This window comes from Corvus moneduloides, chromosome 30 (genome assembly GCF_009650955.1).
Source record: "Corvus moneduloides isolate bCorMon1 chromosome 30, bCorMon1.pri, whole genome shotgun sequence".
Classification (NCBI taxonomy): Eukaryota; Metazoa; Chordata; class Aves; order Passeriformes; family Corvidae; genus Corvus; species Corvus moneduloides.
This window is the reverse complement of record NC_045505.1, coordinates 2,311,754-2,429,985: the sequence shown is the minus strand read 5'-3', so window position 1 is coordinate 2,429,985 and position 118,232 is coordinate 2,311,754. Positions and strand designations below refer to the sequence as shown.

Here is a 118,232-nt window from a genome sequence, read left to right as displayed (position 1 = left end):
CTTGCATCCACACAGAATCCTTCAAGTTGGAAAAGACTTCCAAGATCATCCTTCAGCTGCTGCCCCAGCACTGCCAAGGCCATGACAAAGCCATGTCCTCAAGTACCACATCTACATGTCTTTTAAATCCCCCCAGGACTGGTGCCTCCACCACTGCCTGCGACAGCTTATGCCAGGGCTTGGCAACATTTTCCATGGAGAAATTTTTCCTGTTTTCCAGCTCCAGGTGTTGGGTACCTGGAGAACAACTGGTCTTGCCATTAAAGACTGGGACAAGGAAGGCTTCTGCCAGTCCCTGTTGACCATTCCCATTCTTCTGTGCTGCTCCTCGAGGCATCGCCTCGCTCCAGCTCTGAACCAAGAGCAGCTCCGTTGCCTCCACAGAGATCCTGGTAGAGGTCCAGGGTTTCCTAATTCATGAGCACATCGTTAATTATCTGCTGGAAGCCAAAGCCTCAGCATCTTGGTGAGACTAACGAGGCTATTAACAGAGCTGCTTCTTGCCATGCTGGCTTGGGCTGGCCCGGAGCGTGGTGCTGTCCCAGGCGGGTGAGCAAAGGCAGAGACAAGCTTTGCGTCGCATCCTCTGGCACTTATTTACCTTCTAAACCACATCTGACCATTGCTGAGACCTTTCCAAAGGAAACCACGGCATCTAAATGCCGAGAACAGAGAACCCAGCACGGGCAGCTTGGTGAATCCGTGGGATTTCTAAATCGAGCACATCCCCAGCGTCCACACAGTGGTAGCTGGGGAAGGGTCACAGCCAGCCTGGGTGGAGGGTTGAGCTGCAATGCCCGGAGCTGCTACTCGCAGGAGGTCCCCACGGGGTTATCCTGAATGAAAACACCACTGTTTAAACCCAGCAGTGGCTGCTCCGAGCCGCTGGGTCAGCGGGCGCCGTGAGCGGTGTCTCCGTGTGATTTATGCTGTGTTGTGCCGTGCTCTTGCTTGCACCCGCTTGGCTCTCCCGGCGTGAGGAGCAGCCAGTCCATTAAACACTGAGTCATCCTCAGCAGCATTTAATTTTGTGAGGGGCAGCAGTTTGGATAATTAAAGGCCTCCATTGCCAATGCCAGCGGCTGTGGAGTGCGGGGCTGACGGGGAAGGCGAGGACACCCAGCAGCACCGGTTAACCCGCCACCGAGGAGGTTCAGCTCTCCCTCCCTCCCCTCTCCCCCTGCATTTTGGAGTGGGTTTTAACCTTTTCCTACCTCAAACAAGGGCTTCCTTATTCAGGTGAGTGTGATGATGCTTTGTGCTGTTTCTGCCTGGATTAACCACATCCTGATGGGATCTCCCATGGGCAGATCTGCTATCTGGAGGCCTTGGCTTATTAAAAGGACAAGCTGTTCGGGGAGCTGGTAATAAAGCGATGAAAGCTTTTACGAACCAGAGTTGAAGGCACTAATATCGCTGTGCTCTGCGTGGGTGAGAAATTAGACAAGAGTTCCTCTGTGCTGATGGGGTTTTTTCTCCCCCCTATTCATCTTTCTCAACAATTATCTTTTATTTTGATATCTTTCTATTTAAACCTTCAGAACTGCTCTCGGGATGAAAAGGAGGTTGAACTGCTTAACAACCATGCACCTTGCGGTGCGGGGGACCTGGAGGCACAGAGCCATGGGGAAGGTGGCTCGGGCTCTCCTGAGGTTTTGGCAGCAAGAACCATCCCCAAGAGCCAGGCAGCAAACTCCCTGGGGATGGTATCCTGTGGGAGGGCAGGAACACCTCCTCACCAGCAGCCTTGGGAAGAGCCATAACGCTGCCTCTGTGTTGCACCAACACTGTACACCTGGGGCTGGATAGCTGGGAATTCCTCCTCCTGCTGCTCGTCACCCTCACATCTGGGTGCCCCTCATTTACTTTGAGGCCGAGTGCATTTTTTGCAGCCCCTTCAGGGTTGTTTCTACTCTTTTTCCATCCCGGAATCTCGCAATCAATCAGCCGCATCTTTCCGGAATTGTGGACCGCACCTTAAAAACCAAAGGCGGATGGAAACCCTGTGGAAAATCACCAAGATGGGTGTGTGGCTTCATTAGCTCGAGCAATTAGCATGAGGCAATGCAAAGGCACTGGCATTTGCTCAACCACTGTCCTGAAACACTTCCCCTGTGCCCGAATTCCACCTTGGCTGGCTCCCGCCTTCCCCACTTGTTTCACCCAGTGTCCAGAGAAAGCATCTCCTGGGACACACAGAGGCCTGGGGCTGCTGCCCTGGACTGAAAGGGCTGAAGATGCTCAGGCTGGATGGGACCTGTGCCTGGAAGTGGGGGGCAGAGACTAAACAAAATCATTCCACAGGATGCTGGGTCAAGCAGGGACCTGTGTGGTTGCCAGCGGTCCTGCCGTGCTGCCCAAGCCCATCCCTCCTGGCTCCTCGCTCTCTTGCCGCTCTGATATCCGTATCAGAAGCTGGTTTGGAGCTACCTGTGCAGAAATGCCCCTGTTGGGCCACGCACGTGCTCCCAGAGATGTGTCCAAAAGGCACCTTGCTGCAGCCCCAGGCCACGAGCAGGTCATGGCGCTGAGTGTGTGCACACGGGGGAGATCCCGGGATGTGCCACGTGTGACAGGACAACAGGAATCCCCAGCCCCTCTCTGGGTGCGGATCCAGCCCGTCCCCTGTGCTGCCCCACTCATCCCACAACATTCCTCCACCCTCGCTGCCCTGGCTTTGCTGGCGGCTGTTTGTCCTCGTGTCCTTGTCACTGCCGTAGAGCCCATCTGGATGACTTTTTCTTTTATTCCCTCTGACACTGGTTGTGGTCACAACAAAACTCATCTCATTATGGAAATGCTGAGGGTAGCTGGAAGGGGAAATGGATCCCTCCGTCTGGGAAGTGCCAGGTCGGCTGAGGAGCCGGGTTGGAGGAGGCAGCTCGTGTGTCTCGGGTGTGCAAAAGCTGCTCCAGCAGCTCGGGGCTGTGGGAGCCAAAGGGTTAACGCTGTCGGCATCCTCAAACGGCACCGATGGGAGCAGGAGCTTCTCCATCTCCGAAAGCTGGCAAACAAATTAAAGCAATGTTGCAACTAATGCGTTTCTTTGCAGCAGAGAGGAGGGGAAGAGCAGCTCAAAGGCTGCGGAGACAAAGGCGGTGCAGATGGGTGCTGGGGGACCCGCGAGCGCCACGTGCGCTGCTCCCAGCTAAGCTCGGATTTGCTGCTACGGCTCCGTGACAGCGGCTGGAATAACCTGGGGAGGATTTATGGGAGCCACAGCAGGGCCAAAGGGGGAGCCTGCCTGGAAAGGGCTGTAGCTGGGAATTACTCTGGTGTCGTTGCTTCTCGGTGCTCATGTCCCATTTCCGCAGGAGGGATTGTGTGGTGCAGGGAGGGAATATGGCACTGGATGCTCCAGGCACAGAGATCAGCGCATCTTCTCCCCAGCAGCCGCCTGATACCCGGCAGTCCAGCATCTCCCACTTGGCTTCCTGGGCTCTTATTTGCGTTGACGAGAAATTAAACAGAGAGATGCAAATCCCCTTGAATGACATAAGGAAGCTGATAGCCCCGGTGGAGCCAGGTCTGGGGCTGGTGGGTGCCCAGGAGGAGGAGGCTGGTTGGCAGAGTTTGGTGTGTGGTGAAAGGGCTGGGGGAGCTGGGAGCTGGAGCCACAGCCATCGTCCAGGAGCTGCTGCTGCCCCCCAGCATGGCCTTGTCCTTGTCCCCTGTTGGCAGAAATGACACATTTCTCACGAAGGAGGGGCTTTGTCCCCTCCCGCGGCAGCCAGGCCCATGCAAGGAGCAGATGGAGCCCATCTTGAACGTGCAGTCTCAGCAAAAGAAAAGCCAATAATGGAGTTAATTACAGACGTTATGTGATCACTGGGGATTCCCAGGGGATGCTGGCGATGGAGCAGCCCTTTGCTCGCCATCCGCAGCCGGCGGGGCCGGGGCACCCGGCCGGGGGCTGAGCTGCCCTCCCTGGGGATGGCTTGTGCACAAACCCCCTCGATGGACTGACTTGGAGCTCTGTGGTTTTGGGCGTCGTATCCATCCCTTCCCCTGTGTTTTTCCTGGCTGTGTCTCCTGAGGCAGATTCACGGGGTGGCTGGAAGTGCCGAGCAGTGTCTGCTCTCCCCAGGAGCTGTGCCTCTGACTGTGCAAAACGTGACTGTCCCGAGGGCAGAGCATCGTCTGCCTTTGTCTCACTGCTGAGAAAAACTAGGAGAGAAAGTGCAGCAGCTCCTAAACTCCTCGGTTTAAAAGTGCATTTTAATTCGGCTTGAAAGACCACAGACCCCTTACCTGGAGCCTCTGGGGAAACTCTGCCACGTCCCCCAGCCGTGCAATGTCTGACCAGGGACACAAGGGACTTTCCAGCGGAAATGCCTGCCCGGAGGCAGGGCTCAGCTCTGGCAGCCAGAGGATGTGGATATGCTGGTTTGCCCTCTTGGTGCTTCTGCTCTGCTCCCCATCAGCTGAGCTAATAAAGTTTGGACTCGTTAAATCCACAAATGGTTTCAAAGTCGATTGCCCTGGGCTGGCTCGCAGCTCCTGCCCACCCCTCCCCTCGCCTCTCTGCCGGGGAGATAAGGATGGCAGTGGCTTTAATTCCTCACTTATGCATCGACTGCCAATTCTCCTGTCCGCTCACCCTTGATAAATATTGCACAAAGATTTGGCGGCCAGTGTGCCAGAGATAAAGGTCCAGTCCCACCAGATCTCCTTCCTCTGTGCCGCTTGTCTCGTTATGTGTCCAATTTGTTAAACAACCCACCTGCTGCAAGAGGCTCTTCCCGTCCCGGCTCCTGCCTCGGATTATTGCTAAACCTCTGCGTGAGCCTCCAGCCTGGGCTGAGAGCTGAGGACCAGGGAAAGGCGCTATCATTTCCAGGCCTTGAGCTGTCATTGATCGGGGATCGATAGCGGAGCTGCCTTGGCTCAGAGCTCTCCAGGCCTGGCAGGATCCCCGTCGCTGGCGTCGTGCGGGGGCCGAGGTGCTGCCGTGTCATCTATGAGCCCACCCCTGGCAGCAGAGCCCAAACCAGGATTTGGGGATGCTCGTGTGCAGCAAACCTACAAAAGAGAGTGTGCCAGGGGTTCTGGCTCGGTTTAGCCTTGCTAAAAACCCCCTTTGCACCAGGGAGGCCAGGCTGGGTGAGCACAGTGTGGGGTGCCAGGAGCGGGGCTGGTGCTGGGGCCGTGTCACTGGGAGCTGTGCTGTGTCTCGCCCACCCACCACGCCTGGGTTTGCTGGAACTGGCTCCCCCAGTTCAGAAATTCTCGAGGGGCTGAAAGCTGCCCTTGGGGGTGCACAAATATCTTACGGAGATGTGGCGCTGACGGAGCTGCTCAGGGGATGGGGTCGTGGCACAGGGAGGGTGCCCAGCACTGCTGGTCTCCTCAGGACCGTGCGGACAAACGCCCTAATGCTGCAGCTCCTGCCCAAGCCTCAGATTTCAGGGCTGCTGGAGGCGAGGGGACAGGCAGAGACCATCGATTGGGGTGGAGAGGGAGAAACAGGAGGGAAGGTCTCAAGAAACCTAATCACTGAGTATGAATATAGATCTGTTTGGCGGCATGTTAGAGCTGATATCCCCCCTTGCATCCTCATCCTGAGTGTTGTCTCTCTTATGAGAAGATCAAATTAAAGAAGAGGTGCGTGTTGCTCAGGTCTGGATGTCTTTGAGCTCGATGTGGCACAGAAGTCTGCTCTTCCTGCTGGAAGAGCAGCTGTCCCAGGCAGCTTCAGGTGCTGTTTAGCTTCCAGGTCTCTGGGCTCCGCAGTTTGCAGTGGCTCTGACAACACGGTTTGATCACTATCGTTTCTAAATCCATGAGAAATGTCATCTGAAGTGCAACAAATAACGGTCTGATTATCTGCTGGATCCTAATGCTACTCCCTGGAGATAACAAGCTGCAATTTTCCCCCTGGGCCATACAATAATTGCCCCAATTACTCCCAAGCAGTGGTCATTAAACTCACGGCACCGATTTCGTTTACAAAGCAAAAATCATTAAGCAGGTGTGTGTGTGCATGTTCACTGCTTGGCTGGGAGTGACCGAGGCTGCTCTTGCTTTGTTCTGGGAAAGGAACTCTTGGTGGCTGTGGAAAACCTCCATGGTTTTCCCGCTCTGTGTGGCACAGTTCTGTCAGGAGCGGCGCAGAGGAGCCTCCGGATGATCGACCAAATAAAATGCAGTTGGTGTCTGTTAATGCTGGGGTTGGTATCCCGGAGGATGTAACCTCTATCCAAGTGTAACGTGGAGGGATTTAGGGAGACGGCGTGGTTAGCGGAGCTGGGATGTGCTGGGCATATCAAACACAGCCCAGGCCCTCGCAGGAGCAGATGTGCTGCTGTGGTTTGCCTGGGGTGCAGGTGGCAGTTGCAGGGTGTGCCGGCGTCCCACGCCAGCACAGGCTGTGGGGTGCTACCCCTGTGCTCCATCAGCCTCCAGGTAGAGGGGACAAAGTCCCCTTACCTTTGTCCCAACAAGACCCACGCTGTCAGTGAGGTTTGCTGTCACTGCTGTGTCTCTGCACACACACACACACACACACACACACGATGGCTCCCACACGAGCGTGTCCTGCACCCACCGCACGCTCGGACACGGAGCTTCCAGCTGCTCCGGGAGGAGAGCAGAGAAAGCAGAGGGAGGGCTGACCAGGACGAGGGAGGCAGTGCTGGTGAATTATGCATGACTCCAGGAGGGGAGCGTTATCTGCACGGACAAAGGCCTGTGCCAGCAGCCCGGCTCTGCTGTACCTGTGCCTTCCTTCGCCCGTGCTTTATCTCCGCTCCCAGCTTGTAATTCAGCCCAAATATCAGAGGAAGCTGGAAGATTAATTTTCTCTGTTTGCATGGCAAAGGAGAGGGGACACGCTCTCACTCCCGGCTCCCAGCTGTTTAATCCTCCACCAAGGCCTGCTGAAGGAAAAGGCAAAAAATTTATCAGTGTTGGCAAGTTGCTGGTGTGGGGAGGGGTGTTGGAGCCCGGGGCCCCCCGCAAGCAGGTCGTGGGCACTCACGGCAGGCTTCATGTGTGGGCAAGGTTTGGGGGGGACTAGGAAAATGCAAACCCTTCCCCCCTCCCCAGCATTCGGGTCCAGAGGAGGGTGTGGGGTTGGGAGAGCCGGGGTCATCCTCACGTGTCCCTCCGGCATGGGAGCGTTCACAGCTGAGAGTCGCTCAAATATTTAAGAGATGACAACTGTATTAATACAAAAACTAGATAAAGATCCCTTGAGTCTAAAGCCAGAACCATCAGCTCAGCTCTTCTTTTCCAGCGCTCTCCCTTAGCTTACTCCCTGGCTTAAATGAAATCATAAATATCAGCCCACAAAGCTCCTTTGTCACCGCACGCAGCTCCCGGCGACAAGAGGTCATTCATTAAAAGCCAGATGAAGGCAATAGAGACTCCCTTTGTTTTTTAAGGAGTTCAGGATAAGGCTGTGGCTTCTCTGCCGACATTAATGCACCGTTTCACTACGAGGAGCACAAAGGATGGGCGGCGGGTTCGGCTCATCCCATCCAAGTGCTCTTTACCCCGAAGCTGATCAGCGCTGGAGGAAACATCCCGGCTTCACTCAGGTGGGACATCACAGATAAACCTGGTTTGTTGTTGGACTGATGGCAAAAACAGGGCCCCTTTGCCCCCCTCCCCACAGACCCCATGGGCTCCTTTATCCCCCTCCTTGCGAACCCCATGGGCTCCTCATCCCCCTCCCCGCAGGCTCCTTCCCCTCCTCCCAGCCCCTGTGGATGTTGCTCTAGCCACATTTTGCCCTGCTGAGGGATGGCCGAGGCCCTGCAGCTCCCACCCAGCACATGAGCCTGATGCCATCTGCCGGCCTCTGGCTCGGGCCAGCCAGGAGAAATCAGAAATTAATTCCCTGAAATGTCCATCTTCCTCTGGCTAAAGCCCGGCTGCCCTCCCTTCTCAGCCTGATGGATTTTTCCTCACACTACTGAATAACTCCTTTTGAACACCCCTGCTGTATTAATGCATCTAGAGAAGTGCACCTAAGATCGTTTTTTTTTCTCCCTTTTATTTTCCCTGGGGAAATGTTACTGTCTCAAAGTTTTTAATTCCACTTGCTTCCCCACCCTGCTTTTTTTTGGTTTTTTTGAATGACTGCTTATAAAGACCATCGTGCTCTAACTGGTTTTGGATTAAAAGGAACTTAATAAAGGTTTCCCCTGAGCACAAAGCTGCACAAATGGGTTTGCAATTGCAGAGTTAATTGCAGGAGCTGGGCAGAGCGATTGGTGTTTGCAAGGCTTCACCAGAGGATGAGGCTGGCAGGGAGAGGTTTGGCTTTGCTCTTCGCTCACACAGTGAGGTGCTGGGGCAGGTTTCTTTCCATCCTGCCCCAAAAGATCGAGGCACGGGGTCACCAGGGATCCCTTTGGCATCAGCACCAATCCCGGTCACCTCCCGAGGTCACACGCTGGGGTCGGCCAGCGCTGCCCAGCCAAGGGTCTGCGGTGGCTGGAGGAGGAGAACGGGCTGGAGACCAACCCAGCGAGGCTGCGGGAGGAGCTGGAGGAGAATTTCTGCTGCCTGAGAATGTGAAGTGCTTCCGCCAGTAATCGCCGGAATCATCAAATTAGCATAAATTCTATTAACGGTTTCCCAGATGAGACATTTCAAGGCTTCTCCCCCCCTTCCTGACACAAACAAAAGAGAATATAATTACTTTGCCATAAAGCAGCTCCTGAAAAGGCCCTCAGTCCTTCTGCCTTTCTTCTCCCTTGGAATAAAGCTCCAAATGAAAGGTGCTCCTGACCTCCCTGCTCTCATCATTCATCAGCTGGGGAGGAGGAAAGAGGCTCCACAAAGGTTTTAGGGCCTGGGATCGAGCAGGGGGCCCATTTGCCAGGTCCACATCGTACCACAGGTGGGGGGGGAGGTTCTGAGAAGCTTTTTGGGGCGCTCAGGTCCTGCTGCCCTCCTGATTCCAAGGAGGATTTGGAAGGACGACGGTTGAACACATATGGAAGAAATGTTTGTGTAACACAAGCCCAGCACCTACTGCAGTAACTCACTACAAGCACCGCGGGGGCAATCATCTAAAATAATGTTCCTTTTTATTGGCACGCGATTGCGGATGACAATTTGAAAGGGAACGGAATTTGCTTATGAGCAAAAGCCTCCTTAACTCTTCAGAACGACACTAAAACAACTCGCCTGCCTATAAATACGATCTGCCAATAGAGGCATCTTAGCTGTGAAGATTTAATTACAGGCAGGAGCTGCAGGAGGCCCGGGGCTGACACCAAAACAGCTGAGCCCCATCACCGAGGGGGATGGACCTGCACGAGAGGCTCACCGCAGAGCCAGGTGTAACTTTCAGCCTCCAGCTTCTTCCCAGACAGGGGAAAATTGGGCTTTGGGGTGATTTTCTGTACCATAAGGTCATATACCAAGGTCAGAACCTTTCTCTTGCTTGGCCATTGGCTCAGGGGATGAGTTGTGCCTCTTCTAGGCCTCAGTTCCCCTATAAAACGTAGATAATTTTGGCTCTCTTCCTCAAGGAAGCCTCATTAATGTTTCCTTTTCCAAAGATCTTGAGGCTTTTTACAATCTATTGCGAATTAATTATTATTACGTTAAAACAAACTATATACCCTAAATAAAGCAGTTCCAACAAAGCAGCTGGATGATGAGAGCAATCTGCTTTATGAACTCCCTTTTCCACTGCGCAATTTTAAGCATTTAGTTCCGCTTTCTAATTGCTAATATCCGTTCTTCAATTACCCGCTGTTTTGTTTCAGATTTGAAAGATTAAAGCACGTTGTTATTTTATGATTATGTGAATTCCCTTTGTGTAATTGTTGGGTTTTGGGTTTTATCCGTTTGCATATTAAACGCCTGCACGGGGAAGACTCGTATGTGGCTTGAAATGGGTTTCGCCTTTGGCGCAAGTTGCCGGCTGTTACTCAAATCAACGTTTAAAGACAAAAAGAACAGGCAAGGCATCGTATTTCTCAAGCGACAACACTTAATAAACAGCCTCGCGGTGAATTTCACCACGCACCGGCTGCACCGAGCCCCTGGCACAGACCTTTTGGCGCCCTGCAGAACCAGCGAGGGGGCTCAGGCCCATCCGCGCCCTCTGCCAATGGCTTTGCTCGAAATAACCACCAGGGCTCGGCCTGAGGACGGCTTTTCCTGCCCAGAGCAGCCCCTCTGGTGCGCTGGGCAAGGAGTAGCCCCGGGTCTGGGGGTCCTGGGCCCACCCGGCGTCCCCGTTGCTAAGCAACGCGCGCTGGCGCCAGCAGCCAGCATTAAAGATGGCGCCTGGCCGGCTTCAGCGCGTGCGCGGCCGCGCCCCGCGCCGGGGAGAGGAGCTGGCAGGCCGCGCCCTCAGCAGACATGGCGGCGGGCTGGCTTCAGGAGCCCGCTGAGCGCAGCCAATGAGAGCCCGGGGAGGAGCCGGGGCGCGCGGGGATTGGCTGGCGGCGGGGATTCAAACCGGAGCGCGGGGCGGTTGGGGCTGCGCGCGCGGCTGGGGCCGGAGCCGCGGCCCGGGTGAGGGACCCGGGAGGGCTGAGGGGAGCCTGGGGGGCTGAGGGGGGCGCAGAGAGGGGCGGAGGAGGCTGGCGGGGAGCTGAGAGGAACCGGCGGCTCAGGTGAGTGCGGGGGATCGGGAGGGCTGAGGGGAACGGCGGATCCCAGACCCGCCCAGGCCCAATCCCCGGTGGTCTCGGAGCCTCGTTCGCCCGGCTCGGAGGGCGCTGTGCGGGCTGGGCTGGTCCCTGCGGCCTCCCGGCCTCGGGGGTCGCGGAGGGCGAGGGGATGGTGATGCTAGTGCTGGTTTATAAGGCACCGAGCTGAGCGTGCCCCGTGGTGTGAGTTCGCGCTGCAAGGGCAGAGCTCTTCCGCACCTCGTGGTCCACCTAATACAGAAAGTATCGAGGTGTCGGAGTGAAGTCCGTACCTGTGAATCAGGTACCCCAAAGCCTTCTGTGCTGGCGTGTTGTGTTCTCTCCTGGCACCTCTCCCATGCCTTCCAGCACCAGCTCGTTTCCCAGCCCCGGCTGCCCTGCCTGCCCCAGCCACCTCTTGCATTGGTGAAGTCATTTCTGTCTTGCTGAGCTGGAGACTTTCCCCTCCGCTGCCTCTGTTTATGCCGTTGTTGCTGCTGTTTGAGAGAAATGTGCTGACTGGTTGAATTTTAACAGCTATTTGCAGGAGGAGCTGTAACTTAAAATGCAGCTAAATTTAAAACTGTATTAAAATTCCCCGGAGTGTTGCTCCTATTTTTATCTTACAAAGTGCTGAAAACTTGCAGGTTTTTAGTGGCCTATATAGTACCAAGTTATTTGTAGATAGGGCATGGGCTGTGTTCTCTATCCTTTCTGAAGGGGAGGACTTGGGATCCCTCATCTTGCCTCGGGTTCTGAGCCTCTGTGCTTTGCTGGAGGATAGTGGAAGCACTAAGGTGGGCAGATCTGCCTCTCTGCAAGGCTGTGTTATCCATAAACTGTGGAGGGCTGTGGATTTTCATTCCCTGTGGAAAAAAAGTGGATGCACATATCTCCATAAAACATGAGTTTTGTTCGTGCAGCTTCTCCAACTCGCCTGAAAGCCTTACAACCAGTAGCTCTGAGGCTGGTTCTCTTTTCTTTGGGCTGGTTTCTGTTGGGAGGTGGGAGGGAAGGGCAGGGCTCTTTGTTCAGCTGTGGTTTTTTGGCAGGGGGATGGAGACTGCCATGGTGAACCTGCGGGGTCTGTACGAGCAGCTCACGCGCCAGGCCGAGCTTCTGAGCGAAGGAAACGAATGTCGTGAGTTCTGTCTCTGAGGTGTTCCTGAAGGATGTGCTGAAGATGCTAAAACCAGTCCAGTCTGGGTTTTTCCTTTATTGAAAAACATGAAGTCCTGGCTGGATTTCTGTGCAGGGCCACGTTCTGCTTGTAGCAAACTGGCTTCGTGCAACGTCTCGTGTTCCAGCTCTTCTGCCTGGTGCTGACAGGGAGGGCTTGCTCTGAAAAATGGAAGAGCTCATGGACATCTCTTGTGTGGGTGGGTTGGCCCAAGGGCTGGGTTCTCCACGCCTCAACTGGGAGCAGATTGTGGAGGTTCAGGTTGCAAACCAAGAGGAATTTCTTCATGGAAAGGGTGGCCAGGCATTGGAAGGCGCTGAACCAAGGGAGGTTTGGAGTACCAAGGAACATCCCTGGATGTGGCACTCAGTGCTCTGGGCTGGGTGACAAGGTGGGGATCGGGCACAGCTTGGACTCGATGATCTTGGAGGTCTTTTCCAAGCTCAGGAATCCTGGGATTCTGTGTGAGCAGATAGCTGCTGCCAGCTGCTCCTCTCCTTGCCCCGCTAAGGCTTCGTGTGCTCTCTCCCCAGAGTTTATTCAGTTAGCGAAGAACTTTGAGGAGTACCGGAGGAAATGGCAGAAAACGGAGCAGGAGCTCGGCAGGTACAAAGATCTCCTCATGAAGACAGAAGCCGAGCGCAGCGCCCTGGACGTGAAGCTGAAACATGCCCGCAATCAGGTGGATGTGGAGATCAAACGGAGGCAAAAAGCCGAAGTGGACTGTGAGAAGCTGGTGAGTAATTCCTGTGTTACCCATCAGCTCCTGAGAGCGTGGAGTCAAGGTGATTCAACTGCATTGATCAGTGGCAAATAAGGACTGGCACTCATGGGAAGGAAAAAAGGGAAAAAAAAAAGCAAGGAATTGGCTTGGCTCCTCGGAGCAGCTTTCTGCTTTGATCTGGGAGAGGAGATTGGCTGCTGGTGGAGCTGAGCTGCCATTACCTGCCTGCAGCCATTAGCAGTCCATTGACACAAGTTCTGAGAGCTTATCTCTGGTATCTCGAGCACTTGGTCGGGTCTCACAGTAATTAAACACAGTGTATCCAGTTGCTGATGTTATCTGTGTTCACAGGAGAGGCAAATCCAGCTGATTCGGGAGCTGCTCATGTGTGATGCCTCCGGCAGCATCCAGCTCAGCGAGGAGCAGAAGTCTGTCCTTGCCTTCCTGAACAGGCCACAGGCTTCTGTGGGAGGTTCAGGTAACAAAAGGTAGGGAAACAGCATTTTATCTGAGGTGTCAGGCATCAATCCAGCTGTCAGCCTCCGTGACACATTCTGCACCCGTGTCAACAGTTTTCCTTTTTCTTCCGCTTTAAAATCCGGTTCTTCTGAGTCAGTGAGATTGTTCTGGAACTGTGACTGACTGAAAGCCAAACTGATACAAGCTTCTTCTAATTTTTGTTTTTTAGGCTGTCTACAATAGATGAATCTGGCTCAATTCTGTCAGACATCAGCTTTGACAAGACCGATGACTCACTGGTAATGTAACTCCACGTTCTGAAGTTCTCCTCCCCTGTAAAGCCCGAGGGGAGGGGGTTGATCTCCAGAGACCCTTTGTGTTTAGATTACTGGGGTATTAAACTGGCTGAGCTGATTTGCATTTCCCGGGTGTACTATTGGCTAAAACTTGATGAAAGCCCTGGCCAGGGGCTGTGTGGCATTTGCCATTAACCAGTGCTGTGTATTTCCCTCAGGACTGGGATTCCTCGGTGGTGAAAGCTGTCAGGCTGAAGAGGAGAGAGAAGCGGGTACGTGGTTCAATTGTTCCCGTCACATTGTTCGTCCTGGCTGCCACAGTGCCACCATCTGTCACCTCACAGCCACCTGTAGTGACCTCTGAGCCACCTACACAGTCAGACCTCACATGGATGTGCTCCTGCTGTGGGGGTTTAGATTGAAATTTAGGTCTGATGTCATTGTTCGTCTGCTGAAAATGAGTGGAGTTTCTGTATATCCTGTGCCGTTACAGTCTGGGATTTGCAAGAAAACACTTGGAGATTATTAACAGCTCCCAGATTAGGGGGAAATGGTGTAGGAAGTTTACATTTTTCTGTTCTGTAAAGGAGCTTGTGGTTGTTCTGCTTTAATCTGCAGAAGATACAGGTGGGAAGAGCCTAAAACCAGCACCTAGTAGAGCTGGGAAGAGTCTGGGACTTGCTTAGTCGCTGGTTTTTGTGTGTATAGTTTGTGGGTTCGTTGGGGCTTTTTTGTCCTCCATTCTTAAGTTGGGTTTCTTTGTTTTCTGAACTGAATTATAAAGCTGGCCAGGAAAATTATCTCAAAGAGATTGAACTTCCCTAATTCTTCCTGGCACCTCCAAGGTTGCCATGAAGCAGAGGTACCACTGAAGGACTTGTCTGCACTCAGCACAGAAGCATGAAGTGCTCAGTCCTTCTAATTATCCTGGACCAGTGTCATGCCAAGTTAGCAGCATTCCTGCTTCCTGGACAAGAATATGCTCTCTTTTCAGCGCTCTTCCAGGCAGTTTGCTGAAGGCCCCCCAGGTCCTCAGAAGAAATCCAGATCCATCAGCAACACAGCAGACCAGGTATGGTGGTACCAGCTGGGTTTGTGTGCACTTGGTCACAGCTCCTGTGTGTTTCCAGGGCCACTGGAACTTCCCAGTTCTGTCATCCTTCCTGTCACTGGTGGTGTATTTGTCATTACAGGCTAACGAATCCATAGTGGCAAAGACCACTCTGATGGTCCCCAACGATGGTGGCCCAATTGAAGCCATTTCTACCATCCAGACCGTGCCTTATCCTCGGAGGAGCCGGAGGAAGAGTGGTAGGTGTAACATCTCTGTCCTGTCCTGACACAGCTACTCAGGTCATCCTGAAATGTTAATTATTCCTTCCAGGACCTGGAAGCTGCTTCTGGTTTATGATGCCCATGCTTTTGGGGGCAGAGGGTGATTTCAGCCAGTCAGCTTCTTCCTCTTGTGTCTCCCAGGTCCTTTGCAGCCTTGGAACAGCGAGTCCAGCATAGGCAGTAAGCAGCTGGAGTCCAAGATGGACAGCGATGGCTCCAGCACCCCGCAGCACAACGGGGGAGTGAGGCTGCACGACTTTGTTTCGAAGACGGTGGGTCTACAGGCAGGAGGAGCTTGGAAAAGCATCTCCTTCCATCTTGAAGTGTGTGTGACAAGAGGCTGCCAGCTGTGTCAAGGGAGGGTTAGGTTGGATATCGGGAAAGGTTCTTCCCCCAGAGGGTGCTGGGCCCTGCCCAGGCTCCCCAGGGAATGGGCACGGCCCCGAGGCTGCCAGAGCTCCAGGAGCGTTTGGACAGCGCTGCCAGGGATGCCCAGGGTGGGGTTGTTGGGGTGTCTGTGCAGGGCCAGGGGTTGGACTGATGATCCCTGTGGGTCTCTTCCAACTCGGGCTATTCCATGATTCTGTGATTACATCTCAGGTCAATATGAGCTGTACCAGTTACCTGCATGGATCAGGGAACTGTTATCCAGTTTGATTCCTGCTGAGTTACTCCACTGCACTAATCTCTGCCATCTGTGTGCTCTGGATCACCAGGTTATCAAGCCAGAATCGTGTGTTCCATGTGGAAAGAGAGTGAAGTTTGGGAAGATCTCTCTGAAGTGCAGAGACTGCCGGGTGGTCACTCACCCGGAGTGCCGGGAGCGCTGCCCGCTGCCCTGCATCCCCACGCTGACGGGCACTCCGGTCCGCATCGGAGAGGTGGGTCTGTGCCCCGGCCTTGGGGCCACCCCAGACGGGCCCACCTTGGCTTGGGACTTGCTCAGCTCCAGCTTTGCCTTCCCCAGCAAACTCCTGTTGCTCAGAGCTGCATAATAACATGCAAATGAGCTTGCTAATGCATCATTCCACAAGCAGGGAGGGGGTGTAGGGGTGTGATGGTAGGAGGGCGTTGAGTGGGGAAGGTGGCAGCTCCGGGCAGGCGATGCAGCGTTGTGCTGATGGATGTGATGCTTCTTCACCAGTCCTGAGTAGAGCAACAATTCTTGTTTTCAAACCGTAGATCTTGCTGTGAATTCCTGAGAGAGTATTTTCCATGTCTTGGTGACTGAATCCCTCTTTTTTTTTTTTTATTTTCCCTTCTCCCTTTTAGGGCACCTTGATGGATTTTGTCCCTTCTACTCCTCCAATGATCCCTTCCATCATCGTGCACTGTGTTAATGAGATCGAGCAACGAGGACTGCATGAGGTAAGAAGAAAATGAGGTGTGAAACAGTGCTAATGAAATGGGTTGTGGTGTTGGGGAAGCAAATTGTTAACCCAAATGCCCCTTATTTATGGTGTATATTGTGCTGCTCAGTGGGTGACTCAGGTGTGGAGAGAAAGTGGGGGTGGAAGAACATCACTTGACCTCCTCCTCTGAGCAAAGCTTTGTGCCAACAGACAGGTCTTTACCGCATCTCTGGCTGTGACAAGACTGTGAGGGAACTGAAAGAGAAGTTCCTTAGAGCAAAAAACGTTCCTTTGCTCAGTAAAGTGGACGATATCCACGCCATCTGCGGCCTTCTCAAGGACTTCCTGCGCAGCCTGAAGGAGCCCCTTCTCACTTTCCGGTTAAACAAGACTTTCATGGAAGCTGCAGGTGAGGAATTGCTGCCTGGCATCTCCAACTCTTTTTCCTTAGGCTCGATGGTTGTGGTTTCGCTGTCAAGTGAGCCAGCAGGCCTTGGTGCTCTGTGGAGCCCTTGTGCCTGAGTCCTGGTTGGGCAGGATACAAGTTTATTAGCACAGCATGACAAGTTTATGCCTTCCTTATTTCTCGGGGTAGCTGTGGCTGTGAGGGGAGTATTGGAGCTTCTGGGAGCACTTTCTTAAGTCTAAATATTGATTTTTTTCCTGCTAGAAATCTCGGATGAGGACAACAGCATCGCTGCTATGTACCAAGCAGTTGGAGAACTTCCTCAGGCCAATAGGGACACCTTGGCTTTCCTCATGGTCCACCTGCAGAGGTACATTCTGATGGACAGGGAGGTTGGAACCAGGTGATCTCGAAGGTCCCCTCACAACCCAAACCATTCTGTGATCTGAAAGGGGACGGTTACCCCACTGGTGCTTTTTCTAACTGGGTCTGGTTACTGCTTGTGAGAATAAATTCCTCATTCTGGAACAGACCTGCTCACTCAGAGGCTGAGTGTGTGTGGGACAGGGGACTCATATCACAAGGCAAGGGGTAAAGCTACATTGTCTCTTTAATTTCTTTTAACGCAGGGTGGCTCAGAGCCCGGATACTAAAATGGACATCTCCAATTTGGCCAAAGTCTTTGGCCCCACAATAGTCGCCCACGCGGTACCAGATCCTGACCCCATGACCCTCCTGCAAGACACGAAGCGTCAGCCCAAGGTAGGGCAAACCTGGCTGATTTTCTCTCTTCCAACCCAAAGCATTCCGTGATTCTGTGATCAGCGACTCACAGGTGTCTCTGTAGGTCATGGAGCGACTTCTGCTGCTGCCCATGGACTACTGGAGCCAGCTGATGATGGTGGAGCAGGAGAACATTGACCCAGCACACGTGATTGAGAACGCTAATGCCTATTCCACTCCACGGACACCTGAGGTTCAAGGTAACCCTGGCTTCTGCTCTGTTACTAACAGCCCTCAATCCAAGCAGCCTGGGAGGCTCTCAGAGCCAGCCACTCCTCGCTTCACAGAGGAAGAGGGAAAAGCAAAGTGTGCCAGGAAATGCCAGATTTGTCTAGTGCTTGTGACAGATGCCAGGGAATGTCTGATGTTCCCTGCACGGCAAAGAAAACTTCAGTTGTCCCCACACTGTGCTGCTCTCTTTTGGCAGTGAGCATTCTGGGACCCCTCACCACCCCGGAGCAGCAGCTCTCCAAGACGCCCTCGTCCAGCTCCCTGTCTCAGAGGGTCCGCTCCACCTTCAGCAAGACCACCCCCAAGTAAGTGCCAGTGGGTGCTGTCCTGCAGCGTCTGGAATGACTGCAGGTGATTTGGGTGGTCAAGGAGAACTAAGCTGAGACTTTTGGGGGCAGCCTGCACTTACTACTCGGTCAACCCTCCCTTAATCTGTACTGTGGGAGCAGCAGCTGCCCGATGGGTTACAAACATCATCTCATGGCAAGGAGGGGAACATTGTTTGGGGAGGTGCATAAAATTTGGGTGAATGTTCCCTGGAAAGGGAGAATGTTGGATCTCTATATCCAAAATTCCAAACTGATATTTTTGTGTTTCTCTTGAATTAGATTTGGGAGTAAAAGCAAGTCAACAACCCACCTTGGGCATCAGGGTAACTTCTTTGCCTCTCCTATGCTGAAGTGAAGACCTGGGAGTTGGTCTTGTCCTGGCATTTGCACACCCACGCTCACAAGTAGAAGAAGAAGCACAGGTTGTCTCCATGGCCCCTGGCAGCTTATATTAAATGATGTTTTGCCTTTTATCTTTCAGCTTAACTGAGACTTTTAATGGGATTTTATAGTGCAATTTATTTTTATTATCTAATGCTGTGCTGAATGTAGTACTGGTGAAGACAGTAACAAGCAGGATTTGTTCAGTGTTAATCATTAAAAAAACTCTAGAGAACTGGCATTTTCACTAACATCTGGTTTTCTCCCTGTGTGAAGTAGAGCAGTCACAAAATGAGTGTCGGTTGGTTTTTAGGACTGCGTAGGATGTTCTGGACACAGCAGTGTCTGAGCTTTGTCAGAATCCTGGCTTTCCATCAGCACAGAGTCTGTAAGTCCCACCTGGTTGGTGGTGCAGCTGGAATCCTGAGGATGGCAGTGTTGGATTGGGCTGGTGGGCAAAAGCCTCTCTTCAATGAACTGCCCGAGGGACTGTGGCTCCTCTAAAGGAACATTTCCTGATGTTTGCAAGGGGTAAATTCTGTAGAGGACGGTGTTAGATGCAAAGCCAAAGGATTCCTGGCTAGCCTAAAGGAATTAGTGCTGCTCGTGCTGCTGGTGAGGGGAAGGAGGGTGGTTCAGTGGGGATGGGAGTCCTGCTTTCCCAGGTCGGGGGCTGGGGTTTGCCCAGTACTGTGTGAAGACACCTGTGGAATGCACACAAGTTTATGACACGGCTGTTTTCATTGAGCTCTGGAAAACTGTTCTGACCGTGCAGTTAAGTAAATCCTGATCTTCTACATGACCCACGGTTCTGTGTTCTCCGGCTCGTGGTTTTAATTTGCGCTGTGTATTTTCACCCAGGCATGTGTGGCTTCACTGGAGGTTGAGGGGCTGCTCTCTGAGGAGCTCCTGCCCCAAGGACTGATCCCAGCCAACCTTGCTGCTGGGGGCAGGATCCTGCCCCAGGCTGTGGCCCCTGGCTTCAGGGGAGGAAGGAGGAGAACAGGTTTGGTCCCCACTATTGTGTTGGGAGGTGAAATAGCCTGGGGTGGGTGTGGTGGCCTGGGGTGTTTCTCTTTCCCCTTGATTGTGAGGTCTGGGGGCTGAAGTGTTTGTACACTGGTGCTGACCCACTACTGGGGCCCCTGGGCAAGGGGGTGCTTCTGGCCTCTGGGGTTCTCAGACACACCAGATGTGCATGAGAGGGGCACTAAGGTGTGTTCTCTATGGGCACACTTGGTCCTTTCCCAGAGCATCTTCTCCCAGACTAGGTCCTTGCCTGTTCCTCATTGGAGCAGAAACAAGGTCACTGTCGGTGGGACCTGCTGAGGGGCATCTGCCCTGGTCTCTGTGGCACTGCTCTGTGGGGACAGGTAGGGTTTGGAGACACCCAAGGAAGCCACCCCCACTCAGGTCCTGCTGGGCACAAAGGTGACTCTGGCAGTGCCTGGGGACGTGACTGGGGAGGGGGGTGCCCACCTGTGCCTGCAGGGAAGGACACAAGTTCCAAGTGGGATGTACGAGGACACGGCAGAGGAAGGGCCTGGGGGGATGGAGAGTGAGAACAGTGAGGAGAGGGCAGGTCTTTGGTATTCCATGGTCTGGATGCTTCAGGCTGCAAGAAGACACCAACAAGGAGAAATCACACAGAAATATTTATTGATCAAAGAATGTTAAAAGCCTCACTTTGAGACTCCAGAACCAGGGATGGAAATGTCATTCCTGGTGGAAACCATTGCAAGAAAGCTCCTAGCCTATGCCCAGGCAGGGGCAGGGATGCATGTGCTTCTGAGATTACTGCAGATCAAATCACTCCTGTGGGCTCCTTAATCAGCAGCATGTGATGCATTTGCACAAGCCAGTGACCATCTGTGTCCTGTACAGAAGGGCTTCACCCTCGTCATGACTCCTCAATGATCTTACAGAGGAATCCACCTCCTGGTTCATAACAAATGGTAGAATTCTTATAACTGACGAGTTGATTTCTCACACTGCCCTAATCAGCATTCAGTTCTGATCAACAGCAGCTCCAGGGGAGAGCCACGGGTCCACACCTGCAGAAGATTGTGCTCAGACCCTGTAAGCCAAATTCTTCACTCTTGTTTTCATTTCCTCTGGCAGAAGCAGGACGCAGCAGCATGTGTAAGCTTTGGGCACTTGGTTACCCACGGGTGGGCCTGGATTTGATGGCTGAGCAATGGGACAATGCGAGGAGCTGACAGAACTATTATGTCCATGTGAGGGATGGGCCTGCTGTGCAGAGACAGACAGTCCTTTTGGCCTTCTAGCCTTGGAAAAAGCCATGCCCTACTCTCTGATGGGGATGAGGCTCTCATCATCTAAACCGAGTGCAGCAAACTCCGTCGGCAGGTGCCAGTTGGCCTCCTTGAGGAAGCGGAGGATGGCCTCGGTGGCGGCGGCATCCCCGGCACGCTGGTAGAGCTGAGCCATCTTTCTCAGTCTGGAGCCACATTCCCTCCTCTGGTTTGTCTGCACGGTAATGCTGTAACCATCCATGAACTTGGCTTTTGCCATATCCAGGGATCTCTTACGGTAGAGGAAGAACTTTCCCCAGTGGAGATTCAGGGCTTGACGGCACCTGAGGCTTAGGGTGTCGATTTTCTCCTGCAGCTCCTTGTACATCTCTTCTTCCTGTGCTGGGTCTCTTTCACCAATGAACTCTGCCAACTGCAGCTTGACAAGTGTAAGGTCAAGGTCTGGATGTTTCTGAATTATTTGCTGGAGGTCCTTGATGGCTGCATCCAGTATATTATTCTTGTCTTCCTGCTTTGCTTCAAGCCACTGTTGCTTGTAGCACTTGGCCAAGGCCTGGTAGAGAAGGTGGTAACCCGGGTCCTGCTGCAGGGCTCGCTGCAGGATCTCAACTGCTCGCTCTGTCGACTGTGGCATCCAGAACAAAGCTGATGATTTGAGGACCTCGGGGTCAGAGCTTTTCTCTGAACATTCTTCAATCAAGCCAATTGATCTTTCCCTATCTAACTGTTCAAGTAGCCTGGCCAAATATATTTTGGCTTTGTAGTCATTTGGCTGCTCGTGGACAATTCTTTCCACCTGGATTATGGCTTCACTTGCAATATCAGGCTGCCGGAAGAAAATCCAGGAGGAATAAAGAGCCATTCCAAGCCCGGTACGGAAAGATCTGTTCTCTGGTTCAAGCATCAAGGCCACATTGAAGCACTCCCTTGCCCGTTCCCCGTTCCGGGCTCTGATAGCCAGGAGGGACCAGCCTTTCTGGGCCTGGATGTGCGGGATCAGCCGCACATCCCAAGGAGTTGGGCAGAGCTGCTGAATTCGTTCCAGGCAGCTTTCAGCCTCCTGATAGGAGGCCTGAAGGTAGTAAATCCAAGCATAATTCCCGTAGATAATCAAAGAGCCAGCAGTAGATGCCGGCTGCTCCTCTTCCCTGTTGTACTCCTCAGCAGCTCTGAGGCTTCGCAGAGCTTCCGTGCTCTGGTTGTTCAGCTGGTGCAGGTAGGCCTGGAGCCCCAGGAGGGCCACCTGGTTCTGGTGGGCCGTGTGTTTGATCTCAACATCCAACTTCTGCAGGATATGCGGAGGATTGAAAGAGCTGGCACCCATTTTCCAGGTGAAGTGACACTGAAGGGCATCCAACTTCTCCTTCAGCTGCTCCTTGCTATGAACAGGAAACGGTGAGTTAAGGAAGGGTGGGGACCCCAGGGTGCCCGTGGAGAGCGGAAAAGAGGAAGGGAGGTGGAGGAGGGGGCTCTCTCTAGTTGCTCAACACATCCCTTGCACTCAGGCTACTAAAGAACCTGCAAATTGTTCCAATCAGCCCATTTCTCAGGGAACTATCTGTGAGCCAACCCTTTGGAGAACAGCAAGCCAGCAATGGACTCACCAGGGCCTGGAGCCAGGGCTGCTCTCTTACCTAAGACAAAGGCCCTGGGATAGACTGCAAAAAGGGAGAGTAGAGCCAGCCCCACCCACACTTCACCTTCTGTGGGGAGGAAGCAGGGGTTGTGCCTTCAGCTGAAAGGTGAGGAAAAGGCACAACAAAGAGCCCAACAAGGTCATGAAAATGTTGGACTGGAGTATCTCTTCCACGAGGAAAGGAGAGCTGAGACTCTTCAGCCCAGAGAAGAGAAGGCTCAGAGGAATCATAGAGCTGTAGAAATACCTGAAGGGAGGGTGCAAAGAAGTGCCAGGCTCTTTTAGTGGTGCCCAGTGCCAGGGCAAAAAGGGCACAAACAAGCTTAGGAAGCTCCATCTGGACATCAGGAAACTTAACTGAGAAGAGAGTCCTTGCACAATTTTCCTGGAGGGGTTGTGGAGTCTCCATCCTCAGACTCCAAAGCTGTCTGGGCGCCTTGGACAAGGCGACCTTCAGAGGACCTTTCCAGCCTTAACCAAGGTGAGATTCTGAGCCAGGATGTTGTGCTGAACCTTCTCCCCCCACGCCCCGTCGCTGTGGGAGCTGTGAGAAGAACGGATGCTGTGCACTCACCTCATTTTTGCTGCGGGTGTGATGTCACCGTTGAGGGACGATGGCTCGGCCTCTTCCACACTGCAGCAGACCCTGGCTAGGACAGTTTGTAACCTAGGGACTGAGCCTTATATAGGGATGTCCTCTCCTGCGTGGAGTCTGACTAAACCACTGGTCTAGGATGAAACGAAAATGAAAGAGCTTAAACAAAATAGAAAGTATCCCCTCCCTGTCCCTGAAGTTCCTGCCTTCCCTGCATAAAATGACACTGGGGTCTGAGTAGACAAGAAAGGGAACCCTGTGGTCAAAGCAGCAGGGTCTGAACTCCCCGCTGGAGCCCTTCTCCCTGCTGAAAAGGACTTTGGTGTTACAGCTTTTAGGAAGCGGCTGGTGTAAGACGACGGAGGATGCCGAGGTGCAGAAAGGAAATGCAGCACCACCCTTATCAGTGAGGAGCCAAAGGCTCCGTGTGACTCTGCAGCACCTTGTCCCCAGGGCTCATCTGGATCTGCCCTGGCAGCTTTGCTGGAGTTTCTCTTTTTGCCTGTAACAGCACCTGCCCCGCAAAAAGGGGATGGCAATTGCATTTGCACAGTTTTGTGTGAGGTGCAGCGGTGTCCCTGGGGTAAATCCCAAGTCCTTCCTTAAGGAGCAGGAGCTGCTGGCAGAGCGCAGGATGCTGAGCTCGGGATGGCCCCAGGGGTATTCACTCACCAGGAATCCACTGCTGCCCATCGAGGTTTGGGCAGGTGACAGAAACCAGTGGAAGTGACAGTAAAAACATGGGTAAAATGCAGGACACACGGTTTAGGGTTTATCTGGGTGTAACAGGGGATTGCAGCCCTGGGAAGAAAGACTCCAGTGGAGAGAGTAGCAGAAAATACATTAAAAAAAAGTAGCCTCGAGTAGACTCTAAAACAGAGAAGGAGGAAGCCACCAGCCTTAAAATCCACTCCTCCCAGCAAAGAAGAAAAAAACCTATCACTATGTCCCCCTCAGGATGCTGATGAGTCACTGCAGCAGTGCAAAGGAAGGAGGAGAATTTACTGCTGGAAGAGCAGGGTAGATGCTTTTATCTTCTGTGCTTATTTTTTTCTGTTGCTGACAACCTTTAATAGAAAATGAGTAATTTGGCTATGAGTGTTAGCACTGCTGGATGAACAATGAGTGATTGCTCTATCTTGATTAGGCTGAAGCATTAATTAGACAACCAATAACGTCTAATTCTTGAATCCTCACATCAGCATCTTCTTTCAGTATCTTTCTGTGCATTTGGGCTCGACCAGGCTGCTTCTCTCTTGCCAGTGGTGGCCACGATGTGGCTGGGCGAGTTGGGTGCTGGGCAGATGTTTTGGCTCCCTGGGCTGGGGCAGAAGGGGCAGGATGGAGGAGAAAATTCACTGCTCAAATCCCTCAGGCCTTGACAACAGCTCTTGGCTACTTCTGCTAATATTAGGGCTGGTTTGAGGATGATTACAGTTCTGTGCAACAGCTATTAATATCATACAAAGCTTGGATGGAAGTCAAAAATAACAGCAAATGAGAAAACTACCAACCAGCAGCCAAACAGGAAGTACAAGCAAGGCTTGGTGTTGTGAAAGATAAATGGTGGGAAGGAAAAGCAAAAGAGCTGCAATAAGATGCAGAGGAAAAAAAAAATACAAATATTTTTGTTAGTGGTTTGAAAACAGTCCTTGGCTTCAAAACATTCTGTTACATCAAATAATGCTGATCGAATTCTGAGCTGATTGAAAGGAAATCCTGGTTTATTTGTCCAGAAAAATACCTGTTTGTTACAAAGTTCCTTCGGCTGATTCTGGGCCACAATGAAGGGGCTCTGAAGCACCAGAGTGAGCTGCACCATGGAGCAGGAAAGACAGAACCTGGGAATGCTCTTCTGGAAACGGTGCCTGCCACGCTGGGAAGCTTCAAGAAGCTCCATCTGAGTGGCAAAGGCCAGAACTAAAAATACTTTGAGGTGTGGCCACAGAATTTCCCTGACAAAGTTCGAATCTTGGCTGAACATCTGAGTTCTTTCTCTGTTAATTGTCTCTAACTTCCTTAACTGGAATTCAGGTACAGGTGAGGCTTCCACGAGTAAGAAGGCAGGAAATAAAAAGGTGTTTTCACAGTTTCTATTGCACCTTTTCAGCTCCCCTTGGCTCTGCTCCCCCTGGCTGTGCTGCTCCCACTTCTGCCCTTGGGTGCACTTGCTGCTCTGCTTTGGGTGCACAAACCTCTCCAGGGAAAGAAGGTGGCAAAAGCAGACTTTAAACACTCTCTTGGTCCTTGCACAGAGGTGTTTAATTCATGGCTTTGTACAAATCCCTGGCCAAAAGCCTGGGGTCTCCACCTGCTCGGAAAGCTGAGGAGAGAATCCTTCACTGTGAAGGTGCTGAGGCCCTGGCACGGGTCACCCAGAGAAGCTGTGGCTGCCCCTGGATCCCTGGAAATGTCCAAGGCCAGACTGGATGGGGCTTGGAGCAGCCTGGGACAGTGGGAAGTTGGAAGGGGTGTGGAACCGGATGATTTTTTAGGTCCCTTCTAATGCAAACCATTCTGTGCCCTCGGTATTTTTGATGAGACCGAAACAGGTAATGTTTCTCCTAGAAAAGGGCTTATGAACTTCAGAGATGCCCGTTTTCCCCTCCTGGCCGGCCCCCAACCCTCCCGAGCACAGGCGTTGCTGCAGGACGCGGTGCCAGCAGATGGCAGAGGCTTTCCACGGATGATGCTGCTCGGGTGTTGCAGCGCCGTTTTCTCCCCGGCCTGTGAAAAAGAGCGATGCTTTTGCACCGCTTTTAGATTTCTGCCTCGCAGCTGGATGATTTTTTAACAATATTCCTACCCCCGCCCCTTTATTTGGATGAATATGTCTATTTTTGGGAAAGTGGTTTCCCATGGGCGAAAACAGGGAGCGAAAGCAGAGCGGGACCTTAGAGAGCGTCTGCTGCCTGGGGAGGGTGATCATCCTTCTCACAACTGAGCTGAGCACGGCCCAAGGAAAGGACTGGGCAGCGCTTAAAATGAAAAAGGAAATTTTTAAAATATAATAGATACAGAAACTGTGAGACCAACGTTGTTGCCTCACCCCCGTATTTGCCCTCCTTGGTTCCAAACACTTTGGATGTGCAGCAAAGAACAGCCTCTGTGCACACCCTGGTCCTTCCTCACCCTGATGGTGGCACTGGCATCTCCTGATTCCTCCAGATAGAGGTGGCCCGGACTTTCAGCCTTGCCCGTACCTGAGCCCTGGGTGACACGTAACCACCAGCACCTGGGTTTGCTGCCGTGGGGTGACGCAGGGAGCTCTGGCTGGAGCTGGCAGGGAGCAGCTGCGCTCCAGACACTCCCAGTTCCCCCCAAACCGGCCAGGGGATGCTTATGAGACTCTCCCAAAACCTACAGCCAGAGCTGGGCAGCCGCTCAAGCAGAAAACTGAGCTGTTGTGCATTTCAAAACCTTAGGCTCAAATACCTGCCCGAAGTGCCTTTCTCTCCTGAATTAATCCGTCTCCAAGAACGTGAGGCTTTGCCTGCCTGTTTACAGCTTGCCGAGGCAATGAGGTCACTGCAAAGGCTTGATCAACACGAGAGGAACGATTCCAGCGAGCAGAGCGCAGATGATAGCGAGGGGTTCAGTTAACTGTCCTCAGCCCCAGCCCCGGCTCCTCACCATCCCCACAGAGTGAGGGTGTGTCTGGAAGGGCTGGAAGACACTGAGATACCAACGGGAGGGCAGCTTATCTCCGAGAGCAAAGCCTTCCCTGCTATCAGCGCCCCGAGAGACACTCAACTGTCTTCCAACTGCTCTGATGGGGCGATAAGCCCGGAGCATTTGCTGCTCAGCCAGGCTGGGAAGCCCCAGAGCTGATCTGGGGCAGGGAGAGCAGCAACACCCTGGTCACGAGCGCTGGGAGAGGCTGGGATGTTGGGAGTTCTTAACTCTCCCTTTTGATCCACAGTGGGGAGAGTGGCTGTGGTTTACTCCAGAAATGACCGATGAGGCGGTGACCAGCCCCACCAGGAGAGGGTAGAGAGAATCCATGGGATTTTCCGTGTTGTTAACGAATGAAAGCCAGAGTACAAAATCAGATCCTCTGATTCCAGCAGCTGGCCCAAAGGGGGACGTGGCCCTACAATTGTGACATAAAAGTAGTGAAAAATTGTGGTGTTCAGATTTGGATAAGATTCAGCAGCACTGGTTCTCACTGGTAATTAATGGAGGAGTTTCTGTGTGTGGAAGGAATCGGTGGATCTCAGTCGTTCTCCAGACAAGAAGCTGATGGAGGGTAATGCCGAGAAGGCTGAAATGTGTCAAAACTTCAAAGGGTGAGGTGAGATGAGGATTCTAATCGACAGAGGAGAGAAATCTCAATATAGTAAGGGAAAAACAGGGTAGAGCTGCACTAGAATTCATTGTAGCCTGTCAGGTGATTTGGGCAAGATTAAATTCACTCAGAAGGTGCCAGAAAGACAAGAAGGGAACTTTCACTAACCCAGAGAGGATAGAAGATGGTCAAGGAAAAATGCCAAAGGTTTCTCTGAAAACAGAGGCTGAAGATGAGAGAATTATTTGGTGTTGGGATCTGGGAGAACGGTGGAACAAGCACTTAAAGGCGTTGTTTGTCAGCACCAAAGAGAATGAGAAACTACAATGGTAATTGGGCGAGATCCAACCATCCCAAGCAAAGATAATTTAGCTAATTTACATCTACAGTGATGCTCTGAGCGCTGTGCTCCCAGAAGAGGCTGTAAATACATAAAGTTTTATGGCTTTTGATAGTGTTCCACATGGCCCATGAGAAAGCTAAAGAAACGCTTCGGATAAAATCACTCCAGAGCGCATCCAAGACTGCGACAAGCCCTGCACAGAGGAGAATCGTCCGTGGTCTCCTGGCAGAGCAGAGGGGGAGAAGTAAAGTATGGTTTTGAGAGGTTAAAGAATTGGATTGGGAATGGTGAAACAGGTCCTGGATTGGGCAGGAGAATGTTTCCTTCTCACCTCTGTTGGTGGAGGCTTCTGTAGATAGTTTGGGAAGGAAGGTAATTTTAATTGCCATGAAATAAATAATTGCTCCCCCAGCCAGGGATGGAGCAGAGAGATCCTGAAAAATCCCTGCTCCCTCAAATGATGTGTTTCTCTTGGGCTGTTGCTCTCCGAAATGGCAGCGCTCCCTTCTGAGAAGGATTTTATCCTTTGCCAAAGTCCCAAACAAGAGATTACATGATGTGATTTCCTGTGCAAGCAGGACCGGCTTTGACGACCCACTGAACCTCTTGGCCTTGAAGGTTGAAGTTTGTTTTCTTGAGCTTTAGTTTGGCACCAATCCAGCCAAGTCTTTGTGTCCTAACTTTTATCTAAACACACGCACGAAGAAGGGGGAGAATAAAAACATGCAGTGTCTTCTAGAAAGAGAAAACAAACTCTCTCTCTCCCCCTAATTCTGAGTCTTCCTCCATCAGCTTTCGGGAAATGAAGTGACAGAGGTGAGTTGTTTTCTATAAACTATAATTACCGCCAGTGAGACGAGAGCTCCCTGCTCACGGCTCTGTCAAGCGGAGCTGGAGGTGGCCATTTCTCACCCAGGCACGTCTAACAGCCTCATCCATTCTTTTCTTGTGGCTTTTCCTCCTCTTTTTCAGCTCAGAGCACCTGAAGCCCTGAGAAGGCTGGCGGGAACCTTCCTGAGTGGTTTATTTTTAGCAGCAAGAGCAGGCTCCAGGCTCTGGGGAACGCCGTGAGTGGTGCAGAAACACTTGAAAACACCAAACTCCCCCTTTTCCGCGCAAGTGAGCTCTTAAACCTGCCCAGACTTTCTAGTGGCTTAATCCAGTCCTTGTGATCGTATTTCATTTGACAGGATTTTATTTGATGTTTCAGTCTCGAGATGTTTCTCCCCACTTAAATGTTTATCGAGTCCCTCGCCTCCTTCTCTCTGAAGCTCCAAAATCCTGAAACCTCTTGCCCTGAGGGGCTTGGACGAGTCCCGTGGCACCAGCTGACTTTGGCCCCGTGGCCGCTGACCCCGTGAAACCAGAGCCCCTGATTGCTTTCCCAGACACCGTTCCTGGGGAGCAGCTCCCCGGCCCCTCGCGCAGGAGGCATTTCATCGTTTCATCCGGAGCTGGAACACAGCAGCCAAGCAGAATTTCCTCTGAGCTGCAGATAAGCAGATTCTGGTGATAGGGTGGCCCTGCTCAAGCAGCCCCTGGGCTCCCAGCTTTGAGAACAGCCTCGAGGGCCGAAGGGGAAGGAAGTGCTTAATCCTGTGGACATAGGACATGAAGAGAAAAACAACACCCAGAGATGCACCAGCCTTAAACTGAGCCTTAAACAGCACCCTGAGCTGCCTGGGGTGGGCATCCCAAAGCAGCCACAGAGCTGCACCCAAATGTTTTCTAAGCCCGTGTTTGGTGAGAATTCCTCAGGAATCGGCAACAAAGAGTCAACTCCTTGTGCAGGAAGCCTCGATCGGCCGTGGAGGAAGCGGATCACGTATTGAAAAATCAAGTTGTCTTTGTGAACAACATGAATGATCAGATTACAGAAAACAAATCCCTGCAAAAAAAACCCCAACCAATTCCAGGCTCTTCAGTGAGAGCTGCAAAGCACGACTCGCTCGGTGCTGAGCTGTGAAACATGTCAGGGCATGCATAGCATCACTTCTTAGAAATCACAGCTCTTCTCAGCATCAGCAGAATTTAAAAATATCATAATTTCCACTTCCAGAGAGCAGAGAGAAATGGCACCCGGCGCTGCACGAGTGTTATCGGAAAGATGGAGCGGGATAACAAAGCTGTGGTCAAACCCAGCAGAAGATACTTTAGTCAGACTGGTTCTTGTAAGAAAATCTTAGAAAAATTGATAACAAGTCAAGCCCAGCACGAACCAACCAAGGACTCCTGGAGAAAGCTCCCTAATTTCAGGCAGATCCGTCTGCGCTCCAGCAACAAGAACTAATGGAGAGCAGAGAAACATGGGCAAAAAGTTACACCATGGTTGTAAATGCACAGATTGGAGGGAAAAAACGTGATCCAAGGGGCTCCTTCCTGCTTTCCAGGGACACAGGAGAGACTGAGTGTGAAAAATCCTCATTTTGGGGCCACCTGCCAGAGTAGCCGATGGCTGGGCCGACTATCCAGGAACAGACCTGGTCCCAGAGAGCCAGAACAGGACGATGATCTGCTGCTCAGGGACCTCGAATCCCAGCTCCTGCTGTGTCCTGATAGCTCCTGCTGGGATGGGAGCTCCTCGGCCGGGCTGGGTCCTGCCCAGCCCGGAGGGTCCCGGTGATGGGCGCATCACCCCAGCAGAGGTGACAGAGGGACACCCCCGGCCCCATCCCGGGAAAGGTGCGACAGATGCTCTGCCCACACCTTCCCACCTTCCAGGAGCTGCCTCCAGATGGTGCTCCAGGCGGTTTTCTGGGATTGGAAAGGGTCTGATTGTCTCACAGATGGCTTTTCTGGGCAGGTCTTTGCTTAATAGTAACGGAGGAGGGTGAACCGAGGAGGGTGAACCGTGCTCGGGAGCCTTCGGCTGCCTCAGCCAAGCCCTTCCTTGCTGTGAGCAGCTCCTCATTCCCAGCTCATGCACTGGGAGCCCCCGAGGTCTGCTGGGAATGAGTCACAAACAAGGTCCCCGTAGGAAAGTAGAACTATGGATTCAAAGCCTTGACCGTTCTGGGTAGGAAAGGTTTATTTGTCCAGCTTGCTTTATAAATAACCCAGAAAGCAGCAGCTTTGTTTTCACGGTCTCAGACTCAGGAACCTCATCCAAGGCTTGGTCCAGGCCCTGGGAGTCCTGGCCAGGGAGAGCAGTCCCTGGGCGTTTGTTTAATGAGTCACAGTAGGCAAAACTCCCTGCAAGATAAGACCAAGGATGGGGGTCAGTGACTCTGCGGCGGCGTGGCAGTGCTGTGGGGACAGCACTGAGGACACCCCTGCTCCTGCTGGCCCTGGGATCTCACCAGTTATCCTCCATCCCTTCTGGGGGTCCCACAGGGCCTCCTCATGCTGCAACTGAGTCTTGCTGTGTTGGATCTTGAGCGAGGAAAAAGAGTTAAAAGGAAGCTGGAGCAATTTAGTGGAGAAGGGAAAGATTTGAGGTCAAAGAGCAAAATGTTCCCGGAGGGATTCATGCAGGGGACCTGTGGAGTCACCACCCAGGTGACTCCAGGGAGAAACTGAAACCCTGAGAGGAAAATTAATCCAGTACATTCAAGGGTTAACCCTGGCATTCTAAATCTGTCAGCTGGGACAGGCTTGTAGCAGTCCTGTTTTACAGGGATGAGGCATCAGGGATGTTATACCCGGAAAAGTCCTTGCTTGCCAGGCTGGGGGGAGGCCTGGCTTCCCTGCAGGATGCCCTTGCGGAGTCAGGCAGAGATGCCACAGCCAGAGGGGAGCCAGGCCTCTTCCTGACTGCTGTCCCACAGAAGGCTCCTTGCTGCTCCCATTCCCAGCCCTGGAAATACGAGAATCCCTCGTGTCCCCGTGCAAGTGCTGTGGGGACAGGGAACGGCGGCGTCAGGGAAGAGCTGCTTTTTATCACGTGCGGTTGTTTCAGTCCCTCCATCACACAGCGTTATTCTCCCTTCAGCAGGGCAGGAACAGCTCCAGCTGCTTTTTTAATTCCAGGAGTGCTGGAAAGGGGCAAAGACTCTTTTACACCAATGCTGAGGCCGAGAAACCGCGGGATGTGTCCGGGATGGGCTGGGCAGCCCTGGCCCAGCACCTGAGCCCGGCATGGTCTGACAGGAGACTGCACAGAGCAGCTGATGAGCCTCGAAACCCTGCCAGCCTCAGGCACAGAGAACTTTGCACAGTGAGTGGAAAAAAGGCGGAGGGCGAATAGAAAGGCCGTGCTCAGCACTTCGGGGACGTTCGGCCTCTTTCTCCCTCTGCAAAGGGCCCTTCCCCAGGCGGCTTCGCCTCCCTCAGCCTGATTTGCAGAGCACTCAGGATTCCAACAAATCTGTAAAACTGGATACTTCCCTCGCCCAACCCACTCTTCCTTCAGCCCTTATCTGCCCTTACCTGTCTCCACTAGGTTGCTTTAAAAGTCCCAGACACTTCCTTCCTTTGTTTGTCTTGGCCTGAAAGAGAAATGTCTTGTGTGTCAAAGGTTTAGTGCAAATTCCTGTCCAAGCTCTTTACTACCTCTGGCCTCAGTAAATCAAACTTCTTCTCCCATGTGGGGATTTGCACAGTGAATCAGATTCTCTCCCCACATTCTCCCTCTCCTGCCTGCACACGGGATTGAGATGGAGCAGCAAAACAAGGGCTTAAATCCCTACAGGCTGCTGCAAATTTGGGATGGAAAAGAAGTTCTGGGTTTCAAACGTGTTTGCACAGAGCCAGAGTTTCTCAAGGGCTGTGCCACTGTCCCGGCTCTCCTTTCTCTTTAGGAAAACCACCTGGGCTTAGAGACCCAAAGCAGGACATGGGGGTCCTGGCTAGAGGTGGGCAGGAGGCACAGCCTTGCTGAGCTCTGCCTGGACCCGGAGGAAGAATTTCTCCATGGAAAGGGTGCTCAGGCCTTGGAAGGTGCTGCCCAGGGAGGTTTGGAGTCCCCATCCCTGGAGATGCCCAAGGAATGACTGGAGGTGGGACTCAGTGCTCTGGGCTGGGTGACAAGGTGGGGGCTCGATGATCCTGCAGAGCTTTTCCAGCCTCAGGGATTCTGCGATCCTGTGGCTGCAGCGCTCTTTCCCCAGGGCCCACGGAGGGAGACTGACAGCTCCTGTCACCCTGGAAGAGTGAAAATGATGGTGAGCCTGAGGGAATCCGCCTTCTACAGAGGGAATCCACCCTCCCATTTCCATCCCAGACCTCTGCCCGTGTCTGGCTGAAAAGCAGAACAAGGACCTGTCCCTGGGAGGAGCATTTGGAGGCAGCAGGTGCAGACCCGGAGCGTGGGGCCGAGTTCGATGGTGGCAGGGAGGGCTGGGCTGGGCTGCCACAAGCCGACCACGCAGGCGGTGCTTCGGTTGGGAGCCCCTTCCTTTGCAGATGAGCACCTTGATGTCAGCTCCCCTCTGCTCCTCCCGGCGCGGTGCGGTCGCTGCACACCTGACTGCGGCGGGGCCTGGGGCTGGCAGCTGCCGAAACCACAGCCCGGGGGAAGCCAGCTCCCTCTGCCTCGCTGAGAGCAGCCTGTGCTGCATGAAAACAAACCCAGCCGGGCTGTTCTCACCCAAAACTCGCCGGGCAAACTGGAAGCTGCGAGCAAGGGTGGAAGGGCAAGGGTGCAGGCCCGTGGGTAACATCAGGAACAGACCCCAGACTCCAGCTGCGGATGCTTTCCAGGTCAACACGCAGGTTCAGCTGGCCGGCTGGTGCACTGGCATCAGTATCCAAGGCAGGGGATGAGCTGGGCCCTGGCGCTGCCTCCTGACGAAACGTTAAACTGCTGCAGCACCTGCCGGAGCCGTGGCTCAGGTGCCAGCGCTGCCGTTAGAACCAGGCAGGAAAACTGGTGAGGAGCCAAGAGATGGGGGCCAGCCCTGGGTCTCCTCCGTGCCAGTGCCACTCTCCCTGGTACCAGGCCTTCAGAGTAGGTCACACTCCCTTTCCTCCCCCACATACTCCTTCTGTGTATATATACAGAGGAGGTGTATATATAATACACCTCTGAACTCCTCCAGCAACGTGGAATAAGTCACAGAATCCCACAATGGTTTGGATTGGAGGGGACTTCAAGCTCCTCTCATTCCACTTCCCTGCCATAGACAGGGACAGCCCCACCAGGCCGGGGTGCTCCAAGCCCCTTCACCTCTCCTGGTTTACCCCTCTTTGGCAGCTCCAAAACGAACCACGATGGGGAAGAACAGCCCCTCCCGCTGCTCTGTGCCAGGACCTGTGGCTGGAGGGGGCAGGAAGAGGACACTGATCTCAGCAAGGCACCTCCGTGGTTCTCCACCTCTGTTTCTCCATCCCAGTCCTGTCCTGCACTCCCTCAGAGAATGTTCAGAGGGTTTCACCACCACTCTTCTAAGCTTTCCATTACTGAAATTCCCAGAAGCAGCACTGCAGCTCCCTTGGCTCAGCACCTGCCTGGTAGTGACATTTAATCCATCTCTGGTGATTTGGGTCTGTCACAAAGGCACGGCAGGACGTTGTTGATGGCAATGCGAGAGCAAACAGCCGCTTTTGTGGGTATCCCTGCTGAGTCCAGCCTGAGATGCTCCTGGCCCTGGCACTCACAGGCTGTGACAGGAGCCAAGAGCCACCACAGGACACAGAGGGGATGACGGATTACAAAAGTGACCGGGAAATTTCTCATACATTTCCTGCAAGTTTTGAAGTCAGGCCTCCCTGTATGACACCTCATCCCTCCTCTTCACAGCTGCTTCTCATTTCCCAACTGTAGTGGTCCTGTTTTGTTAGGTTTTTTTTTGTTGTTTTTTTTAATAAATCATTTTTTTGTGAAGGTGGGGGGCTGTGTTTAACAGCTGCACACAATTCTGCCCTGGCCATGCCTGCGCCCATCACTATATATAGCCTCAGACAGGCCAAACAAATGAGCGGGGCTGGGGTTAATAATCATAAAATGGAGTTCAGCTGTCTCTGAACTGTGATTTACTGGGACCGAGGCCAGGCAAGATCCTCCTCACGCCCTTGCTGCAGAGTCGTCCGCAGGGACCGGCCCCTTCAAAAGAGGAGAAATGATTTGAAATGCCTTTTCTCCAGCCTGAAACTCAAGATGGGAAATGGTTCAAGCAGATCTGCCGGTGAGGTGAGGTCTCCAGGGCGGTGCTGGTGTGATGTGGAGCGACACTGTGGGTGTTGGTGATGCCTCCCCCATCCTCAGAAGCTCAGAGCTGGGAGAACAGGTGAGTTTAACCTGGCCGTGCTCCCCTCTGGGGCTCGTGGTGGCTGCCAGTGGGAACATCCCACCCGGAATCCGGGGTTGCTCTTGGGCAATGAGTGCGTCCCACTGGGAAGGCCTCTGGGGTCAGAGGTGTGAGGGGCACGGACATTTCATATCCGAAACATTCTTAGTGTTTGTCACGTGGACAGAGAACTGGGGACAGCTGAGGCCTTGCCTGGGCTCAGGGGTACCGAATCCCTGTGGGGGTTGACATCTCCGTTCCCTGCACAACCCCAGCACTGGTGTGAAGAACCTGCAGAGCACAGCTGGGGCTCAGTCGTGCCCTAATTACCAACAAAGAGGCTGAGCCGGGCTGCTGTGCTCGGAGCCTAAAACACAGGCACGAGGCAGGGCTCTGTTTGTGGGTCTGGGGCACCCCAGTTCCGCTCTTTGGGTGCACTGAACGCCCTCCCCTGCAGGGCTCTGAGGAGGCCACAGTGCCACACGTGTGGCGTTGCCACCTTTGCCCCAGACGTGGGGCACCAGCACCTGTGATGCGCTCTCCAAGTGACCTCCCCCTCTCTCGGGTCCTCGGGGTATTTTTAGCCGCCGTTTCTCGCAGCCATAACTCTTCTCCTCCCACAGAAACAAACCTGCTCCTTCTCTGCCTTCTATGGAGAGGCAGCTCCCCTTTGCTGCCTCGGGCGTCTGCTGCTCGTGCTGCTGCTCCTCCAGCCACGGCTGCTCTGCTTTGTGTCTGAGGGCACTGCTGGCAGTTCCCTTCTCTCTCGGGCAGGGAGGGGATCTCGGGGGATGTGGGAGCAGGATTGTGGCTGCTGGGAGCGAAGATCGGGCTCTTGTCAGCGCGTCAGGGCAGGTGGGATGGGTGTGACTGGGCTTGGGACCCAGCAGCACAACCAGCTTGGGCTGGAAGGGAGGAGGTCCTGAAGGAGACACAGTCACCGGGCTTTTCAGCAAAGCTCAAACTGTTACTCAAAGGTTTTCCAAAATCCATCTGCCCCTTTACGCTCCTAAACACAATCTGGGACCTGCTCTGGCCTTGCTGGTGGCAGAAAGAGCGGCCTGGATTTCCCAGCATATGAGCAGGACCCTGCTCATTGCAGAATGGTTTGGGTTGGAAGGGACCTGGAGGCCCCTCCAGTCCCACCCCCTGCCATGGGCAGGGACACCTTCACCTTCCCAGGTGAGCTCTCCTGGTCTCTTCACCTTTGAAACACAAAGATTTTAATCTTTCACCCTCTTTCTTCCTCCTGGGAGGCTTTGGTCAGTCATCTTAATTAGCCAGGACGGCCTCACTTCCTCAGGTCTGGAAATGTCTCTTTGTTAAACAGGGCAGCGTCTCTTATCTCCTCCTGGCCTTTGAGCAGCTCCGCTTTTGGCAGCTCCTGCCTGTCCTTACACCTAACATGCAAATGATGCAAAGATCCAACTAGGCAAAAGTTTGTAGCTCATTATAGGACCTGGCTCAGCCCTGGAGCAGGAGTGACCCTGTCCTGGGCACTCAGTCCTGCCTGGCTGGTGGCCAAGCTCCCTCCCCAGCACATCTTGCCCACGGCCATTGCCTTTCCCCTCACATCTTTCCCTGTGATCTTTCTTTTATCTTTTTTTTTTTTTTTGCTTTTTCAGAATAACAGGTTCTTTTATCTGAGAACAGCGTCAGAAAAATCCCATGAACAATTTTTTTCACCCGTGGGACTTCTCCAGGGCTGGCATCACTTGGCTTTTAGAGGTGGGAGAAGGATGACCGCGGTCCTTCTTTTCCACTGCCATTGTTCCCATTGACATGAAAGGATAATTAGTGCTTGGGCTGGAAATTGCCAGGACAGGTTGACTGTGATCCTGCAATCCAGGAGCGGGGCGGGGAGCCCAGCTCCTCTCTCGGGAGAGTTTGTACGCTCTCCGCACAAAGCGGGGCAGCCTCAGCGGAAGAGGTGGAGTCCGTCCCTTTGGAAGGCTCCTGGGAGGATCCTCCTGGCCGCCGGAGATTTTCCTTCCCTCGGACAGAGGCAAAACCAGTCCCACGTTAGGCCAACTGCTGTTGTTGGACAGGGCTCGGGGTGAGGCAGGAAGAGATCACTGTCTCCTCCAGGAGCTGAACCCCGAAGGTGAAGGCTACGCCCTCGGGAAGGTTTTGGGGGTGGGAATTCCAGGTGGAAGGAGCCACCTCCTGGAAAGGCTCAGGCTTGCAAGCACTGAAGGACAGTCCCTCGGTGTTCCCCCCACTCTCCTGCTTTCCTTCTTCACTCATCATCCTCGTGAGCTCTTCCAGGCTGTGCTCCCGCCGTGGCAGCGAAGCTCAGAGCTGCAGAGCTGTTGAGCTGTGGCCCCAGCTGCCGGCAGATCCAGCGGATGATGCTGTCCCTGTCCCTCAGCATTTGTGCAGAGCCCAGAGCAGACGCTGCTGGAAAAAGTTGGGCTCAGGAAGTCGCTGTCTTGGGTGGAAGTTCCCATCTCGGGCCAAACCTAAGGGCTGTCAGATGAGGAAACGGCGCTTTTCTGACCCCAAAATCCCAACGCTCGTGTCTGGGAAGTTGTGCTTCAGGAGCTGAGCTCTGTCCCTGGCTGTGCCCTGGGATGGGGCTTGGAGCACCCCGATTTAATGGAAGGTGTCCCTGCCCATGGCAGGGGTGGAACAAGACGAGCTTTAAGGTCCCTTTCAACCCAAACCATTCTGGGATTTTGTGTCTGTACATTTTTACTTCTCTCTGGCCCTCATTTCCCACCTGCTCTCTCAGACTGCCCCGTTTCCCTTCGTTTCTCACTAAACAGCACAATTTCCCTTCCCACTGGGCCCGGGAGCGCTGGGTTAATGCCACCGTCATCGGGTGTCAGCGCTGCACAACCACTTAACCCTCTCCGGGATGGGAAAAACAAAAGGAAGAAGAGGAAGAACCGAGTTCTGTGCCGGTGACACTTTCTCCCGGCCAACAAACAAAAGTTTTACGAGCTGAACCCTCTGGATGCTGCATTCCAGCTTGGTAACATTTCGGTAACACATTGCAAACGTTTGACTCATAGAAACTTGGACGGCTGCAGCCGGGGGAGGGGGAAGAGCGTCACATTCCCATTCCCGGGCAGGGTTTGGTTGTCGGATTTTTTTTTTTTTTTTTTTTTTTTCTTTTTTTAAGAACTGAAACTTCTCTCCGTTTAATGAAAAAAAAGTGTTTGAGCCTGACGACTTCCACCGGCGCTCGCATTGTGTTTGGGAGTGAGGGGCTGGGGGGGAGGGCTCCGCTGCCAAGGGAGGGACCCGGGGCAGCTGAACTCGCTTTTCTTCTGCAAGTTTTTTTCTACTTTTTTTTTTTTTTTTTCCTCCCTCTGTGTTCCCAGGGCAGGGTTGGCTTTCTAGGTTTGATAAAGCATTTCCTTCCATTGTCATTCTATACGGCCTCTGGGCCCTGCGCTCAGTCCCTCCCCTTTGCCGTCCCCTCTCTTTCTCTCTCTCTCTCTCTCTCTCTCTCTCTTCCTGAACTTTAGTGAATCTCGAGATATAAAGAAAGCAGCTGCCTCCCTTAAGCGCAGCTTGAACAATGAGACCTCCTCTCCAAGGGCTTTAACTCCTCTGGATGCAAGGACAAAGCCGGGGTGAGTAGCCTGTTGGTGGCTCTGCCGGTCCCCGCATCTGCGGCGCGGCCGTTCCCGGTGTCCGCTCGCGGCCGCTCCCGCAGCGCCGGCTCCTCTCCCTGTCCCCGGCTCCGGAGGGATCAGGTAGAGCAGGAGCAGATGCTGCGAGTGTAAAATCCCCCCAAACCCAACCACCACCACCCGAGGAAGTGCTGGCGCTGTCCCCGTGGACGCTGTCCCCATGGATGCCGTTCCCATCGAACGCGTGCTGGAGAAGGCTTTGCCACCCAGCCGTGTCCCTGGATTTGGGTCACCACAGGCTCCCCGCCGTGTGAGACCGGGCAAAACCTGGCTCTGGCCAAGGTGGGAGGAATCCTGACCTCAAAGGCAAAGGAAAACAAACATGATGCAATCAGGCGTGACTGAGCTGGGCTGCGGGAGGAAGATCTTCCCCGCGGCTTCGGGGCTGCGCAGTCCCGGGGATGCTGAAGTGGAATTTGGGATGGCGCTGGGGGGGAAACACCTCGGGCTGCGTCGTGCGGGTGCAGGAGGAGGGCAGAGGCGCAGCGTGCGCCGTGTGAGCGCTGTCTGGGCTCTGGCTTTGCCCCAGGGATCTGCTTGGATCGTCTCATGCACAAAAAGCAGGAGGCGAAACCCGGGACGCCTCGGCAGCAGCCTGGCGCGTGCTAATTAAGGGGGATTTGGGACAAGTGGTGAAGCTGCTGCTGGATGTGCATCTCCCAGGACGGGATCCCTCCCTTTACCCTCCCAGGAAACCGTAACTGGTTCGCACGGGAGCCTGTGGAGCGCCGGTGGATCAAAGAGCCCGAGTGGGATGAGCCCCAGGCTGAGGAGTGGATTTCATGCAGCCAAACACAGCCCAGATGTTGTTATCTGGTGGCCCCCGTGTCTCGGCGTCCCCCCGCCTTTGAGTCTCTCCTCTTCATCCCGCGCGTCCCCAGTGCCTGCTGTCTGTGATAAAACACGGGATCCTGGGCCTCATAAACAGGGAATGATCAAACAAGGCATAAAAGAACATCTTTATTGCTCGTTAGGGCTTCACTAAGACCGTCTGGGGCTCTGTGTCGGTTCAGGTAGCTGCTGGAGCACGGCGTGTTCTTGTGGTACAAATCTAAAAATTCTCCTGTGTTCTGCAGCACAAAACTGCTCAAAACACGACTGGAAGTTCTTTAGGAGACCTGCAGAGCTCATGGTTTGTGCAAAGTCACTTAGAGAGCCTGTGCAGTCTGTTGTGGGGAAACTCAGAGTAGGTTTGATAGAGTTTTGGGTTTTTCCCTCCATAAAATCCCATTTCTGCTCTACCTGGGGTGTTTTCCTTCCGTTCCAGTGAGGCTGTGTTTGTTTGTGTCTCTTGCTCTTGATCTCTACTAAATCCAGCAATTTTGGTCATTCTCTGGTATCTCTGACAATGGACAGGGAGTTGTGGGATTTAAGGTGAGTGTGACAGGTTGACCTTAAATCCCATGGACCGAGCCGAAGGACGTGGATAAAATTGGGCTCTAAAGTAGCAGAACGAGGGGGGTGCAATGAGCATGTCTAGGTTTGACACTGAACAGAGCTCAGGTCCACGGCTGGAGGAACCCCCAAAACTGCTGTGCTCCCGCTGGCATGGGCGTTTCTCCAGCAGGTAGAAATGTAGATGAAACCTTCAGACTTTATGGAGCTTTTTCAAGGCAGAATTGTGTTCCCTCGCTTTTCAGGAGGCAACGAGAACTTCACCACCACTGAAGGTCCCCCCACCTCTGTGCCCTGGTCCCCTCCTGGCAGCCTCCAGGAGCTCATCCGTGCTCCTGGCGCTTGCACAATGAGGAAATGGGCCAGCATTTCCATATTAGCCATCAACTTTCCAGGGATGTTGCAGGGATTTTCCAGCAAGGGTTGGAACAGCATCAGCCACGCTTGGATCCGCCAGGCCACGGCTGAGGTGCTGCAGTGGGAAGGACCAGACATGGTTGGAAAAGCCTCAGATGAGAGTGTTCAGGGGGCAAACACCCACAGAGGCCTTTCCTGCAGCACAGGAGCTCTGGGTTCAAACCATGCTTGGACCTCGGGTGCTGTCCCTGCTGGGCTCCCCATCCCTGGGAACACTCAGGGTCCCACTTGAGGGACCTTCTCGGCATCTTGAAGGACTGCAGAGGTTCTGTCACTCATCGTCCCTGGCTTTTCGGCCACATTCCCATGGTGAAGCTGAGCGCGGGGTTGTCACTGGGGCAAAGCGCTTGGAAATGGCCACGTGGAGTTGGTGGCACACTGGGGTTGAGGTGATGGGAGGTGTCTGACCACCCTCATGGTGCCCAGGGATGGGAGGCAACAGCTGCCCAGCTGTGACATCAGCAGCTGGACTTGATGGTCTTGGGGGCCTTTTCCAACCTAAACCATTCCATGACCTTATTTCCGTCTGCCCCTCGGTCTCTGTCTGCTGGACAGAAACAGCCACGCTTCGTGTTTGCATCATCAGGAAGATGCACCTTAAAAAAATATTAATTGAAGATGCACCTTAAAAAAATATTAATTAGGCTTGGCTAATTCATCAGGAAGTTTGCCTTCAAAGCAAATAAAACCAGCGAGCAGCCGTAGAGCCAGGAAACAGGTAAGGTTATTTATTGCCCCAACAAACCAGGCGGGTGAGGCAACAAAAATCCCGTCTGAGCTCAGCATTCGCTGGTGGTTGCACCTGATGGTTCTCAGATCACCAGCAATCTGCTGAATAATGAGGTTTTGTGTGGTGGCCACACAGAAAGACCCTCGTGGCCACACGCATTCCCCCATCCTTGGAATTGGCTGTCGGTGACTCTGGAATTGTTATTCCCTCAGTCTGGAGCTGGACCTGGTTCGCTGTTGTTTTGGCGTCTTTTAAATGCAAAACTCACGGGAGAAGAATTCCTTGTGCCTGTAAAACCCATCCTGGTACAAACCTACAGCAGAGCCAGGTGGGGTTTGAGGGGCTGCCCTTGCACCCCTGGATTGAGGGTGGAGCGGGAGGAGATGGAGCCTCGGGGGTCACCAGGTCCCGCCTGGGGGATGGGGAGATGCAAACACAGTCCCAGGACAACCTCGGCTCTTTCATTTCTTCCTTTCTGTGCTCGCTTCCACGCTGGGAGGGAAGTTTTTCCAGCCAGCCTGGATTTGGAAAAGCCCAGAGCACTGGACATGTGGGGAATGAGCAATCCTGGAGCTTTGGGGCTCGGCCTGGGGGGCCCCAAGCTGGATGGAGGGATGGACACTGGGAGGAATGGATGGATGGACACTGGGATGGATGGAGGGATGGATGGACAGACAGACAGATGTGTTCCTTCCCCAAACCCGAGAGCAGGACCCTCTTCCACATCCCTGGAGTGGCATCACGGCCCAGAAGTGCCCAGTCCCGCCTGCTTCCCGCGCAGCGAGGGGAAGGGCATGAAGGGCCTTTTCAAGGTTACAAGCCTCTTATTTTTGGACGCATTTCCCTGCTGCTGGAGCCGACCCAGGCTGGAGCTGTTGAAGTTTTCGGGCCTTTGTTTGTTTAATTGAAGTGCTGTTTGTTTTTGATCACGGGCATGAGATAGGCGCTTCCTCTGCAGGCAGGAAGCAGTGATTTCCTGTTCTGTCCCCGGCCAACTCTCACTGCGCAGGAAACCTCGCTCTGCTGAGTGGTCACTTTTTGTGCAACATTTTTGGAAGGTTTTACGTGGTGTTGTTTTGGTTTTTTTCTCTCTTTTTTTCCTTTTTTTTTTTTTCCCTTCCCCCGTGAGCGGCGCTGGTGGTGTTGTGTCCCTGTGGGAAGGACGTGTGGAGGGCCCGGAGTCGGCACTCAGCAGGCTGGGGGATGCTGTCTGATGAAAATGGGTCCATTTAGCCTCAGATCTTCTGGTTCTGTTGGGGTGCTCCTTGAAGTGAACGTTTTTGCTGCGTTTTTTGAGGGGAACGCTGCCCAGGAAGGAGTCAGGAATGTCCCAGGTCATTCAAACCACTTGCCTGATGTCACATGGAGACTCAGGGCAGGACAAGGACTTAAACCACACCTGGGTCACCCCTGCCAGCTTTACCTGCTTGTGTCCTTGCTGTGCTAGGAGAACCTTTAGGCAGAATTGGGGTTGTTCATCCTGGAGAAGAAAAAGCTTTAGGGTCACCTGACTGTTGCCTTCCAGTCCCTGAAGGAGCTGCAGGAAAGATGGAGAGAGACCTTTTAAACAGGCCTGGAGTGCCAGGACATGGGTTTAAACTGCCAGAGGGCAGGGATGGATGGGATATTGGGAAGGAATTCCTCCCTGGGCACAGGGTGCCCAGAGCAGCTGGGGCTGCCCCTGGATCCCCGGCAGTGTCCAAGGCCAGGTTGGACAGGGCTTGGAGCAGCCTGGGACAGGGGAAGGTGTCCCTGCCCATGGCAGGGGGTGGAACGGGATGGTTTTTAAGGTCCCTTCCACCCACGTGCCCAGGTCAGTCCCACAGACCATCAGAGACGAGTCAGGGATGGGATTTGAGCCGAGGGCTCCCAGCCGTGCCGGTGTTTCTGGGGTGGAAGAGACGCTCAGGCTTTCCCCTCGAATCCCAAACAGGCGCAGCCGCGGCTCCTTGGCAGCGCGCAGCTCACGGGGATGTTGTTACCCAGCGTGTTTATCCTCCGGCAGCAAACCCAGACAGGCTCTCACTCAGCACCATGCCCAGAGGTGAAGTGCTGCAGTATCAGATGGCTCCAGCCACAGGAAGCCCGGACAGACAGACGGACACTGCAGCACGAAAGCCATGGGAGCCCCGGGGCAGCAGATGTGACCGTGAGCAGAAAGAACTGCTGTGCCCGAGGTTTTAATTATCTAGCTGCTGTAACGGGGGTCCCCCGTGGGGAGGGGGTTTGTAATGGCAAGAAGCAGCGGCTGCAGGAACAAAGCAGGAGGGGAAAGGCCGGGGAGGGGGAGCAGAGCCGCTCACAGCCCCGAATCCTGCAAACGCCCCTGCACGGAGAGGGGACGGTCAGCAGAGGAGATGGTCGGAGGGTTTAGCCAGAGTTGTGCAAGAGCAGCTGGCCGGGGCCTTTTGGCTACTGGGAGTGCACAGAGGGAGGGCTGGGGATGAACAGAGGGAGGGCTGGGAGCTGGAGGAGGAGCGGGAGAGGGCAGGACGCTCTCGGCTGCAGCTGCTCCAGCCCCGGCACAGTTGGGTCGCGACTTGTGCTCGAAGCCATCCAAGGAAAACTCTGCTTGGGCTGCTCTCATGCAGCCCCAGCCCTGTGCAAGCGTGTCCCCCAGCACCTCAGCCCCCTCTCCTGCCCCGCTCCTGGAGAGCTCTCTCCGTTCCCCAGGCCCCTCCGGATCATTGCACGTCGGTCGGTGACATCACCGCCGGTTGCCATGGAAAAGCCAGGCTGTCCAAAACACGACCCCTTGGCCTCATCCCATGTGTGTCAGGAAATGAAGGTTTTATAGCACATCTCTGCAATGGAGCAGAAACAGCCGGAGCAGGAACCGCAGCCCCGGCACCGGCAGAACCCCCCCGGTCACGGCTGCCTGGCCCGAGACTCCCTGGTGGGGAAACGGGGACCTGCTTCTTGGGGTTATGAGGCTGATTTATGTCTCCTGAGTTATTTCTGGTCTCCGAGCTTTCTGCTGTGGGCTGGAACACCCCGAGGAGAGGCAACCTCCTCCTTTAAATTCCTCCCTGCGAGGGTGGGCAGGCCCTGGCACAGGGTGCCCAGAGAAGCTGGGGCTGCCCCTGGATCCCTGGCAGTGTCCAAGGCCAGGTTGGACATTGGGGCGTGGAGCAGCCTGGGATGGTGGAATGGCATGGCAGGGGGTGGAATGGGAGCCTTAAGGTCTCTCCCAACCCAAACCATTCCATGGTTCTGTGGCTGGGACAGGATGGATTAACAGCAGAGAGCGACGTTTCCAAAAGGGGCCGAGGGTAGGATGCTGCAAAGCATCTAAGTCTGGTAGGAACATGAGTTCCATGGAGCATCCGCAGGGACCGTGACTTCCAGGACACCTCAGCACACGGCAAAAGCTCCCGGGAGGGAGCAGCAGCGCTGGCACCAGCCCGAGGCAGGGAATGTGCACGTTGTGCCCATCTCTTATCTGAGTCATTTCAGTGTCTCAGGGGAAACCCTGGCACTGATAAACAGCTCCTGCTCCCTGCCTCCGCCTTTACCAACCGAAATCTGGAGTCTATTTTTAACCCCAAAACACCCACTGCAAGGGGGGGAGGCTGCAGCGGGGCGAGGGGTCGGTTGGCACCGCGGGGACGGGAAGGTGGCACTGCCAGCCCCGCTTTGTTCCACGCCCCGCCATGGGCAGGGACAACTCCTGCTATCCCAGGTTCCTCCAAGCCCCGTCCAACCTGGGCTGGAGCCTTCTGATGCTCCAGAGCCCTTTTCCCACAGTGACAACACGTTCCAAAGCAGCAGCTGGGGCCTCAGAAGCAGCCAAACCTCGTCTTCCAGAGGGGGTGGCACAGGCACTGCTGGGCCTTGCAGGAAGCCCGGCCGAGGAGGAGGTGCAGAACCAAAGCCCGGCGTGGGCAGCATCCCCTGGGCAGCATCCCCTGGGCAGCACCCTGAGCACCCCAGCGGGGTCAGTGCCTCGGGCAGGGCAGGGCTGTGGGGCTGGGTGCTGCCGGTTGATCCAGGGCACTTTTTCGTGGCTGAACCCCGCTCTCCTGCACAGCAGCAGCAGCAGCAGTTTCCTGTTTGACTCACACCTGACACAAGCCGGGGCCTCTCGCGCTCTCGAGCGACTGAATGGGGCTGTTTACAATTAGAGAACGTGGGATTCCCAGAAAGAGGCTCAGACCGGACGTCCTGAAGCGAAATACCCCGGGCGTCACCGGCTAAAAATAACCGTGGCAGAACAGTCACCAAACAAACAGCTCGGCAACGCCGGCCCCGGCTCCGGCCGCTCGGACCCCGTGGCACAGTGGGAGCAGTGGCCGAGGGCACCCGAATTCTGGCTTTCCATAACCCCCCGGGGCCTTTCTTGGCATGACTTGGAGCTCCCCGGGCTGGTGGCTGCTCCTCGCAGTGATTTCTCTTGGTTTCTGTCTTATTTATGGGAGAGGGGGAGCAAGGCAAGGGTTAAAATGTGAATAATCCGAGTTTCAGCCAGAAGTGGCTGATGGGAATCAGTTGAGCTCATTGAAGGGCTGGGGGTGGATGGGAAGGGAGGCAGGAGCAGCTGCTCGAGGACGGGGACTTTGCTGGGCAGCTCTGGAGCTGGTGTCCAGTAGCCAGCCCAGGAAGGCTCAGAACAGTTCAGGCGCTGAAATTTTGCAGGAACTGAGTCAGAGCTGGGGATGGGGAAGGTGCTAAAGTCAGACAATCGTAGAACCACTGAATGGTTTGGGTTGGGAGGGACCTTAAAGCTCACCCAGTGCCACCCCTGCCATGGCAGGGACACCTTCCCCTGTCCCAGGCTGCTCCAAGCCCCAGTGTCCAGCCTGGCCTTGGACACTGCCAGGGATCCAGGGGCATCCTCAGCTTCTCTGGGCACCCTGTGCCAGGGCCTGCCCACCCTCCCAGGGAAGAATTCCTTCCAGATATCAAACCTAAACTTCCCCTGTTCCAGTTTGGTCCCTGGTCCTTGGTGCAGGGCTCGGAGAGAGACTGAGCTCGGCCTGAGCTGAGCGTTGCTGTAGCCCCAGCCCGGAGCTGAGCCCTGCTGCCCTTGTGCCTCCCCTGATGCTCATGGGCGGGAGGAAGAGACAAAAGGTGGATCAGAGCAAAAGGGCACAGAAAGGATCCTCCAGAGGCAGCCCTGTAGCCCAGTGACCCCTTCCTAACAGAGATTTCGGAAGGCAGGAGCTCCCGTTAAGGCACTTATGCAATAGGTTCTTACCAGAGGAAGTTTCTCTTTAACCCCAGGCAGTTGGTGGTTGATTTATGTCCTGCAGCTTTAGATTTTCTGAGTTGCAGCGGTGTTGCATAAGAAGATAATTTGACCCTACGTTTCTTAAAACCCTTCTTCTCTTGGGGACCGTCCCTTTTCTCTGCCTCTCATGGACCTGGCACCTCAGGGATGTAAACGGAAGGACAATTACACAGCTCAGGTTGTCTCACTATGAGAACAAATCCCTGAGTTTTCTCGGAGGCAGGGCTGGATTTGGGTCTTCCTTCACCCAGGGACGAGACACTTTTCCTTGTGAGTTTTGTCCCCACAACAAGAGCTGCTCCGTCGCCGTTTGTGCCTTTAATTTCTCCAGCTCTCTTCATGCAGCAGGGCACAGCCGGTGGCTTTTGCTCCGAAGCAATAAACGCAACAGTGGGGAATACTCCAGGAATGGGATGCAGGGATGGACTGCTGGGGACAATTTGGCATTGTCTCAGTTCGTGTAGAGATCAGCCCTGGACTTAATGGCCCTGGGACCACTTCCAGTGCAGGTCCTTCCCAGGGAAGAGCTGTCCCTGAGTGGGAGTCAATTCGTTTCATGGCAGGGGAGAGAGACGAGTCTTGTGCCTCGTGGCAGCTTCACTTGGGCTCTCTCCTGATTTGCCATTTGCCTTTAACCTAAAATAAAAGTTATTTAGATTAAAAGCACACATCAGTGTTTGTGAACAGAAGGGCAATTATAGGGAGAAAACCAATTTGCACCAGCATGGTGGGGGACAGACACGGCCCCATTGTCTGAGCCACGGGGTCCTGCCAACAGAAGGACCAGCCCAGGTTCTCCTCCTCCAGCAACGAGAGTTGGGACAATTCCTGCTCTTTTCTGGCCTCCCCTGGTGCCCTCGAGGACACCCTTTACGCTCATCCTTGCAGAACTGGGGGGACAGTGACCCCTTTCTCCTTCCATGTCTCAGGAATTGGAGCCGCTCCCTGGTCTGGGTGGTGGCTGTGGGAAATCTGAGCTGAACTTCTCGAACTGAGGGATTCTTCCCTTCCTGGCTGAGTGTGGGTGGCTCCAAGGCTGCTCCAATTTTAGCCTCCCCGCACCACCCCGATGTTAAACTGGGCATCTTCTGCATCTGCTCCCGGGACATTCATTGTCCGGGAATCCCCGGGTGGCCAATTGTGCCAGCGGGAGCTTTCATGGAAACAGCCCGTTTTTTCTGTGGCAGCTCCAAGTGTTTGCAAAAGGCTGGTAGAGCCCCAGGAGCTTCTGGCAGCTTCATTTTATTTTGAAACCAGTCGGTCCCCAGCTGGGTGTGAGAGTAAAACGAAAGGATGCGAGATAAAGCCGCGGGTGCAGCGAGCGAGGGCAGCCCGCGCCAGGGCCCGTCATTCTGAAACCAGGCATGGAAACTGTGCCGAGGAGAAAAGCTCGAGAGCGGGGCTCGGGCTCTTCGCCACACACGGCACAGACCTCACCAGAGCGTGGCTCTGCCTGGGGACCGTCACGTGCGCCAGGGCGGCCGCGGGAGAGCGACGGGAGCCTCAAGGGCAGCAGCAGCTCTGACCGGGCCGATGAGCGGCGACAACAAAGGTACAACAATGGCCTGTCCTGTGCAGGCTCCCCTCGCCCAGCCCATCTTCTGTGTTCAAATGTCTCCGGGGACCGTCTTTGTCCTCTGCTCTCTGCTGAACATCTCTGTCCTCTCATCGCCACCATCTCTGCCCAGGGGGGTTTCGGCATCCCCAGGCCTGAGCTGCTCCGGAGGCCGAGGAGATGTGGAGGTGGAGGGAGCGAATGGAGAGGTTTGGAGAAGAGGAGGCTCGGGTGGGTTGTTGGGGTGGTGTTTGCTCCGTTTGCTGCCTGCCCGAGGGCCTGGGTGGTGCTTGCCAGGGCACACGGGCGCTGTGCCTGCGGCTCCCACACTGGCAAACCCAGAGTGTGCCCTGCCCAGAGCACGCAGGGATTTAGGGACCTTCATCATCGAAGGGTTTGGGTTGGGAGTGACCTCAAAGATCAGCCAGTTCCACCCCTGCTGCGGAGCTGATTTAGCCTGGGCTGCACCGTGTTGTTCCTGAGGGCTCTTGCCTGCACAGCCCGAGGTCCCTGTCCCCTGGGCTGGTCCAGGTGTTTTAGGCAGCCATGAGATGCTCTGATGGGCAGTAACAGGGTGGGTATGGAGATCTCCTGGGTGACACCAGCTAGGACGGGTGACAGGGCAGGTGGTTGTTGCTCATTGTCACCGTCTCCTCACCCAGCTCCCCTCACCCAGGGGACCCGCAGGAGCCGGGACATGGGGGGCATCTCTCTGCTTCCTTCATCCCAAGGCAGGTGTTCCAGCTTTCCTCCCTTCTCCTGCCACCCCTGGGCACTTCCTGGCTCTCTTTCTGTGGATGGGTTGGGAAATTGCATCAAGACTGAGAAGTGCAGCTCACGACACTGCGGCTGGGGGAGGGACGCTGTGATGGAAGAATTTGTTGAGTTCTGTCCTATCTCAAAAGTGCTGAAACGGGTGAAACGCTCCCACACCCCCTCCTGGGAATTTCCAACCAAACCTGACTGGTTTTGGTTCTCTGGACTGTGGAGAAAGCTGAGCACAGGTTCAGGGGGCCTGGCTGGGAAACCAGGAGGTGAACTGGAGGAGTTGGCACCGTTGAAGGGTCAGGACCCTTAGAGCTCAACCCTGTGACCTGCAGACATCTGACTACAGATGCCCATGAAATTTGGAGGGTTGACTTGGCAGCACAGCTCTGTTTCGGGCACCTCATGCCCTGGTTTGAGGGACAGAGGGGGAAAGGAAGGAGGGGGAAGGACACGGCACAAGGAGAGCTGAGCCCGTCCTGGAACGTTGTTGAGAAGAGGGGGGAAAAGGGGAGGCACTTCATAGACTGTGACAGGAAAACTTTCAATCCCAGGGTTCCTACAGCTGCTTCCAGGCCGAGAAAACACCTTCAGGGCTGTTCTCAACAGCTGGGAACAGCAGCAGATGGGAACCTGATGGTGGCCAGCAATTAGTGCAAATTAGGGTCAATCCCAGCCCGTTCGGGAGGAGCAGAGGAGATGCAGCCGAATATCCCCTCTTTCATCCCCTCCTTCCTCCTGTTTCAAAGTGCAGGAGAGGCAGCAGGGACCTGGGGTGGGCTCTGGAGGTGGCCAAGGAGGTTTTGTCACACCTGGGGGGTGACAGCCTCTGATGCCAGCATGCCCAGCAGCTCAGAGCGGTGCCCAGAGCGTGCCAGACGCTTTTGTTCGTTCTCCTGGTGTTTAGAAAACGAGAGTTTTGCCGGTTATTCTTCCATTCTCTGGCTACAAACCCTCTGGGCTTTAAATAAAGGGAAATAAACAATTCCCAGTGACATTTGCACAGCTTCTCCAAGCCCTTTCAGTGAAACTGTTTGGTCTGGGCTTCTCTAAAGAAAAAGCTGAGGAAGAGGAGGGAGTGGTAAACGTGCAGGACTTCCCCAGCTTTGCTGCTTTTAGGTTGTATTAAAAAGGCAGAAATCTATAGAAACCCGGTACAAGTTCCTAGAATTACAGACTGGTTTGGGTTGGAAGGGACCTTAAAAACCACCCAGTGCCACCCCTGCCGTGGCCAGGGACACCTTCCACTCCAAGCCTCGTCCAGCCTGGCCTCGGACACTTCCAGGGATCCAGGGGCAGCCCCAGCTTCTCTGGACATGTTGTGCCAGGCCCTCAGCACGCTCACAGGGAGGAATTTCTCCCTGTAACCCATCTAAATCTACTCCGTCAGAGTGAAGTCATCCTCCCAGTCCTGTCACTCCCTGCCCTTGGGAAATGCCTCTCCAAGCTGGGCCGTGCCTTGCTGAGGGTGCAGAGAGGAGCCCACCAGGTTTTTCTGTGCCTGCAAACCCCATCGGGGATGCCTTGGGGTGGATTGGCTTCCCCGTTATCAGGGAAACCGTTATTAAAGGCTCATTAAAGGCTCATTAAAGGCCACCGAGTCCCGCCTGGGGCCGGGAGGGGGCGCGGGGCCGCCCGGGCTCGGTGCAGAAATTTTGAGTCACCCTCGGGGTGTTTTGGAGCGAAATTCGGAGCTGCCGCGGCCCCTTCCCGGCCCATTGTTGTGGTTTGACAATCACATTTTCCTGTTTTTAAAGCAAATGTTTTTCTCTCCCCTGGGGCCGTAACCGAAGCCCCGCGAGCGCAGCGGGGGAAGGTGCCCGGGGGGCTCTGGATGTGGAGAGACCCCCGGGAGCTCCGGGCCAGGAGAGGCCCCGGGGACCGCGGACCGTGAGAGACCCCGGGGGTCTTCGGACCGTGAGAAACCCCGGGGGCTCCTGACCCGGGACGAGCCCCCCACCCCCCGGCATCGGCCCTTCGCTCCCATCTCCGCTCGCTTTGCGCAACGGCGGCAGCGGGAGGCTGAAGGAGGCAGAAGTGTGTTTATTTTTATTTTTTATTCTTTTTCTTTCTTTCTTTTTTTTTTTTTTTTTCTGAAGTCGTCGGTTCCTCTTTGCCGCGCTGCGGTTTCACGCCCGGCAGCAGGACACGGGGGTATTTTTGTCGGTCTTATTCAAGGAGTGTCTATTTAAAACAAACTTTTGGGCTGCTGAGCACATGTTACCCCTCAGTGCAAAGCAGAGGACAGGGCTCGTGGGGAAATGGGGTGGCTGATGGCAGCCCCTGGAGCCGCTTGGGCTGTCTGAGGGTGCTGGAGGTCTCCAAGTCCCCGTGGAGGGTGGACCCACCGTGGTGTGGGCAGAGGCGGAGCAAGACACGGGAGTGGGAGGAGAAAACTCATTCGTTATTCAAGTTCCTGTATGCAGAGTGTCTGCACGCTCCCAGATTTGCATTGAAATAGGAATAGTTTGACTTTCACTGAATGAAAGTCAAGAAGTTTTAATGCTGAGTGGTGGCTCTGCAGCCGTGCCCGGTGTTTCCAGGCAAGATGCAGCTGGGGCTAAAAACCACCAGGAGTTGCCCAGTGTGGCCAGGACCTGCTCAACGCTGCTCTGGCCCTGTTTCCTTCGCTCAGAGCCATGCTGAGCCCCTGGGATGTGACACCAACCCCTCGGTGCTCGGGACACATCCCAGGACCTGGCGCTCGGTCCCCGTTTCCCGACTGTCTCCTCCCCACGTTGCCCAACGCAGGGTGTGAGCTGCTGCTCTCGTTTCGTACATCAGCAAATAAAGAAGGCACCAAGCTCTCTTGTGCCCCAGTCAGCAACTCGCCCACCTGCCTGCCGGGCCAGCCCATCCCGCTGCTGCTCCTGGCAGGATCAGCAGCTTCGCCTCCAACCCTCTCAAGCATCCCAAATTCCATCCCCAGCAGGGAAAAAATGGAGGGAAGAAGCAGAAAGTCTGTGCTGGGAAGGTAGAGGTTGGGAGGCGCGTGTTAATCCCTGCCTGGGCACCAGGTGGGCTCTCGGTGTGCGTTTGCTGATGTGCTTTTGGCACATCTTTAGGCAGGGGGATGCCAGGCAGTGCCGCGCAGGGCTCTCCCAGCGCGACGCTGCGGCTGAGGGCAGTTCAACATCCGGGTGTTCTCCTGGCCACCTCTGCCCACCGTGGAGATCCCGGGCAGCTCTCTGTTCCCAGGGCTCCGGGTGGGCCAGCCCCGTGCCAGGAGCACTCTGGCAGCATCCCATAAAGCAGGGCGGGCCGGGGACGCTGTGCTCCGGGAACGTCGCTCCCGTCTGATCGAAACCGAGTCACTCCTCACCTGCCGCAGCCGCCACCTACGTGGCCTCTTCTGCTCCAGATGTTCCCGCTTGCAGCGGGAAGGGGAAGCGTGGGAAGGGCAGTGAGGCGGTTCTGAGCTCAGGGGGGCAGGGGGGTGCCCGGGGGTCTCCGAGAGGCTCCTGGATGGGGGATGAATGTTGGGAGAGCTGCTGAGCACGGGGCTGCCTGTGCCCCCCATGCCCAGGTCTTCCCCTGGCATATTCTTGTGTCTCATGCCCTTTGGGAGGCCAGGCCAGCCCTGGTGACATCACCAGCCTTATCCTTGCATTTTCCAGCTCTCTGGCTCACCACATGACCTGGGAGCATGGGTGGGAACCAGCAAAGCAGCCTGGCTGCAGAGAAAAGGCTTTGGTGGGGAGCCACCACCATTTCCCACCCGTTTTTCCCCTCCCAGGCAGCCCGAGACCTTCTCCTGGCTCTCGTCCCCCACCTTCCATGGGGGCCGAGCTCTCGGGGTGCTGTGGGAGCCTCCCCACTTGCCCTAGGCCAGCTCTGGGAGCCTGGATGAGCCCGGGCAGCCTCGAGCTCCTTTGTCTCCTCCGCTGCCGGTCTGAGGGTTGCACAACGTGTGGGGGTGAAGCACATCCATCTCCACAGATCAAAATAACCCCTTTCTTTCCCAACCGGCAGCGGGTTCTGCAATGTCCCCCTGCCTGGCACAGCAGAACCTGGCCGGCCAGGGGAGGAGGGACTCCAGAAAGGGAAGCAGTGCCTCGTTTTCCAGGCTAAAAATACCGGCAGCACTTCCAAAATAATCTCGGTGCAATTATCTCCGTTGCCCCCCAGGGCTGCTGAAATTCCCCAATAATTCAGTCTGAGCCCCTCACCCGGCTCGGGGAAGGTCTCGGAGGGATCTCTTTGCTGTTGGAGGCAGGTTTGGCTCTTCATGCGCAGGCAGTTTTAGGATGGGTTTGTGACGGGAGAAGCCAGGCTGCTGCTCCTTCCACTGCTTCAATTTCTTAATGGGATTGGGAAAACGTCGCAAATTTCAAAGTTGAATACAGAGGCCAGGAAAACTCTGGTCTTCCAGCCTGCCCCAAATCTGAGCTGGTATTTTGTAAGAGAAAAACACCAGCTTCCTCCAGGATGTGCCGGGGTAGATTCCCATGGGCTGTGGTGTGGTTTTTGGGGGTGCCCTGTGCAGAGACAGGGGTTGGACTCGATGATCCGTGTGGCTCCCTTCCCGCTCAGAGCATTCCATTATTCCATTCCGTGATTCTGCACCAGAATGGAACGATCTGCAGGAATGCTGAGCCCAGCTTGTCCTTCCCAATGAGTTTGAGCCTTTGGAAGGATGGATTTAAGGGAATTCAGGGCACTGGACAGCAGAAAGAGCTCGATGGGGAAGATGAATCCCCTTTTCCAGCTGCTGTTCAGTGTAAACCATAGAATGGTCCCCACCACTCTCACCTTTGGTTGGCTTCACTCAGTAATATGCAGATTTATGCAGAGTGAGGCCCGCTGGGACTTGGTCGTGAAGTTATTGACTGTTCTCAGAATGAGCTGTTAGTCACAAAACCCTTGTCAGGGCAATTTGGGTGTTGCTGGGGCTCTGAAGGGACCAGGGCTGAAGCTTCTGTTCTGGTGTTATTCTCCAAATCAGAGAGGCATTAAGTGTGACCCCTGTAATTGTGAATTATTAACAACGCTCCTGTCTGAACTGTCAGGTGCTGTTTGGGGGCTGTGCCTCTCCTCGGGTGAGTTTTTGCCAGGTTTCGTTGTGGATCAACGAGGCTTTGGAAATGAAAGGGAAGGAAACGCTGATCTTGAAGAAAACAGGCATAAATTAAAGGGAAAGAGAAAGCCCCAGAGGTGGGTGAGCTGCACTGTGGAACCTCCCAGCTTCAGTGGGTGCCGAAAATAACCACTCTGCAAGCGGGGTTACGAATGTGCCGGCCCCTGGGCTCGATGTGTAACTTCCCAGAGCTGTTTTGGTGTCATAAAAGCGAACAAAATAACTCGGCAAAAGCACATCCCTGCCCACCCGTGTTTCGGTGTTGTCTCACTGCACCCACTGACCCCAGAGACTCCGGGGCTGCAGCTGAGCAGGGCTCCTCACCCCGGGACTAGGCAGGGCTCTGCTCTGGGTCTGAAGTGATTTCTTCCTTGGAAAAGAGAAGTGTAATTCAGTGGTTGGAGAATCCCCCCGCGCTTTGGATTTCCTGGAAAAGCAGCTGTTCCCTCGCCGAGGAGCTGCGGCCAAGCAGCCGCCTGCTCCCCCGCTGGCAGCGAGGGAACCTCGGGGTCTCGCTGTGCTTTTGGACAGGATTTGAAGCCCCGGAGCACAGGCACCTCCTCCCTTCGCTCTGAACTTGGTTCCGTTTCTTTCTTTGTGGTGCTCGGTGCCCCCGGTCACTGCGTGGGGATGCTCCCGCTGTCCTGTGCTCACCTCATCCCGCAAGATGCTCCCGAAATCCTGCCCCCGGCTCATCCCTGCTCGCCCCGGCGCGGTGGGAACTGCCCCGTCCCGGTCCCCCGGGGGAGCCCGGGCAGGGAGCGAGACACCGGGAACGGGCAGGTGCCAGGTGGAAGCGCCCGGCTCCAACTCGGTGCGCCGAGCTCCCCCCAGGTTCGGCCGTTCTGCCGCCCCTCGCCCAGCACTTCGGTGGCTCCGCCATCACCCGGGATGGACGGGCTCGGGGTCAAGTTTGGCATCCAGCGGCCAGCACTCGGCCCCGATTCCCGCTGCCTCGGTCTCTCCAGCCGCTGGAAGTCGCCGCTCCCGGTCCCTCGTGTCGCGGAGCTCTGACCCGTAACGCGCCGCCCGCCCCCGGCCCGTCCGATCCCGGCCCGTCCCGGGGGCGGAGCGGCACCGCCCGCAGCTCCCGCCGGGGCCGCCCCGCTCCGCCCGCCCGGGCCCGCCCGGTTCCGGAGCGGCGGCGCAGGTGGAGCCGAAGCCCGCGGAGTCCCCGCGCGGCCCGGCCGGGGCCGCCCCCGCTCAAGGACGCTCCGGCATCGCCTCGGTCGCCGCCGCCAGCCCAAGGTAGGCACCGGGACACCGGGACAAGGGGACACCGCGGCCAGGGGCAGCCGCGGGTCTGTCACTCCCGGGGTTTGTGGGGTCCCCGTCCCCTCCTCGCGTCCCGGCTCGGCTCCGTTCCCCGCAGCGGGGAGCGGGGAGAGGGGTGGGCTGGACGGGGGTGTCCAACCCGGGGGTGTTGGATCCCGGCAGTGCCCGCCTGGGGTCTGCGGCTCCAGCCGGGGCTCGGTGGGGTGTCGGGACAGCTGCTGGCAGGGCTGTCACCCCCGGTACTGGAGGTGCTGTGCCGGTGCCGGGGGAAGCATCTGGGGATGGCGACTCCCAGAGCAGCTGATCCACCCCGGAGGAGCCCCGGTCCCGTGGAATGTGTGCGTGCGGCTGCGGGGCTCAGCCTGGACAAGCTGCCAGAGCTGAGGGAGAGAGCACAGGCTCACGAGTCCCGGACTCACCGGGTCCCAGCGAGGCCCGCGGACCCGTGGCTGCCTTCGAGAGCAAGTGTTCAGATGTGGCAAAGCCGAGCCTGTGGTTTGCTGGAATGTTTTTGTGCTAATCCTGTTGCCTTTCCCTTCGGAAGGCCGGTGGTGCGTGCAGGGAGCGGGGCTGCGAGGGCAGAGGAGCAGCAGCTCTGCTGGGTTTGTCCTTGGTGTCTGTGCTGCAAGGGCACCTCTCTCCCTCCAAATACCTTGTGGAGAAAGGATGTGCACTGGGAAAAGAGCTGCGGATGCCCCAAATACCCCGGATCCATCTGCCAGAGCCACGAGCCAGTGCAGCCCACAGATCTGTGTGCCATCCAAGGTTTGCCCTGTGCCAGCAGCCCCTGGGCTCCCAGAACACAGCTGCCCACACCTTTTTCCGTGGTGGAGTTGTTACCTGTGGTGTGGACGTGTTACGAGGCTTTGCTGAGTAATGGGGTGTTGGGAGACTCCTGCAGAGGAGGTGTGGGATGTGCTGGCCTCGGCTCGGGCAGGAGAGCCGAGGTGTCACCCATGGGAGATGGAGGGAAGTGGGTGGCCGGAGGGTTTGGATTCTGCGTTAGTGTTTTCCCGATAGGATGAGCCGTGAGTGGTCCTGCCCTGGGTTTGTTCCAGCAGACGGAGCTCCGGGAGGATGGGGAGTGTGGGCCCCGCTCCGAGGGTCCGGATGCGATGCCTCTGACCAGATGTTTGCAGAGGGTTCCAGCCTGAAATCTTAGCCTTTCTCAGGAGATCTCAGGAGCTTCCTGGTTTGCAGCGAGGGTCGGAGGATTTCAGCACTTCCTACTCTCTGCCTGATGTGAGCAGGAAGTGGGAGCATGAAAATGGCAGCAGAGGCTCTCGCAGTGGGGCTGGAAGCTCAGCAGGGAGCATGTGGGGTGGCAGTGGGGTTACACCTGTCCTGAGCAGGGTTCTGAACCCTTCGGACGTGTCCTTTGGGAAGGAACAGGTCCCAGTGTCAGGGCTGGTCCAAGAGTGAGTCTCATCGTGCGGCAGAGTAGCAGGGATGGAGCTGAGCAAGGACGGGCACACGGGAGCGTGTCTTTTCCTGCAGTTATTAAATGGCTTCATTGGGAACCTCCCCGGGGCAGGGAGAGGCTTTGTCTGGGTGCTGGCTGCTGTCCTGGGCGGCTCTGATCTGGCTGGGGTGTTCCAGTGTGACACCGTGTTTTCTGTGAAGCAGCAAAGAGAGAAGCTCTGGGTCCTCCTGAGACTGTGGGCCTGGATTTGTGTTGAGAGATGGGGAATTCGGGTGGCTGCAGCACGAGTGACTGGCCCTGGTTTCTGTGTTCACACTCGGCTGGCTGGGGATTGGAGTCAAGACCAGGATTCCATCAGGGGTTGGAGGCTGGCGGCTCAAAGTCCTCTGAGGCTCTGGGGATGTGAGTGGCCACATGGATGGCTTTGGGACACTTGATGCCAAAGAGTTCCCCCACCGTGGGACACTGGGATGGGAACAATTCTGGGGGAGCTGAAAGGCAGTGCTGCAAAACTCTGGACCATTTAGAAACTGTTGAAAGAAAAATGAGGTTTGAAAACGTCAGTAGTAAGGAGACCTTGTGTGTTTGGAGTCTGTGGCTCAGATTTTCAGGCTTTTTCCTGTTCCAGCAGTGGGACACAATAGCATACGTGCTTTTTCAGTGAGTCTGGGAAATCCTGCAATCATGGATTTAACAGCTGGGACCTTGAGGAGGGGAAAAAACAAACAAGTGTGTTGGCAACGCTCCGAAACGAGGCAGCTCCTTCTGCCCCGCTGCCCGATTCCGGCAGGGGAGGTGGCGAATCTCCTCTTCCATCTCTGGTTCAGACATCAAACCTGGGTTGTTCTGATCTGATTTATTACCTTTTGATCTCCGTCCAGCCCCGCCGCTGCTCTCTGGGACAGCGCAGGAGGGAGGTGAGTCAGTCCTGGAGCTGGAGCTGCCGAGTCCTCGCCGGTGTCTGTGTCTCATTGACTTGCTATGCTCCCCGGGGGCAGGAATGCATCCGTCCCGTTCAGCCTCTGCCGGCTCCCCATTAACAGCTTCTCTGCGGACTTGTGCGTCCCTGCCGAGGCGGGGAGGGGACAGACGGGCAGAGCAGCGTGTCCTGCCCGTCCCGAGTGCGAACGGGCTCAGTGGGCTCGCGTCAGGCTTGGGCAGCCCCCTGTGACCGCGGCTCCGGCTCCCGCCTGGCACGGCCGGTCCTCGTCTGCGGCTCTGAGTGCCCTAAAAGTACCTCGGAAAGCCCTGCTGGGAGCAGCCCCGCGGCCTCGCCAGCGGCCGGGATGTTTTCCTGCCTTTGTTGGTGCCTTCACACACAGGGTTTGTTTCTGGTCACCCCACGCCCACCTCCTTGGAGCGGCTGCTCTGCTCGGGTGCCTTTCCCGAAGGGCAGGGCTGGGCCAGGGTTTGTTAGGGACGATTCTGTCACTCAGAGAAGGTCTGAGTTGGCACATTTGCTGTCTGGTGTGATGGTGTCATGAAGCTTTCGAGAGGGTGTCCAGAGCTCAGGAGCGTGCAGGGCTGGTTAATGTTCACTTTTTAGCAGAAGAACCCGGGTTTTGTTAAGCCGAGCCAAGGAAATTTAGGAGAGCAGTGCTGGCCTGCAGAATGCAGGCGAGGGATTTGTTTTCTTTCTCTGTCTTGGAGAGCTCTGTCTTCCCTTGAAGCTGTCTTCCCGATATAGCAGCAGTTGCTAACTCTGAATGAATGCGCCGAATTCCGGCAGCGCCGAGCAGGATTTGGCTGCTCAGGTTTGAGTTTGGGCAGAGCCGGTGGAGCTGGGAGGCCTGGGTGGGCTGGGTGGCACTGTCCCGGTCAGCTGTCACACTATAAATAGCAAACGGAGCCCAAGTGCCCGTTGGAGTGAGCTTGGAGATTTCCCAGACTCACCTTGGAAGGGGAGCTCGTGCCAAGGCAGAGCGGGGCTGGAGGCGGCTCAGCGCCGATGAGGTGGCAGAGCTGTGGGTGCCGCACGTCCCCGTCACCGCGCTGCCTCTTGGGCAATATCCGAGGATGCTGAGGAAAGAGCCTTGAGTCAGTGCCACGCTGTCACCCAGGGAGGCCTCCAGCAGGGAGGGGACATCCTCAGGGTGGGTCTCCATTGAGGTCCTGGCCCCACAGAGGGGCTGGAGTGAGGCAGTGTCCGTCTGTCACATCTGATCCCTGCACACATCCATCCCGCCTTTGCATTTGTCTCCCCTCAGCCTAAAACTTCAGTCTCTCCATGCTCAAGGCCAGGTGTGGTGTACGGTGCCTCAGTCTGCTGGAAGAAGAATTAGGATGGTGTTTGTGGGGTTTTCCTCGTGGCCCGGCTGCCCTGCCCCTCAGCACAGTGACAAACCACCCCCGTCCCCCGGATCCATCGGGCTTTGTCCCGTGGGGTGTTGGTATCCAGGAGCAGGAACGGTGCCAGTGGGAGAATTGGCTCTTCCACAGGGCTGCATTGCAGAGCTGGATCAAAACACGGCTCACAGCAGTGCAAAACAAACCCTGCTGCGCTGGGCACGCTCGCGGCTCCGTGCTGGAAAGGTGGGACCAAAGGCAGGGAACAGGAGGACAGAGGTGCAGGAGCTGGGGGAAGAGCTGGGAACTGGGGGTGGCTCACACACCAGTGAGAGCCTCGTTTCTCTTCATGGAGAGAATTTTTACGGGTGTGGGGTGTTCCTGTCAGCAGTGCCAGCCTGGAGCATCCTCCCAGTGTTTCCCTGGGTCCTCTCCAGTTTCACTTGGGTCATCTGCTGCTCTGAAAGAAAGCAGCGTGTGCAAGGAGCCTCTGGAGCATCCTGCAATCCTGGAAGTGCCTCAGAGTTCAGCTCCGGGGAGGTGGAAGCTGGGCAGTTCTCCCGGGAGGAGCGACTCCCTGATGCTGCAGGAAGGAGTCGGGACGTGGTGCTGGGATCGCTTCTCTGGGGATGTTCTTGAGCCTTCAGGGAGGGAGGACCTCCCATGGAAGGAGGATCTCTCATGGAAGGAGGATCTCTCATGGAAGGAGGATCATCTCTTACGCAAGGAAGGGGAAAACTGTTGATGCTGAGGCTGCTTTTTCAAAAGCCGCTGTTGCGTAAGGGGAGCCTTGGGCAGCACAGAAAATGTGGAGAATTTCCTTGCAGTGCTGGAGACAAAGACAGGATTGCTCTCTCAATTTCTTTCTTCCTTTATGCTTTCCTAAACTTCAAGGCTTATGTAAATTCTCCAGGTTTGCCCAGGGCTCGATGCACTGACGATAACTTTCATACGTAGCCCAGGGGTGCAACTTCCACATGAAAATCGTCTCTTCTGCTCCTGTCTCGGCCTCTTTGCTCCATCCAGCTGCCTTCAGCAACTCTGGGGAGGCTGCTGGAAGCAGCTGCTGTCGGGGTTATCTTCTGCAGGGTGGGAATATTCCCAGCAGAGCTGTGGGCTGTGTCCCTGCTCCCTCCTTCTCCCACGTCCCTCGCCTTGCTCACTCGCAGGTTTTGCCGTGTCCTTCCTGTCACCTCTGTGTCACCCCTGGTCCTCTGGTCTCTCTGTGCTGCTCTGGGGCCGAGGCAGGGCCTGGCACGGGGCTCCTTGCTGTCCCGGAATGGAGGCATTGCAGAGCTCCTGGATGCAGCAGCCTCTGCTTCTCCTGGGGTCATCTCCTGCCTCCTGCTGAGCTCAGGATCATCCCTGCCTCAGCCTTTTCCTTCTTCCAAGACTACACCAACCCCTCGCTGCAGTGGTGGACGCAGAGTGGCGGTGGCAGCGTCCTAGGGAGGGTCCCCATGCCGACGGGCAGTCCCTGCCACGGCGCCGGCACGGGCGGCTCTGTCTGGGCTCTGTCACCTGCTGGCACGGGGACAGCAGTGCTGGGCCACACGCTGGGACAATTGAACTGCACGTTAAGCAGATCTGGGGCTGGTGGTGGTTATTCAGCCTTTGGAAGCCGGGTTTTAACTGAAAGGCCTTAACTGGCCGTCACTGTCTGGATGAGGGATGGAATCGGAGGTGCACTGTTCCCCCTCATGGCCTGGGTAAGTTTTGGAGGATGTTTTTAGAATGGACAAAGCTGTCTGGGGAATTCAGTTATTTCATTGAATCATGGGGTGGTTTAGGTTGGGAGGTGCCTTAAAGCTCATCCAGTCCCACCCCTGCCATGGGCAGGGACACCTTCCCCTATCCCAGGCCACTCCAAGCCTGGCCTTGGACACTTCCAGGGATCCAGGGGCAGCCACAGCTTCTCTGGGCAACCTGTGCCAGGGCCTCAGCACCCTCACAGGAAGGAATTTCTTCCTAATTAGCACTGTAGACTCTGTCAGTCCCTGCTGGTGACTTACTCCTGACCAAAAACCCAGGAGAAAGCACATTTCTGGGATCTGAGTGAGCTGGCAGAGCACACTGGCATCACGAGTATTCAAATGCAGCTGCTGACGGGATGGACACGCTGTAAACTGGCAGGGCCTGGTTTCAGGTGCTGAGTTTGACCTCCAGAAACTGCAGCTTTGTGTGTTTGTTTTCCCGGTATCTAAGGGTTCAAATCAAACACGCTCCCAGAACTGCCATTTAAATTTCCCTGCATTAATCTTAATGCTGGTTCTTAACCAGGACCAGATCTTTCCTCCCACATCTGGTGGCTGGGTGCAACCTCAGCCCTTCCTTCCAGGGGTGAGCTGAGTCTGGAGCTGTGAGGGGCTGCTTGGGCAGAGATGGGATTTGGGGTTTGGGGGTGCTCCGGTTGCCTCGGTCCTGTTGGCTCCCTTTGAGGCTCCTTTGGCCACAGCAGGCCACAGCAATTCCTGCTCCACGGAGGTGCCTGGGCAGGCTGAACCTGTGGCAACAGGCTCAGCTCGACGTGGGCTGCGCGGTGTGGGCAGCGCGGGAGGCGGGTTGTGCTGGGGTTTGGCTGCGTCCCAGCGCGGAGAAGCCGCGGCCACACTGGGCTGCTGGGCTCCAGCCCTGCACTTCCCGGTGGGCTCAGCCCTGGCGATGCTCAGGGGCTTTAGGGCTGGGGCTGTGCCTGGGGACAGCCCGCTCGGGGTCCCGGTGCTGCACACACGCCGTGGGTTGGGGTTGGGGGGACGGGGGTGGCCTCGGGGGCTGTCACAGCGTTCGCTTCGCCCCAAAGGCGCTCACAGCAGCCCTACCTGCTGCGAGCCGAGCCTCTCTCGGTGAGGTGAGAGTTGTTGTGCAGAGTTTCCTCTTTTATATCCTCTTATGTCACGCAGCCCCGGCGGCTGAGCGCGCCCGAAATAGCTGCCAATCCCGGGAGGTTTCACTTCAAGGTCTCTATTCTTGGCTCGCCGGCGTTACTCAGTCATGAGCTCAGGGACCGCGGCGTGAGGACCAGCAGCGAGTGCTATGCAGGGCTCCTGCCGCGGGCCCGGGCTGGCTCCGAGGGGACGCTGTGGGCACAGCCCGGCTCGGCAGCCGCGCAGCTGCGGCCTCTGAGGGACCCCGGGGGTGTGGGTATGAAATAAGCGCTGCCGGAGCCGCTGCGTTCCCGGCGGAGCCAGAGCTGCTCCGGGACGGGATGAGTCAGTTCTGAGAGGCTGCTCCGTGGCCCCGCTTGCGCCTGACCCAGCTCGGCACGGCTCAGATGCTCTCCCTGCTGCGCCGAGGATCGGGTGGGCGGCAGGGGTGAAGCAGAAGTGAATGTGGGATGCGGAGCCGCGGCTTCCCGGGAGCGGAACTCGCTGGATGTTCTCAGGGCGCTGCGCCGGGGCTGGAGATCTCCACCACGCTGGTGATGTTCAGCCCGTCCTGTAAGTGCCTCTCCCATCCCTGGGGATTTGCTCCCTCCCCGCACGGCTGTGAACCCTGGCGGGGCTGGGGGAAGGTGTGCAGGGAACGTCCTTCAGGATGCGCACGGAGAGGGAACCCCGGGTTCGCTGCTGCGCCTGGGCTGGAGCTCCCACCTGGGACCGGTGGGCACGGCCACCACCGGGGCCACCACCGGAGCCACCACGGCCACCACCGGGCAGGCTCAGGGCACTGAGGGTTGATGTCCTGGAGGAGGGTCCCAGCTCGGGGTCGCTGTGCAGCCTTGGAGCCACGGGAGGGGAGCGACAGCGGCGGTCCCAGCTGCACCAGCAGACACAGGACGGGCTCCTTTGTCATCTGCATTTTCCGGCTGTTTCGGAGAGAACTAACGAGTCGCCCACCACTTGTGCTCTGATCTGGTGAAGGCACTGCCTGGGGGGATGCAGGGGAACCCCTGGGCAGTGCTTCCCACAGGACTTTGGCTGGTTTTGAGGGCGCTTCTTGGGAGGAACCTCATTTTCCAGACTTCCTCACAATTCCTTCAACACTTTCAAGCTGTTCTGTCTGACTCCAGCCTTGCTGGGTTAGGTGCATTTCCACCCCGGAGTGGGTCATGCCCAGCGTGCCCGGCTTGGGGCACGGACAGCATCCTGCACCTGGGGGATTGATGGTGCGGGGGGAAAAAGCCTATGCCGGGTGGGAAAGGTGCTGGCCATGGCTTTGGCTGAGCTGGGAGGTGGCTGGGGCTCTGTACGTGGGGTTGCTGGGGAGGGAGTGTTGTGTTCCGAGCTCGCATCCTGCCTACGCTGCGGGGAACGGTCACGTGCGCGCGAGGCCTTTGTCCTGTGCCTCGCTGCTTTTTTTAAAACTTATTTTTAGGTGCTCTCTGGCTTCCTCTTCCTCCTGCGCCGCGCTGCACTCCCTCTTTCTAACTCCCTCTTCTAGGATTGCTTTTTGAACAGTCAGTTCCTCCTTAAACCCATTTTTGCAGGCCTTTGTCTACGCTTGGGAGCCGGCCCAGTTTAGCATTAGCAGCTGCTGGCTCCTCTGGGTAAGCAAGAACAAATAAAGGTTTACACTGAATGAATCATTTGAGCCTTATCTGTCGTTCCCAGTCAGGACAGCTGTGCAACTTCTGCTGGAGTGCCTGGAGGGCACGGAGGCTCCTCAGAATGCTCCTCCTGCCAGTGGCCGGCCCTAATGGGCTTGTGCTGCTGATCCCAGCGTTGCCTCAGCGAATCCTTCCTGTGTCTCCGAGCTCTACCCCATGCTTGGTTACAAAGCTCCACTCTGGAATGGCTCCCTTTCCATAAAGACTTGCTCCACTTGGCTGCTTCAGCCTCGCCGATGCTTCGGGTGGTTTGGTCGCAGGGTGAAAATGCAGAAGTGTCGTGGTGGGAGCCACATCCTGGTGGGATCCTGATTGTGGTGGGATCCTCGTTGTGGTGGGATCATCATCATGGTGGGATCATGGTTGTGGTGGGATCCTGATTGTGGTGGGATCCTCACTGTGGTGGGATCATCATCATGGTGGGATCCTGGTCATGGTGGGACCCTGGTCGTGGCGGGATCCTCATGGTGGATGAGCTTTGAAGGCAGACAGGGTGTGTGGGGCTGAGCTCCTGGCATCCCCCAGGGACACAGCGTGGCACTCAGGAGCTGTGGTGTGGCTTTGCTGGTTTAAGAGGCAGGATTTGCAGATAAGTGGCCTTATTTGGTTTAATAACAAATGTGGGAGGAGGGAGGGGACAGCAGATAAAGCCTTGGGCTCGTGCCTGGGAAGTTTGGATCCGACACTAAGGTGAGGAGTTGACCGGAGCTCGTGTTGGATCCTGGGCATGGAGGGTTCCTGAGGGACACCAGGGCCCTGGATCCATCACCCCTTCCCTTCTCCCTGGCAGCTCCCAGTGCCCCGTGCTGGGCTGAGCAAACGGGGCCTGCACAACCCCACAAGGCTGGGGTGGAACCTGCTTTTCTCGTATGGCAGAGCAGCTCTCAGCCGCTCTGCCTTTTACCACGAGTGTGACCGGCCAGGGCTTGGCTTTTGTGCCCTTAACTCATTTTTTAGCCATTAGGTGGACAGGGCAAAAGTGCTGCTGGGTTTGTCCAGGCAGCGTTTGTGGAGCTGTGGGGGTGGGCTGTGCTTTGAATCCTCATCTCCTGCGGTGGGTCCATCCCTGGCGGTGCAGGGACGCTGAATCTCCCCTTCCCCATCAGCTGCAGGCTCCATAAAGGGAGCAGGAATAATTCACCTGGATTAAACCACAAATCTTCCCTCTCCTTCCAAGGCTCTGCCGCCGTAAACAGCCACGGGCTGGGGTAGGTGAGCGGAGGCAGCGCGGCCCTGCCAAGGCCTTGTGTCCACAAATGACTAAATCCTGCCTGAAAAGTCTAAGTATGAAAACATTATTTTTTGGGTTTGGCTGAGCCTCGTGGACTGCTGGGAACGAGCCACCTTGGCTGCCTTCGGACGCTGCCTGTGGCTCTGCCCACCTTGCCGCCGGCGAGGAGGGTGGAGGAAGGCTGGCGATGATGGTGGGGGGCTGGCGGGGGTTTGGGGTGCAGGGGGTGTCTGGGGGGTGCCGGTTGTCACCTGCCTGCCCAGAGCTGGGTCAGGAGCCTTGCTGGGCCCTGAGGTGGCTCTGTCACCCCGGGCTTTGAGCACAAGCAGGGCTGGTCCTGCCACTCTGCATCCCTGCTCCCAGATTGCTTCTCCTCCCTGTGCTCGCATCTCCAGCTGCCCGGGCTGGGGAATTTCCTGCTGCTGGAGATGGATAATGCTGATGTTGGGCTTTGTCTCCCATCGCAGCCTCCTGGGGGAAGCTGAGCTGCTTCCCAGCTTGTTGGGCTCTCCCAGCTTGCACCCACTGGCAGGGGCAGTGTCTGGCTGGATCCAGAGGTGGTTTGAGGGTGGATCCCTGATCCAGGATCCCTGCACTGGCCCTGCACCGTTCCCAGGTATCCGGAGCCGCCGGCACAGGGCTGGCAGCCGCCAGCCCCCGGTGCGTGGCCAGGCCCGGCGGTGAGACGCTGGTATGCGAGATGTAAACTCAATCCCAAAGTTTAGATTACAGCCCTGTGAAAAACATCAGCTCCCCTAAATGGAGCCCAGATGGTGGCGGAAGCCTCGAAGCCGAGGGCCAGGAATTGCAGGAACCGTGTGAGCAAAGGGCCCGGGGCCGTGGGGGAGGGAGAGGAAGGGAGGTGGGGTTGCGGCATCGAGGGTCAGTTCCTAAAGCAGCCTGGTTCATCCACCTCGTCCCCTTGGAAACAGCCGTCGATGACAAAAGTCTCCCGAGTTGCATCACGGGGAGCGCAGCCTTTCCAAGGCCGAGGTTTCCCACAGAGCTGAGCTCGCGAGCGTCGAGGGCTGGACCCGAGGCCACGAGCACACGAGCTCTGCGCTCCCGGGAGCTCTGCCAGGGGAGGAGGTTCCCGGTGCCCTCATCCCAGCAGGTCCAGAGCTGAGCCCGGGCAAGGGGCGAGTGGGAGCTGGAGCTGGTTTGGGCAGGAGGAGCTGCCCCGGGGCTGTGGAGACAGGCTGGGGCAGCCTGGCTCGGCCTCAGTGTCCTGCTGCTGTGCAAAAAGCGAATGTCCCAGAGCCCTGAGGGGGAGGCTGGGGGCTCCTTCTCCCTGCTCCTTCTGGGAAGGCACCGAGTGGTTGGGAACGTGGGGGAACCTCAGCAATGTCTGGGAGGGCTGGAGGCTGGGAAGATGGAGATGTCCAGGTGCTCTGGTGGTGTGAGAGCAGCTCATTCCCTTCCCAGGAGCGGTGGTGGCCTTGGCCTGCAGCAGGGACCTGCTCCGAGGCAGGATGGGTCCAGCGTGGATGGGTTGGGAGATTTCTGGCCACATTAGATGGGCATTGGGAGGAGCTGAGTGACCCGTTCCCTCTGAACTGGACAGCAGGGACACCCCTGCAGGTACTGGAGCTGTGGGTGAGCTCCCCCCACCCTGCTGCCCTCAGAGGAAGGCCCAGGTCCCTCGAGATAACTCTGTGTGTGCAGGAGCCACACGGCCCTTGCCGAGGAGATAAGGCTGTGTGCAGGCACAGCCCGGGGGTAAACACCCAACAAGGCAAACACCCACCTCAGGCGCCTGTAAGGACACCGGGCACCTCGTAGGGACACCGGGCACCTCACAGGGACACGGAGCCCCTGTAGGGACACTGGGCACCTGCGGCCGTGCCCGTCCCCCCTGCAGGGCACAGCTGGGCCAGGAGGGCCTTTGGCACTCGCTGGACCTGGGTTTGAGTCAGAAAATCACCTGCAGGGCTCTGTGGTGCCCCAGAATCTGGGGATGCTCAGGGAGGGAGTGCAGAGGGAGCGCTCAGAGCCTGCAGCTCCCAGAGGTGCTCAGAGCATCCTCGTGCTCCCGGGGGAGCATTCCCTTTCAGGAGAGAGGTGATGCTGCTCCTGCCCAGGCAGTGGCTGTGCTGGAGCTCTCCAAAATCACTGCAGGCCTGAACCTCCACTGAGGCTGTGCTTTTGGGTGGTGCCAAAAAAGCATCGGGTGGGAGTAAGGAAATGGGACATCAGGTGGGAGTAAGGACTCGTGACTCTTTGATGCTCTCGATGCAGTGTCAGCACTGTACTCCCCACTTCAGAAAGGGCAGCGACTGAAAAAGGCTCAAAGGAGCTGCATAAAGGAGGCCCTGCCTCGCAGGGAGAGGTGATGGTGAAGCCCAGGCTGGTTGGTCGGGCAGAGGAGACTCGAGGCCTCGGCTCCTTTGGCGGCTGCAGCAGAGCAGGGCGCACTGGAGGCAGGGGCTGACTCGTGGTTTGCGCGTTGGCCTCGTCCATCCTGTGTGAACGGTCCCGGCGACGCCACATCTGATCAGGGCTCATGTCAAATCACAGCACCAGGGAGTCCCTGGAGAAACATCTGGAGTCGGCTCCGGCCCTGGCCAGGGCTCAGCAAGTCTCGTTTGCGGTTCCTGCGGGTTCCTTGGCTGCCTCCCTGTTTGTGCTCTGAGGTGTGGATTTGTATCAGTGCCGATGACGAACCCTTGAAAGCTCCGTCAGGAGCAGGGAATGGGAGGGTTTGTATTGTTTTTGCCGTGGTGGGACCTCGCTGTCAGGGCTGGATTCTCGGGGTGTCTGTCTGGCTTAGTCACGGGAACTGTGCCTGGGTGGAGGTTCTGTCCCAGCTGGGGCTGGGCTGGATCAGCGCCGGTGCTGGGGACGAGGGATGGGGCTTGGCTGGGGGGAGCTGGGTGCTGGCATGGGGGGCACGTCGGCTCCACCGCAGCCCAAACCAGCCCAGCCCCACACAGACGTGTCTGGGACGTGGTGCCAGGAGAGCCGAGAGGATGCAGGGTGTGCCTGGGAGGGGCGCAGGGTGTAGGACAGGGTGCTGGCACATCTGGGGGTGGGACAGAGAAACTTGCAGAAGGATTTGTGGGCTCAGCCTGGTTGGAGCTGGGGCGTGTGCTGGATCTGCACAAATCCATGTGTCCTCCCCACTCCTCCTGGATCTCCTGGCTTGGAGGGGAAGGCTGGAGCAGATCCTTGCAAAACCCCGCCACATTCCCTGTCCACGTGGCTTCTGTGGTCATCCCCTCGCAGCAGCTCTTGCACATTCTTGACCCTGGGAATGAGCGATGAGGCTTGGCCGGAGCTCTCCCACTGACCAGCCAGTCTGACCCCGACAGCCCAGCTCAGAGGAGAGGTTCCCATTCCCGTGCTGGTCCCTTTTCGGATGTGCTCAGCATCAGCCCATGGATCTCCCAGTCACAGGGATGGGGACGCCCTGAAGAAAGATCTCTGGGATGAGCAAAGCTCCCAAAGTGACATCTCATTACAAATCCTGGTGGTTTTTATTTTGTCAGATTATCCAAATTAACGCCAGGAACACTCTGACTTACGTTGACTTCATGGCAGGGAGGGGGAATCACACCCCAAAGGTCTGGCTGGGAATTGTGGCTTTCATGCAGAGAAGAAAGAGCTCCGTGAGGCAAAGGCTAAGAAGGGAATTGGGTTTGGGGCTGGGTCGGTGGATTTAAGCCCAGAAGAGTGGGGCAGGGGGGGGCTCTGGGGAGGGTTTGTGCAGCCTGTGCTGCTCCTGGCTTGGGCTCCAGCTCTGGCAGGGCTGGGCTGAGAGGGGCGGCCAAACAGCTGGGAGAGGAGGTGCAGCTCCTCAGCCAGGCCTGCGGGAGCTGATTTCTCTGGGAAGATTCAAATGTGTTTTATCTCGCTGGAATCGTGGCCTCCCCGGGGGCTGTGCGAGGCAGGGGCTCCTCGCTCCAGACCCCTCCGCTCGCCCTGGGAGCTCCTCCACCTCTGCCAAAGCAGGGATTCACCCGGGCACTGCCCCGTGCCTGCAGCAGCCACAGGGGTCTGAAGAAGCGGCCACAGCCCCTCCAGAGCCCGTCCCTCCCTCCAGAGCCCCCCCTCTTTGGTGTCACTGACCCTCGGGTGCTCTCAGAGCCGAGCGAGCTCCCGGCTCCCCGTTTTCCCTCCAGCGGCCCCTTCCACATCCCACACGGTTTTGGTTGGGTTGGGGGAGCCCTGGCAGTGGGAGGCCCGAGCGGAGCTCCCTGCCAGGCTCCGAGGGTGGACGGACCAGCTTTTCTCCTTCCCTTATCTCCCGGAGCTTCAGCAGTGGGGAAGCTGCGGCACAGCTGTGACCAAGAAAGGGCTCTTGGCAGCAAGGGGAGAATCGTGGAACCGTGGAATTGTTAAGGTTGGAAAAGACCTCCAAGGTCATCAGGTCCAACCTTTGAAGGGTTGCAATGGCTGCAGAGGTTGGCAGCAAACAGGGATGGGCAGAGGAAGGGCTGAAACCCCTGGAAGAGGAGAGGTTTTGCTGTGGAGGGGTGGAAAATATGGAAGCACAGGAATGGTTTCCATCCAGGGAACCCTCCTCCACCCCTCCTCCATCATCATCCTTCTCCCAGCCCTGGTGGGTTTTTGGGATCTTGGGGGAAGAGTTTGGGTCTGGTTTTGCAGAAGGGCTGAGGGGAGCCCTGGGATGCTCAAAACCAGCGAGGTTTTAAGAGCAGATTTACAGAGCAAACTAAAATTGTTCTTCTTGCCTCTTCCTCTGTGGTGCGTCTTAAATCTTCTTGAGAAGGTTTTTAATTGAAACACGCCACATTAAAAAAATGATCCCAGGTGTGAGTGGAGTCTGTCCCAGTTTAGCTGGAAATGTTCACCAAACTGGTGAAGTTACGCCAAATTCTCAAGGGGAGTTTGGACAGCGCTGCCAGGGGTGTACAGGGTGGGATCGTTGGGGTGTCTGTGCAGGACTGCATGATCCTTGTGGGTCCCTTCCCACTCAGAATATTCTATGATTCTGTGATCCTATGAAAACATTTGTTCCTGAAATTGGAGTCATTCCTGGGATTGCAACACCGGGGCTGTGTTTCCAATTAATCTGCTGAAGTCGTCATGTATTTCCAAGTGCATTGGCTCAGCAGAGAGAAATCTGGCACTGGCTGGGGGCTGAAATGCCAGCTGGGATGTGCACGGAATGAAATGAGGGAATGGCCCCGGGGGCTGGCCCAGGGCACCTGGCCCGGGATCTCCGAGGGGCTCTGGTGGAGGGGGGATGCGGGAGGGGGCAGAGCAGCCTCCCCCGGGGAACGGGACTGCCTGGAATTGCTGTGGAGTTACTGCCGGGTTTCCCCTGAGCGGTTCCCTCCCGTTTCTGGGTGTGTGTTTGGTTTTGGGGCGAAGGGGAGGGGGGGGTGCAGTGAGTTATGCTCTGCGCGTTCCTGCGCTGGCACCGGGGCGCTGACGGCCTCGATGGGGACACGGGGGAGATGTTCAGGGTGGTGGAGTGACCTCTCCACGCCGGCCTCCTCCCAGGCCTCCCGGGGCTGCTCCTGCCCCGGGCTGGAAGCCGCAGGCTTGGTTTGGGAGGAGAGCGGTTTCTGGGGGGCTGTGGGGTAGTGTTGGGGTCAGTGTCGGGGTTCGGAGCCTGGTTTGGGATCCGGGGTCCTGGTGCTGCACCCCCAAGTCAGAGCCGTCCCCAGGAGGCTGCTGCAGGGACAGACATCCCCTCGCCAGTGGATTTTCCCCTCCTTTGCAGCAGCCAGGATTCCCGCCCGCAGCTGGATGTGACCCTGCCGCATTCCTCTCCTCTCCCGGGAGATTTGCTGAGGAAAAGGTTGGATCTGGAGCCGGGTCCCAGCTGGGTGGGAGCGGCCCCAATGCACCAACACTCACGGAAAGGCCGGGCTCGCGTAGGGATGTTCCCTTTCCAAAAACGAGGTTCAGGCTGAGGCCCCCCTCCCTCCGGAGCCAGCAGGGGAGGGGGATGGGAGCAGGGGAGGGGGACAGGGAGGCTCAGGGCATCCCCTGTTCCGGGGTCACCAGTGGCTCTTCCCTTCAGGGCGAACCCTGCGAGCTGCTTTTGGGCCAGGAATGTGGCAGCTGCTCGGAGCTTTGGGAAGCAGAGCAGGGATGGGGTTTTCCTGCTGCAGTGCTGCCTTGGGAGCTGGGAAGCGTTAAGTGGCGATGGTGGTGACAAGACCACTCCCAGACTGGATCGGGGCCGTTTCCATCTGCGAGGGCAGCACGGGGCAGCGCGTTCCTCGCTGGGAGTGCCGTGCAAGCCTGAGCACCCTCCTCGTGGCCTGAAAGTCTGAGCAAAACCCCAGGGAAGCCGGGAGAGGAGGGGGAAGGCGAGTTTTCCGTGGATGCTGAATGCTGCAGTGCGTCAACATCACAAATTTCAGGATTCTGGTCTAACTTCCCAAGTTCTCCGCTCCCGAAATAGAGCTCTCCCCTGTGCCTGTGTTAGAAGAGGTCCCTGCTGTGCCGTTTTTCAGCAGCGAGGATGTGATCTTTCTATTTTTGCTTGCAGGACAATAATGCTGCTGGTTTCTATTTTTAACCCGTCAGCGGGGTAGAAATGCGCTTGGGAATGTTCAGGCAGTGGAGCAAACCCGGCCCGGCCAGGCCCTGGGAGCCCCCGGCGGCTCGGAGAGGGCCTGGCCCCATTTTGGGGCAGGTGAAGAGGGGCCAGGCTGTGCTGGGGTGGTCTCCCTGCTCGGGGGGCTCCGGGGGTGGCGGCAGGAGCAGGGACATGTGCCATCATCCATCCCGTTTCCCTCCCTCCAGAAGGGCGGCTCTGGCTGTTGCGGTGCTCATCCAGGTGATGCCACTCCTGAAATCCCAGCTCAGGCCCTAAAAGCACTTTCAGACCTTTAAAATATGTATGGCTTTGGGGTGTTTTTAAAGAAAAACAGCTTCTGTCACCACCTCGATCATGCAGAAGGGCTGCAAGTGACAACTTGCCCTCCCAAAGCCCTCAGAAATGGGAGGTGAATGCCAAGACTGGCACCGACTTGAGTGGCAATCCCAAATTTGGGGACTGATTCGTGACTTTGAGTGGTTCTGCTCCTGCCACCCTGCCCTGCTCAGCTGCCGTCAGCAGCGTCCTCGGCAGGCCAGGCTTGCGTGGGTCCTTGCAGGGTTTTCCAGCTGCTGACGTGAGCTGGAGCAGCTGAACTCGTGCACCTCCCATCTGGAGGAGAAAATAGGGATTTAGGGCGGGACCAGCTCCCTGGGGGCTTCGTTTCACCCTCAGGGCTGGGTCTGGAGAAAGCGTCTTCTGCCATCTGGGTGTCCTGGCTTTCCCTCTGCAGTGGAAAATCCCGCCCGTCTCGGCTTTGGTGGTCGCTTTGGTGGTGGTCACGTCCCCGGTTCCCGAGGCCGAGCGGTGACCGCGCCGTGCCCACGGCAGCCGGCGGATTTCGGATTGAACCTGGCCCTTGCGGGGGTCCCAGGTGAAGGCGGAGCCGTGCCCTGGATGGGGCAGCGGGTTTGGGGCTGCTCCTCTGGGGCAAGGAGGTGGTTTTGGCTCTGCCGGCCGGGGCTGCAGCTGCCCAGGCTCGTCCCGGCCGGACAATGGCCGGAAGCCAGGACCGCGTGCGGCTCCCGCGGCCGCTCCCGCTCCTCCCGGGCTATTTCCATCGCATTGTCCGCGGCACAGGAAGGATGTTTCCAGCCTTCTTCCTTTTTGCCTCAAAGGGATGTGGGGCGGGCAGGGAGAGGAGGGGATTTGTTGTGCAAGAGGCACAATCGCTGCTCCTCGGAGCTCCTCTGATGGACGCGTGCGGTGGGAGGAGGGAAGGGGAAGGTCTCCTCTTGCTTTGTGATGGAGAAATACGGCCACGAAAGGGGGTTCTGGCTTTTGGGGATGTTTTTAGTGTGGACAGGGCTCGGGTGGTGACAAAGGAATGCTGCAAAGTCCCTCCTGTGTTTTTGCACAGCTCCTGCTGCTGTGGCTGGGCAGAGTTGAGGCTCCTCACTGCGCCGGAGGAGGCCGAGCTCCCACATGCCAGGAAGTGAAAGTAGAATTAATTAAGACGGGAAATAATTTTAATTTGTTCTGGCTAAATCCCTTTAGCACCAGTAAACCCCAAAGATCTGAAGCAAAGCTCTCGGTCGGGGCTCGGCCACACCCCTCCCGTGGCTCAGAGGTGGCCGTGACACATCTCTGGGGCTTCGGCTGAGTGGCAGAGCTTTCCCAGTTTTACCGGGGGGGGGGGTTGGTGCTTCCTGCTAGGAGCCAGACTGGGAAATGCCCATCTCTCACTGACCTGGATCCCAGCTGAGCCGGGATCATCCTGGGACAGCCACAAGAGTCCAAATCCAGCTCTCACATGTGCTGGCATCGAGTCTGCCCTGGGACAGCTCCAGCTGATTTTTCCATAGGGGAGCAGAAAGCTTTAAGGATCCTCTTTGGCTTTTTCCTTTGTCCCAGAGTGGACGGGGATGGAGTGTGGCTGTTTTATCCTCCTCGAGCGGCACCGGCCGTGCCTGGTCCCCGTCACGCTCCCGGGACTCCCTCCCTACCCCGCTCTGGAGCTTTCTGACAGATCCCAGGGTGAGGGCCAGCCCCTGTAACCTGCCAGGAATACCGGGAGCTCACGGATTTTGCTGCTGACAGGAGCTGTCCGGCAGTGCCAGGCCGATGGAGCAATGCCTTGGCGGCCGTCAGTGCCGGTTCTTCGTGCGAGGGAAAATCGCGGATGAGCTGCGGCCTCGTGCCGGCCCCGTTGGCCGCCGGGGTTTGGGGTGACGTCCTGCCCGCAGGCCCTGCGTGGTTTAAACCTTCCCGACGTGTGTCCCGCTGTGGGTGGGGGTTGGCCCTGCCTGGGCTCCCTGAGGGAGGAGGGATGGGATGGGATGGAATGGGGAGGGGATCGGGCAGTTCTGCTGTGCTCTCCCTTCTCCCAGGTTTGGGGCTGTGGGCATGGAGAAGGCAGAGGAGCAGCAGTTCAATAAGCGGCTTCGAAGTGATGCTGGAGGAGCTGCTGCCATAAAATTCCACTTTAGGTTGGGGTGGAAGCTTTTCCCCGCGTTTTGAAAATCAGAGCAGGAGTGGGGGGCAGCTTCCTTACAGTTTTATCCCATTCCCTGTTCCTGTTTTGCAAAGGGGAGACGGTCTGGTGCTCTTCTCCAGGATGAGGGGGCTGGAATGGGCACCCCTGGGAGCAGGAGGAGGGCTGGAATTGTGGCTGGACGCTGATTCACCGTGGCTTTCCCCGAGAGACCTCGGTGTTTCCACCTGCTGCTGCCCGGTGCCAGCACCTGCCCGAGCCCACGCAAAACCTCCCTGTTTATTTTGTCTAAAAGCAAAATATCCCCCAGAGGGGCAGGGGGAGGGATGCCCGCTCTGCCTTAATTGCACTTAATGAGCCTGATGGGGCCAACTGCCAGCGAGGGCTTTGCCAAGGCTCCAACTTGCCCGTGAGAACTGCAAGGGTGTGGTGGCGGCCGCGCCTGGGATCGGGGATCCGAGAGCTCCTGGAGCCGTGGGGCTGCTCTTCCCACGGCCTCGGTGGGCACGGGGACCCCGACGAGCCGGAGGGACGTGATGCCATCCATGGGTGAGTGTCCCAGGCGGGTGGGGAGCGTCCCTGCAGGCACAGGGGCCTGGAACAGAGGGTTTGTGTGAGGGGCACCTGGAGCATCTCCCGTCTGGAGCAGGGTCCGTGGGCTGGGTCCGGGTGTGTGCCTCCGGTTGTTTGGGTGCCAAGTGAGCTTTAAGGGCCTGGATGTGTCTGGGATTCTGCTGAGCTGACACCAGCTCTGATCCTGAGAGGTTCTGAGGGCTCAGTCCCCGGCACGAGCGCTGATTCCTCGCTGTCCAAGTTATTGCTGCTGCGCTGGGCTCACCGGGAGCTTCTCTGCCGATTCCTTTTCCTCTTCCCCCGTTTCTGAGCGGCTCAGCAGCAGGATCAGCTCCTCTTTCTGGGTTAAACCCCCAGGGCAGTGTTGCTCCATGAGCATGGAGCACCCACACGCCCACTGCGCCCTCGGTCCCTGCATTCTGCCACAGCCTCGGCCTCCTCCAGGGCCTCTCCCAGCTCTTTGGGACTCCAGGCTCTCCTGGCACTTCTTCACCCCCAGCACTTGGTGCCTTTCCTGTAGCTTCTCCATCCCGGATGGAATTCCCCGACTCCAGCACCCTGGGGCTCTTCCCAGCGTCTCCCCCCGGCTGCCTGCAAGCACCAGCACCAGCCCAGGTTTGTCCCAGGGTGGCTGTCCCTGCTGTCCCCGGGTGTGGCTCCGCACATCCAGGCAGGTTTCGTCCTCCTCTGCATCGAGGATTTGACACCTGCACCTTTCCCAGCTTCACTGATGCCAACTCGGAGCTTTCCCAGCTCCTCCCCGAGCTCCCAGGGAGGGGAGGCAGCACCCGCCGGGCCCGTGGGGAAGGGCACCCGGAGTGTGTTTGTGCAGGAAACTGAAAATGTTGCGGCTTCCTCCCTGTGACAGAAATAACTCTCACCCTGAGCCCCAGGTCTGCCCTGGGGAGCTCCTCGGTGGCTCCTTCTCAGACGCCCGAGGGTCAGTGCGGGGCAGGTTTGGGGTGAGCCCGGTTGGGCCCTGGCCGGTGGTGGCTGAGCAGCCCAAGGACTGCGCAGGGAACTGAGTCTGTGCCTCTTTCCCTTGGTAGAGCCGGGGCTGCCCGTGCTTCTCCCAGCTCCTTCTGCTTGTCCCCAGCCTCGGGTTTCTTTCTTAAGGTTTCTTTTCTGCCCTCCATCCAAGCGCTGGACCTTGACCAGCGTTTGCCAAAGGGATTTCCTACTCCAGGCTCTTAATTAACGGGCAGGTCGCCTCGAGTAGCCACTTGCCGGGAGTGGGTATTGTGTGATTCCAGCTTTTTTGTCTCAGCGCTTCCAGATCAAGCACGAAGCCGCTTCGCGCAGCGCTGAGCCTTCCCCGGGGGGTTGTGACTCAAGCTGGGCTCTTGCACGCAGCAATTAAAAGAATAAATCGGTGCTGGTGCCGGCGGCTCCGGGGTCCGGCCCTGCCGGGTGCCGGAGCAGCTCCCGGTGGATGCTCCGGGGAGGGCTGAGGGCAGCGGGGACCCCCCGGCCGCGCTGCGGGGCGGGAGGAGCTGCCGAGCCCTCCGTCCAAACCGGTTGGGAGCGTTCTCCTGCGCTTGGGTAACCGAGGAGAGGTTCTGCAATCGTTTGATCTCTCCTCTGCTTCCCTTGGCGCGGCGGCCGCATCCTCCCGTGCTGATGTAATCGGAGCCGCTGCGGGAACGGCCCCGCGCCCAGCGGCGCTTCCACGGCTTCCCAGGAGCGCTTGGCTGCGTCCCGGGGCTGCTCGGCCTCCGCTCGCATCGTCCTGCCGGGAGAACCGAGGGCTCGGCCCGCCGGGAGCGGGGCCAGAGCCTCTCTCCAAAGCAGATCCTCGCCGGCCGCGGGCAGGAGGAGATGCCGAGCTTTGGGCTGGCATCTCTCCTCTTGCCAGGAGCCTGGAGAGGGAGGTGAGGCTGCTGGAGGGCACAGGGGTGTTCCAGCTCGGCCAGAGCCGCGGGATTTGCCTGCCTGGAGGTGCTGCCTGTGTCCCCATCCGTCCCTGCCTGCGGCTCTGGGCGGTGTTCGGGCTTTTTTCACCCACGAACCCCTCAAGGAGAGGAGCTGGGCGCTGCGGGGCAGCCGCAGCTCCCCGCGGGGTGTTTGCTGCAGGGAGGATCAGGAGGGGCAGATTTGCCTCTCCACCGGGACAGGGCGATGTTTGGGGCTCCCGCTGGCCCCGAGCGGGGAGGATCCGGGCCGGTGTTCGTGAGCAGGTGACGGGAGGGATCCGGCGGGGCGGGATGCGCTGTTTCCCTTCTGGGCAGGGAGGACTTTCCCCAAATCTTGTGAGTTGCTGTGATTTGAGGCTGCCCTGGGGAGCACGAGGCGCTGCCAGGCCGCCTTGGCTCTCCTTCAGCAGAGCCCTGTGGTCACGACTTTCCCGGTGTTTCTCAGGAAGCGGCGGTTGTTGCGAGGTTTCCTGGGGATACCTCTCCCTCCTCCGCACGGCCTCTCCCGCGGGGGCTGTGCTGCTGTTTGGGATGGGCCTGGTGACCCGTGGGGGTGGGAGGCTGCAGGAAATGACTGCCAGAGGTTTCCAGCCGTGCCAGGGCTGTGGTGGGGATGGAGCCACTCCGCTGTCCCTCCGCTCCCACGGCCCGGCTGCGGCTGTGGGAGATGAGCCCTTTGATCCCCCCTTGTCCCTGGTGCTGCCCACGCTCCAACCACGTTTTGTGGGACCCGTGGGGCAGCTCCGTCCTGCCCGTGCCCAGAATTTCCTTTGTTTTTGTACCTGGGTGTCCCTGGGATCTCAAATTTAGGCCCAAAAGTCATTGCCGGTTTTTGCTGTGGGGTTTTGCCTCGGCACATTCGTGGCTGGGTGCTCTGAAGGCTTTCAAAGCTCATCCCTGGCAGAGGGGCAGCATCCAGGGAGCTCCTGCGGGTCGCTCCGGCTCCTCTGGGAGCAGGAAGGAACAGGAAGGAAGTTGTTTGGTGGTTTGGGCAGTGCCTGAGGTGAAGTTTGCATCCCACTGTTAAGGTTTGGGGCTTTGGGGTAACTCAGTGGGATGTGGGGTTACCTTGGGATCCTCTGGACCACCCTCGCCCTGGAGGCAAAACACTTCCAGCGCCAATCTAAACATGGATTTGAGAGCACATGGAAAACCTGCCTTGAAACACAGGCCTGGGCCACCTCCAGGAGTGTCTGATTTAGTCCTGAAGAGCTCCCTGTGCCTCTCCCTTCGGCAGTGGAGCCCTGCCCCCTCCTCTCCGCGGATGCTGTGGGAGCAGCGTGGTCCCCTCGGATGGGCCTGGATGAGAACAGTGGAACTGGGATTTGGGCTGGAACAGGGAGCATTAAAACCAGCAGCAAAGCCAGGCCCAAAGGTGTTTCCTCCTTGTCCCTGGATTCCGGGCTAGCCCTGAGGTTTTTGGGTCCCGGAGCCATGAGTTTCAAAACGAAATGTGCACATTTGTGGGGAGAAAATTCCGGGGAGGGCTATTAAGTGTCTGACTCAAAGATCACGAGCTGCAAACAGTCAGAGAGAGCAATCAGGGGAAGCATCTCACCCTGATCTGCCTCCCCAGGCCTGATGTGGGGCTCGTTTCCAGGCTCCAACAGGGAATATTCCCATTTTTGTGCTTGGAACGCCTAAAGAACTGCTCTGCTCACAGGTGCTTGGTGGAGTTGGGTGAGTGGCTGAATCCTGGTTCGTGCCTTTGGTTGTGGGAAGGGTTTTGTGCTGCTCCGGTGACTTCGCCAAACTTTAATCATCGTCTGTCTCGGTTTGTTTTGTTTTTGTTTTTTTTTTCTGGAAACTTTCTGCAGAAGGAAGTTTGCAAGAATCAGAGCAGAAAAATTTGGGTTTACCCTGGTGGAAAAACTCTCGGGGGGCTTTTCCTGGAGCAGCATCAGCCTCATCTCGTTGTGGAGCAGGAATTTGGTGTCTGGTGGGGAGGGGAGGGATCCACCCACATCTGGCTGAGGCGTAAAGCCCCTGAAACTCCCAGTCCATGAGCTCCAGAAAGAGTTATCAGAACTTGGCACCCGGCTGCTCCAAACATTACATCTTCCCTGAGCATCATCTGCTCTCTTATGGCTCCTGCGGGACGCGGCCGGCGCTCTCTCCGTGCGGGGACAGCTGAGGCGGCACAGGGCTTTCTCTGGAGCTGCTTTCTCTGGAGCTGCTTTCCCGGGAGCTGCCTTCCCTGGAGCTGCTTTCTCTGGAGCTGCTTTCTCTGGAGCTGCTTTCCCGGGAGCTGCTTTCCCTGGAGCTGCCTTCCCTGGAGCTTCCATCCCCAGAGCTCTGTGCTGAGGCAAGGAAGGCGGAAAATGCCCCAAACGCTGGGATTTTGTGGGATCCTGCGAGGAAACTCCTCGGGGACACACGAGCAGATGGAGGTAGGGGACAAAGGGATGCGTGGGCACCAGTGAGGGGTCCCCGCTGTCCCCCCAAAAGCTGGGGCTGGACAGACTCTGCGTGGGTTTGGTGATTTTTCTCTCGTCGTTCCGGTCCCTAATTAAACCCAGCCCGACGGGGTTAAACGAGGTACCCCAGCTCCGGCATTTCCTATTTCTCGAGTTCCCCCTTTGTGATCTTCGTGTTCTTTCAACATCGTCCTTTTGGTGTGGTTTCTCATTTAAGTGTTTTTAATTTGAACGAGCTCCCTCCAGCTCATTCCCGTTCCTCGCGCGCAGCTCTGGAGAAGACCTTTTCCCTTTTATTGGAGAGGAATGTTTTTAATCACCCGCATTCTTCAACCCGCCTGAACTCTGAACCTTTCACAGCAAATCAGCAGAAGATGGGAAACATTTTTATAAAAGAGATGGTTTATTGAAAAAACCCAGCCTGGCTTTAACTGCTGCTCCACCTCAGAGCGAGCCGTGGGCAGCACCTCTGTGGCAGGCAGGGATAAACGGGGCTGCAGGCAGGGATGAGGGCAGGGATGGGGCAGGGATGGGGCAGGGATGGGGCAGGGATGGGGCAGGGATGAGGGCAGGGATGAGGGCAGGGATGGGGCAGGGATGGGGCAGGGATGGGGCAGGGATGAGGGCAGGGATGCAGGCAGGGATGGGGCAGGGATGGGGCAGGGATGAGGGCAGGGATGAGGGCAGGGATGGGGCAGGGATGGGGCAGGGATGGGGCAGGGATGGGGCAGGGATGCAGGCAGGGATGAGGGCAGGGATGCAGGCAGGGATGCAGGCAGGGATGAAGGCAGGGATGGGGCAGGGATGAGGGCAGGGATGGGGCAGGGATGAAGGCAGGGATGAAGGCAGGGATGAGGGCAGGGATGAAGGCAGGGATGAGGGCAGGGATGAAGGCAGGGATCAGGGCAGGGATGAAGGCAGGATTGCAGGCAGGGATGCAGGCAGGGATGCAGGCAGGGATGAGGGCAGGGATGAGGGCAGGGATGAAGGCAGGGATGAGGGCAGGGATGCAGGCAGGGATGAGGGCAGGGATGCAGGCAGGGATGAAGGCAGGGATGAAGGCAGGGATGAGGGCAGGGATGAGGGCAGGGATGCAGGCAGGGATGAGGGCAGGGATGAGGGCAGGGATGAGGGCAGGGTTGCAGGCAGGGATGCAGGCAAGGCTGCACAGAGCAGCAGAGCTGGGATGCCACTGGTTTGCTCCTCAATAATCTTCCTGCCCTGCTTTGTTTGCCTCTTGCTTTATTTCCCTCTTATATAAAGCCCAGCTCTGCTGACGGCTGATTCGCCTCTTCAAAAACAATCAGGAAATGCCAAAGCAAAGATTTCTGTGCTGGATTTTTTTTCTTTTCCGGGATGGCTGGCTGGGAGCAGCGTGACCAGTGGTGTCCCGAGTGACGCCAGCCCAGCACTGCCACCCCCAGCCCGGGGAACTCGCTGCCACCGGGTTTCAGCCTGTCCCAAAGCTCCGCAGGAGTCTGGGAGGTGCTGCAGTGCAAAGTGGGGCTCCCCACCCTGCCCGGGGCTGTCCCAGCCCTCCCTCCGTGTCTGTCCCACCTCGTGGCTGAGCCCGTGGCCCCTCGGCTGCGTTCCCTGCTCCGTTCCGTGCCGGCAGCCTGGAAAATGCTGGTAACCCGTGCCGGGGCCTGAGCACAGAGCCCTCATTCATCCCCGGCCGCAGCTTTCCCAGGGCACTCCGGGGAGACTCCGTGTTACAACCTCCCCTTTCCATGGAGGATCCACGGGCTGGATCTGCAGCCGCTGGCCCAGGGATGATTTGTGCCATGGGCTCCTGGCCCCGCGGCTCTGTCAGGTCCCAAACTGATCCCAATCCCAGCCCAGGCATCCCAGTCCCAAACCATGCATCCCAGTCCCAGCCACACGTCCTGGTGCTGGTGGCTTCTGAGGGCCCGCTGGGCGCCGGCAGGGCCCTGGCTGGGTTGGAGACAGGGACAGACCCCCAAGAGCCGTGGCGGGGCTTTGCTTTTGGGTTTTTTGGGGCGGGGGGAAGGGGAGGAGCCGCCGGCTTGGCCGCCGGCCCCTGGATCATGTGGGAGCCCTGGGCTGCGGGAGGGGGTTGTTTACTGTAACTCCTGGCCCAGGGCCTGGCAGCAAACCCCAAATGAATTCAAGCTGCAGAGGGAGGTCACAAACAGCTCCCGGGGCAGGAGGGGCTTTGGGAGGGGGTCCGGAGCTGCTGCAGCAGGAGGGATGTGGAGCATCCCCGAGGAGCTGCCACGTGCAGGGGCCTCACGCCCGAGGGTCCCCACACATGGGGACAGCGGTTCCTGCCCAGAGCCCGGGTTCCTCTCCCAGTGCCACCAGCCCTCGTCCCGCGCCGCCCTGGCACTCGGCACGGGACATTTTGTGTTTCCAAGCTCTGGAAAGCCGCCCTGAGTTTGGTGGCCGGGAGCGGGAGCGTCAGGGCTGCGACAGCGATGTCACCTCAGGGCACGTCAGGCCAGGCTCTGGTCCCAGGGTGCCTTTTCTCATCCCACCCTCTCTTTTTCCCTGCTCCTGAAAATCCGCTCAGACATCCCCGGTGTGGGGTGGGCAGAGCTGGGGGCCGTGGCAGGGGCAGGGTGCACGCAGCCTCTTCTTCCCTGGCTCCGGAGCCTCTTGGCCCTGGGGATGCTCGACGGCTTTTTCCTGGCTCCGGGTGAGTGGTGAGGAGTTGTTTTTCTGGCTGCTGCTCGGCCTCCCTCTCCCCCAGCACCCCCCATCTCTCCCCTCTCCGCTTCCGCCGCCTCGCAGTTTGTTTTTATAGAGACTGAAACAAATGATGTAGAGAGAGATTCCCAGAGCCCCCGCCAGTGCTTCCCCCTCGGCTCTGCGCCGCGGGTTGCGGGCCCCGCTCCCTCCCGCCGCTGTCTGGAGCAGCCCCTCCTTCACCTGGGCTGCCCCAAGCCCTTCCCACCCCTTTTTTTCCAGGAAGGGGCAGCATCAGGCAGTGCTGAGCCCGAGGATGCTGCCATGGGGAGCTCAGACCAAGCCTCGGAGCTTCCCGTGAGCATTTTTAGGGGGCAGAGAAAGGCTGGGACAACTCTTCGGGTGCTGTCACCCGCGAGGCTGTGCCCGGGTGGGCCGGTTCTTCCCCCTCGTACCCCCCGTTCCCACTGGAGTGATGACCCCAAAGACAAGCCCCGGCAGCGTCCCCAGCTCCTGCCCCTCGTGTGTGCAGCAGGACGGTGACATTCGGCTGCAGGGGACACGGGGCCGGCCGAGTTCCCGCAGACCGGCGGCGTCACGGGGCGGGATTTGGCCGGGCTGGAGCTGTCAGAAGTGCCCGATTCCCATCCCGAGATGTGCTGGTTACAGCCTGTCCTTGTCCGGCTGCCAACAGCCCGTGCTGCCACCGCCTCTGCCAGCCCTGCTCCCGCATCCCCGTCCCGCCGGCACCGTCCTCCTCCTCGGGGGACGGGAAGAGCAGGAGGGGACGAGCAGGAGGGGACAGCCCCACTCGCCACTGCAGCCTTCAAAATCGAGGATGTTCAGCAAGGCCTGAAGCCTTCGGGGAGCGCTGAGACTCCGGAGCAGAGGCAGGGGCAGCTTCCCAAAGCGGGGATTGTTGATCTCCATCAGCCTCCCTGTGCCAGGGTGCAGCAATTAGAGCCAATTAGCCAGGGGCAAATTAAGTTATCAGGAGGTGGAGAGTGGAGTGAACCCTGTGCTGGGGTTTCCTGTCACGGCCTGAGATCGGGGGTGTTTCTGTAAATTCAGCAGAGCTTTGGGAGCTGCTGGGGGAAAATCCTCTGTGGCAGTGGGTGCTTCATGATCGGTGAAAACGGGGCGTTTTTGGGGGTATAATGCACGATTTCAGGTGTGTAACTGGTGCTGGTTTGGGGGTGTAATGCACTATTTCAGGTGTGTAACTGGTGCTGGTTTGGGGGTGTAATGCACTATTTCAGGTGTGTAACTGGTGCTGGTTTGGGGGTGTAATGCACAATTTCAGGTGTGTAACTGGTGCTGGTTTGGGGGTGTAATGCACAATTTCAGGCGTGTAACTGGTGCTGTTTTGGGTGTGTGATGGATGATTTCAGGCGTGTAACTGGTGCTGGTTTTTGGGTGTAATGCACAATTTCAGGGGTGTAACTGGTGCTGTTTTGAGGGTGTGATGGATGATTTCAGGCGTGTAACTGGTGCTGTTTTGAGGGTGTGATGGATGATTTCAGGCGTGTAACTGGTGCTGTTTTGGGGGTGTGATGGATGATTTCAGGCGTGTAACTGGTGCTGGTTTTTGGGTGTAATGCACAATTTCAGGCGTGTAACTGGTGCTGTTTCAGTGTCCCCTGGGGGCTGGGGTTTCACCCCTCAGGGTGGGAGGTCGTGCAGGGAATGTCTTCACTCCGGACCCCTTCTCCAGGTGTCAGGGAGAGGCGCCTGTAGCACCTCAGAGTCTCTCCAGAGGTGTGGAATTTACAGGAATCTCTTTTCCCGGCCGATGGGGGAGGCTCTGCAGGCCGAGGATATTTGGTGGCAAATCCCCCTCGGTAGCAGGGACCAGGCCCTGCCCAGTGCTGTCCCTGCCAGCCCAGTGACTGAGCCATGTCCCTTTGTGTCCCCACAGCTGCTGTGACCCCGTGCACCTCCCCGCGGGTGCCCCAGGCCGTCCCCATGGACCTGCGGATCGGGCAGCGCGTGGTCAAGCCCCAGGACACGGCCCTGCTGGCCCTGAAGCAGCAGCAGCTGCAGCACCAGCTCTTCCTGGCCAGCCTGCACCAGCAGCAAGTGGAGCAGCTCGCCCACCAGCACGTCAGGGTACGCGACAGGGCAAGGGGGGCCCACACCCCACTTTTGGCACAGTTTGGGGCAGGACGGGGCACTTTGGAGGGTGAATTTTGCCCCCAGAGCGCACAGTGGTGCCAGAATTAGGGCTGGCTTTGAGTTCCTGTCTCTGGGCAGGGATTCAGAGGAAGAGGCTGGAAATCCCAATGCCAAGATAGCATTCCCAGGTGAATTCCTGCTTCTCCCTGAGCTGGAACATCTGGAGGGGTTTCCAGCCAGCCCGGAGACCTCTCTGACGCAACGAAGCTGCTTAGGGAGGCAGGTGGGGGGGTTGTATCTGAATTCCGGGCCAAATCCCGGTCCTGCCAAGGCCCGCGGGAGGGCTGGAGCCTCCCGGGTGTCCAACCGCGCTCCAGAGCGGCTGCACGGGACCCTGCGGGCCGGGAGCTGCCCCTCCTGGGCCGCCGCTGCTGCTCTGCCCCGGCGCGGCCGAGCCACGGGCACTCGGCTTGTCTGGGAGGTGTCACCGAGCTCCGGTGCCACCCGCAGCTCCTGCCCCGCGCAGGAATTCGCTGCCGGATTTCGCTGTCGGATTTCGCTGTCACAAAAAAAAACCACGCAGCGGGATTTAGCGGGGACGGCTCCTCCGGGAGCCTTTGGAGGGAGGAAGGTGGGAGGACACGCCCAGGGAGTTGTGACCGTGCCCAGGGAGTTGTGACCGTGCCCAGTGACCATCTTCAGGCACCGAGATCCCCCTGCCCGTCCCCAGGGCCGCTCCGGGCTCAGGGCAGGGGTCAGTTCCATGGATCAGCTGGGATTTCCCTGCTATCATAGATTTTTTTCCCCCGCTTTTTGTACTCAACAAAGGTTTTTATTTTTTTGCTGCGTTGCAACACGGCCCAGCTACAGCGGTGTCCAAACACCCTGAGAGGAGGCAGCGAGTGGGAACAGACAGGTTTTGAGTTTTACCGTGTCCCCGGGGAGAATAAAGCGTCCCTGGTGACCAAAACGCATCCGATTTGTTGTGATGGAACAACTTCACACCTTCCCGTCAGCCAGAGTGACACAGGGGACTGTCCCAGACGTGCTCTGTCACCATGTCCCCTTGCCTTGGGCGGGGAGGGCTCAGAGGGCTCCGGCCGGGGCTGGGGGGTCCCGTGCCCATGTCCTTGTCCCCCGCAGGTGGCCATGGAGTCCCCGCACCGCGAGGCTGAGCCGGGGCAGCAGGAGCAGGAGCTGCGGCAGATCCTCAACAAGGACAAGAGCAAGCGGAGTAAGGGCTCCCTGCGCCCGGGGCGGGGCAGAGGGGCTTTGGGGAGGGGCTCGGGGGGTTCTGCCCTTACCCAGACCAAGCTCTGTCTTCCTGTGGGGGAAAGGGGTGGGAGAGCATCCGCAGAGCTGGGCTGCAGACCCCGCTGGGACCCCCAGGCTGGGTTACGGACCCCATTGAGGTGACAGACCCCTCTAGGACCCCCGGGATGCGTTTGCAGCCCCCCGGCCTGGGTTTTTAGACCCCATCCATCCGTCAGACCCCGCTGGGACCCCCGGCCTGGGTGCGGCCCCCGCCCAGCCGCGGTCTCCCGGCGCCCTCTGGTGCCGGCGCTGGAGGAGCTGCCGGGGTCTCGCTCCCAATTTTGGGATGCGCGGGGCTCCACATCGCACTTAATTAATGATTCATTAATTAATTAACTGTGCTCGGATGCTGGCACAGATCCGTGGAGCATCCCCGCTGTAACCACGGAGCATCCCTGCTGCAACAGACAGATCGGGAGTGGGATGGAAATGGGCCCAGCTGTGCCCTCAGGGGGTCTCCAGCCATCCTGGTGTCACTCCTGGAGCCCTGGGGTGGGGATCGTGCCCGCAGGGACCCTTCGGAGCGGCTCTGAGCCCCGTGGGGTCACTGTGGTCACTGTGGTCACTGTGCAGGTGCTGTGGCCAGCACGGTGGTGAAGCAGAAGTTGGCCGAGGTCATCCTGAAGAAGCAACAGGCGGCTCTGGAGAGGACCAGCAACGCCCCCCCTGCAGCCCTGCCCTACAGGTAAAGCACTGTCCCTCTGGCCCTGAGCAGGACGTGGGACCCCCGAGGCTCAGGGACAGCTGGGAAGGGGCTCCGGCTTCTCCCCGCAGGTCTCTGGAGCCTCTGGACCCCGAGGGCCCCTCCCCTCCCATGCTCAGCACCTTCCTGCCCCCCGTGCCCAGCACTTCTCTCGACCCTCCCGAGCATTTTCCGCTGCGGAAAACAGGTAAGGCCTCGGGAATGTCCCCACGTCCCTGGTCCCTGGCCGGAGCTGAGGACTGGCCCCACGGAGCCCGTCCAGGCAGGGCCAGGACTCACCCCCTGTCCCCGGCAGCGTCCGAGCCCAACCTGAAGGTTCGCTGCAAGCCCAGGAAGTGCCTGGACCGGCGCAAGAACCCCCTGACGCGCAAGGAGAGCGCTCCCCCCTCGCTGAAGAGGCGCCCGCCCGAGGCCATCGGTGAGGGCTCTGCTGGACGGGGCCGGGCTGGGGCAGCTCCAGCTTGCCCAGGCTCCTGTGGCACCTCTGCTTGGGGACCGTGTCCCCGGGGTTTGATGTGTCCTCCCCCGCGGACGGGGCCATGGAGTGTGGGATGGGTGAGCCGGGAGGTGTTGGTGCAGCTGCTCCCGCTGCTTTTGGGCCCCAGGGTGGCCCTACAGGGCTGGGAGTGCCCCAGGCCCGGTGTGGAGGTGGCTGCTCAGGGTTCCCACCATGGAGTGGTGCCTCCCACGCTGCAGCTCCAAGGGGGATTCGGCCCCAGGAGGGTGGGGGGCAGCAGCTGGACAGCAGTGAGGGGCTGGGTGGGGGCTGTGCCCTCACTCCGTGTCTGTCCCCTCCCAGACTCGTCCCCCAGCAGCAGCAGCACCCCCGTGTCCGGCTGCAGCTCTCCCAACGACAGCCTGCCCGCCGAGCACGGAGCTCTGCCCACGGCCCCCGGTGTGGCCCACGAGGTGAGCTCCGGTGGCTTTGGGGCCCTGGTGTCCCCTCTGGGCTCAGGGGGAGGACACGACCCCGGCCCTGAACCCCCTTCCCTGCTCTCCCTGCACCCGGGATGCCCCTCGATTCTCTGCCCCCGGATGCTCTTCCCGGCCCGGCGCTGCTCCAACACCCACCAGGGTGCATTTCCCCTCTCCCACTGGTGTCCTGTCCCCACGGGTGTCCCCAGGGCTGTCCCTGATGTCCCCTGCCCTGGTCCCTGTCTGGGAGCAGGGCACCGATGGCTCGTGTTTGGTGCAGACGCCCCTGGCCCAGCGGCTGATGATGCAGGAGAGCTCCCTGGCCCAGTTTGCCCTGCAGAGCGCGGCCTCCCTGCCGGCCATCACCCTGGGCCTGCCGGCCACCACCAGTGCCAGGGTAGGTGGCCGGGTTGTACCCCCAGCACCGGGCAGAGGGGCCTTGTGGGGCTTTCCTTTGGGTTTGGGCTTCCTGGCGCTGCCCGTGGGCACGGTGGGGACAATCCTGTGGCCTTCCGGTGCCGTGTCCCTGTGCCTGACCCTGTCCCCGTCCCCGCAGGGCGAGGCCGAGCGCCGGGCCCTGCCCAGCCTGGCTCACCGGGTGCCGGTGCTCAACGGGCCGGTGCTGCAGGGCACACATTCGCCCGTCTTCATCCCGGCCAGCCTGGAGCAGCATGAGGCCAGCAGCCCCCTGTCCCCTCGGCTGCAGCCCGTCATCATCCTCGAGCCCTCGGTCACCCACGCTCCGCTGGTGGCGGGTGAGTGTCCGGCTCGGGGACGTGGGGACAGCTGCGCTGGGCGTCACCTCTGCCACCCCTTACCTGTCCCTGCTCTCCCCTCCAGTGCCGGGCCTGGGGACGGTCCCCTTCTCCTTCACGCCCTCCCTCATCTCTGCGGAGCGCCTGTCCCTGCCCGGCCACCACAAACCGCTGGGCAGGACCCGCTCGGAGCCGCTGCCGCAGAGCCCCAAGGCCATCCAGCAGCACCTGGTGTTCCAGCAGCACCACGCGCACTTCCTCGAGCGGCTCAAGCAGCAGACGCACCTGGGCAAGGTGAGGCCCGGCCTGGGCGTGGGGGTGGCACTGAGGGGTGCGGGGTGGCCTTGCCGCCGCTGGACAGCGACTGCCAGGTGTCCCGGGGGAGGTGGCACAGAGTCACAGAGGGCAGAGCTCAGGTTCTCGGCTCCCTCCTGCTCCTGCCTGAGATGTCCTGTCCCCCACCCCGGCCTGGCCTGTCCCCTGCCACCGCCCCCTGCTCATTTGTCCCCTTGGCTGCAGCGCATGGCCAAGTCCAGCGAGAAGCCCCGGCTGCGGCAGATCCCATCCTCGGAGGACATGGAGGCCGAGGGGACGCTCCCGGAGGCCGCAGCCGAGGGCGGGGACCCCACCAGGACACGCGTGGAGCCCCCCCGGCCCAGCAGCAGCGGGAAGGAGCCCGAGAGGACGCAGAAGATGGGGCAGCCCCAGGAGGAGCTGGTCCTGCAGCAGGTACAGGAGGGATGGGGAGCCCTGGGGAGGGGTGGGGACTCGGGGACCGCATCTGAGCCTGCCTGGATCCCGGGGCAGCTCACGGGGACAGGGGCAGAGCTGCGGCCACCGCTGGTGTCAGCACAGCTGGGCATTGTCCCCACATTGCTGAACATTGTCCCCAAATTCCCGGACTTTGTCCCTGACATCGCTGCTGTCGCTGCAGGGCTGAGCCGGCAGGGAGCAGCAGATGCTGGGACAGTCCTGCCCTGTCCTGCCCTGCCCTGCCCTGCCCTGTCCCAGCTCCGAGCAGCCGCTGGATCCAGCTCTGGACGCGCCGAGCAGGGCTCTGTCCCCTGTCCCCAGTCCCCTGTCCCGACCCCTCACGGTGTCCTGTGTCCCCAGGCCTTTCTGTGGGACTCCTTCCAGCGGGTGCAGCAGCAGCTCCTCAAGCGCCAGACCTTGGCCGACCCCCCCGTGGTCCCTCCCGGCCACACCGGGCACCGGCCGCTCTCCAGGGCCCAGTCGTCCCCGGCCACGGCCACCGTGTCCCTCCCTGCCCAGGACACCAAGGCGCTGTCCCTGCCCGTGCAGGAGCAGCCGCCCAAGCCACACTTCACCACAGGTACGGCCGGGCCTGGGGGCTGTCACAGCTGGGCTGGGGACAGGAGGGGTCGTGGGAATGTCCCAAGGCAGCTCCACATCGATTCTGGTCACTCCCGGACTCTTGGGAGCACCAGGAGAGAGCCAGGGGGGGCCCTTCTCCTGATCTCGGGTGGCTTTTCCAGGCAGGGTTTGCCCGCCTGGCCCCGTGGCTGCATCCCTGGGCCACCTCTCCTGGGAATGCAAGGCAGGATGTGCTTCCAGCAGCTTGGGGAGAGAGGCCACAGGGATTTAGGGCAGAATCTCCCAGGTCTGGGGCAGAATCTCCCATGGTTTGAGGGAGGTTTTAGTCAATATTTGGGGGTGTTTGGGGTCTTGGAGCCCCTGCCGAGGAGCTGAGGGAGCAGCTCTGCAGCTCTGGCGGTGCCTGGCAGGGCTGGTTTACGACTCGGTGATGCTGAAGCACCAATGCTCCTGCGGGGACAACAGCAACCACCCCGAGCACGCCGGGAGGATCCAGAGCATCTGGTCCCGGCTGCAGGAGCGGGGCCTGCGCAGCCGCTGCGAGGTGAGCTGGGAGGGGGCTGGCCCCGCCTGCATCCCTCCCGATCCCGCCCCTCATCCCTCCCGATCCCGCCCCTCATCCCTCCCGATCCCGCCCCTCATCGCTCCCGATCCCACCCCTCATCGCTCCCTCATCGCTCCCACCCCTCATCCCTCCCGATCCCACCCCATCCCTCATCGCTCCCACCCCTCATCCCTCCCGACCCTACCCCATCCCTGCTGCCCCCACCTCTCCTCTCCCCGTTTTTCGCCATTTCCTTGGTGATTCCCGTGCCTGGTTGGAGCGTCCTGGTCTCACCACCTGGGACGGCAGCAGTGCCGGCCCTGCTGGAAGCTGGGCCCAGGGAGAGGCTGATCCCCCCAAACCAGGGCCTTTTGCCAGCTCAGTGCCAGTTCCAGTCTGGTAAAACCCTGCCCTGGTCCGGCTGGGCTGGCTGGCTGCGGGGAGGGGGTGCTGGCAGCTCCTTCCTGGTCCCTGACCGTAATTTGGGGGTGCTCAACTTCCAATCCGAGGGGTCCTGACCCTTTGCAGCTGCCCGCCACACGAGCTGCGGCTGCACGGGGACAGCAGGACGGGCCACCCTCGCCCCCGGGGGCTGGCACACACCGGGGGGAAGCCCCTGCGTGTCCCCCCCGGTCACAGCCGTGTCCCACAGTGCCTGCGGGGCCGCAAGGCCACCCTGGAGGAGCTGCAGTGCGTCCACAGCGAGCGCCACGTGCTCCTCTACGGCACCAACCCCCTCAACCGCCTCAAACTGGACAACGGGAAGCTGGCAGGTGGGTCCCCATCCCGCCATCCCCCGGCCCTGCTCACCCTCAGCCCTGGGAACAGCTCCCAGCAGCTCCCCTGGACGCTGGGCCCAGCCTGGCATCCCCAGCCCCATTTTCCCAGCCCTGAGGTCCCCACTGTCCCCTCTCTCCGCAGGGATCTTGTCCCAGAGGACATTCGTGATGCTGCCCTGCGGAGGGGTGGGGGTGAGTGCTCCATCCCTGCCCCGGGTTTTGGGAGGGGTGGGGGTCAGGGCTCCATCCCTGCCCTGGGTTTTGGGAGGGGTGGGGGTCAGGGCTTCACCCCTGCTCTGGGTTTTGGGGCAGGGCTGTTCCTTTTTGGCCCCACCGGGGGTCTCAGAGCAGCTCCCGAAGCCTCCAGGCTGCCTAGGTGGGGGGGTTGATGGAGGTGTTGGATCAGAGCTGCTCCCGGTCCTTGGAAGGTCTGAGCATCCCACTCTGGAAGGGGATCCTTGATCCAGAGCTCCCTGAGCCATTCCCAGGGCATCAGGAGGGGCTGGCAGGACGGGGGTCCCCACTGAGGGAGGGCAGCGGTGACATGGGGACAGCAGCTCGTCCCTTCTCCCCAGCGCTTCCGAGGCCTCTCCGTTCCCGGCTTTCCCTCCTGGTTTCTCTGCATTCACTGCCTTCTCCTCTCTTCCTCTCCCTGTCCCTGTCCTCTCTCTCTCTCTCTCTCTTTCAGGAAGGGGCTCCCTCGGTGCCTTCCTGCTGCCTCTTCTGGTTCTGCTCCTCTCCTTGCCCCCCGTGCTGGGCACCAGCTCTGCTTTCCCTGCTCTGCCTCCCCTTCCCTGCTCTGCCCCCGCCCGTTCCCGGGGCTGGAGCTGCCCCCTCTGGGCACGGGGAGCTCACACATGGCCCCGACCAGAAGAGACTTTGAGTTTTCCGGCTCTGACGTGGTGCTGATCAAACCAAGATGTTTGGTTAAACACTAAAATAAGATAAAGAAGGTAAAGGAGGGGGCTGGGCTGGGGCTGTGGCAGGAGGAGGATGTGGGGTGGCCCAGTGGCACCCAATGGCACAGGACACCAACCCCTGACGGGTGAGGCTGCGACTGAGATGTCCCCTGGTGCTGTGGCCCCAGCTGAGCAGTGTCCCCCCTTCCAGGTGGACAGTGACACCATCTGGAACGAGCTGCACTCGTCCAACGCTGCCCGCTGGGCCGCTGGCAGTGTCACCGAGCTGGCCTTCAAGGTGGCCACCAGGGAGCTGAAGGTAGGTGGTGGCTTGGGGGGGTCCCAGGGCTGCGTGCTGCTGGGGATGCGGCGCGTGTGTGACCCTGGCGGTGGCAGCTCTGACCCCTGACCTTTGCTCTGTCCCCAGAACGGCTTCGCCGTGGTGCGGCCGCCCGGACACCACGCCGATCCTTCCACGGCCATGTAAGGCCCCTCCCCGAGGCACCTGGGCAGCCCCAAAAGCAGCTCCTTGGCTCAAAACCAGCCCCCAAATAACCCCCCCGGGAGCCATCCCTGCCCAGGCCCCGGGGGAAGGGAAGGGGGCTCGGGAAGGGCCCCGGAGGTGACTCCCACCCCTCTTCCCAGGGGATTCTGCTTCTTCAACTCGGTGGCCATCGCTGCCAGGCAGCTGCAGCAGAAGGGGAAACTCAGCAAGATCCTCATTGTGGACTGGGTGAGTACTGTCCCCTGTCCCCAGCACATCCCTGCCCTCCCCAGGACATCCCCAGGAGCCGTGCCCGCTCCTGCTCCTTGTGGGAGCGTGGCTGGAACCCCCCGGCGTTGTGGGGCTGGGGGAGCAGGAGCAGATCCTGGGCTGGGGGACCCAGACCCGCCTGGTTTTGGCCACGTGAGGCTCTGGGGCCACCCTGCAGCTGCCAAAATCCTGTCCCAACGCCCTCCCTGCAGGACGTCCACCACGGCAATGGGACCCAGCAGATTTTCTACAGGGACCCCGAGGTTCTCTACATCTCCCTGCACCGCCACGACGACGGGAATTTCTTCCCGGGCAGCGGAGCCGCCGATGAGGTGAGAGGGGGCTCTGGGGATCAAGGGGACAGCAGGACACAAGGGGCTGAGCAGGGGCAGTGCCCTGGGGGCTCGCTTCTCATCCCTCACCCTGCCTGGGCCACCCGGCTCCGGCTGCGGATCCCAGCACAGGGATGGAGACTAATGGAAATGGCAGGGAAATTCCACTGGTTCTGGCATTGCTGGGCACTGGGCAGGGGGCCAGGACCCCCAGCCTGCTTCCCGTGGCACGGGACAGGGGCTGGGACCCCCACCTGCCTCCCCCAGGCCTGGCAATGCCAGAGCCAGGCCCTTCCCTCCATCCCTGCGGACACATCCCGGCCTCACCCCTGTCCTTGCTCCCTCACAGGTGGGCGCTGGCCCCGGCGAGGGCTTCAATGTCAACGTGGCCTGGGCTGGAGGGCTCGACCCCCCCATGGGGGACCCCGAGTACCTGGCTGCCTTCAGGTATTGTCCCCACATCCCCCCTGCCCGTGTCCCGTGCTCCAGGTGGGGCTGACCCCACTCCTTATCCCCCTTTTCCCCCTCAGGACCGTGGTGATGCCGATCGCCCACGAGTTCTGCCCCGACGTGGTGCTGGTGTCGGCCGGGTTCGACGCGGCCGAGGGCCACCCGCCCCCCTTGGGTGGCTACAAAGTCTCTGCCAAGTGTAAGGAGGTGGCTCGGGGCGGGATGTCCCCCGCTGGGGACGACCCTCGGGGGTGGCCACTCCAGGGGGAACCACAGGAGATTTTGAGGGCTGGATTTGGGCAGGGGGAGGTGACGTTGCTGGGGTTGTCCCGCAGGTTTTGGCTACATGACCAAGCAGCTGATGAGCCTGGCGGGGGGGGCCGTGGTGCTGGCGCTGGAGGGGGGCCACGACCTCACGGCCATTTGTGATGCGTCCGAGGCCTGCGTGTCCGCCCTGCTGGGCCACGAGGTGAGAGCCGGGGCTGGACTGGCACTGCCCGGTGCCACCGCCGCAGCCCGGGCACAGCCCCCCGTGACCCCCCTGTCCCCCACAGCCGGAGCCGCTCCCGGAGGAGAGCATGAGGCAGAAGCCCAACGCCAACGCCGTGCGCTCCCTGGAAGCTGTGATCCAGGTCCAGAGTGAGTGTCCTGGGAACGGGGGCTGGGGGCGCATTGGAAGGGACCTTAAACGTCCTCACTGGGCATCAAAGGTCCTGGGGGGGATGGGTCCCCATCATCCTCCTCCTCACAGCAAAGGGGGCCCAGGTGTGCATTCACTGCAAGGGGAGCCCAGAAACCTGGGCCATTCCTGTCCTGGGCCATTCCTGTCCTGGGACACCCCTGTCCTGGGCCATTCCTGTCCTGGGCTATCCCTGTCCTGAGACACCCCTGTCCTGGGCCATCCCTGTCCTGGGCCATCCCTGTCCTGGGCCATCCCTGTACTAGGATACTCCTGTCCTGGGCTATGCCTGTCCTGGGCTACCCCCTATACTAGGACACTCTTGTCCTGGGCCACCCCTGTCCTGGGCCACCCCTGTCCTGGGCTACTCCTGTCCTGGGCTACTCCTGTCCTGGGCCATCCCTGTCCTGGGCCATCCCTGTCCTGGGCCACCCCCATCCTGGTGTCCCGCAGCCCCCGATGTCCCTCCCACAGGTAAATACTGGGTGGCCGTGCAGCGCTTCGCCTCCAAGCTGGGCTGCTCCTTCCTCGAGGCTCAGCACCACGAGGCCGACGAGGTGGAGACGGTCACGGCCCTGGCGTCCCTCTCGGTGGCCGTGATGGTGGAGAAGAGGTGACATTCCCGGGGTTCTCCCGCGCCGGGGGTCGCTGTTGGGGGGTGGCAGCAGGGCAGGGCAGTGTCCCCCTGCCCTGGGTGAGGTTCTGGAGCTCAGGTCCTGGATGGGCTCCTGGGAAACCCGTGCTGGGCTCTTCCCAAATGAAAACCAGACCAAATCCTCCTGCCGGGGGGCTGGGGGGTGTCAGCTCCTGCCAGCAGGGTCCCCTCCTGTCCCCTCCCTTTTGTCACCGTCCCTGGGTCCCCTCAGGAGCGGGATGTGTCCCACGGGCCTCTCACGGGTCCCGTTCCCGTCGCAGGGCACAGGAGGAGCCGATGGAGCAGGAGGAGCCCATGAACCAGTGACAGGGACGGTCCCCGGGCGTGGCCGGAGCCCCGCGAGGATCCCGGTTCCCGTTTGTCCCCCTCGCTCCCGAGGCGCGGCCCTGGACGGGCCTGGACTCCTGGAAGGGACATTCCCGCATCCAGCGGTGCGGCACCATGGAGAGCCCCGAGCCCGGACCGTGCCCACAGCCCCCCACCCAATTTTGGGACCCGGAACCCCTCGGAGGAGGGGGTGAAACCCCCCAGCCCTGCGGCACAGACCCCTTGCTCCCGGGAAGGGACGGACATTGGGATGGACGCTCGGACCACTCATGGGACGGCTCCCAGAGCCCCCCCCCCGTGCCTGGGAGGAGCATCCCGGGGTTTGCTCGGGGGTTTGGGATCTCCGTGCCCCTGGCTCCCCTTGCCCTGCTGGGGCCCAGGGACGGAGCGGCAGCCACAGGGGCCGGGGGCTCGTTGGGCACGGGAGGGTTCGGAGCATCCCGAGGAAAGTTGGGAGCATCCCGAGGAAAGCTCGGAGCATCCCGAGGAAAGTTGGGAGCATCCCCGGCGAAGGAAGAGCGCGGCCGGAGTGTGGGCAGTGCCCGGGGGGGCCCCTCCGGCCCTCCCTGCCCACTGCCCCCAGCGCGGCCCCCGGGCCCGGGGCTCTCATTTGCACTATGGACCCTGGCAGCGCTAATGTGAACGCGTCTCCTCTTCCCGGGGGAATTCCGGGAACAATCCCCCCTTGCCTTGAGCCCTTTCCAGCGCCCTGAGGCGCTGCCTGGGTGTCGGTCCCTGCAGTCCCAGCCCCTCCGCGTTCCTGTCGCCCCCTGAGCCCCCTCCCCAGCCGAGGTTCCACAGTCCCCGCTGGGCTCTGCTGGCTCCCCCAGGGATGCCCGAAGCCCCTCGGTCCCGTCCCCGTCCCTGTCCTGGGGTGACAGGGGCAGAGCCAGAGCCTCCGAACCGAGGGCTCCATCCCCGTTCGCCTTTCCCCGTTTCCCGCAGCCCCAGGGCCCCGCCCCGAGAGCCTTCCCTGCATCCCGAGGGTGTTCCCACAAGGAGCGGGCCCTGCCGGGGTGTCCCGGGGCTGGGCTGGGCTCTGGGGACGGAGGGGACACGGGCCTGGCTGAGCTGGGGGTGGAGACAGCTCCGGCTGCGGCAGCGGGAGGAGATTTTGTAAAAAAAACAAAACAAAAACAAAAACAAAGGAGAAATTGAAAAAGAAAAAAAGCCTTCGGAGGAATCAAAGCCTTCGTGTGTCCCGGGCCGGGGGTCCCATGGGGGATCCCGGGGTGGGGGTCCTGGCAAGGGATGGGGCAGGGGATGGAGGGACCCCCCGAACTCCCACCTGCTGGATTTTAGCCGGAGGAATCCACCACGCACGGACTTTTTGGGGGCTTTTTCCCCCCAAAAAAAGGGGGTCAGAAGGGTTGTTAGGATGTTTCGCTCATTTTAAGGGGTTTTTGCCCATTTTAAGTCAATACAGGGATTTAAAAAAAAAAACCAAGATGCAGCAAAATATTTGAAAATATTTTTTTTAATATATTTTACCTTTTTAAAAAAATTTTTTTGGTTTGAAACCGGAGTCTCACTCCACAGATGGGTCTTTGCCCTTTAATTATTATTTTTTGAAAGAAGATTTTAAGTTCCGAAGGTGATTTCATTTCTCAGCTGTAAAATCCCTCCCGTGCGGCGCTGAACGAAGCCGCCACAGCCCCGTTTTTAACGGAGTTTCTGATTTTTTTTAAGCACCTCCAAATTTTCTGGAAGGCTGCAGTCAACTGCCCGGAGCAGGGAATCCACTCCCACTGCATGTAAAAATTGGGAATTGGCTGGAAAGAGTCACTCTGGGCCTTCCTGTGGCTCCGTGGATTCTCTGATCACAACTGAACTCCTCTCCCATGGAGTATTTGGGGGCTCAGGCCCATTGCAGCCTCCCTGAGAGGGATTTTTCCCCCTTTTTCTGCCATAACAGGCAAAAAAACCCCCAAACCCTGATTTTCTTTTGCCTGATTCCAATAAAAGCGGCGCAGCCGAGGGAGGTGCAGGGGGGACCCGGCAGCGCCATTTCCGTAGGAAACACAAGGATTGAACCCTGGAAAAGTCCCCCGAGCTTTATTGGGGTTGTTTTGGGCACCCCCAACACCTCCATCGTCCCTGCATCCCCTGCCCTCTCCGCGCCCCCAAAACAGCCCAAACCCCCTCAGAATTCCCAAGACGGCCCCAAAATCCCCCATTCCCGCCGGGTCCGTGTCCAGCCTCCACTTCTGATAAATTCAGAGGAATTGCGTGGTTCCACCAGGGCGTTTTCGAGGCCCATCCGTGAGGCAGGAGTGGCTGGGGGGTGCCTCAGGGGGTTCATGAGCCCCTAGATGCCCCCAAATCCTTGCCATGCTCCTCCATGGGAACACAGTCCATGGGAACGTCCCGGCGCAGACCCTTCGGAGCGGGATAAAAGCACAGGGACCCCCGAGGTCCTTGGAGCCAGCGCGGGGGGCTCCAGCCCTTCCCTCGTCCCGGAGAAATTGTCCTGCCCGGTCCCGGCCAGAGGCAGCTCCAGGAGGCTCCGGGAAGGACTCGGCTTCCCGGCAGTCCCGGAGGAGGAAACCGGGATCATTCCTTACCTGTGAGCCCACAATAAATTACAGCCCCCAGAGTTCCTCCGGCAGCTCCGAACCAGCTCCTCCCAACCCAAACCAGCTCCTGCTGCAGCTCCCTCGGGCCCATTCCCAACGTTCAAGGGCTGTCAGGGGCTTTGGGGGTCGTTCCCTCCTCTCTCCGGGGAGGCTCCTGGGGTTTTTCGGGTGCTGGAGCCGCTTCCACCGAGGCGGAGACCTGGGGGGAGACAGCAGGGTCAGGTTGGGCTCAGCCCAGCTTCCCAAAATCCTGCAAACCCATCCCCTGTGGAGCCAGCGGGGAAGAGCTGCCCTCGGCCGCTGCCTCCAGAGCTTCGCCTTCCCGGATTTCCCTGGAGCCGCAAGGGATGTGCCTGGAAACACCCCCACACCTGAGCCCAGGAATTAAAAAACCCAAAATCCCAGATTCTCCTGCCGATCTGATCTCTGGGAGCCCCTTGGGAGCCCTCCCGGAGCCGGGGCCGTGCAGGGATGGCGGATCGGGAGCCAGGCTGGAGGATGGAGCAGGGAATCGGCTCCTGGGAGAGCTCAGGAACGGCTCCAGCAGCTCAGGGGGCACGAGGGGATCGATCCCTGCGGGGCAACGGCTTCGCCTTCCCAGCCTTGGTGCTCCCGGCGCCCCCGGCGCTCCGGGCTCATCCCATCCCCTCCCGCTTTGTCCCCGGCCATTTCCTCGCGCAGTCGCCGAGACCTTTCCCTCTGGAGAGGGATAAATCGAACTCTCCAGGAATTCACCCCCGGGAAGGGCTGAGGCAATGCCGGGGATGGGGGACAGAGGGGAAAATGCCCCAAAGGCTGATGTGTCCCAAGGCTGAGCCCGTGGGATCGACGATGGGCACATCCAGGGGCAGCCAAAATGGCCAGGCAGCACCATCTCAGCCCAGCCCATGGAAAAATGGATCAGCTCCCCTCGCTCCCTGAGCCCAGCGAAGTCTGATCCCAAAAAACGCACTCCCGGCGGGATTTCAGCGGCTGCCGAGGGCTGCGGGAGCCTCCGGAGGGTTGGACAAGGTTTAACACCAAAAAAGCCCTCAGAGGGGGATTTCAGGGCTGCCCGAGGGCTGCGGGAGCCTCCGGAGGAGCCCAGCCCTGCAGGATTTGGGATGGAGAAGCCCACGGAGCTCCCCGAGCCCATCCTCCCTGCAGCATCCCCACCTCTGTCCCCAGGAACGGGAATTGATGCCGGGCACGGGCGCTCCCGAGCGTTCCCGCAGCTCCCGCTCCCCCTCAGCTCCCGGGTGTCTTCCCTGACAGCCGGGATGAAAAACGGGCTCGTTCCAGAGGCATTCCCGGGGCCGAGGCAGCTCCAGCGAGCTCCGGCTCCTTGCAGGGGCCATAAACCCGGAGACATTTCCACGTTCCCGAGGGCCAGATCCGTGATTTTATGTCTGGATTAATTTTAACTAATCCTGAGCAGTGCAGGGACCCTGCCGTGGAGAGCAGCTCGCTCTCCCTGGGTGGTTTTTTCCTCTTTTTAATGAAAACATGGAGGTTTTTGCTGGAAAAATGAATCCAGCAGCTCCGGTTGTGCCTTTGACAATTCCCTGCGAGTAGCCCGGGATTTTGGGAATGTCCCACATCCCTCATCCAGGGCGGCTCCTCCTGCCCCTCCAACATCTCCCCGTCCATCCCGAGTGGAAACGGCAGCTCTGGGAAGAGCAGCTTTGGGGGAACCCTCTGGCCTCCAAACCTGCTCCGTGCCAGGAGCCAATCCCAGGAGCACCGACTCACCCGGGAACAGATTTACTGGGATTTGGGCAGCTCCTCACCTCTCCTGGGAACTCAGCCCCAAAGTGGGGGTCCCGGACCACCCTGGCCAGTTTAACCAGGGGCTGGATCCAGTTCTAAGGGACTGATTCGGGGCGGGAAGGGATCCCTGCTTTCCTGCCGGCTGCAGAGGGATCTGGGAGCAGCTTTTAAAGCAGCTCGAGATGGATTTCCTGAGCTGGGAAATAGGGAACAGGGAGTAGGGAACAGGGAACAGGGATGGGAGCTGTTCCCGAGCTCCCCCAGTGCCCCGGAGCAGCGAGGGGTGTTTATAAATAAAAGCAAATGAAGCAGCCGCCAGACAAAGCCGATTCCAGGCGAGAGCAACAGTCCCCAAAGGGAAGATTTATCCAAGGTCTTTCAGGAGAGACAATTAAGTGAGGGCAACTCGAGAGAGGCGATAAATCCAGGGAGACAAATGAAGGGCAAGGAACATCAGCCCTCGCGGCTCCGCCAGCCGCTCCCCCCAGCAGTTCCAGCTTCCAGCCTCATTTTCTCCTCCAGCGGGGAAAGAAACCATTTTAATGTGCTCAAGACTCTGCCGAGAAAAGCTGAGCTGGGGGGGGACTTCAAACGTGATTTCTGTTGCCTGAGGGCTCCATCCCTCTTTCCCCGGCTGATGTCTCCCGGTTAACGAGGGCACATCCACATCCAGCTATTCCAGCCCCCTTTGATATTTAATAGCCCGAGTTCCGCTATCCAGGGGCTGCTTTCCATTAGGAAATCCCAGCCCCGTTGCGAGCGCCGGGTTCGTTCCCTCCCGGGAGCCTTCCCAGCCCGGCACCGCTTCCCCCACGGCCCTTCCCTGGTTTTGGGGCTTTGCTGGGAGAATCCCCGTCCCTTCCCCTCCCGGCCCAGCTGCGATTGTTCACCGGGACCCGAAAACGCTGCAGGTTGGCCCAGGGAGGGGGATTCCCTCCCCAGCTGGAGGATGGAAGCACGGAGCCACTCGGGATCAATTTTAACGGGAATGATGGTCCCGCTGCGCTCACGGGAGCTCTCCAGAGTGACTGAAGGGTCTTTAATCCCTCTGTTTATCTCGGGAGCACAGCTCCTGCCAAGAACTCGGCTTAAATAAACAGCTCTGGGAGTCAGTGACGGCTGCGGAGCCGCGTCGGGTTCTGCACGCAGAGGGAGCAAAAACGGGTCTGGGGGTGCCGGGGAGGGGGCTCAGCCTCCCCCACCTCCCCAGGGCAAAGGGATTTCAGTCAGGCTTTGCAAAATTCGGGATGAAGCCATGCCAAGCAGCTTCCCTCTCCTTTGGGAGCACCTCCAGAACACCCCCAAAACTGGAGAATCCAGCCCGAAACTGCCAAACCCAAAAGGGGGTGCCCAGAAGAGGGTGAGGGGTCCAGGGAGTCACGGGGAGCTCAGCATCTCCACTGGTCCTGGAGGATTTTGGGCATCCCAAAGCGAGGACAAGGGGCCACACGCTCCTCCTCTGGCCGGCCCCAAGGGGAGGTGACCCTGGTGTCACCCAGCGAAGGGCAGCTCCCGGCAAGGACAGGATTTAATGTCTGAAACAGCCCCCAAATATTGAGATCTATACATTAATTTAGCAAAGTGCCAGATTTCCTGCTGGTTAGGAGGGATCGGGCTGGGAAAGGGAGTTTCAAGGTGGCCCATCCTCGAACGAAATCCCCTGGGAGATGCTCAACCCCTGAGCCAGTTCTGGCACCTCCACGGCCTCGAATTCGGGGCAGTTCAGTGCTCGAGGAGAGCCAGGAGGAGCCCTAGTGCTGTCTGGGGGACAGCGGGGCCTCTCGGGAGCTGGGCTCCCATGAGGCGTCCCTGGAGCTCCCAGCTTGGGAATGCCCTCTGGAATTTTCTGCTCCTGCTCTGCGGGAAGTGCCAGCGCGTCGCCGACTCCTCTCCTCCTGTTCCTGACTCCTCCCGGCCCTAAACCCCTGAAAATTGGATTATTCCCCTCTCAGCGTCCTGAAGGACACTCGGGGGGTGGCTGGATGGAGCTGAGTCCATCCGACTTCCCCATGCAGTGCAGAATTCCCGCGGATCCAACGCGATCACGGATCCCATCCTGTCTGCAGCGCTCCAGGAGAGGAACAGGGGGCAGCCGGGCAGGCTGGAGGACATGAGGCCACCCCAGGGCAGGGTGGGTTTGACTCCTCAGCAGCCCCAGCACGGCCAGGACGGAGTTTGGGAATAAATCAGATTTTTAAAACCCCCTTTTAAACCCTTCCTGCCGCTGCTCTGGAGCAGACCCTGCTGAGTGGGATCAGCTCGGAAACCACCACCTCCTCCCGCTCCGGGGTCCGGTAGGACAAATCCCTCGTCCCTGAAGCGCCGAGCGGGGATCGAGCCGCGGGGACACGGCGGTGTCCCGGCCATACGTACCCGGCTCAGTGGGACGCCGACATAGACCAGGCGCCCTCCATCCTCCATACGGAGAAGGCGTAGCTGAGCCGCTCGTGGGCCAGGAAGTTGCAGCTGGTGGCGACCTTGTGGTCCAGCTCGTCGCTCTGCAGCACCTGGCACAGGAAGTCGATGTAGCGGGCGGCCAACTTGAGCGTCTGGATCTTGCTGAGCTTGTCCGAGGGCAGCGTGGGGATGATCTTGCGCAGCTCCGCGAAGGCGTCGTTGAGGGACTGGGTGCGCTGGCGCTCGCGCACGTTGGCGATGACGCGCTGGGCGTGGGCGTCCTCGGGGGGCTGCGGGGCCGGGCTGCGCCGGCTGCGCTTGCCCTGCGGCGAGGGGGCTCCGCCGGGGCCCTGCCCGCGCTTGCGGCCGCTCTTCTTGGGCAGCCGCTCGGCCTCGTCCTCGCTGGTGGCCGCGCTGCCCTCGGGGGACTCCGGGGAAAGGTTTTCCTCCTTCATCTCCTCGGCTCCCTGGGCTGCGGAGGAGCCGGCGGTGGCTCCCGAGGCACGGCCCGGAGCATTCGCCCTCGGGGCTCCCCGGGCGCCCCAAGCCCCGCAGAGCCCTTCCAAGGAGCTCCTTGGCTTTTCCTTTGGGCCAGGAGAGGAGGGCGCTGGGATGACTTCGGGAACGGCTCCTGCTGATAGGGCGAGCGGGGCGGGGGCGGACCAGGCGCAGACCAATGCAGGGGAGCGCCAGCGGCTCTGGAGCTTATGGGTTCCAGATTTCCTCTCTCCCTCCCCACCACCACCCCGAGCCCTCAGGCGCAGATGCTCCGGCTGCCGCCCGGATGTCGGGGGACGTTCCCGGTGCCAAGGGAGCCCCAGCCATGGAGCTCAGCGGTGCCTTTTGGGGGGGGGTTGGGCCTTTTTTTAGATTATTTTTCAACCCAGTTGACCCCACAAAGAAATATCCCCTTGTCTGGGGTGGAGGAGGAGACTTTCACCTGTGAGGGATGTGGAGCCACAGGGGCTGCAATGAGCGATTCAGGAACTCCCAAAATCCAAAGGAAGAAGCAACCAAAGGGAGATCGGCATCCGTAGGGCTCTTGAGGAGTGGCTTCAGCCAAAATGAGCTTGAGTTTGTGTCCATTTGTCCATCCACCAGGCCATCCCTTCATCCATCCATCCATCCATCCATCCATCCATCCGTCCATCCATCCATCTGTCCATCCCTTCATCCATCTATCCATCCATCCCTCCCTCCCTCCCTCCCTCCCCTGCCTCCATTCCCAACATCCCACATCACCCTCATCACCCTCACCCATCACCAAATCCCTGTCAAGTAAATCCAGCAGCTCCTGGATGGAAGGGGAAGGGGAAGGGGAAGGGGAAGGGGAAGGGGAAGGGGAAGGGGAAGGGGAAGGGGAAGGGGAAGGGGAAGGGGAAGGGGAAGGGGAAGGGCAGGACCTCTCTGCTCTCTGGGGCTGAGAATCCCCTGGGAGGGTGGGATTGGGGCCGGATCTGGGGCTCCAGCAGTGCTGCCGAGGGCTGGGGAGCTGCCACCAGCTCCAGCTGAGGCTCAGGCTGTGCCTGGCCTTTATTCCTTAATTAATTCTTTTTTTATTGTTTTCCTTTTAAAAGAAAATAAAATTGTATTGAATTTCGCCGAGAGAGCGGTTCTGGTCGGGGGAGGGGAGGTTTGGGATCGGGGCTGGGATCCCGGAGCAAAGGGAGGAACACAATGAGCTTTGAAGTGCAGGAAGGAGCAGCCCCACACCCCAAGGGGCTTTTGTCCCCGCATTTGGAGGGTTTGCAGCTTCTCCCTCAAACATTTCAATTTGTTCTTTCAGTGAGTGTTTTTTCGGGAGGATGTTCATCCAAACTTCTCATGGAAAGGTCACGAGGCACCAAAGTGGTTTCAATAACTCCTCCAGCTCGCTGGGGGTTTTTCTGGTGCTGCTTTTGACACATCAGGGAAAATTTCAGGCCTTAAAGGAAAAAAACCAACTCAGCCAAGGCCAGCTCACTTGACTCAGGGAGAAGTCACCAGATGGGAGATTTGAATTCCCAATTCCCACCAATTCCCGACCCCTCTGGACACGTCCCCTCCTGGTTTTCCCCCAGCCCCTCACATCCATCACCCCTCAGGAAGCTTTTGGGGGGGTCTTCAGGGGAATTTCCTCCCAGGGGACAAGGGACAGGACAGCAGGAAACAGCCTCGAGTGGTGCCACCAAAGGTTTAGGTTGGATATGGGGAAAATTCCTCCTGGGAAAGGCTGTCCAGCCCAGGGCAGGGGAGGAGTCCCCATCCCTGGGGGGATTTAAAAGTGGAGGTGGCACTTGGGGACATGCTCGGGGTGGCCTTGGCAGTGCCAGGGAAGCGTTTGATGCCTTCAGCGGGTTTGGTTTTGTTTTGCTTTGTTTGGTTTTTTTTTTTTCTCCAAGCTCCTTTTCTTTGTTCCAGAGGACAAAAATAATCCCCGTTTCATCCCGCGTGAAAATAAAACCAAAAAAAAATGAGGATAACGCTGATAAATGGGGAACATGAAAGGGAGCCAGGAATAGCCGCTGCCCCTGGAGGCCGGGAAGCGCCTTGGGACCCGCAGGTTTTTCCAGTTACGGCGGCCTCGAGTGGAAACAGCTGCGGGGCGGCCAAAAACGCGGAGCATCCGCGCCGCGTGTGGTTGCCGTGGCAACCGCGGGGAATTTGGGGCGCGGGGATCGGGCTGGGAACGGGAACCTGCGGGGTGCTTTGATCCCGGGCTGATGGATGGCCCCAGGATCCTTTTTCCCAGCCCAGTGACCTCACACTCCCGGAACGCGCCGGGATCCGTCAGAACTCAGAGATGTCGGTGAAACGCGGCCACTCCGCGCTGCCCCTGCGGGGTCAGGGGGGGTTGAGGGGGTGCAGGGGGTCCCTGGGGGACTGGGAGCGATCCCAGTGTTTTCCCCAGGGATGGGGTCGGGATGAGCTGCGGGATGAGGCGAGGGAGGGAGCCCATGGATGCTGCCCCCCCCAGGCCGGGCCCATCCTGTTCCACTTAATTCCAACACGGAAAATTCCCCTTTTTCTTCCCCATCTGCTCCCATCTGGCCATCAAAGGGGTGAAGCACCAGGAGCGGGGTCTCACTGCCAGGAGCTGTCCTGAGTTCTCCCAGCACGGAGCTGGGAATGTTGGGAATGTCGGGATCAGCCCCGGATGGACGGATGGATGGAGGGATGGATGGACGGATGGAGGGATGGATGGATGGCTGGAACCACATCCCAGGGAACGCTGAGTAATTTTTGTGGGAGCAGCTCTGGGATGGATGGATGGACGGATGGATGGATGGATGGACGGATGGATGGATGGATGGATGGATGGATGGATGGAGGGATGGATGGATGGATGGAGGGATGGACAGACGGATGGCTGGAACCAGATCCCAGGGAACGCTGAGTTATTTTTGTGGGAGCAGCTCTGGGATCCCTCGGAGCTGACTCAGGTTCCTGCCTCTCTCCTGGGCCAAACTCAGAAAAGCCCCTGGAGCTGCAAACCACACCCAGAGCCACCACCCGCGGATGTCCCCAAGGCCTGGGTGTCCCCAGCCCCTCAGACCATCCAGGGTGGGGGTGTCTGGCAGGAGCCCCTCAGCTGCCCCGGAGGGAAGGACCCCGCTCTCCCAGAGCTCCCCCGATCCCGGAGCTGCCCCACCCCCTCCCAGCCCCGCAGCACATCTGGGACACCCCCGGAGCCTTCAAAGCCGTGTCTGGGGAGAGACGAAAGGCCCGGCTCAACCCCTGGCCGGAGATGAAAGGAAAACTCTCCCTCGGCGGCTGGAACGAGTTCCCGGTGCTTCGGAGCGGGGCTGCCGGGGCCCATTCCCTGCGCTGCCTTTCCAGAGGGATTCCGGGGCAGATTCCCGGGGTGGCCGTGGCCCGAGTGGGCTCCGGGCTCCCCACGGGGCTCCCGCGATGCTCCGTGGGTTGGGGGGGATGAGGGGCAAAGGGACGGGGAGGGAAAACTCCTTGAGGACGAGCCCGGGGCTGGGGAGCGGCTGCCGGGCGGATGCGAGCGACAGATTTTCCTCATTTCATCCCAGGAAATTCTATTCCGATTAAAAGGCGTTTGATCTCCACGGAGCAGGCGGGGGGGGGGGGGGCGGGGTGGGGTTGGGTTTCTCTCCGATTGTTGGGCTTTATGGGGCTCATGGATCAACTCAAAGCTCCCAGGATTTTGGGGCTGCAAAATGTGGAGTTGAATTTTGGGGTTTATGAAAAGGTGGAGGAGGAAGGGACGGAGCCACGAACACCCCGGGGTCCCCCCTCTCCCGGTTTTCCAAAAGGTTGATCCCTCTCCATCAGGGAAGGGGAACCCTCCAGCTCCACATCTTCTTCATCGTTAGGAATAAAAGGGTTTTTTCCAGGCTGGAGAAGGGAAACGTCCTGGTGTCGTGGGAGTTTGGGGTCCTCAGGGGGATCCCGGGGGTCTCATGGGATTTGGGGTTTCCTGAGGGCTGGAGGGGATGGATTTGGTTGGGGTTTATTGGCCTAAAAAAGGGGTAAAAGCCACTTAAAAGTGAGGCAGAGCCACCACAAGGGAAAGGCGGGAGGAGGGGGCTGCTATTTCCCTCTGGTCGTTATTCCAGCCCATTCCCGGCTTTCCAGCTCTTTTCCCCCATCCTTCTCTCCTGTTCCCGGTTGAGGAGGAAGAGGAGCATTGACCCTTCCATGGGAAGTGGCTCCAGCCCAGCTCCAGGCTGCGAAGGAGCAGAGGGACCCCCCGATGACCCCTCAGCCGAGCTGTGCCTTGGCCCCCTCAGGCTCTCCACAAACCCCATCCCGAAGGCTCTTCCCAGATATCCTAGCCCAGGGATTTTCAGCCTCCTCGTTAAGCACCGGGCCCATATTGAACCGTTTTATTCCCTTGGTTGCTCTCCAAGCTGAGAATTGTCCTAAAAATAACCATTCCCAGTTCTGTGTGTGATGTTCGCCCCCCTCTCCCAGCCCTGGCTCCGTCCCAGCTCCCCCAGCTCCGGTGAGTTCATCCCGACACCAAAACTGCTCTGTTAGGGACCTTTAATCCCGCTGCCACTTCCTACCCAACCCCCTGGCTGGAGCACGGATTCCCTCGGGAACGGCGGCAGGACTGGGCTCGTGTCCGTGTGTCCGGCGCCCTCCCAGCTGGCCACAGCCCCTGGGAGCCAGGAGACTCCTCTGGGATTCCTGGCTCCAGCCCCAAGCTCTTCCTCAGGGACTCTTCCTCACCGTCTCCCTTGTCCCATCCTCTCTCTCCCTTCCAGACCCTCGGGATGCCGTGAGTGAGGTGGAATTTGGGGGATTTTCTGCTTTTTCCCAGCCAGGGAACAAAGGGCAAATCCAGGCTGAGCCAGCGCTGTGTCCAGGCGGATCCAGGGAGCAGGGACACCATGGTGGCATCGCCGTGTCCTGGAAGGCTTGGGGCACTCTCCCTGTCCCTGGCTGTGCCTGGCACATTCCCGCTTCCAGCCCCCGTTCCCAGGGAACGGCGCAGACTTCCAGAGGAAGGATGGGACCCGCTGTGGCTCCATCAGGATTCCCCTGGGAACAGGGACCCGTGACCCTCCTGCAGGTCCCTCCAGGCCCGTCCCCAAGCTCAGCCTGTCCCCAAGGCCAGCAGCACCCCTGGGTCCCTCTGGAAGCCCCAGGACCCCTCTGCTGCAGCTCCCGGAGCTGAGGGACACCCCCAGAGCCACGCTGGGGACACCCAGCCGGGATTTGTGTCCCTGCACGCGAGGACGGTGTCCCCAGCACCTCCCTCCCCCAGAGCCTCCTGGAGGGTCCCCCCAGCCCCACGAGGCTCATCCGGAGCCTTTGAGGCGCCGCTTCCGCCCTCGCCACATCTTGAGAGCAGATTGGGAAAATGCAAAAAATCTGTTGTTTTCCTTCGGGTGCCTTTGAATCCCTCCCCGGGCAGGAAAAGGGGGATCGGGGCCACCGCCGGACCCTCGGGAGGTGACGAGACCCCCCAGTGGGTCCCAGTGAGGTGCTGGTGACAGTGGGAGCCACGAGGGCTCTCCACGAGCCCAAATACCCCCTAAAATCCAGCAGAGGCTCCTCAGTTCCTGAAGATTCCTCACACTGTCCAGCGCCAGGGAGTAAGGAACGCTGCAAAGGGAAAACTGGGCAATTCCATGAAAAATGGGGCTGGGAAAGGCTGGTGCAGCTGGAGAACGGGGCAGGGTGGCTGGGACTTTGTGGGGCCTGTGGGGAGAGAAGGGGTCAGGGCGAGGGGACAGATTTGAGACTCCTGGGAAGTCTTTGGAGCCACTAGAACTTCTGTCCCCTCCTGTCCCAGTGCCAGGGAACGGGCAGGGAATTCCAGCCGGGAATTCCTTCCCTCGGAGCGAGACCTCACCCCAGGGCTGGGTCACTGTGGGGACTCGGGTCCCCCCTGCAGGGCCACGCTGAGCTCCTCGGTGGCCCCCGGGCACAGGGATGTCCCTGTTTTGGAGACGTCCCCGTTTTTGGGGTGTCCCAGGTGGTTTTGGGGTCTCGCTCGCGCCCCGGCCCCGGCCCGGGCTGTGCCACTGCCGCCCTCTGGCGGCTCCTGCGGGTCCTGCACCCGAGGGGTCCCGGGGTCCCCGCTGCGTCCCCTCCCCTGGATCCCATCTCACGGTCAGTGATGGGATTGGGATGGGGCTGGGAATGGGAACTCACTCAGGGCTGACCCCAAAGCCTCCCTGAAGCCCCCCTGCCCCTCGCCTGTTTCCAGGGAAAAGGGATGGAAACACCACCGCTTCCCCAAAAATACCTTTGGGCTGAAATCCCTGAATCCCAAGGGATTTGTGAGGGGGGAAAGCCACCTCAGAACCGCCTGTGGATGAGGAAGTGAGCAGCTGAACGCTCCCCATCACCCCAAAAAGCCAAAGGTGCCATTCCCACCCGTCCTTCCCAGCTCCCGCCGCGTCCCGGGATCCCAGGGAATTCCAGTGCAGCCAGGCTGGTGAGGGAGCGCTGTATTTGTGGTGGCACAGGGTGATAGCGAGGGTGGCACCGACCCCGGCACCCCCGAGGAGCGAACCAGGAGGAATCCATGTAAAAATAGAGGGAATATTTACACACAGGATCCTTTAAAAAGCCGGGATGTGGAGTGGAAACTCCAGGGCTAGAACACGGCCCAGGGGCTGGGTTTAGGGACTCCAGCAGGTCACAGCCTCAGCCCAAAGGTGCTTCTCGATCCATGGGGTCACCTGAGGAGCCCCTGTCCCCTCCCCTCTCCTCCTGCTTCCACAAAAACTTTTCCCTATTTTTCCCCAGGAACCCTCTCCCTGAGGCTTGGGCAGGCCAGGCCTTGGCCCTGCACCCCTTTCCCCCAACCACCCCTCTCCCCACACACCCGCTGCTGCAACTTCAAGCGTTAAATACGGCATTTATGGTTAAACATGGGATCCCATTCCTTTTTCAAACGACCCCGGAGAGCAGCCGGGAGCAGCATTCCCAGCCCTGCGAGCTTTGGGATGAGCTGCGCTCCTCCCCCAGACCTCGGGGAAGCCCAAACCCCAAAACCACGGAGAGGCAGGGCCCGGCTGGGAGCTCCCGGCAGGAGCACAGAGGTGACAAAGGAGCAGGGCGGTGACACAGGCGGGGACTGCCACCCCCGGGAGCTGCCCTGGGGCGGCACGGAGAGCTCCGAGCTCCGGGCACCGAGTCCTTCCCTTCCCTCCCCCCCCGGAACGAGCAGCGATGGGTGAGGAAAAGCCAGCAGGAAAAAGCCCCTGTGCGGACAGACAGACAAGACAGACAGACGGACGGACACCCCCGCGGCGCCGGGACCGGGGCTCCTGCTCCGTGTCTGCCTCTCCTCCCTGCTCCGCGCCTCTCCCAGGAGCTCAGAAGTCGCTGAGGATGCTGATGTCGGCGAACTCGGCGCGGTACCGGTGCGAGTAGAGGCTCAGCAGCAGCGCCCACTTGAGAGCCATGAAGCTCCACACGCACGACAGGTAGTAGCTCTTGGGGTCAGTCAGGGCTGGCAAAAAAAAGAACCAAAAAAACAGGGATTCGGTGAAAATTCCAGCCCCTGGGAGCTCTGCACAGCCCCCGAGGGCAGCACGGCGCTGTATTCCCTGGAATTCCACTGGCATGGGATGATTTCCTCAGCTCTGCCACCCCCCCTAAACTCGGTTCAGGGATGGGATTTGCGGGAATTCTTGGATTTGGCTCAAGGAAACCACCCCGAGCTGCAGCTCGGTTCGCACCCCTCTCTCCCTCCTCTTCCAAAACTTCACATCGCAGGGAAAAAAGAGGCAAAAAACCAATTCCTCCTTCTAGAGATGCTTTTCTTGCTTGGTGGGATCAATATTTAACTTCCATAAATATTCACTGATCCCTTGTGCAGGTGGGACCAGCCCTGCTCGGGGAACGCCAGGAACAGCCTCTTTTGGGAGAAATCTGCCCATTTCCTCTTTGTTTATCCTAAAGCTGCCTCTTCCTTTGAAGCCAGGGGGGGCTGGCTCTGCTTTTTGAGGGCACCTCAGCGGTGCCACATCCCCTGTCAACGTTTGGGGTTGTTTTGTCACCAAATTTGAGGGACGCTTCCAGAACCAGGTGGGGAAAACAATCCCAGCTTGAGCTGCCTGGGGGAAGGTCACCAAAAATGGAGAGGATTGGTTTGAGGAACGCACAAAGCAGCATTTTCCTGGTAAATTCCAGTCATTCCGTGTCCCAGCCCTAAAATCATTCCCTTGTGCAGGGGTTCTACCTTGCCCCAGATTAGGACTTTCCCTAAAAAAACCCAATTTTCTCCCCAAACAGTTTTTCCTCCCGTCTCCAAGAAAGGAGGGGAAGGCAAATATTTGGTTTTCCCTTCATATCTGTATTTTTAAGGATTTCACACATGGATTTTCATCCCTTTGCACCAGGAAAACTCCACGGGGAGTTTCTTTAGGCTGAGCCAAGGGGTGTTTTTGGGGTTGTGACCCCACACAGCTTCTCTACCCCCCACCCCAGGACAACCCCGTGGGGCTTCTCAACAAACAACAAACACAGAAAACCTCCAAGAAAACAACCCCCAAACGTTCTCCCTTTGGTCTGGGGCCAAGGAGATCGCGGGAGGGATTTGGAGCCGTTCCTTAGGGAACGTTCAGGGGTTTGGAGCAGGGAATGCTGAGTCAGCGCTGAGGCCTCGGGCTTGGAGCTGCTCCAGGAGGGATGGACTCGACCTTAAGTCATGGAAAGGAGGAAATTCCCAGGTTTTTTGGGGACTTTGTCATGGAAATGAGGCAATTCCAGGTTTTTTGGATGGCGGGGTGGCCTCGGGATGGCTCCTGTGGCAGCAATATCCCAGCAGGGCAGGGAAATTTGGTGACATCCCTGCAGCCCGGCCCCACACGAGGAGGTGGCAGGAGCACCCCCAGCCCTGCTCTGTCCCCTGAATCCCCTCCCAGTATTCCCAGTCCCTCCCAGTACTCACACTGGTGCTGGGTGATGGCCAGGGCCAGGAAGGCGCAGAAGCCCAGCCCGGAGAGGGCGGAGAAGAGGATCCCGACGCAGAGGAAGAACCTCAGCCCTTTTAACCAGGTCCTCCAGTAATCCTGCAGGTACATCACATGCGTGATTAGGGCCCAGAGCGCCAGCACACCTGTCCAGGTGACAGCAGGGACATCAGAACGGCACCCATGGACAGGTAAAACACAGCCCAACCCCCCCAGAGCACCTGGGAGCTCCAGGGAACACCTGGCAACAGCAGGACACCTGTCCAGGTGACAGCAGGGACATCAGAACGGCCCCTCAGCCCCTCCTGCCCAACCCATCCCTGTGGCTGCCAGGACCTGCTGCCCCTCAGCCCCCCGTGGCCACATTCCCTGCTCAGGACAGGCCGGATTCCCACCCTGGGACCCCCACCAGATGCTCCATGACCAATCCCCCCGTGCTGGCAGGAGGGATTTGGGAGCAGGGCAGATGCCACGGCCACAACTGCAGAGTCACCGCTCCCCAAACACTGCCCCAGGGTCTGGTGACAGAGCTGAGCCCTCAGCTTCCCCAAAATCCACCTCCCCCACTTCCTCATGCCCCGGGCTCCAGCGCTTCCAGCCCACATTTCCGACTGAAATAGGGAACTTGGGGTTTTGAGTCAGCAAAAAGCTGCTCCCTGCTGAGCTGGCCCCGATGACTCAGCAGAATGGACCCAAATGCTGAGTCAAGGTTTGGTGTTCCCACCCCAAAATCGCCGCTGCCGCCCCGAGCTCTGGGTGGAGAGGGCAGCACCTGAGCCCCTCGAGTTCCCCTGACCCCGATCCAAGCCCCGGCCCAGCTCCCCAGGGGCAGCTCTGGGCCAAAACACCACCTCAAAAACTGAGGGCTTCAAACGACTTTTCCAGGGAAATGAAATAAAAGTTGTAACTTATTGAAAGCTTGGGGTGACTGACTGCAGGAGCTGCAGGTTTGCACCTCAGGGATTCCCCCCAGATCCCCTCCTCCTTCCCTAAAGCACTTTGTCCCTAAACCCTGAGCCACGGGACAAAACCCCGGAGCAGCAGCAGAGCCTGGACAGCTCCAGTCCCACCCTGGGTTAAAACAACACCCAAACGCCTCCATAAAAACACAAAAAAATCCCTGTGGATTCACCCCACACCCGAGGGCTGCAGTGGCCCTGGAGCAGGAGCTCCTCCATCAGACACAATCCACAAGGATTTCCCACAGGGAAGCTCCCTCTGAATCCAACTCCAATTATCCCAGGGACACAAAGCCCCAGGAAAAGGAAACAACCCCAAAGAGCCCCACCTGAGGCAAGGAGAGAGGAGCTCACAGGTATCGGGACTAGATCAATTCCTGGTTAAAACACAAAACCCTCCCAGCGCCCCTGGGAGGAGCTGGAATAAATCCCAGAAGTTCAAAGCAGGCCTGGAAGCCGGGGCACAATTCCCCCCCCCCCCCCCTCCCAACCAGCAGACCCAAATATTTGGATAATATCTGGGTTGTTTGAGCTCAAGGGAAACAAACTTTCCCTCTCTACAAACATCCAAACAAAAACTGGGACAAACACCAGGTTTTGTCAGTCGCCTGCTCCTCCCCGAGGAGATCCTTCAATCCCAGGGAAAGCAGGGATGTTTGTTGGGAACGAGCTCAGCTCCACGTGCTCACGGCAGGGCCCTGTGTCCCACACGGAGATCCCGGGGAAAAACAACAAATCTGCAGCAGAGGCCAAAAAAAAAAATCCCCAAACAAACACAAAAAACCACGGAGTTATTCCGCAAGGTGCCCCCTGATTCCAGCACTCCTGCAAGGAGCATCCCGATTCCAGCTCCAAACGGGTGGTGATGGCAAAGGAAATGAGGGTAAAAATGAAAAATGACATTAAAAACTCCCCGCAAAGTCCCAGAAAATGGTGATCAATTCCAAGACATTTTTTTTCCCCGTGTGTTTACAAAGCCTTCAGTCCTTTTCCAGCTAAACAAGTCCCTTTTATCCACTCCAGCTGCAGCATCAGCTGGAATGAGCTGAAATCCCCACTCCAACAGGAGCCGGAGCTTTGCCAACTGAAATGTTGCCATTTCCATGTTTTCCAAACTTTGCCTCTCCTGGGGGATCCCAGGAGCCTCAGCTGGGTTTGGAATAGGTCAGAAACGGGGGGGTTTTCCTGCCAAAACTGCTGGGGATCCACACTGAAATATTTTAGGGAAACAGCTCCGGAACGAGAGGAACCTTTGGAATATTCTGGTGTTGCAGCTGACCCCGAGTTCAGCTTCCACTCCTTCCGTTTCTCAGGTGTTCTTAAAACTCCAAGAGTCTCCAAAGCCCCCACGACTGGGTGGAAATGGAACGAAACCCCTGGGGAGAGCCAGGGAAGGACTTTCTGGGGTCTGGGATGGAGCTACAGCCCCCGCCGGGAGTTTCTGCCTCCAACAGGGCCACGGGGCCGGGCTGGGATTTGGGATGATCCCAAAAGTCCCAGGTCTGCACCGCGGAGATCCTGGGGATTGGGGAGCTGCTCTTTCCAGGCAGCAGTGGGGGATTCTCACTCCCAAAGCCGACTGGAAGGACTGGAAGGGCTGCTCAGCACCTGGAATTCCATAATTACAGGGAACTGAGGGCTCCAGTCCCAGCCTCGGTTTCCCTCCGTGGAACTTTAACATTAGACTTGGGTTTAATAAAGTTTTGACTGTAAATAACAGAGAATGAGTGAAATTTAGCGCAGGCAGCACTGGAGGGCTGATTCCCAAGCAGGAAAGGTTCTCTGGGAGATAAGGGAAGGATCAACAAACTGATTGCAGAGACAAAGCTGGAGATTCCTCGGGATCAGGAGGAATTCTTCCAGCCAGGAAGTGTGTGGATAAACATCCCCAAACACAGATCCAAAGGCACAGCAGAGGCATTAAAAATGAGATAAACATGGACCAACAGGCAGAGCTTGGCTTAATCAGGGCACCTTAACGAGGATCTGCAAATTTCGCTGTCAAAATTCCACTGTCAGAATTCCTCCCTGAACACAAAACACAGCAGAAAAACCCTTCATGTGCTCTTTCTCCTGCGTTTCTGGTTCAAGACCCCCCGGCTTTGTGCCACCCAGCAAAGCAAAGTGTGGGAATTCGCTGCTGAATCCCAGTTCCAGCTGGAATTAAAAGCTTTTTTTTGGAGGGAGAGGAAGCAGAGATGAGCCCAGTCCCGCACCTCATCCCTGGATGCTTTCTAAATTTTAACTTTTCTTTCTACTCTTCCTCCAGGAGTTCAGCCAGGGAAGCCCTGGAGCTGCAGGACTCTGTCCTGCTCCGACCCAATCATTAACCCAGAGCCACAGACACCCGAATCTCCCAGATTTCTGGGCATATTACGGTACAGTTTTACCCCTGTGATCCAAATCCCTCTTCCAGAGCGGTCTGGCACAGCTGCTTCCAGCATTTGGGGAAATCAGGAGGATTTCTTTGCTTCCCTAAAAACCTCAGTCCCAGGAAAGGGGCTCCTCGGCCCCATTTCTGTCCTGACACCCCCACAGCCCTGACACCCCCCTGGGGAAGGGGCTCCTCGGCCCCATTTCTGTCCTGACACCCCCATAACCCTGACACCCCCCTCAAACCTCCCCTCAGCCCTGGGGAAGGGGCTCCTCGGCCCCATTGCTGCCCTGACACCACCCAAAGCCCTGACACCCCTCCCAAACCCCCCTCAGCCCTGAGATCCCCCCTCAAACCTCCCCTCAGCCCTGGGGAAGGGGCTCCTCGGCCCCACTGCTGCCTGACACCCCCATAGCTCTGACACCCCTCCCAACACCCCCTCAGCCCTGAGATCCCCCCTCAAACCTCCCCTCAGCCCTGGGGAAGGGGCTCCTCGGCCCCACCATCGCCCTGGACCCGCTCACACCCCTCACAGCCCCCTCAGCTCCGGGGAAGGGGCTCCTCACTCCCCCCTCAGCTCTCACGCCCCCCCAGCTCCCTCAGGGCTCAGGAAGGGGCTTCTCGGCCCCATCGCTGCCCCCACCCGCTCCCTCAGGCTCAGCCCCCTCACGCCGCCGGCCCCGATGCCCTCCCTCACCCGGAGCCCCCTCAGCCCTCACAGCCCCGGCCCGGCGCCCCCTCGCCCCCCGGCCCCGTACCCGAGAGCCCCCCGGCCGCGGCCGTGCCGGGCTGGCGCAGCGCGGGCACGGCGCTCCAGGCGCAGAAGGCCGAGAGGCCGCTCAGGGCGCCGAAGGACGCGTAGGCGACACGGAGCGCCAGAGCCCCGCGCAGCGCCATGGCGGCCTCAGCGCGGCCCGCCCCCGGCACCGGGACACGCCCCGGGAGCGGGACAGGAACCCGCCCCCGGCACCGGGACACGCCCCGGGAGCGGGACAGGAACCCGCCCCCGGCACCGGGACACGCCCCGGGAGCGGGACAGGAACCCGCCCCCGGCACCGGGACACGCCCCGGGAGCGGGACAGGAACCCGCCCACGGCACCGGGACACGCCCCGGGATCGGGACAGGAACCCGCCCACGGGGCAGGGACACGCCCCGGGAACGGGACAGGAACCCGCCCACGGGACAGGGACACGCCCCCGGCACGGGGACACGCCCCGGGACCGGGAGAGGGACCCGCCCACGGGAACGGGACACGCCCACGGAACGGGACAGGGACCCGCCCACGGGGCAGGGACACGCCCCGGGAAAGGGACAGGAACCCGCCCACGGGACAGGGACACGCCCCCGGCACCGGGACACGCCCCGGGACCGGGAGAGGGACCCGCCCACGGGAACGGGACACGCCCACGGAACGGGACAGGGACCCGCCCACGGGACAGGGACACGCCCCGGGAACGGGACAGGGACCCGCCCCCGGCACCGGGACACGCCCCGGGAACGGGACAGGGACCCGCCCCCGGCACCGGGACACGCCCCGGGAAAGGGACAGGGACCCGCCCCCGGCACCGGGACACGCCCCGGGAGCGGGACAGGGACCCGCCCACGGGACCGGGACACGCCCCGGGAACGGGACAGGGACACGCCCACGGGAACGGGACAGGGACACGCGCACGGCACCGGGACACGCCCCCGGCACCGGGACACGCCCCGGGAACGGGACAGGGACCCGCCCACGGCAACGGGACTCGCCCCGGGAACGGGACAGGGACCCGCCCACGGCACCGGGACACGCCCCGGGAACGGGACAGGGACCCGCCCACGGCAACGGGACACGCCCCGGGACCGGGACAGGGACCCGCCCACGGCACCGGGACACGCCCCGGGAACGGGACAGGGACCCGCCCACGGCAACGGGACACGCCCCGGGACCGGGACAGGAACTCGCCCACGGGACAGGGACACGCCCCGGGAACGGGACAGGGACCCGCCCACGGCACCGGGACACGCCCCGGGAACGGCACCGGGACCCGCCCACGGGAACGGGACACGCCCCGGGACCGGGACAGGAACCCGCCCACGGGACAGGGACACGCCCCGGGAACGGCACCGGGACCCGCCCACGGGAACGGGACACGCCCCGGGACCGGGACAGGAACCCGCCCACGGGACAGGGACACGCCCCGGGAACAGGACAGGGACCCGCCCACGGCACCGGGACACGCCCCGGGAACGGGACAGGGACCCGCCCACGGCACCGGGACACGCCCCGGGAACGGGACAGGGACCCGCCCACGGCACCGGGACACGCCCCGGGAACGGGACAGGGACCCGCCCACGGGAACGCGACACGCCTCGGGACTGGCACCGGGACACGCCCCGGGAACGGGACAGGGATACGCCCACGGCACCGGGACACGCCCCGGGACCGGGACACTCCCCCTCAGCCACCGGGACACGCCCCCGGGCACGCTCCCGGCCACCGGGACACGCACACCGGGACCGCGACACAGCACCGGGACACGCCCACAGACACCGGGACACGCCCATTGATACCGGGACACGCACACCGGGACCGCGACACGGAACCGGGAGACGGCACCGAGACACGCCCACCGACACCGGGACACGCTCACAGACACTGGGACACGGCCATCGATACCGGGACACGCACACCGGGACCGCGACACGGAACCGGGAGACGGCACCGGGACACGCCCACCGACTCCGGGACACGCCCATCGATACCGGGACACGCCCACCGACAGCGGGACACGCCCACAGACACCGGGACACGCCCCCGGGCCCGCCCCGCCCCAGCGCGCCCCCTGGCGGACGGGCGGACTGAGGAGGGGACACGGAGGGACCGGGACACCGCGGGGGGGACACGGAGGGGACACGGAGGGGACACGGAGAGCACGGGATCCCGCGGGACACAGGGCTCAGGTGGGGGACAGGGGCGGCACCCGGGGACACCGGGATGTGGGGAGCGCGTGGCGCTGGGGACATCTCCGAGTGGCTTTCGCTTCCTCCCGGGGGAGTTTTCCTTCCCCCCGGCCCATCCTGTGGGATTGCGGTCTGGGGACACCTCATCAAAGCCCTCGAAGACTTTTTGGGGCTTTGCTGTTCCCTTTTTTCCCTTCCCCTTTTTTATTTAATCTTTTTTTAACACTTTTTCCCTTTCCAAGCCCTTGGCTGGATCTGGCTCTGCTTCATCCACGGGGACAGAAGCTTCCAGTCGGGATTGGGATGAGAATGGGGGTTTCCCACCTTATTTCTCATCGTTAATTAATTAATTGTCCTGCGAGTGACGTGGGGACAGAGGCACTCCCAGAGCCTCAGGGAACGCGCTCCCTGCTCTATCCCAGCCCACAATGGCTTTTCCTGAATTTCCCGGGTTCCGTCTCTTCCCAGAAGATCTTCCCCGGAGTGGGGAAGCTCCGCTGGGCTGTCGGACGCCTGCTCTAGATGGCAGCAGCCTCCTTCCCTTTCCCTGACACCACATTCCCTACTCTTCATCCACCTCCCAATCCCTCCTCCTCCTCATCCATCTCCCTTTCCCTGCTCTTCATCCATCCCTCCACCCCTCCTTGCTGTCCCCCCATGGAATTCAGGCCTTTGGAGGAGCTGGACGGGGCTTGGAGCACCCTGGGATGGTGGAAATGTCCCTGCCCTTGGCACGGGACGGGCTTTAAGGTCCCCTTCAACCCAAACTATTCCTTGATCCCAAGTCTCGCCCTCCCTGGTGTCCCCAAACCCGGCACAGATCCCGGCTGTGGGGTGGGGACGAGCGACAAACCCTGGGAGGACGCGGAGGATCCCTGGTTTTGGCGGACACGCCGGGACTGAGCCGCTGGGATTGAGGGACGAGGCCTCGGCTCCGCCGGGTCGGGAGCAGCTCACGGGGAAAGGTTCGTGCAGCACCGCCGACCCTGGAGCCTCCTCACATTCCTGGCTGGAGACCGCAAAAAATTCCCGGGGGAGCTTCCCTGGAGCTGTTCTGCCCCTCACACCTCACGCTGAGCTCTGCCTCTATCCTGTGGCTCCTTCGGGGTCAGCGACGCTGGATCGCAGCCTGACTCATCCCGGAGCTTATCCCGGTCCCCAAAGCCCCGGTGACATCCCTAAAACCCCGGCGACATCCCCAAAACCCCAGCGACATCCCTAAAACCCCGGCGACATCCCTAAAACTCCGCGTGTCCTTGGAAGGGCCCTGCAAGGACCTGCAGGTCCTGCCTGCCCGGGGAGGGGCGTGACCGCCGTGGGTTTTTAAGCGTAAAAACCTCGAGAGCAGCAAAACAAAATCTCATTTCCTGTTGTTCCTGCAGGAATTCGGCTCCCTGGGCACGTCCCTGGAGCGGAACAAGCGGCGTCAGCAGGCGCCCGGCAGCTCCGTGGAGCCCAGACAGGTGAAATCGGCTCCTCCTCGCCCCGATTCCCCTCACGCCCAATTCCCCCGCGGGGATTTGGAGCCGATTTGTGTCATCGCGGCTCTGCTGACTCTGCCGACTCTGCCAGGGCCACAGAGATGCTGTGGGATGATTTTCTTACGGGTGGAAAACGGCTCCGAGCTGAGGAGAAGCAAAGTCTGGGGGTTGGGGTTTTGGGGTTCTTTTTTTTGTTTTTGTTTGGTTTTTTGTTAGATCAAAGTTCAAATTTAGGGAAGATCAGCAGAAATTCATCCAGCAGGATTTTGGGGAGATAAAATAAGGGGAGAGGGCTAGGGTTGGCTCTGTCTGGGGGCTCGGATGGGTCCTGGGGACAGAACCCACACCGGGAGCTGTTCCTACCCTGAGCCCAAAGTGAGGGACAGGAGGGCGATGCCGATGTCACCGGCTGAGGTGACATCGCCCGGGCGGCTGAGGTGGAATCGTCCGGCGGCTGAGGTGACATCGCCTGGCGTGTCCCGGCCGGTGGCACTTCAGGGCCTGGGTCACCTCGCCCCAGGGGAAGAGCTCTGCCAGCTCAGGAGAATCTCACCCAAGAGGTGACTGCAGCTGGAATTCCACCAGCCCCGGGAGGGCAGGGGAGGCACCGGCGCCTGGAGCCGGCTCTGGGGCAGGAATCGGCTTTTTGATCGGTTTGTGCTGCAAATGGGGATTCCCAGCAGGAAAGGCAGTGCCAGTGTGGGATATCCCACCCCGGGACATCCCAGAACCCCAGACTGGTTTGGGCTGGAGGGACCTTAAAGCCCATCCCGTGCCACCCCAGGGACACCTTCTGCGATCCCAGGGTGCTCCAAGGCCCGTCCAGCCTGGCCTGAGACCCTTCCAGGGATGGGGCAGCCACAGCTTCCCTGGGAATTCCATTCCAGGCCCTCACCACCCTCACGGGGGTGGAATTCCATCCCAAACCCTCAGCCTGATCGGCCGTGGGTGGCCCTGCTCCGAGGGAACCCCCAGTGGATGGGATGGAAATGAAGACGGGGAGAGGAGGAACCGCTCCAGGTGGGAACAGCAACGTTCCCGTTCTCCCACCCCAGCCCGGCCCACCCGCAGCTCCCACCCTGCTGAGGGATTTTCACCTTTTGACCCAAAACTGGCTTCCCAGCCCCTCAGAGCTGCCCACCCCAGGGAGCAGCTCAGGGTAACACCTGGATTTTCCAGAGCTGTGGACCTTGGCCCTGTTCCCCAGCACCTGGTGCCCAGGTTGCCCAGAGCGGAGTCGTTTTCCTGGTTATTGCTCCTGCCCGGAGAGCCCCGGGAACAGCTGGGAAACAGCCGGATTTACCGGATGAGGGATCCTTCCTCCTCCTCCCTCCGCCCCGGAGCGA

The 118,232-nt window shown here is 58.6% G+C and overlaps 5 protein-coding genes and 1 long non-coding RNA gene across 15 annotated transcripts; 2 read left to right on the top strand and 4 right to left on the bottom strand.

The window, feature by feature from the left end:
- The first annotated feature begins 10,439 nt into the window (after positions 1–10,439).
- RACGAP1 (Rac GTPase activating protein 1) lies at positions 10,440–18,328 on the top strand. 2 transcript variants are annotated; one of them, XM_032094250.1, is made up of 17 exons: positions 10,440–10,485; positions 11,654–11,742; positions 12,315–12,517; positions 12,857–12,993; positions 13,194–13,263; positions 13,479–13,532; positions 14,255–14,332; positions 14,454–14,571; positions 14,737–14,867; positions 15,312–15,476; positions 15,868–15,963; positions 16,158–16,356; positions 16,618–16,723; positions 16,983–17,115; positions 17,201–17,336; positions 17,564–17,672; positions 17,976–18,328. In XM_032094250.1, exons 2-17 carry the CDS (start codon positions 11,658–11,660, stop codon positions 18,049–18,051), a joined length of 1,896 nt encoding a protein of 631 aa, XP_031950141.1. In that variant the 5' UTR covers positions 10,440–10,485; positions 11,654–11,657; the 3' UTR covers positions 18,052–18,328. The 2 variants fall into 2 exon arrangements, with proteins under 2 accessions (XP_031950141.1, XP_031950143.1); XM_032094252.1 differs by lacking the exon at positions 10,440–10,485 and adding an exon at positions 10,524–10,586.
- A 1,388-nt stretch (positions 18,329–19,716) lies between these two features.
- Positions 19,717–23,277, bottom strand: LOC116436615 (interferon-induced protein with tetratricopeptide repeats 2-like). Its single transcript, XM_032093836.1, has 4 exons — positions 23,257–23,277; positions 23,017–23,098; positions 22,564–22,669; positions 19,717–21,732 (listed from the first exon to the last, which is right to left on the bottom strand). The coding sequence occupies exons 1-4, from the start codon at positions 23,275–23,277 to the stop codon at positions 20,385–20,387; spliced, it is 1,557 nt and encodes a 518-aa protein (XP_031949727.1). The 3' UTR covers positions 19,717–20,384.
- A 6,984-nt stretch (positions 23,278–30,261) lies between these two features.
- LOC116436713 lies at positions 30,262–33,914 on the bottom strand. The gene is made up of 3 exons (XR_004237051.1): positions 31,584–33,914; positions 30,515–30,587; positions 30,262–30,407 (listed from the first exon to the last, which is right to left on the bottom strand). It is a non-coding gene; the product is annotated as an uncharacterized LOC116436713 (long non-coding RNA).
- A 3,876-nt stretch (positions 33,915–37,790) lies between these two features.
- On the top strand, positions 37,791–93,498 carry HDAC7 (histone deacetylase 7). Of its 8 annotated transcripts, none has more exons than XM_032094004.1 (25): positions 37,791–37,965; positions 82,380–82,570; positions 83,720–83,810; positions 84,464–84,575; positions 84,665–84,780; positions 84,889–85,011; positions 85,393–85,502; positions 85,762–85,905; positions 86,065–86,263; positions 86,349–86,557; positions 86,783–86,992; positions 87,377–87,596; positions 88,009–88,142; positions 88,795–88,915; positions 89,064–89,113; positions 90,032–90,139; positions 90,248–90,303; positions 90,466–90,553; positions 90,787–90,906; positions 91,256–91,353; positions 91,437–91,555; positions 91,692–91,825; positions 91,911–91,995; positions 92,510–92,648; positions 92,951–93,498. In XM_032094004.1, the coding sequence occupies exons 1-25, from the start codon at positions 37,947–37,949 to the stop codon at positions 92,994–92,996; spliced, it is 3,042 nt and encodes a 1,013-aa protein (XP_031949895.1). In that variant the 5' UTR covers positions 37,791–37,946; the 3' UTR covers positions 92,997–93,498. The 8 variants fall into 8 exon arrangements, with proteins under 8 accessions (XP_031949895.1, XP_031949896.1, XP_031949898.1 ...); XM_032094005.1 differs by lacking the exon at positions 37,791–37,965 and adding an exon at positions 47,316–47,349; XM_032094007.1 differs by lacking the exon at positions 37,791–37,965 and adding an exon at positions 54,393–54,442.
- Positions 93,499–95,758: 2,260 nt separating this feature from the next.
- LOC116436712 (twist-related protein 2-like) lies at positions 95,759–100,595 on the bottom strand. The gene is made up of 2 exons (XM_032094011.1): positions 99,716–100,595; positions 95,759–95,792 (listed from the first exon to the last, which is right to left on the bottom strand). Exon 1 carries the CDS (start codon positions 100,192–100,194, stop codon positions 99,721–99,723), a length of 474 nt encoding a protein of 157 aa, XP_031949902.1. The 5' UTR covers positions 100,195–100,595; the 3' UTR covers positions 95,759–95,792; positions 99,716–99,720.
- A 6,043-nt stretch (positions 100,596–106,638) lies between these two features.
- On the bottom strand, positions 106,639–113,389 carry SLC48A1 (solute carrier family 48 member 1). Of its 2 annotated transcripts, none has more exons than XM_032094200.1 (3): positions 113,220–113,389; positions 109,107–109,274; positions 106,639–107,663 (listed from the first exon to the last, which is right to left on the bottom strand). In XM_032094200.1, exons 1-3 carry the CDS (start codon positions 113,356–113,358, stop codon positions 107,527–107,529), a joined length of 444 nt encoding a protein of 147 aa, XP_031950091.1. In that variant the 5' UTR covers positions 113,359–113,389; the 3' UTR covers positions 106,639–107,526. The 2 variants fall into 2 exon arrangements, with proteins under 2 accessions (XP_031950091.1, XP_031950090.1); XM_032094199.1 differs by lacking the exon at positions 113,220–113,389 and adding an exon at positions 109,350–109,813 and having other exon boundaries at positions 109,107–109,227.
- Between the last annotated feature and the right edge of the window lie 4,843 nt (positions 113,390–118,232).

Excerpts from the sequence above, each read along its gene's own strand:
- RACGAP1 (XM_032094250.1), top strand. The coding sequence starts at position 11,658 with ATGGAGACTGCCATGGTGAACCTGCGGGGTCTGTACGAGCAGCTCACG. Across the intron at positions 16,357-16,617 it reads GACTTTCATGGAAGCTGCAG|AAATCTCGGATGAGGACAAC; the intron begins GTGAGGAATTGC and ends TTTTCCTGCTAG. Across the intron at positions 17,337-17,563 it reads ACGGACACCTGAGGTTCAAG|TGAGCATTCTGGGACCCCTC; the intron begins GTAACCCTGGCT and ends CTCTTTTGGCAG.
- LOC116436615 (XM_032093836.1), bottom strand. The coding sequence starts at position 23,277 with ATGGGCAGCAGTGGATTCCTG. Across the intron at positions 22,670-23,016 it reads TGGGGACAAGGTGCTGCAGA|GCTCAGTCCCTAGGTTACAA; the intron begins GTCACACGGAGC and ends TCCCTATATAAG. Across the intron at positions 21,733-22,563 it reads ACACCCGCAGCAAAAATGAG|CAAGGAGCAGCTGAAGGAGA; the intron begins GTGAGTGCACAG and ends TCCTGTTCATAG.
- HDAC7 (XM_032094002.1), top strand. The coding sequence starts at position 61,513 with ATGCGGAGCCGCGGCTTCCCGGGAGCGGAACTCGCTGGATGTTCTCAG. Across the intron at positions 90,140-90,247 it reads TGGCCACCAGGGAGCTGAAG|AACGGCTTCGCCGTGGTGCG; the intron begins GTAGGTGGTGGC and ends CTCTGTCCCCAG. Across the intron at positions 91,826-91,910 it reads CCGCCCTGCTGGGCCACGAG|CCGGAGCCGCTCCCGGAGGA; the intron begins GTGAGAGCCGGG and ends TGTCCCCCACAG.
- LOC116436712 (XM_032094011.1), bottom strand. The coding sequence starts at position 100,194 with ATGAAGGAGGAAAACCTTTCCCCGGAGTCCCCCGAGGGCAGCGCGGCC.
- SLC48A1 (XM_032094199.1), bottom strand. The coding sequence starts at position 109,733 with ATGTGGGCTGGAAGCGCTGGAGCCCGGGGCATGAGGAAGTGGGGGAGG. Across the intron at positions 109,228-109,349 it reads GTGTTCCCTGGAGCTCCCAG|GATTACTGGAGGACCTGGTT; the intron begins GTGCTCTGGGGG and ends ATGTACCTGCAG. Across the intron at positions 107,664-109,106 it reads GGCCATCACCCAGCACCAGT|CCCTGACTGACCCCAAGAGC; the intron begins GTGAGTACTGGG and ends TTTTTTTGCCAG.